The sequence below is a fragment of the Trichosurus vulpecula genome, chromosome 3, assembly GCF_011100635.1.
Source record: "Trichosurus vulpecula isolate mTriVul1 chromosome 3, mTriVul1.pri, whole genome shotgun sequence".
NCBI lineage: Eukaryota > Metazoa > Chordata > Mammalia > Diprotodontia > Phalangeridae > Trichosurus > Trichosurus vulpecula.
The window spans coordinates 377,577,270-377,701,292 of NC_050575.1; the positions used below are offsets into that span (position 1 = coordinate 377,577,270).

A 124,023-nucleotide genomic window follows, 5' to 3' on the forward strand; every position below is an offset into this window, starting at 1 on the left:
CTATGATGGGGCCATTCAGCCCATCCTCCCTCTAGAAAAGAATCATTTGTACCAAGAATTATAGGATTTAGTTTTTTTTGGAGGGGGGAAGGCAGGGCAATTGGGGTTAAGTGACGTGCCCAAGGTCACACACAGGTACTAAGTATGTCAAGTGTCTGAGGCCGGATTTGAACTCAGGTTCTCCTGACTCCAGGGCTGGTGCTCTGCTCACTTCGCCACCTAGCTGCCCCAGAATTATAGGATTTAGAGCCAGAAGGAAAACAAGTCATCCATTTACAAAAAAAGAAAAGTGAGGCCCAGAGAGGGGGGTGACTTGTCCAAGGCCATACAGCCTGCTCCTGTAGGCTTGGAAGCCAGGTTTGCTGATTTGAATGGCAGCATCTCTGTTCTGCCTTATAGTTTTGTAGTCACATTAGAGATGACATTTTTGGTAAAGAGGCAGTGTAAAAAGAGTATAAAGTCTGGAGTCTAAATACCAGCATTTGAATTCCAGCTTTCCCTCTAATTATGGAGCAGCTGAGTGGGGGTCATTAATAGATCAGTGGACTTGGAATCAGGAAGTCCTGAATTCAAATTCTGCCCTAGACTCTTACTCACCATGTGACTGATGCAGGACAAGTCATTTAAACTTTCTCAGACTCAGTTTCTTCCTCTGTAAAATGGGGATAATAATGGAACCTACCTCCCAGGGCAGTAAAGTGATAAATCCAGACTTTTGTTGCTTGTCTGACTTAGGGCAGAATGCTTGTATTTTGGGGTCTCTTGATTCATTTTTAGTAAAATGAATGCGATGGATCATCAGACTATCTCCCAGCTTCTCTCCAGCTTAAATAGTCAATGGCTTTCACAATCTCTCTGTGGGGCAGGTGAGGTAGATGTTATTATCCTTAAAGAAACAGATGAATATCACACAGAGGGCAATGGAGAGGCTCTTGGTGGATGGCAACCTGCTGTACATAGAGACAATAAGCACCTCTGGTGGACAGCAGTAAAAGGTTTTGTCAAGGAATTACATGATGGGAAGAGAAAACTGGCTGGTCACATGGCAAGACCAAGGGATGACATATGGAGGGTCAGAGTCCTCCATTATTGACCTTCTGACTCTGGGAGAAAGCAAGAATACTTCCAACATGTCGGGTGAGACTTGCAGCAAACTTTTAGCGGGACATGGATGAGTCAACATTTGGTACTTTTTATGTGTGCCTCGAACTGTGCTTGGTGCTGGGGGTACAAAGAAAGGCAAAAGACAAGTCTTTGCTCTCAGGGGACTCACAGTATAATTAATATGGGAGACAACATGCAAGCAGCTATGTATGAACATGATAAATACAAGATAAATTGGAGTCAACCTCAGAAGGAAAGTACTAGAATTAAGAGAGATTGGGAAAGGCCTGGTGTAGAAGGTGGGATTTTAGCTGGGACCTAAAGGAATCCAGGAGGCAGAGATGAGGAGGGAGAAAATTTCAGGCTTGGGGAACAGCAAGAGAAAATGCTCAGAGGCAAGAGATGGAATGTTTTATCCAAGGATCATCAAGGAGGCCAATGCCACTGAATTATGTGGAGGGAAGTAAGTTATAAGAAGACTAGAAAGGAAGGAAGGGACCAGGTTATGAAGGGCTTTAAAAGCCAAACAGAGGGTTTTATATTTGATCCTGGAGGTAATAACCACTGGAGTTTATGAAAGACTTCCACATCTAATTATTTAAAGAAAATATTAATCAAATTATGAGAGGGCAATAGTGAAACCATAATAGTAGGGGACCTCAATGTACTCTCTTTGGACTTAAATAAATTCAAGAAAAAGATAAACAAGAAAAAAAACTTAAGGCTTGAATAGAATTTTTAAAAAGTTAGATATGATAGATCTCTGATGATTACTGAATAGGAATAGAGTCTACATATTTCTTAGCTGTCTATGGAAGTTTTATAAAAATTGAGCAGGTATTAGGGCAAAAAAATCCCCTCATAAACAAATGCAGTAAAATAGTGATATTAAATAAACCCTATACTGAGTATAGCACAATAAAACATATTCAATAAAAGGACTTTAAGAAGAAGAATATCAACTACAGACAATTTAATCCTAAAGAATTAGTGAACCAAAGAACAAATCATAGGCATAATTGATGACTCAACTGAAAACAGTGATAATGAAGAGACAACATATCTAAACTTTGGAGGCAGAAAAAACAATTCTTAGGAGAAAATTTACATCTTTAAACACTTTGATCAACAAAAGAAATAACGGAGCATCAAATTGAATATGTAACTAAAACAAAACCAAGAAAAGCATCAAATCAAAATATTCCAACTAAACATCAGTATCATATGAGATGAACAAAATTCAAATAAAAATCCATTGAATTGGTAAATAAAACTAGGTGCTTTAAAAAAAACCCACAATACTAATAATATAGATACACTTAGCTAAAGTGATATTAAAATGAATGAGGAAAACCAAAAAGGCAGTATTGAAAACAAGAAAGGACAATTCACAACAGATGAAGATGAAGTAAAGGAAATTATTAGAAAGTATTCACCCCAATTATATAACAATATTGATAACATAGATGAAATCAACAAATACTTAAAAAATCTATATTATCCAGATTAACAGAATGGGAAATTAAAATAACCTTATTTCAGAAAAAGAAAACAAATAAGCCATAAATAAATTCCCCAAGGGGAAAGCCAAGACCAGATAAATTTACTAATGAATTCTATTAAATATTTAAGGAATAATTAATTCCAATATCATATAAAATATTTGCAAAAATAGGAAAAGATGGAACCCAACAAAATTCAGTCATTGATATGGACTTGGTAGCTGAATCAGGGACAGAAAAAGCAGAGAAGGAAACCTAAATAGACCAATATCCTTAAAGAATATCAATGCAAAAATATTAAATAAAAAATTAGTAAAAGGCCACAACAACATATTAAAAAGATTGTATACTATGACTAGGTTGCATTTATATTAGGAATGCAAAGTTGGCTAATAAAAAGTAAACCATAAGCACCATAGACCATATCTATATAATTTTTTTTGGCAGGGAAATTTTCTTTCTTTTTTTATTTAGCATTTTGTTTTCCCCCAGTTACATGTAAAAACAATTTTAACATTCATTTTTAAAACTTTGAGTTCCTCCCTCTCCACCCTCTTTCATTGAGAAGGCAAGCAATTTAATATAAGTTATGCATGTGTAGTCATGCAAAACACTTCCATAATAGTCATGTTGTGAAAGAGTAATTATTTCCCTCTATCCTATTCCCCACCTGTTTGTTCTATTGCCTCTCTCACCCTGTGTATCATTAAGGAGATATGTACTGTTGCTTTAACTATTTTCAGGATTGGATTGCACAGTATAATGAATGCGCTTACACCAGATTAGAATCAGTATAGCTGAATAATAGATATATTTACATACATCACCAAATCTGGGGAATACCTACATCTGGGTCATGTGGTTGGGGAGTCCCTGTTCAGCCTCCGGAATCCCTATTGGGAAAAGGTCCTAGGCAGAGTGTCCTCTCCACAGGTGAACTCCAAAGAGTACGGGGATCTTTCCAGGTTATATATAGTTTTAGACAAAAAAAGCATTGGGCAAATTAATCGGCTCGTTACCAGAGCCTTATGTGCCTTAGAGTAACTAACTGCACTGGATGTGTTACAGCTCTGGATCAGGCCAGAGTCCAAAGGAGCAAAATGTCTGCATTCAAAAGGACACAGGATGGATTCCGTTTGTTTCTAAAAGGGTGGTCAACACTTCTAGGAAGAGGAATCAGCCAAGGGCAGGTTGAACTTTTAGTCCTGGGAATCAGTGCAAGGTGACTTTTTAGTCCTGGGAACTTGGCCCCTGTTCCAATGAGAAAGAGCAACATATATATTCACCTAGGCCTATAATTGTACAGGGAAGATCTTTAATATTTCATTAACTCTTCACCCTGTCCCTCCTCAGAAATGTTTTGCTTCTGACTACTCCCTTCCCCAACCTGCCTTCCCTTCTATCACCACCCCCCTTTTTCTTATCCCCATTCCCCCTATATTCCTGTAAGGTAAAATAGATTTCTATACCCAACTGAGTGTGTATGTTATTCCCTTTTTGAGCCAATTCTGATGAGAGTAAGGTTTATTTACTCCCCCTCATCTCCCTTCTCTTCCTCTACATTGCAAAAACTTTTTCTTGCCTCCTTTATGTGAGATGACTTGTTTAGAATAATTTTTTAAAGGTATTTGAAGGGGTTTGGGGAAGAGCCCAGGCAAGTCCTTACCTTTACTTTGCCATCTTGGCTCCCATACATTTATATTGATAGATGCTAAAAATCTTTTCACAGACTTCAATAGCTATTTGTATTTTTAAAATATCATAAATGGACTTTTTCTTAATATGTTAAATAGCATCTGTCTAAAACCAAAGGTCAGTATTATGTGTAATGGAGAAATGCTAGAGGCCTTTCCAGTAACATTAAGGGTTTATCAATGATATCCACTACTATTATTTGGTGTAGTGGTAGAAATGCTACCTGTAGCAGTAAAAACAAGAAAAAGTAATTGAGGGAATAAGCATACGCAAAGATGAAACAAAACCATCACTTTCCACATATGATATTAACGGTCCATTTAGAAAACCCTAATGATTCACTTAAAATGAATTGAAATAATAACCAGGAAAGTAGCAGTATATAAAATAACTCCACATAAATCATTAACTTATCTGTATACTACCAACAGTAGAAGAGATCAAAAAATAAATTTTATTCAAAATAACTACAGAATGTATAAAATATTTGGTAATCTACTTAGAAAGACACACATGGCAAAATAAGAAGATAACCACAAAACACTTTTTTATACAAATAAAGCTGAAATGGTTTAAATTGCTTATGCTTAGGCCATGCCAATATAAAAATTATTAAATTAATTTATTTATTCAGTTCCATACCAATCAATCTACCAAACATCTATGCTTAGGAAAAATGATAACAATGTTCTTCTGGAAGAACAAAGAATCTCAGGGGAAACATTGAAAAAAATGGTAAGAAAAAGGTCCTAGCAGTGTTAGATCTTAAAACTATACTACAAAGCAGTAGTTATCTAAGTTTTTTAGGTACTGGTGACAATAATAGAAAAGTCAATTGGTGGAACAGATTGGCTACACAAGAACCAGAAGCAAATGGACAGAGTAACATGAGTAGCTAGGTGGCTTGTGGATAGAACACTAGCCCTGGAGTCAGGAGGACCTGAGTTCAAATGTGACCTCCAATATTTACTAGCTGTGTTAGTAACCAGAGTTACTTAACTCTGTTTGCCTCAACTTCCTCATCCATAAAATGAACTGATGAAGGGAACAGCAAACCACTCCAAGTATTCCAAAATACTCCAGTATCTTTGCCAAGAAAAACTGCAAATAGGGTCACAAAGACACGACTCAAAAATGACTGAACAACATAGAATTAAATAAGCCCAAAGACAAAAAACCAACACAACCTCCTTTTTTGATCCTCCAATTTGTTTATAATGTGTCTTTTTATATCTAAATCACACATTAATTTGGAGTTTATTGTGCTATATGGCATGGGATTTTGGTTTAACTCTAATTCCTGCTATGCTACTTTCCAGGTTTCCCCAAAAGTTTTTTTTTCTGTTTTGGAAAGTTCTGTTGGCTCCAAGAAACAGAATTGTAGGGTCCACTTTGGTTTGGGTTTCCTGCCTTCATCATTCCTCCAGACTGGGCTGGAGGCTGGGAGTGATACATAATGCTGCTTTGTTCCTGGGGTCTGAGACACCCCACAGCGGCTGACTTCAGAACTTGCATTTTTTCTTTTTTACAAAAATTGATATAGTTTACTTTGTCACAAGAGACATACACTAACAAACACCCAAAGAGAGGCTCCTCCTGAAAGTTTATTGTTTGTTCATATAAGAAGAGAAATTCCTTCACTCTCACCAGCTGGAATTCTGGAAAAAAAAAAAGGTGCAAGGGCAAGGTCCTGAGAACAGTCTGTGAGCATTCCCTTAGAGTCCGGCACCAAGGACAGCGCCTTGCCCCAAGAGTCTGTCTCCTCAAAGTCACTCTGCTGATGCCTGCCAGCATCTCTTCCGTAATCAATGGCTATAGAGAGTTGCCTGCTACACTGAGAGGTTGAGCGACATGTCCATATATATCAGGTTAGGACTTAAACCCAGGTCACCCTAAATCCAAGGCCCTCCACTTACACTGTGCTACTCTCTCTCTCTCTCTCTCTCTCTCTCTCTCTCTCTCTCTCTCTGTCTCTCTTTTTGTCCCTGTCACTGTCTCTGCCTCTATCTCTCTTGCACTGGCAGTCGGGGTTAAGTGACTCAGGGTCACATGGCTAGTAAGTATCCAAGGTCTGATCTCAGATCCTCCTGACTCCAGAACTGGTACTCCATCCACTGTGCTGTCTAGCTGCCCCTGTGCTACTTCTCTTACTAAAAATTTTGTCTTACTAAAAAAAGATCAGTCTCCTCTCCCTCCCCTCTCCCTTTTCCACACATACCAAAAAAGTAAGAAAACAAACCCCCCATTACAATCATATATACTCCAGCAAAATAAAATTTCTCACTGGCCATGTCTAAAAAATTATGTCTCAATCTGTGCTCTGAGTCTATCACTTCTGTGTCAGGAGGTGGGCAGCACATTTCCTTATGAATCTCTGGGAAACTGTTCTGTCATTGTGTTGATCACAGTTCCCATATGTCTGTGTGTGTATCCACATACATATAATTTATATATGTACAATACATATGTGTACCCATTTATACAGTTACATACATATTCATATATACATAGACATATATAATATATATTTTATTTTAATCATCCAAGATCTATCTTTTCATCCTCATAATGCAACCCCAACATTGAGAACACAAGACAAATAGAACTCGTTGCAAGCCTGCATAGTCGATCCAAACAAACCTCCACATTGGCCATATCCAAAAACCATTCTCATTCTGCATTCTGATTTGCTGCTTCTCTGGACAATATTATGGCTATAGCATTTTAAGATGATTAAGCATAATAAGAAAATGATATCGAAAAGACTAACAATTGTTTACATTTAAGTAACACTTTACAAATTGCCCTAGGATGTGGGCAGGACAAGTATTATTGTCCTGATTTTACAGGTGTGGAAACTGAGGACCTGAATGGGAAGTAACTTGCTTAAGGTAACATTGCTAATAAATGTTGGAATCCCCTAGTATTCTGACTGTATCTTGGAATTCCCCCCGGGCCACCCCCCCCACCCCATGCCGAGTTTCCAAGGGTAGCTAGGTGGCCCAGTGGAAAACAGAGCATGAGACTTGGAGTCAGGAAAACTTGGGTTTGAATCCTTACTCAGACACTTACTGACAGTTACAGGGTCAGCTGTGCGACCTTGGGTAAGTCATTTAACCTCGGTTTGCCTTAGTTTCCTCATCTGTAAAATGGAGATGATAACAACATCTATCTCACAAGGCTGTTCTGTGGACCAAATGACACAGCACTTATACAAGTCTTTTTAGACCTCTCTTGCATAAGAATGTGAAGCATGCAAGTTGGTGCTGAGGGCAGAGAAATGTCATACTAGTTCCCATTTCTATAGTACTTGACTCATTTTCCTCACCATAGCCCTATGAAGTGAATATCATAAGAATTACTCTTATTTTACAAGTGAGGAAACTGAGACTCAGATACCAAGTGGTTCAGCCAAGGTGTTATAGGACCAGTGTCTCCATGACTCAGCTTCTCTCCTCTCTCCTACTATGTGGGAAGGCTTTACCTAAAAGAAAACAAAGCTGTCCCTGGGACCTGATTGGCCCCACTTTCCCTGACAAAGCTTCCTGGTAACTAAGGCCATCTAAACTCCCAGCTACAAGGAGTCTGAGTCTCTCAGACTGGGTGGGTGGCTAGACCACCTGAGTCAACATAGTCTGAGAACTTACTGACTAGGTTGCTTTCCATATGGAGACAAGGAAGGCCACATACAGAGGATCTAAGTGGCCCTGAGTCATTGTTGCATGTCTTTGCTGTGCCAGGGCAAAGTAAACCTTCTGTAAATGTTTAATGACTTACAAGTGCTTCATTTCATTCCAAAATCAAACCTATACTAGGACAGCACTGGTGGTAGAGTGGCACCACTGACCCAAAGTCACTCCGGTAATATTGTAGTATATGATAGAGAAGGGTTATAAACCCTGGTCTCCCTTGACTTCAAGACCATCCCTCTTTCTACGGCACTGACTGTTCCTTCTCAGTGGCATGGCGCAATACTTCAAAGGTGTATCATATTAATTATGTGCAGAGGATCATAATGGATGGTGGAAGGTATAAAAAATTTGGGTGAGAAGCACTTTCTTTCAAGGAGCTTACAGTCTAATGGTGGGGGGAGGAGTAGGATGCTAAACAAATAACAAACATTTATTAAGCACCTACTATGTGCTAGATACTGATCCAGGAGCCAGGATACAAATATAAAGAATGAAAAAATCCTATATTTCCAGGATCTTACGTCCTAATGGAGAAATTAACAAGTATCTATATAAGTATATGAAGAGAATAAATACCACACCCGCAGAGCTCACTAAAACACATGCTATTAGATGGGGCTGGATAGTTTGGGCCAATTTTCCATGCTAGTTTTGGGCACCTGTAAAATGGAACTCAAACACCTTCAGGAAAGTTGCCTTTATCTTCTTTGACCTGCTCAATACTAAGTCCTCAAATCTCAGCCAAGAAGAAGCTTGTTGTTATCCACCCCCATACAATTTCATTCAATTCACTAAAACACATATTTATTAAGCAATCCACTGAGTGTGGGGCATTGAGCTAGGAGTTGGTGATATAAGTGAGAAAGAAAGAAAGAAATAAGGAAAGAAAGGAAGGAAGAGGGAAACAAGAAGAGAAAAAAGAGAGAAAGAGGAATAAAGAAAGAAAGAGAGGAAGAGACAGGAAGGAATAAAGAGAGAAAGAGAGGAAGGAAGAAAAAGGAGAGAAAAAAGAAGAGAAATAAAAAGAGAGGAGCGAAGGAAGAAAGAAGAAAGAGATGAAGGAAGAAAAAAGAAAGAGAAAAACAAGAAAAGAAAGCAGGAAAGGAAGAGAGGAAGGAAGGAAGAGAAAAACAAGAAGAGAAAGAGAAGGAAAGAAGCAAGTAAGCAAGGAAGGAACAGAAAAAGAAAGAAAAAAATGAAACTCTGTCCTCAAGGGATTTGGAGAACACAGTACATATGAAAGTAAATACAAAATATATGCAAAGTAAGAGAAAGACATAGAGTCAGAGACAGAGATATAGACAGAGAGACAGAGACAGGCAAAGAGATAGAGATGGAGACACATAAAGATAAAGGCAGAGAGACAGAGCATGAACAGTTAGGGGTAGGAGGGACAGTACAAGGTGGAACCTGAGCTATCCTTTCAAAAAAGTTAAAGTCTTTGCCAAGAAGGGCGAGAAGGGGACACTCTCCCAACATGAAGAAATACCTGTCAAGATCTCCCAGGCAGGAGACTGAGAGTCATATAACAGGAAATTCTAGCGGGCAGCTGGGCTAGAAAGTGTCATAGGGCAGCTGGATCCTGGAGAGCTTTCAGTGATCAGGCTGAATCATTCTCAGCTCTCCTTGCTGCTATAGACAACCAGAACCAGAACTGGGCGGTCCTTCCACATTCTCTCCTACCCACTCATTAAAAGGGAGCTGGTGGAGCAGTGGATAAAGTGCTGGGCGTAGAGTGAGGAAGACTTGAACTCATATCTGGTCCTCAGCCAGTAGCTGCGTGACCCTGGGAAGACATGTGATGTCTGTCTGCCCCAGTTTCGTCATCTGTAAAATGGGGTTAATAATAATAAATACTTTATACCTCCCAGCATTGTTGTGAAACTCAAAATGAGAACATATTTGTAAAGTGCCTTGCATACCTTAAAGCATTATATAAATGCTAGCTATCATCATTATTAAATTCTCTCATACTGAATGCACGATCTCCTCCCCATGCTGTTCTCGATCTCTTCACCCAAGGTCAGTGTAATGGGATTTGAAGATCTCCCCCAATTATTAATAGGCCTGTGGAGCCCATTGGGGGAGGGACTTGCCTTAGGGGAAAGCCTGCTTGTAAGAAGTTCACATGTTTTGCTAGTTTCTAATTAGGCACTGAGTCAGAAGAGTTGTGATGCCCTCTGGCTCTGAGAAGGGTATATATACTCAGAGGTGAGGTTTTGCTTTGGGGGCTTACTCATTGGAAGAATGTTTGTGTGATTTGGCCAGACCAGACTCTGGGTGGCCGTTAAGCAGCTGCTCCCCTTGCCCCTCCAGCCTTGAAAACCCAGATATTGGTGCTTCTCTTTCTGGTAACTATGTATGTATTGCTTTGGTCAAATAGTTGGATCTGTCTGTTGATCTGTGCTAATTTCTCAGACAGTTAGAAGCCCTGTGTGTTCATCTGTTCTATTTTCTCTGTGTTTTCTCTGCTTGTCTCTACATTCAGGGTGCTGATTTTTTCCCTGAACTAAGTGAATGATGTATGTGTTTGATTAAAGAAAGATTGTTGATCTCTTTCAAAGCTATTTTCCTTTAAAAGCAGATCAAAGAACCTGTACTAGCTGGCCATCCTGGGGTATGCTAAGGTGCTTGTTAACTATGGACGAACAGCTCTCTACCTAGATGGGTCTCTAACCACTCTACAATCCAACCACAGTCCTAGAGCTACTTCCTGATTCCCTGCTAACCTTCAGCCTCCTAGTACAGCTTTGACCTTTGGTTCAAAAGTCACCTTTTTGCATAATTAATCTGCTAGTCAGTGCAATGGCTAGAATGCTGGACCTGGAGTCAGGAAGTATTGAATTTAAATCTAGCCTCCAGACACTTATTAGCTGTGTGACCCTGAGCAAGTCGCTTAACTTCTCTTTGCCTCAGTTTACTAATTTGCAAAATGAGGATAATAACAGCGTCTACTTCCCAGAGTTCTTGCCAGGATCAAGCGAGATAATATTTGTAAAGCACTTTGTGAACTTTAAATTATTTAACAAATGCTAGCTATTATTAGATAATATTACTATTAATTCCAAATCATTTCCAAAAATGATTGGCCCAATTCACAACTCCATCAACAATGCATTAATGTGTCCATCTTTACACAACTACTTCCTTATTGACTTAATATAATAATTGATATATTATTATCAATATTGATATATATTTTGATATTGATATTGATATATATTATTATGACATTGATATATTATATTGATATAATAAATAATTATATTTTGTATATTATTATGATATTAATTGATACATATTATATTGATATAATAAATGATTGACTTAATTATTCAATTGAATAATTCATTGTTCTCATGCTTTGTCATTTCTTTCAGTTTTCTGGTTGTGAAATGAAAGTTCAGGGTTGCTTTGGTTTGCATTTCTCTTATTATTAGTGACTTGGAGCATTATGTAACCCATAAAGCATGGGAAATGGTGTGAGGTTGTCCTTATTCTTATTCCCTGGGGAAGGTTCTTGCAGCCATATTTTCTATTTACTTGGGGCTCCAGATACTCAATAAGAGAGAGGGTGGGGATTGGCTAAAAAACAAAGTCTCAGAATCAGAAAAGAGCTGAGAAGCCATTTAGACCCACTTCTACCTGGACAAGAACCATCCTCTACACCATACCTGAGAAGTGGTCATGGAGGTGCTAGTGTGGAATGATCATCTTGGAGGTCTTGCCTCATACCTATTACGAATTTGGATCACATTGTTTTGATGAGGGTAGAAACACCCTTGGTCTTAACACCTGAAAGATCATAATGGGAAGGAGGGATTAGACTTGTTCTGTTTGATTCCCAAAGGGCAGGACCAGCAAGATTGGGGGGACGTTGCAAAGAGGCAAAATTAGGCTTGATGCCAGGAAAGATGCACTGAGGATTAGAACTGTTCAAAAGTAGAATAGGCAGCCTGGTGAGGTGCTGGGTTCCACCTTATGTGAGCCCTTCAAACCTCCATTTTAAGGAGCAGGCCCTACATTCTGATGAGGTAGAGTGTTTGAGGCAGATAGGACAGGTAGAATGCAGGATGTGAGATATGAGATAGGATGAAGGATGTGACCAGCCATAAAGTGCTCATAGATCACAATCTCACCTCAAGAAGACTATTCAATGAAGCATTCACAAAGCACCTCCAACTCCCTGACATTCCAGACATTCCAGAGCAACTTCCACTCTCCTCTCTTCTTCCCCTTCCCATTTTCTCTTCTTCCCCCTCCCATTTTCTTAAACTGTAGTAGCTCACCCCTCACCCTATTGTGTTAAACTATATATAGACAAGGGAGAGGGAGAGGAAGACCTGAGTTATCCAACTAACTGGGTCCCCTTTCAGGTAGCTCAGTCTACTCACAGGTTGTTTGTCCTTCATTTTCAAAGAGGACCATGACATCAGGAAAATGATGGCATGACTTGCAGTTGACTTTGATTTGAGTGAGAGAGGGCTGTGCAAGGTTACCAGCCTTACTTTCTCCTCCAGAGCCATCTGGATCCAATGACCAGAGATTCACATTGACTGGAGATGACCCATTTTGATGGCCAGAAGCTGCCTACTTGGAGTTGAATGACTACCTTCCTTCCTTCCTTCCTTCCTTCCTTCCTTCCTTCCTTCCTTCCTTCCTTCCTTCCTTCCTTCCTTTCTTCCATTCTCTCTCTCTCTCTCTCTCTCTCTCTCTCTTTCTCTCTCTCCCTCTTTCTCTCTGTTCACTCTGGAGCTCATAGATTGGACCACAATAGGTCCCTGCCCAAGCTCCACTTAATGACTGTATTTTGGGCCTTCCTGCCTTAGAGTGAATATCAACGGTAACTGCTTCTCTTTGGAACAGCAACCCTGAGGGTCTTCCCCTTCCAGCTTGATATTTTCCTCTTTTTTTCTAATCAAAGGGGCCATCCCTTGACTCACTTCTTGTTGGGGGTCCCTGACCAGCAAGGACCCCAATCTCAGTACGCAATGATGAGGCGGGAGTCAGGGAAGATGCAACTCTGTTTTATTGGGAGACATTATCCAGTTTTATAGGGTTTTGCACTACATGAGCAGAAGCAGGTGTTCAAGGGGTAAGGGGATGACAGCATGGGAAGATCGATATTGGGTGGGAAGAATCTGGATTGTTGCAAACTATGGTTCCTACAGGCATATGGGAAAATTAGGGCTGTTGCAAGATAGTTTCTATGGGAGTATGGGAACAAAGGGGGGTGCTGTCCTACAGTATCTATGGAGGCATGGGAAGGCTCAGGCATGCAGCCAGCTGATATCAGAGCTGTATGAGCTATGTGAGGCATGGGGCAGGATGCCCTTGTAAAGCATCAAAGATGTTCCAGTAAGTAAAGTATCAAAGCATCATTGTGTTAGGCATAGGTTCAGGAGCATTAGGTAGTGGCCAGCTGGGTTCCTCCTTCTGGGTTTGAGAGTCCCTAGTGGATGGACTCTGCCTGCATGAGAAGGATAACTATGGAGGGGCTGTTAAGGACGGAGGCCCTCCCTCCGGGCGCCTGCCATTCCAACTCCTACTAAGCCTGTCTGGTTTTACCCAGGAAACAGGCCAAGTGCTAGGATCTTGACAGCCCCAGGGTCGGCACCAACCCCTTACAACTTCTTTGTTTTTTTTTTTTTTGCAGGGGGAGGGCAGGGCAATTGGGGTTAAGTGACTTGCCCAATGTCACACAGCTAGTAAGTGTGTCAAGTGTCTGAGATTTGATTTGAACTCAGGTCCTCCTGACTCCAGGGCTGGGGCTTTACTCACTGTGCTACCTAGCTGCCCCTCCTTGACTCACTTCTTTTAGAAGCATATTCATTGAATGGGCCTTACCTCGCTCTAAGTGAGTACATGAAAAGGCCTGAAAGGGCCAGGGTCTCCCATTATATCCTGGGTTGTCTCCAGCCACCCCGATGAATATCTCGTCACTGGATCCAGATGGCTCTGGAGGAGAAAGTGAGGCTGGTGACCTTGCACAGCCCTCTCTCACTCAAATCAAAGTCAACTACAAGTCATTTCATCATTTTCCTGATGTCATGGTCTTCTTTGAAAATGAAGGACAAAAAAAACACAATAGGCAAGACAAATAACCTGGCTCAGTGCTCTGTCTCCTACTGAGAGCAGGACCCTGATGCTCTGCCTCCCATGGGGAGCAGGCCTGCTGGGCACGTCACCCCAGTAAATGCCTTTTATATAACTTGCAGACAGGGTCCTAGTGAATTGGTTCAGGACAGATGCTGAGACTAATGGGCTAATTCTTCATCATTTCCTCTTTATAACACACCTTACTCTCCCAGTACTTTCTGAATGGTACCTTCCTCTCTTCCTCTCTCCTCCATGCCCCCATCCTTTATGTGTGGCTTCCCTCCATCAGAATATAAGCTCTCAAAGGGCATGGGCTTTCTTTCTGTTGGTATTGCCAGAGCTTAGCATTGCCTGTTCAACTCTTTCCTCAACACTCATTGGCTATGTGACCCTGGGCAAGTCACTTACGTCTGTTGGCTTCAGTTTCCTCGTTTGTAAAGTGAGCTGGAGAAGGAAATGGCAAAGCACCCCAGTATCCTGACTCCAAATGGGATCAGGAAGAAAAACAAAGAACTGAAGAACTTCAAGAGGTCAAAGGTCATGGAAATCTCCAGAAACTGGGAGGGAGGGTGGTTAGGTTGTATAATTCGAATTTTGACTCGACACTTCAGCTGAAGTGGTGGGGGCAGCTCAAACTGGCTCTCGTGAACCCACTGTCAAATTTGCACCTCTGGCATCAGAAAATCCTGTAATTCAGGGCTTGATCTATCATTTTTGTGGATTGTCTAGACTTAAGTGTTAGAAACAATATTAAAATTTAAGAGTGTGTCATGAATACACTTGTTTGTTTTTGTTTTCCAGAGATCTTGTTATTACACATTTATTTACTAGCGTATCCCTGCTAGATGGATGGATGTTAAAACATGTCTTTAGCCTTTAGAGATTCGATCTATATTTTTTTCAAGTATCTCTAAGACAAGTTTTGACAAGGCAGTTCATTAAGTAAACCTTAGTCCAGGTTTCCCAGAAGTGCCCTTTGATCCAGTTCTTCTAGTATTAAAGGCAAGGCCTGGGATCTAATTAGTCATAACCAGAAGGCTCTGCAGAGGGAAAGATGTGGAAGACTTCCCCGCTGCCCAAGGTCCTGACTTTGGGCCTCCTGGGCCTCCTGATTCAAGCCTCTGGTGAGTATCTCTGCCAGGCTGACCCAGAGTAGGGGATGATTTCTAGGGCGACATGGGAGGAGTCCTTTGATTTTCCCCTTGGAGATATGGGGCTCGTGAATTTTTTCTCTTATTGCCCTCACTGAATGATTGGGTGGGTAAGCTGGGGGTGAGGGATTATAGCTAGTTTGATTTCAGGGGGCGAAACTAGGTTTGCTGCTGAGAAATTGATACCTTACCCATGCGTGTTATGTATAAAAACTCTTTTATCAGCTGCTGATAGGGTGGGGAGAGGGGAAAGCTGAGGTTTCCATGAGAAAGTATGGCACAGATTATTTCTTTATTTTCTCTTTCCTTTTAGTAAATAGTATTTATTTTTTCCCAATTACATGTAGAGATAGTTTTCAACATTCATTTCTTTTATAAGATTTTGAGTCTCAAAATTTTACTCCCTTTGTCCCTCCCTTCACAACTCCCCCAGGAAGCAAGGAATCTGATACAGGTTATACATGTACAATCATTAGTTCTACATTAGTCATGTTGTGAAAGAAGAAACTGAACAAAAGGGAAAAGTCACCATAAAAGGTGAAAATAATATGCTCTGATCTACATTCAGACTCCATAGTACTTTCTTTGGGTGGGGATAGAATTTTCCATCATGAGTCTTTTGGAATTGTCTTGGCTCATTGTATTGCTGAAAAGAGCTTAGTCATTCATAGTTGATCATCAAACAGAGTTGCTGTTACTATGTACAATATTTTCCTGGTTCCATTCACTTCACTCAGCATCAGTTGGTCTAAATCTTTCCAGGTTTTTCTGAAATCCACTTGCTCCTCATTTCCCTTAGCACAATAGCATTCCATTACATTCATGTACCACAACTTGTTCAGCCATTCCTAAATTGATGGATATTCCCTCAATTTCCAATTCCTTGCCACAAAAAGAGCTGCTATAAACATTTTTGTATATGTGGATACTTTTCCCATTTTTGTGATCTCTTTGGGATACAGCCCTAGTAGTGGGATTGCTGGATCACAGGATATGAACAGTTTGATTACCCTTTAGGCATAATTCCAAATTGTTCTCAAGAATGGTTGGATCATTCACAGCTCCACCAACAGTGCAATATGGTCCCAATTTCCCACATCTTCTTCAACATTTTCCTTTTCTGTCATACTAGCCAATCTGATATGTATGAGCTTGTACCTCAGAGTTGTTTTAATTTGTATTTGTTTAATCAATAGTGATTTACAGCATTTTTTACACATGACTATAGATAGCTTTAATTTCTTCATCTGAAAAGTGCCTGTTATATCCTTTGACCATTTACCAATTGGGGAATGACTTGTATTCTGATAAATTTGACTCAGTTCTCTATGTATTTGAGAAATAAGGCCTTTATCAGAAACACTTGCTATAAAAATTGTTTCCCATTTTTCTGCTTTCTTTCTGATCTTGGTTGTGTTGGTTTTGTTTGTGTAAAACCTTTTAAATTTAATGTAATCCAAATGATCCATTTTGCATTTCATAATGCTCTCTAGCTCTTGTTTGGTTACAAATTCTTCCCTTCTCCATAGATCTGACAGGTGAGCTTTCCCTTGCACTCCTAATTTGCTTATGGTATCCCCCTTTATGGCTAAATAATGTGCCCATTTTGACCTTATTTTGGTATACGGTGTGAGATGTTCATCTGTGGCTAGTTTCTGCCATACTGTTTTCCAGTTTTCCTAGCAGTTTTTGTCAAAAAGTGAGTTCTTATCCCAGAAGCTAGAGGGTTTGGGTTATTTCTTTATTTCTATAATAATAGTGGTTATTATAGAAGAGAAACTGAAGCCCACGGATGTATGTTATGACAGTTGAGCAGTCTCTAGCTCTTGGACTCTAGGATGGGGAGCTGGGAGGAATCTTAAGGATCATTGAATTCAATGCCCTTTTCCCATTTAATCAAAATGGAGAAACAGGCTTAGGGAAGGGAAAGAAATTGTAGCAAGTTCACAGAGGCAGTAAATGTGGAGCTGTGATTAGAACCCCTGTCTTCTGAGCCCCAATCCAGTATTCTGTGCATCCAGCCTTATCACCTACTACTCTATTCACATTTGTTGTGTTCTTGTTCAGTTGTTTTATAATCATGTCTGCCTCTTGGTGACCTCATTTGGGGTTTTCCTGGCAAAGATATTGGAGTTGGTTTGCCAGGTCCTTCTCCAGCTCATTTCACAGATGAGGAAACTGAGGGCAAACGAGTGAGTGACTTGCCCAGGGTCACACGGCTAGTAAGTATCTGAGGCTGGATTGGAACTCAGGAAGATGAATCTCCCTGACACATAATGTAGCCCAATGTAACTACTTTCCATCTGACTTTCTTCTCCTGCTGTCTTCTGTCTCCCTTCTTTTTCTACTGTCTTTACCACACCCAGATAGCACTTTCCCCCGTCTAGTACTTTTGAAGACTTTTCATTAAAGACCCAGCTTGGGCACTGCCACTTGTTGCAAAGCTTTTTCCTGACCCTTCTCATATCTTTTCCTAGTGCTTTGCCAGGGACTCTCCTTTATACCTCTCCCTCCTATTCCTAGTTATTGGTGCACAGGTCACTGCTCTCTAGGAGAATGTAAATTCCTGCCATTTTATCTTCAATTCAGAACCGAGGGCATTGCCCATAGTAGGTGCTTGTTAAGTCTTTGTTTAATTGAATCATAGTGATAAACTATATGGCACTGATTTTTAGCTCTGTGGTTTACTAAGCTGGGCTGGGGGTAGGATTGTTTGGGAGCAGTTGCTTTGATCTTGTGACTCTGGATCCCCGAAGCTGGACAGCTCCTGAGACAGTGCCAGAGCTAAAATAAAAATAAAAATAAACTAAAAAAAAGTGCAAATGGCCTTTCTTTGGAGTAAGTTCCCTATCACTGGAGATTTTTAAGGGAAATGAAAAGAATCATGGCAGAAATAGGAGGAGGCTTGTATTCCCATCTAATGAAAAAATGGTGGTGGAGGGTGGGGTGCAGATGGGGCACTTGAACATTAGTTTGGCCCTCTGTTCCTGAGGATTTCTTTCCCCTTTGTTCACAGGGCATCATGCTGATGACCTCATCAGAACCACTGAGTCTGGACAGATCCAAGGGACTCAAGTCAGCGTCAAGGAGATTGACAAAGCTGTCAATGTTTTCCTGGGAATCCCCTTTGCCAAACCCCCTGTGGGGGCCCTGAGGTTTTCTCCTCCTCAACCACCTGATTCATGGGACAATGTGAGAGATGCGACTGCTCATCCACCCATGTAAGCACCTTCCTCTATCCTTTTCTTACCAGAGGAGCACAAGGCACCATCATGTCTTATCCAAATATTGTCTCTGTTTGCTCTGCATAGAGTAGACATTTGTTCAATATTTGTTGAAGAAATGAATGTTCCCTATCTCCCTCTGAACTGGGAGGTTTCAAATAATTGCTTAATGATAATAGTTCACATTTATTTGGACTTTACAGAATAGCAGACTTCAGAAAAATTACTGTGAGGTAGTTAGAACACATATTGCTACAGATAAAAAGCCAAATGCTAACAGAGATTAGAGGCAGCTAGGTGACTCAATGGATAGAATAATGATTCCGGAGTCAGAAAGTCCTAAGTTCAAATTTGGTCTCAGAGACTTACTAGCTGTGTGACCCCCTGCAAGTCAGTTAACCCTGTTTGCCCTTAGTTTCCTCATCTGTAAAATGAGCTAAAGAAGGAAATGACAAACTGCTCCAGTATCTCTGCCAATGAAACCCCAAACTGGGTCATGAAAGGTCAGAAAGAACTGAATAATAATGTAGATTAAGTGACTCACCCAAGGTCACAAAGCTTGTAAATAACAGTCAGAATTCATAGACTGATACTCTCAGAAAGCTGAAAGTCATTGAATCTGACCCCTCAATTTGTTTTTTAAGCAATTTGATGCCTTTTGCTTTGGTGACCACACTTATTCCTTATTCCATATCCCAGACTACCTCCTACCCTCCAACCTAATGCTCCTCTAACAAAGACAATACCCGGATACAGTGGCCAACAGTGCTGCTCTTGGTAAAATGCTCCCAGTCATGATCTGTCCTGGTCTGGCTCCACCTTCATCGATCTGCGGCAGGTTTTCTGACTTCCTCACATTCATCCGCTTACAATGCAACCAGATTCCATGGTATTCACACACTGTGATGTATTCAGCTATTCGCCTGTTGGTTAATATCTATTTGGTTTCCGTGTTTTTTAAATTAAAAGAACAACTTTGTTTCCAACTTAACAAATGTCAACAAACCCAAACATTTCAATAAATGATGAACAAGAAAAAAAGACTCTGTAGGAAGTTGTGAAATGCAAGTCACTGCAGCTCTGCCTGCCCCAGTTTATTCTTCTGTAAAATAGGGACAATAACAGCACTGACCTCTCAAGGTTATTGTTAGGGTCACGTTTGTAAAGTTCTTTGCAAACCTCAAAGCATTCCATTCTCCTTCTTATTATCTCTATGGGATTCTATTCTGATTTGTCATCTCTTGTATTTTCCAGGTGTTTGCAGGATATCGCTCTCCTAGAAAAATTTAATAGGCTTATGCAATTAAATACCCCTACTACTGCCAATTCTGAAGACTGTTTGTACCTGAATATCTATGTTCCTGTCCAGGCAAAGGAGGGGGCCAGATTGCCAGTAAGCCAGATTTCTGTAACTTCCACAACAGGGGATGAGAATACTAGGGCGTTAGAACTGGGTGGGACCTTGGGGGTCACCTCTTCCTACCAGCATGAGAATGGTCATCCTCTCTAAATATCTCTGAGAAGTCATCCAACCTTCCCTGAAGTTGACCTAGTCAGGGAGCTCACTACTTCTCCAGGAAATCCACTCTACTCTTGGGCAACAACTCACATTGTTAGCAAATGTTTGCTTCTATGAGGCTGAAATCTGCCTCCTTATGCCTTCTTAACTTCTCTGGGCCTCAGTTTCCTCATCTCTCAAATGGGAGTACTAGGCAGTCTCTAAAATCCCTTTCAGCTCTAAAACCTATGATCTGATCCTGCCTGACGCAGAATTCCTGGGTACATAGTCATACCCACCAAGATGATCACACAAGGGAACGAGATCCCAGGTAAGTCTGCTTGTGTGAAGGGTTCCCTATAGTCTCCATGCACCCAGATACTCACAGGTAGATGTATCCTTGTCATAGTCAGTCCAAGATCTGGATTTCTCAGTGCCCAAGATTTGGTCCATTTCGTTTGCTCATAGAGCATCAATCTGTTTACTTCCTGATGGCCAAACATGTCCCCAAGAGAATCCCACCAATCCCTTGCTACATTCCATGGAAGGGAAAGAATCTTCCCATGTGAGTAAAAGCCCCTTCAGGTCTCTTCATCTCCCAGGCATGCAGCATCTCGATGCATTGACAAAAGGAACCATACTTTCAAAACTCCATGGTGTTACCTGATCAGTGACAGGATGTCTTTCTCTAGTAATTTTTAATTTAAAGATTACAAGATCTGTTTCTAGATCAGCATTTACACTGAGAATTGGATAGAGCATTGGGCCTGGAGCCAGGAATATCTGAGTTCAGATACAACCCCAGGCACTTGTTATCCATGTCAGCCTGGGTAAATCACTTAAACTCTGTTTGCCCTAATCCACCGGAAAGGGAAATGTCAAACCAGTCCAGTATCTTTGCCAAGAAATCCCCATAAGTTGGATACGACTCAACAACAACAACATTATGCTTTTAAGGGGATAATTGATGTTTTTCTTCTTACTGTTTCTTGTTTCCTAATGGTATGTTCCCTCCACAGCTTAGCCTTGGCTGAAAATTACTGTGGTCTTCTTTGCTGTAGTTGGGATATCCTGTTTGGTGTCAGTGACATAAGATTGAAATGACATCCCTCCCTGCCTCACTCCATCTCCATAATAGGCTTATGGGCAGGAGATGGGGTAAAGAAGGAGTCAGAATTAGTGAAATGGGTTTTAATCAGTTGAAACCTCTCCCCGTAAAGTGAATAACCTATAAGAACCAAAACAAAAAAAGAAAGAACCTACTTTGATAACTTCATTGTGTATACAAAAGGAATAGTGAGTTGCACATAGTAGATTTGCAGTTTCATGGGCAACCATCTTTATCATACTATATTATAGAAATGCTTGTTTTATTCCATACATTAAAAATGAAAATTTAAAAAATAACCAATAGAAGGCATAGCCCAGTGCTGGTAATCTATTCTAGCTTTTTACCTTGGCTTTGAGAGAGCAGCTACTTTTACATGGAAAGGTTCTCTGGGCCACAGTTGAAACACCCACAAGATGATGTGACCTGGAGATCTTATTGTCCATAGTGCATTCTCTGTTGTCTGTTTGGCTCTGTGTCCCTTAGAAGGGAGTCCTTCCTCCTTTTCCTGTTCCCAAGGGAACATGAATCATTTAGGACAGGCTGTTTTGTTCCATACATATTGTTGGCAATAGGAGGACCTCAGGGAGCTGATTCTGCCAGGAAGATTCCAAGGGCGGATCTGATCTGCCTCTGAGCCGAGTCAGGGGGGTTCTTATCTGAGAGTAGCTCTGATTTATATCCTGTCACTCTTGACATATAGTATCTTGATAAGTGACTTCACTCACATTTAGAGCTACTTTATCAAGGGTCATGAGATAACAGGATATGGTATTTTCCTATTGAGCAAGGGAGCATCAGAGTCATGCTTGGTGGGGTTTGTTCTTATAAGGAAAACCATGTCTGATTTCTGCAGGTGATGGTGTGGATTCATGGTGGTGGTTTTGTTTTGGGGAGTGCTTCCATGTTTGATGGTTCAATATTGTCTGCCTCCAAGAATGTGGTAGTGGTTGCCATCCAGTACAGGCTGGGCATCCTTGGGTTTTTCAGGTGAGATTTGACTCCAGTAAAATGTGAGTAAAGTTTTTTTTTTACATGATGAATTACCTGTTGAATGACAATAATCATAAATTCCTGATTAGAAGACTTATCTCTTGCCTTCCTTTGCCTTTTCCACAAGTTAATCATGATACAGTAAAAAAAAAAAACAAACCCAACCAAACTAGATATGTGTCCAGGGGACCCAATTTCAAATTATGACTCAGCTTCTTATGACCAATAAATTCACTTCTCCCTTGGCCTCAGATTCTAGATAGAGAGATAGATGGATCTATGGGTAGATGGATGGATGGATAGATAGACTAGCAGATAGATAGGTGTGCCCACAGTGGCATGAACATATGATGAAGTAATTGACACAAAAAGACAAAGACATGGGGCTAGGCAAGTTGTATAGTCAGGCTATAGACTCATTTTAATGGAGTTACTGACAGTATTTTATACAGGTTAATTGCTGAGTCATCCAGACTTCAAAGAAGAGTACAATAAAGCATTGGTTAAGTTTTTTATCTCCTTGTTCCTGGGAGTGAGACACTATTTTTGCTCAAGGCTAACCAAATTGAAACATTTATGTTCTCTCGCATATAGATAACTAGGCTGAAACATTTCTGTCATCTCCCATGTAGATAATTAGCTACAAAGGCAGGTTTTCTTTGCCAAGCCTTCTTATCCTAAAACTGGCCTTGCTGTGAATAGACCCATTTTCAATTGACCATGCCTTGCAGAGGTCTAAATAGGACATAGTTGGCTCCCCACATTTCCCCCCTTTTTATTCTGTAATTTTAAGTGGCTTAAAGATAGTGTTCATTATCCTAAGGACACAAGGTAGACAAAAATTTACCATGACCAAACAAAGAATATAAGGTAGTGTATGGAAAATCAAAAATACATTATTAAATGGGTTAAATTTTTTGAAAATATCAATAATTGTTTTTACTATCCCCTCTGGATCAATACCAGGAAAAGAGGTGTTTCACTATTTCAGCATTCCAATCAGTCCCCTCCCTGTCTCTTTTGTAGACACTTCACCATTATAGATACATGTGAATTCTTCCCCTTAACCATCATCCATTTAAGTAAATATGGGAAGGATTTATCGACGTATTGACAAATCAAAGGGGGTAGTCCCCTTTATGAATATAGATACATAGACTCAAAAAGAAATAAAAAATGCAATTGTCTTTTTAAGATTCAAAAGGTCTTTTCTTATGTAGCTGTCTGGCAGGGATCATTGTCAATGCAATCTTCTGGTCCTTGGTATCTGTTCCACCATTTCCAGCACAATATCTTCTTCTTCTTGTCCTCTCATAGGAATCAGCTTTCTGTCCATTCTCCTACAACAGTGATCTTAGCACAATTTAAAATTACCATTTCTAATCTTTATAACCCTGATCATATTTACAAACTCAAAATTTGAACCATGGCCAATTGTCATTTTTAAGAAATTCACATCAGAAGGCAGCATCTTACACTTTACATTCATCCATTATTAATTTCCTCACTAGAAGGATGAGATGTCACTTAAGGAATTAATAACAGGCTTTACTACATACATAAATACATTAAATTGTCAATTTTTAACACAATGCATTATAGAATCTTAACCTTTTAGTCTTGCCATGTTTCTTTGATGACATTTACAAAGTAAACCATAACTCCCCCCCCCCCTTTTTTTAGCATCATTGGTGGTAACAAAACTTAGGTAAGTATGATATTAATCAAATAACAAAATAACATTCTCATATTGCTTAAGGAACATTTACAAAGCAAGCCCTAAGTGGCTCACATGCGTTTCTACCCTTGTTCATAAAATTTTGCCAAGTTGGTGAAAAAGTCCTTAAGTAACACTAATTCCTGAGTATTGTAACAAAGTTTCTAGTTATAGCAGAATTCTTAGATATCACAAAGTTTCTTACTCAAAAAGGTGTTGTAACAGAATGTCACATTGTCAGTAGTAAGAGACTGATCACTTAGAATCCTTTTTATCTATTGTACATAAACTTGCAATTTCTCAGCAAGCCAAGTTCATTGTTTAGAATTTACGTAAATCAAACAAGTTTTTTTTTCTGGGGCTGATGAACTAGCCCATACACATATTTTACAGGGGTCTTGGCAATTCTACAAAATAAGGAGAAGTAACATGGATCTCAGGAAGTGGTTAATAGAAAAACCTTGGGCCTATCTGCTATCTTTTGCCTTTTCTCTGAGCACACTTGTTCAAGGTCGAGGCTTTCTAAAAATCATGCAAAGGATTTTACAAAACTTTTGTTCATAAACTTATTTCCCTTTCTCAGAAACAGCTTACAATTTGTCCTGATACTATTATTAATTCCTAAGTATTAAACAATTCTTAAATTTGATCACCAAACCTTTTCCACATAATTGAAGAGAAAAAAAGAAAACTAAACATAGTTTTGTAAATACTAGACTTAAGCTTAATTAACAATCTCACAAATTTCCTAAATAATAGCAAAACAATTAAAGACAAAATTTGGTAATTTATGATTTCTTAAATTACAACACTACAAAATATTATAAGACATGGTCAATTAGAATGATTTAAAAGTTTTCTAACTCAGTACAATTCTTAGCCTAACAACATTTAGATTATAAAAGAAATTGCTTTTCTAACAACACAGATGATACAGTTGCTTACCAAGTTATACAGTAAGGAAAATTTTAGAAATGTAACAATATCGTAAACAATTATCATCTACTTAAACTTTAAAACCAAAACTAATTAATTACCATTCTGGTGGCTTTACCTCAGTCAGCTGTCAGTCAAATTGCCTGGTACAGAGAATCATTCACCTCACACTGAAGAAAATTCACATAAAATTAATGAATATGAAGCAATTATTTTCAACTTAAAACAATCTATATTCAAATCGTGTGTATTTTATGGCAAGCATTGTGCAAAGTACTTTTATAATCACGCAACCTTTGTAATAACTCTGGGAATGAATTCTACCACCATCCCCTCAGTAAACTTAAAGTAAATAGAATTTTCTTGTGGCTATATAGTTAATAAATTTCTCAGTGCCAAATAACAATATCAACCTTTTTATTATTCAAATATACATTTCTAAGTTCCATTCACATTTTTCTTAGGAAAGTTTTACAAACAGTTTGGAATCACCTATTATAAGCAGGTTGGTTTAAAATTTGCTGAGCCAGTATTCTAACTACTTCTTTTGGCCCAGGTAAAAAGGAAGCCTAAGGAATTTGAATCATTGCTAAAAAGGTATAGTCAATTTCCCCTTCAGGCAGAGGAGTTTGATAATTAATTGAACAGTAATAATAATAACTCACAATAACCAATATCTTTACCATAGCTAATATCCATATTAGTTTTAATAGAACCTACCCATGAATCTAGCCCGAAAGGTGGGAGGACATAATTCCTTCTATCTCTCTAGAACTTTATTGGTTTTTAACATTAAAACAGTAATCCACAAAAAACTAGTTAACAATCTTGCAAGTTTCATAAGTGCTGGCCGAATTGTTTTAGCTGTGATCTTCTATTAACTACAGGTAAAGGTAGGAATACTTGGATTTTAAAACCTAAGACAGGGTTAGCAAGGCTGAGAAAGTAACTCAACCAGTTTTACACAATTGTTTTCATTTTTTAGTTTCAACAAAATTCAGATTAAAAATTTCTTTGTCTAAAACTATTTTTAGCTCACAACATTCACTCAAGTATTACAATATAAGAGAATTTTACTACAATTTAGAAGTACAATAATAGTATAAACAGAAAAATTTCAGATGACATTAATTGCATTCCCAAATCATTACATACATTGGGCTTACCAAGCATAGAGGCTTTTCTTCTCTCCCCACAGTTGCAGAGTTTGGCTGTGTACTTGGGAAAGGGGAGGGGGACTAAGGACCGGGGAGTGCTGGGAAGCTGTAGAGTCCAGCATCTGAATTAAGGGTCTGAGGAGTCATTGAGGATGGTCCCTGAGGAACCTTTGCTTCCTAATAGGGGTTGCTGGGCTTTGGGAAACTTGGAGCAAAAATTCCAGGTTCCAGTGGTGTGGGAGCAAGGACTTGGGGGCTTGCGAGGAGAGGTTCCTCTGCTTGCCTAGAAGTATGGGCGTCAGGGCCTCTAGGAGTCCAGGGCTGTTGTCAGTGGGGTATGAGAGGGCAACAAAATAGCAAAGTAGAGAACAGTAGAGCTTTTGTGGCAACATGTATTTTAATTTTTGTAGTTTCAATGTTACTATAATTTAATTTACATTGAGACTTTAGGTGAAAAAACATCAAAATAAAGGGCCTAAAAATAAGAAAAAGCAGCTAGTAAGCGGGGCAATTATTTTGAAAAGGAGCCAACTCTCTATTGTATATTCACAGCTGAATCACTTTTTAAACTTTCCAAGTAGCAAACTTAGGAAGACCACAGCAAGCTAGAAATACGTATCTATTGAGATAATTCCTGTTCTAAGAAGTATTTTTGTTTCTCAGGAATACGGTAAGTAACAGTCTTTCTAGTCAAATATGTTCAGATTGGCTCTCATTCTCCACTTTTATTTCTCTATTTTGGAAGCTTTAAGCCACTTGTTTCAAACTCAAATAGGAATGAGGGTCATTAAATTGCACATAAGGATCTCTGTAGTTGTGTATAAAAAAAGTACTTATTAACTCTATAGATTTATTTAATACTTTTATGTTATTAAATATTTTCCAATTCTGTTTATAGGATCATTACTTAAAGTTCTTAATTCTAAAAGTTGAGAAAGCACATTCTAGATTTTTTTAAAGTCCTTTTTCCAGTTTTTTAAAAATTTATACTAGTCTCATGGTGATTCTTATTAACCACACATGAATTAAAAAACATCTTTATATATACTTCTGACATTGAGCTGGAATTCTTAACCCCCCCCCCCCCCAGGAGTCTACAGATAGATTGGAGGGGGATATAGAAAATATATATATATATCTTTGGTCATTTAAACTGATTTTTCTTCACATTCATAAGTGTATTGTTATTTTGAAAAAGTTTTCATATGCTTCACCGGATTATCTATGGTTAACGGAATCTGCTAAAGAATTTTTAGCTCCTCTAACTTATATTGCAGCCCTGAAAAGATCTTAATAGTTCTAATTTTTAACTCGAGTAAATTTTACTTCTGTGTTCACTCCTTAAAAACTTTTTTGAAAGTGAGAACCTTGAATCCTCCAGCCAAGGTGAGTGGGACTCTGGAAAAGATCCAGTGGTGCCTTGTCCCTTCTCACCCATACTGGGAAATTCAAAGTGTCTCTTTTTCAGATCTATGCATTTTCTCAATTTGCTTTAGTGCCATAATAAATTTTGATTTATCTTAAGCATCAAATGTAGGAGTAACACATTTCACTTAACTCTAAGGGGAAAAGATCCCCATTTTCTTTCTTATCTCTCTTCACATTCCAAATTTGGCCAGAATTGGAATGAAGAGAGAAAGAAAGAGCACTTTCTTATTTGAACAACTTTAACAACAGAGAGTCATACAACATACTCTCTTCACACAGAGACACACAACACAAAACAGATACAGACAGAAAACGACAGGATGCACAAAAAGGATTTCTAGAAATCAATCATTTTTCTTTTCCCTTTCTACTTTGGTAACTCCCAATTAGTTAGTCTATCCCCTAGTGGGTTATTGTCATCCATCCCTGGGCTGAGGCTCACAAGATCTCGCCCCAACCCCAATATCATGCTTAATTGTTCTTTGTACCATAGGTGCTTTTCCTTCTGGAGTAAGACATATTTTAAAAATGTTCCACATGGAAAAGGCTGACATTGAGAAGTGTTCTTAATCCTCCCTTAATCTTTTACTCATTTGTTTTTCAATAATCTCCCATCTTTCTAAATCAATTGTACCTTCTTGTTTTTGCTCTTCTGTTATACAAAAGCCTCTTTCTGTTACAATTTTTCTTAATACTTGCAGATACAGATCCTTATTCTTAAATTGTATGTGCCCCATAGTTAAATTTTCTAAATCTCTAAAATTTCTACAATCCCCCAGTAAGCCTAGTTATAATTAATTCTCTTACCCTTTATGTGAATTGGCTCCGGAGCCTATATCAGTAAGACGTTACTCCATCTGGACTTCAGGTCCCTGTTCCGAGCACCAACTATGCCCTCAGTGGCGTGAATATATGATGAAGTAATTGACACAAAAAGACAAAGACATGGGGCTAGGCGAGTAGTACAGTCAGGCTATAGACTCATTTTAATGGAGTTACTGACAGTATTTTATACAGGTTAATTGCTGAGTCATCCAGACTTCAAAGAAGAGTACAATAAAGCATTGGTTAAGTTTTTTATTTCCTTGTTCCTGGGAGCAAGACACCATTTTTACTCAAGGCTAACCAAATTGAAACATTTATGTTCTCTCGCATATAGATAACCAGGCTGAAACATTTCTGTCATCTCCCATGTAGATAATCAGCTACGAAGGCAGGTTTTCTTTGCCAAGTCTTCTTATCCTAAACTGGCCTTGCCGTGAATAGACCCATTTTCAATTGACCCTGCCTTGCAGAGGTCTAAGAGGCCTAAATAGGATATAGCTGGCTCCCTACAGATAGGCAGATAGAAAAACAATTTATTAAGTACCAGACACTGTACCAAGTGCTGGGGTTACAAAACAGGAAAACAAGAGGGTCCTACTGTGTTAACCTAACCCTGGCTTGCTGTACTGCATCATAATAAAACTCATGATTCCATTAGCTTTCCAAGTACCAATTTTCTGTAATGTCTTATCTAAAGCTATTTACTCCTTTTACTGTGCTCTCTGAAATGCCTGCTTCATAAGTAACGAACCTGTTTTCATCTTTAACCCTTTTCTTTCTTACCCCTTCCACCTACTTGTACTCACCAAACCCTGACTTTTTTCTGATGACAGCTTTCCTGGTCGCCATTTCTAGCACTACTTGCATTTTCACTCATGTCTCTATGACAGGGAAGCCAACGTACTCCTTGTTTCCTATTACCACTTCCAGACTCTCCTTCTGCCACCATCACTCAGCAGCTTCTCCTTTGAGGTTCATTCAATCCATCAAGATTCTAGTAGCTGTTACTTACCAACAGCTGGGACACTCTCCTTCCTTTCTCAAAGAGTTCAGTGTCTTATTTATAGTCTTTCTCACTCTTCCAACTCCCATCTTCATACTGGGGGACTTCAACATTCATCTTGATACTCCCTTCAACATTTTTAGTCCCCAGTTCCTCAGTGAATTCATTTCTCATAACCTACTCCTCCACCCCACCTTAGCTATATACAGAGATGGTAACACCCTTGTTTTACCCTGACTCATGAGTGTTCCACTTCTTTGTTCATTAACTCTAGAGAAATTCTTTTATCTAGTTATAATCTCTTATCATTCCACTAAACTCTTTGCCTTGTAACCTCTAACTCTGTTCTTCATACTCACCTTGACTTTCAATCCCCCCACCCCTCTGTTCTTTCCCAGGCCATCACCACTGCCTGATTATACTATCTTCCCTTCTCCATCTTAACCCCTTAGTGAACCACTTTATCTCTACGTTGACCTCTTATCCTATGACAAATCTTTCCCTGCCAAATCTCAGCCTTGGATGACACTCATCATCCACTTCCTTTGTTCTTCTTAGCAAGCTGCTGAATGAAGCTAGAGAAAATCATGAAACCCTGTTGCCTGGGTCCATCAAGATTAATGTTTCATAATCTTAACTGGGTCCTCACTGTGGCAAGGCAATCTTTTTGCACTTCTATAATCAATTCACTATCTCACTCACCAGAGTGGCTTTTCTAAACCTTTGCATCCTTCCTCAAACTTCTCATGGCTCCACCTCTCCTCACTATTTCCACTCAGAACTTTGCTTTATATTTTGCTGGAAAAAAATGAGGCCATCCACTAAGCTCCCTCATATGCCCTCCTCCTTATCTCATATTGATCAGATGCCTTATGTTATTATCTCCACCTTTATCTGTCTTACATAGAGAGATGACCTTTTCTTCACTAAGGCTAAGTTTTTGACATACCAAAATGATCCCATTCCATCCAGTCTTCTCTAGAAGATAGCCCTTTCTGTCATTCTCACTTTCACTCTTCTTTGATTTCTCTCTCTCTCTCTCTCTCTCTCTCTCTCTCTCTGTCTCTGTCTCCCACACCCTCATTTCCCCCTCACTCTACCCCTACACTCTCCCCCACCACCTGATTCCCTGCTACCTGCATACTTGCCCATGTATCACCTCTGTCCTCAAAAAACCTTACTGGATCCATCCATCCATTGATCCATCCATCCGTCTATCTATCCATCTATCCATCCATCCAACCATCCATCCATCTGTCCATCCATCCATCCATCCATCCATCCATCCATCCATCTGTGCATCTATCCATCCATCTCCACTAGCTATCATCTCATCTGTCTCCTCCCTTTTATGGCTATTGAGCTTAATTCTTTTCTCCTGCTCTCTTTACTCTCTCCTGTCTGGCTTCCAATTTCCAGACCAGACCTACAGTATTCTCTCTCAACTATCTCAAAATGTATGTCCTATATGTATGTCCTATATCTGTAATAAACTCAATGTCCCCCAAACTGAACTCTTTCTCTTTCCCACCAAGTACTCCCCTCTTCATAACATCCCTATTCTTTGTTAAAGGCACTGTCATGCTCCCAGTCACTCGGGCTTGTGATCTAGGGGTCACTGTCCACTGCTCACTCTCTTTTCCCCACATCTAATCTGTTGCCAAGTCATGCTAATTCTACCCTTGCTACATCTCTCATATACACCCACTTCTCTCTTCTAACACCACCGCCACTCTAGTGTAAACTCTCACCACCTTACACTTGGACACAATGGCTGCTTGGTTAGCCTCTTTGCTTCTTCTCTCCCTACTCCAGTTCGTCCTCCACTCAGCTGTCAGTGATTTTCCTATAGCACTGGTCAGACCATTACCCCCTTATTCAGTCAATCAGTCAGTTAACAAGCATTTTAAAAGAACCTATATGTCAATCACAAAAGGAAGTCCATTCCTACTCTCAGGGAGTTCAATTCTAATGGGAGACAGCTATAAATAGCCATATAGATACAAAATATATACAATGTAAAGGAGAAGTAATCTCAAAGGGAAGGTATGACAATTGTGATTTTTTTTGAGGGAGGGAAGGCAGGGCAATTGGGGTTAAGTGACTTGCCCAAGGTCACATAGCTAGTAAGTTTGTCAAGTGTCTGAGGCTGGATTTGAACTCAGGTCCTACTGATTCCAGGGCTGGTGGACAATTGTGATTTTTGACATATATTACGTCACATTGTTGTTATACGTGATAGGACTCCAACATGGAGTCACAGGCTAGGTGGTCCTAAGGACCATCAAGCATTTAAGCAATAACAGATGGCCAGTACTTTCACATGCCCTGACTTACTGTGATCCAGTGAATAACCTCAGCTCCTGAATGGACTCCAAACTGACTGCATGGCTGTGTGCTGGCACCCACTCTTGGAGTCCCTGAGTCCTGCACCAGTAAAGGATCCTGGGGAATTTCCCCCCCCCCCCCACCCCATACCAGGATCTGACTAAGAATGGCCAATCACATGTGGTGCTGATTGTCTGTCTCAACCAAACAAACCTCCCTTTAAGGGATAAGACTGACCTCCTCAGACCCCACTCTGAGTGTGTATTCCCACCAAGATCTTGCCACTATACAAATCTCCCTCCTGTTAGTGCCCTGAATCTCTGTCTGTCAATGCAGGTTGTCATATAATGTGGTGTGTGTGTGTGTGTGTGTGTGTGTGTGTGTTGCTTTCATTTTTGCCTGCTTGGTGCACCACATGCTAATAAAGCTTATGCTTCTCCTAGCTTCCCTAGGACCAATTTTCTGTAAAGCCTCTAACTGGGTTCCTTACTCTAGAAGGGCCTGGCAGTGAGGAGTGTTGGGGGGAGGGGGAAGAGGCAAAATGAGGACTCTTGAAGATGGAGAGATTAGAGTCACCTCAGATTCCTTCAAGCAATTCAGTCATGGGGATCTCCAGGGAAGTAGATAGTTGTGTGTGAGGACAGCAAGGATACAATGTTGCTGAATTGCAGACTTTATGGAGAGGAGCCTGGCCTCCTTCTGTCCCTAGTCTGCTCAGGCTCCTCTACATTCTCTGTCTTCTTCATGATGCTTGAATAAGATACTCCTTTGAATCTGTTCATTTTCACTCCTCCTTCAGGCTTCCTTCAGGACTCAGTGCTAATCCCACCTTCTGAAAGAAGCCTCTCCCTGTGTCCCTTACTGCCAGGGCCTTCCCTCCAAGATCATTCCCAATCTATCCTGTACAGATCTAGTTTGGGCCCAGCTGTTTGCATGCTGTCTCCTCCACTAAAGTGTAAACTCCTGGAGGGCAGGGACTATGTTTACCTTTCTCTGTATGCCCAGAGCTTGGTATAGTGCCTGACACATAGTGGGTGCTCAGCCAATGTTTCTTGCCTTGCCTTGACATTCTAATAGAGGAAAACAAAACAGGAGAGCTAAAAAAAGGAGGGGGAAGGGAGAGTGGGGGCAAGGCAGGTGGTGGGGAGGTGGAAGTGATCAGGGAGAAAGCTGGAAGGGAGGAAAGCAGCTTGGTGGAGGCTCCCCCTGGAAGGCCCAGGGAGCCACTAAAGAGGCCTGTACTGGGAGTCCTTCAGGTGGGGGAATTCAAGATCTATCTCACCAGTTTACATCTCTAAAATAAGAACAACAACTAGCATTTGTGTGATCCTTTATGGATTACAAAGCGCTTTATAAATAGTGTCTCATATTATCCCTGCAACAACTGAGAGATACAAGCCATTATTATCCCCATTTTTCAAATGAGCTAACTGAGGCAGAGGTCTAAGTGACTCATCCACAGTCACACAGCTAGTAGACGAACACTGGCCTTGCCAGGCCTAGGTCCAGCAGTCTATCTGTTACATTATTCAGCTGTATGAGATGGTCTTTAAATCTCATAATCCTATGAATCCTTCTTCAGAATTCTCCAACCTTGTCTAATATCTGGCTTTCAGCACTGGGGATGAGCATGCACCTGGCAACTGGGGTTTATTGGATCAGGTGGCTGCCCTGAGGTGGATCCAGAGGAACATTGCCCACTTTGGAGGAGATCCTGGCCTTGTGACCATCTTTGGGGAGTCTGCTGGGGGAATCAGTGTTTCTTCACATGTAAGTGGTTAAGAAATGACCCCAGACTGAAGGGAGCATCTTGCAGCCAAAACCAAGGCCTAGTCTCATGGACCTTAGTTTTTCTTCCTCTTCTCTTATCCCCCCCCCCTTCTCAAAACCATTAGGGCTGCTGACATTTCTCTAAGGCTGGCACTACCCTTGCCTTTCATTAGAGATGCTACTATACTCCCCTGCCCTAATCCCAATGAATCATCTAGGCCCTTCTTCCTCTTACTTTACTGGAGATAAAAGAGGAGTTATCCATTTTTTAAAGGCTTACTAGCAATTTTGAGTAAGAGTAAAAGAAATGTTCAGGGTGATGGTGAAATAATTGAAGGCCCAAAGGATCGCTGGTTTCACCACTGCCGTGCATCTCTTCCCAGTGCTTCTGCAGCCTGTGTGCGCCTTCCCACATGGCCTTTGTGAGCAGCTGTGGCTGCAGATCTGCTCTCTCCTTTCTTTACCTATGAGCCTCTGGGAGCTTAACATGGCTGGCCCTCATACGACAGACTCCATCAAAGGGCTTAGAGGCAAAGATCTTCTGGCTTGGTAGCTTTCCTCCCCCAGGAGTTTACACATCACTGACATAGCCTCCAGGCTGTGATAAGGCATGGGAGGAAGACTTCAGTGGAAGAATAATTTAAAAAAATAAATAATTGCTGATGGGAAAGTGGGCAATTCCCATGATATAGTGGGGAAAACTGTTGGATTTGAAGTCATTTGACCCTAACAACAACCCTGGGCTTTCTCATAATCAATAAAGAAACAATAATCAATAAACAATGTGACATTAAAAGGAGGCAGGGCATAGGAACAGCATTGCTGGGTTTCAGAGCACAGGCATGTTATCACAATCTATTACAGAACCACCCAGAGTGTCCAGGATCATGGCCAAACCTACAGAGTCCTCTTTTCTGTCTAACTATCTTTTAGGCCTGGTTGTACCAAAGGGTCCAAGGACCAGGGTCCCCTAGAAAGGCCCCTGTTTGGGACTGTCCTATATGGTTAACTTAAGGGTCTGGCATGTTAAGTAATAGTCCTGACAGTCTCCCCATCTCTGCTTAAGCCAGGAGTGTCTGGGCATTCCCATGACTGCTTCTTCTTCCCCTTTGCTGTTCTTTGCTCCCTCAGGTTTTGTCCCCCATGTCCAAAGGCTTATTCCACAGAACAATCATGGAGAGTGGTGTGGCCATTGCTCCTAACTTGGTTTCTTCCAGCTCAGAAATGGTCGTAAATGTAAGTTCTTGTTCTTTGGTCTTTGCATTCATCCTTATCCTTCCTAGGCTGATTGGCCTCCCAATCCCACAGCCCAGTGTCCCATTGACTTTCTAGCTCACCCGGGCTAGCTAGAAGAATAGAGGTCATCTAGTCTAAACCCCTCATTTTACAGTGGAGGAAACTGAGGCACAGAGAGGAAGGATTCAGTTCCTGGCTCTGCTTCTTTCTCTGCCTGTGATTGCAGGTCAGGCATTTCCTTCTTGGGAGCTCAATTTCTTCCTCTGTAAAAGTGGGTTCTATAAGATGTTTTGTAAAGTCCCTTCTACCTCCAAATTTTATTTCCTGACAACCCAAAACTAGCATGAATCGTTCCTTGAGGGGGCCCAGATACAGGTGAGATGGAATGATTTGTGAAGTCCCTTCTACCTCTCTGGGTCTGTCATTCTGTGACTTGTCCAGGGTCACACAATGAGCTAGTGTCTGAGGTGGTACCAGAACTCAGCTCTCTGAGGCAATGTCAGGGCTCTTTCAATCTTCTGTACCCCATCACTTGTCCTTTATGTATATTTAGTTCTTTTCTCCCGGAGGAAATGATAACCTCTTTGGAAGCAGGGACTGCATCTTTGTAACCTGCTCCTGCCCATCCCCATTCCCGCTGGCTGGCACTGAGCCCTATACAGAGCATGTTCATGATTGGGTGACTCACTCCCTTTAGACAGTCAGACAGATTCCAGCTTGGTCTCCTTTTCACCATTACTGCATCATCACCTATAGAAATGATCCTTTGTTAGCTTACTGGTGAGTATGAAAGGATCCCTCTATTGTGATACAGACCAGGGGTTCTTCTATGAGAATATTAACTCTTTGTGGGCGCCTCTTTGCAGGTCATTGCCAATCCATCTGCTTGTGATACACACAATTCTTCCTCCATGGTTCAGTGCCTTAGGAGAAAATCTGAGGATGAGATCCTGGCCATCACTAAGGTATGTAGGCTGAGAAGCAAAGGTTCTATTCCCAAGAAGAGCTGTCAGAACATCTTGGGGAGGGCTGGATACCCAGCCTTCATTAGGTGGGATTGGGGTGAAGACCTTGGGAATGTCCCTCTCTCAGCCTCAGTTTCCTCTTACTAACTAGGTGATCTTCAAGGATATTTCCACCTCTATCATTGTATATGTGACAGTCCCTTCTAGCTCTGATGTTCTGCTTTTCAGGATCTCTTCTACCACCAAACATTCTGTGCTCTCAACATTATTTTTTGTGCTAACGTTCCATCCCTTCCACTCTGCATATGCTTTGTCCTAAGAATGCTTTCCATCATTCTGTGTTCTAAACATTTCAGGTTCTAATGTTCTAAGGTTTTTCATGCTCTAGTCTCACTCTTCCCACTCAGACATTCTCTGTTTACAGAATCATTGCTTTAGAGCTGGAAGGATCCCTTCTAATCTGACTCTCACATTCTGGATTCCAACATTATTTGTTCCAAGTTTCCTTCCTCTGTTGATCTACTCTACAAGATTTTTTCCCCCTAGCTGTAACATTGTATGGTCTAATATTCTATAAGCTAAGGAATGGAGGATGCAGCAAGGTGGTGCAATGGTTGGAATGTTGAAAAAACTGACCCGAGTTCAACTGTAGCTTCAAACACTGTCATTTAACCTGTTTGCTTCAATTTCCTTACCTGTAAAGTGGGAATAATAATAATAACACTGATCTCTCAGGGTTGTTGTGAGGATCAACTGAGTTAATAATTGTAAAGTGCTTATTAGTACAGTGCTGAGAACATTGTAAGCACTAAATAAGCGTTAGCTATGACAGTGATGATGATGGAGGTGGTGGGGGTAGTCCCTTCTATCTCCAATGTTCTATTCTTTGTCAGCTTCCAGATCTAACACCCTATGGGTCTTTGGAAGAAAGAATCACAGTTGTGGAAAGGCTCTTTCTATCTTCTGGGATTGGTAGCTCACATCTAATTATTCCTTTCTCTCTTTTTTTGCTAGGCTTTTTTCCCCTTTAAATTGTTCTTTTTAAAGCTTTTATTTAGCATTTTCTTTTTCCCTAGTTATATGTAAAAACAAATTTTAACATTTGTTTTTAAAACTGAGTTCTAAATTCTCTCCCTTCCTCCCTCCCTACTCCCTACCCCCATTGAAAAGACAAGCAATTCAATATAGGTTATACATGTGTAGTCATGCAAAACATATTCAGAATAGCCATGTTGTGAAAGAAAAAAGAGACAAAAAAATCAGAAAAAGAAGGTAAAAAAAGTATGCTTCAATGTGTATTTATACACCAACAGTTCTTTCTCTGGGAATGGATAGCATTTTTCATCATAAGTCCTTCAGAGTGGTCTTGGATCACTGTTAAATATTTCTTTCCTGAAAAAAAAACACATTTGTGTTAACTCATTTAAACAATTTTGTAACAAGCACATACCATTGGTAGTACAAGTGTGATGTTATTGTCAAATTTCAGAATTAGAACCACTGAGTGGAAGCAGCAAGAGGGCTGGGAGCTCTTTACTTTTATATTTGTATCCCTGGCCTAGGACGGTTTGTGGATCTATGTATTGACTGGATATTTTACAAAGGAAGAAACTGAGTCCCAAAGGGTTTAAGTGACTTTGCCAAATGTCACATAGCTCATGACTCCAGATCTTTAGGACCAAGATCGTTATTCCCTGCATACTTTGCTTCTTCAAAAAACTCACTTAGTAGTACGTGTTAGGGCCCAATTAAATGTTAATACCAGATCTAAGTGAATCTCATTTTCAGTTGTTTTTCAGTCCTGTCTGACTCTTTATGACCTTGGCAAAGATACTGGAATGTTCTGTCATTTCCTTCTTTGGCTCATTAAGAAACTGAGGCAGACAAGGTTAAATGACTTGCCCAGTGTCTCACAACTAGTAAATATCTGAGGGCAGATGTGAACTCGGGAAGGTGAGTCTTTCTGATTCCAGGTCAGGTGCTCTGTCCACTGTGCCAGCCAGCTGCCTCTACATCTAATTCCTCTCTTCATTAGCTATGTTGACCTTTTTTTCTTTCATTCTGAAAACCATTATGTTTTTCATTCTGGTTTGACAAGAGTTTCCTCTTCTGGAAAATGAGGGGGTTGGACCAGATATTCTTCTAAAGTACCTTCCATCTCTAAATCTCCAGTCTTACAAATATCCTTTGCCAAAGCACCTGTGAGGAAGAGTTTCATTTTGGCTGTGCAGATGCCAAGGAAATGGGAGAAAAAAGGATTCCTGACTTTCACTCAAATCCAAGACCAGAGTTCAGAGAGTGAACACATTGGGGCCTCTCTGCCTTTCCTGCCCTATCTCCTATTACTTCCTGCATACACTCTGTGCTCCAGCCAAACTCATCTGTCCTCAGTCTTCTAAGTGTTCTTTATACTCTCTTACCTTCATGACTTTTTCCTGTAAAGTCCTCCCTTCTTATTGTCATACTGGTTTATAAAGTGCCTGTCTCATTACAATCTATGAGGTGGGGAGTGCAAGAATCATCATTCCCATTTTATGAATGAGTAAACTTCTGAGAAGGTCTCAGTCAATAGAGACTGGGCCTGGAGTCAGGAAGACCTGACTTCAAATCCAGCCTCAGACACCTATTAGCTGTGTGACCCTGGAGAAGTCACTTAACCTCTGTTTGCCTTAATCTACTAGAGAAGGAAAAGGTGAGCAACTCCATTATCTTGGTCACGAAAAGTTGAACACAACTGAACAACAACAAACCTCTGAGGGGCACAGAGGCAGTGACTTGTCCAGTTCTCCAGCATCACAGTCAATAAATATTAGACCTGGGTTTCAAGCCCAGGTGTCCCAATTTTTAACCCAGTCTTCCTTCCTCTCCCACCCTGCTGCCTTTGTTGAATTCATCCCCCTCTGTTAAAGTCCAATTGAATGTCCCCTTTTAGGAAACTTTATGGGAAAAGATCTTGATGATAATTTAGTCCAATGCACTTATTTTGTAGGGGAGGAGATTGAAACCAAGGGAGATGTAATTTGCTTCATGTTACAGAGTCCCTTAGCAGCTGAGCCAGGACTAGGATCTATTGTCTTTGAGGCCAGTGCTCTCCTGCTGTTTGTTCCAGAAGCACTTCTGGAGCAGCTTCTGTGTCCAGTCTGAGGGGACACAAAGTTTAGATAAGGTACAGGTCCATGATGGAACTGCCTTTCTTAGAGGAGAGGGCTTTATACCATACACAGGTAACAGAAACCGAGTATGTGGGGGCAGGGGTGTGTGTGTATGTGTGTGTGTGTGTGTGTGTGTGTGTGTGTGTGTGTGTGACAAGCACACGCAGCGGGAACTCTGAGGAAGGAAAAGGTCTTTCTGGCTGCTGTATCAGAGAAGGCTTTGTGGAAGACATGGCAGTTAAATTGCCTATTGAAGGAAGTAAAGAATTTCAGCAGGTAGCAATGAAGGATAGGTTATTCTAGCCATGGAGAGTGAAGTGAGACAAGGCAGAAAGGTGGGAAAAGGTGGTTGACTTTCTGTGGAGAGCTAAGAATCCACTGTTGGTGAAACATGATGTACATGGCACAGGTCAGACTCTGCATAGCATGAGATTAGGCTGGAAAGGTAAAGAGAGGGCTCTGAATGCCAAACTGAAGTGTTGGAGGTTTTTCTTTGGGTAATGGGTAGCCATGGGACTTTTTTTTCTTAATGCAGTGGAGTGCCATGAACACATTTGAGATAGGAAAGGTGTGTGTGTGTGTGTGTGTGTGTGTGTGTGTGTGTGTACTTGTGATAAATTAGAAGGGGAGACAGGGAGGCCAGTTTGGAGACTGTTGCAAAAGTCCAGATAAATGGGGACAGCTAGGTGGTGTAGTGGTTAGTGTACCAGCCCTAGAGGATCTGAGTTCAAATCCAGTCTAGCTGTGTGACTCTGGGCAACCTCATTGTCTCCAAAAAAGAAAAAAAAGAGTCTAGGGAAGTGATAAAACATATCTGAAATAGGATGGTAACAATGAGAATGATGGGAAAGTGAAATATGGAAGGGAAATTTTGCAGAAAGACCTAACTTTTCTTTCTTTTTTTCCTTTCTTTAGCATTTCAAGGTAATGCCTATTGCAGTTGATGGGCAATTTTTCCCCAAACATCCTGAAGAGTTGCTGGCTGCAGGAGAGTTCCACCATGTCCCTTCCATCACTGGTGTCAACAACCATGAGTTTGGCTGGGCAATTCCTATGGTAAGATTCTAGCATGCTCTATTCTGTGCCACCTTCTTTCTGATCTTGACAGTTTATGCTTCTCCAAAGAATCACAGACTTTCCAAGTTGGTCAGGACCGCGGTGGCCATGGAGTGAGTCTAAGTTAAAGTTGAAGGAGAGTCCCTTCCAGGGAGGGAAAACCTACTGTGTCCAGAGGCAGCTCCTTCCACTTTTAGGCAGTTCTCATGGTTGGACAGGGTATCATGACATCTAGTGGAAATTTACTTCTTTTTCAACTTCTTCCTGTTGTTCCTAGCTCTGCCCTAAGGGCAAATAGCTCAAGTTAAATGACTCTTCCAGGTGACCATCCACCAGACAGTTAAAGACAACTATCATGTCTGCCTCTCCCCTAAGTTTTTTGTTTGACCAGCAAAGGGAGTTCCTTCAACCCAACTGTATTTGGCAAGACCATGAGTCCCTTTTCAGTTTCTCTATTTTCTGCCTCAAATGTGATGTTCAGAAGTGAACAAAAGATTCCAGATACACAGTTATCCCTTCCACTTTGCCCAGGATAGGGGGTTCAGTGCCCTTGCCATCTGAAATATCTAGGAAAATTTTTGTCCCTCTTTTCATACCGGAGAAAAAGACTGAATTATTATGGTATTATAAGTTAAAATATGTTGATATTATACAATACTATACATATATTTTATCTATTTCTGAGTTTCTAAACTTTTTCCGTGTCATCTGCTGGCCTTTGCCTGTCATCTACAGCTTCTGCAAAACTCCTTGAAAATTCTCATTTAATTTCTTACACCTACCCACAACACATAGAAACCATGATGAGGAAAGTCAGGGTGTGGAAGGGATAACTGTAGCCTCCCCAGGGAAGAGCACAAAGGGACTCTCACCTCCTTATTCTGGGAAGCTGTGCTTCTCTTAACGCTGCTCAACATTGTGTTGCTTTGCACATTGCCATATTGCCCTGTTGCCTCCTTATGGGCTTGTGGTTCACCATAATCCTTAGATATTTTACAAATGAATTGCTACTTAACCATGCCTCCTCCCTCATCTTGAGATTGTAAGATTTTGTCTCCATTAAGTCTGTGACTAGTGGTTGCTCCAATATTCTAGCCTATCAGGTCCTTTTTTTTGGATCCTGACTCCAAGATCCAATGTGTTACAGCTGTCCCTCCTGACTTTGTGTCATCTGTGCATTTGCCTTTTCTAAAATCAGGAAAATTACTCTGAACAGGCTCTCCTGGAAGAATTGGAAGTGATTCAACCTTTGGTTATTTTCAATATGGATGACTCATTTCATGTGCAAATCTGCTCAGAAGTTTAGGAAGAGAAGCCCAAGCTAGGTCTAGTTCCCTTTCGGTTAAAATATCCTCTACAAGGCCCATTATTTTCTTTTTGGGTCTTTTATTTTAAATTAAAAAAATTTTTTTTGGAGGCAATTGGAGTTAAGTGACTTGCCTAGGGTCATACAGCTAGTAAGTATCTGAGGCTGTATTTGAACTGAGGTTCTCCTCAGTCCAGGTCCTGTGCTCAATACACTGTGCCATCTAGCTGCCCGAAGTCTCTTTATTTTATATGAACAGTGAATAATACCAGCTGACATTAACATACTATTTTATTGTTTACAAAAACTGCATTCATAGTACCTGCTGTGATGTTCATCACACTAACATGTTTCTTCCTATTTTGTAAAGTAGAGAACTGAGGCTCCAAGAGCAGAAATGATTTCACTCCAGTCACAGCTGGGACTGGAACCTGGGTCTCCTGATGGGAGACCAGGCCTCTGTCCTATGCACTTCAGGTCATTATATCTAACAGCCAATGAGACTATATAAATTTTACATATGACATGATTTTAACCATTTGTCAGTTGTCTCCTAAGCATATGCACATAAAGTCAGTTTATTTACACTGGTCAGAAAAATAGAATTCTATCTGCATCATTTCTAGCATAAGGTATTATAGTAAGCATCAGTCTAAGACCACTGGTCATTATGAAGAAACTATGACTGCTGTTTACATTATACTGGGCATTACCCACCCTTTTGCTGACCATTTTGCAAAATATCTTAAGAATTATTCAGTGTGTATTGGGCATTATTCAGTAAATCCTAAAAAAAAATCTATGGCACCAGTTCTTCCTTACAGGGTAATATGACTTTCTTGCATTAGATTTGTTTAAAAAATGCATAAATTTCATAAAGTTCTAAAGACCATTCACAATACACCATTTTTCTCCCAACAGGAAATGGACATTACTGGATTTAAGGAAGACATGGACAGAAAAAGTGTACAATCAGCACTGCAAAGTCCATTTTTGGTGAGATACCAGTTAATTAACATTTTTTTTCACTTAAAGCACCTACTATGTAGCAGGTACTAGGCTAGACACAGGGACAAAGTGAAATAGTCCCTGCCCTCGAGGAACTTACATTCTGTGAGGGAGATGACCTGTACATCCAGTGATAGATGGAAAACCTACACAAAGCAAATCTTGGAGGAGGGGTAAGGCCCTAGCAGCTGGAGGAGGGAGGAGGCAACAAAGGTGTTCTATAGAAGGGGCTGTTTGAGCTGAGTCTCACCAACGCAAAGGCATAGAGATGAGAGATGGAATGGGAAGTGTGAGGAATCAGAAAGTTGGCCTAACCGGACCACAGAGTGTGAGCAGGTAACAATGTATAGGAAGACTGGATGGGGCCATGTTGTTAAAAGCTCTAAATACCCAACAGAAGAGTTTATATTTAATCCTTAAGGTCGTGGGCATCCACTAGAATTTCCTTAGTTGAGGGAGGGGAGTAAAATGGTCAGATCTGTGCTTGGAAAATCACTTTGGAAGATAGTGGAGGATCGCTTGGAGTGGGGAGAGATCTGAGGCCTAGGGACCAATCAGGAGGCCATTGAAATAGTCTGGGGGAAGCCAATGAAGGTCTTTCCACCTTCTGACTTTCTTCTTTCATGGTCAGAGAGGGAGAAGGGACCCCAGACACCCCATGTAGCTCTGTCCTTTCCTTGAGTCCCACATCCCTTGTACCCCAGGTCCAACAACTAGTTGTCTAGTATCTTCTTGAGGAATTTAACCCTGAAGAGCAGGCCCTGATGGGGAGATGGTAAAGGGATCTAATGAGACCCAGGACCTATGAATAGTAGGCAAACTTGTGTGGGTTTATTCCTTATGGTTGTTCAGTTGATGAGTTATGTCTGACTCTTCATGACCCCTTTTGGAGTTTTCTTGGGAAAGGTACCAGAGCAATTTGCCATTTCTTTCTCCAGCTCACTTTTCAGATGAGAAACTGAGGCAAACAATGATCAGTGACTTGCCCAGGGTCACATAGCTAATACATGTCAGAGGTTAGATTTGAATACAGGTTCTCCTGACTCCAGGGTTAGTGCTCTATCTAGTGTACCACCTATCTCCCTTGCTTATTCATTATAATCAACCAACAAACATCCCCAAGCAATCCACCGCCAAGTAAGTTCATTTTTTCTGTTACTTTCTCTCTTCCTGGGTCTCCTATAGCGTATTCCTCCTAAACTTGGGCATTTGATGATGGAAGAGTATTTAAGAGATGCCAAGGACCCAGGAGAATATCGAGCTCAATTTCAGGAAATGCTGGGGGATTTGATCTTTGTTATTCCTTCCCTCAAACTGGCCAAATATCAACATGGTGAGTATGAAATTGACTCTTTTCAGAATCAGTGTAAAAATGTCTCATCTCTGGGGCAATGTGTGTAAGTTACCCCCATGCTCATGTAGAAGGAGGCTTCCGCTTCTGGCTTTGCTATCATAGCCTCCAGATTGGTTAAATCCCCTCATTAAATGTTCCTTCTCCCCTCATATCCCCACTTAACCCCAGCTGGGGGTCAAGGTGGGGGGAAATTCTGACTATTGTCTACAAATAATAATAATAATAATAACCCACATTTCTATAAGCAGATGTTCTTAGCTTTCTTGTGGGTATGCATTCTGGATCCCTTTGGAAGTCCAGGGAAAGGTAAAAAGTCCTTCCAGAGTAATGCTTTTAAATGTATAAAATAAAATACCTAGGAGAAAAAACCAATTACCTTAAAATTGAGTTATCTAAGTACTCAACTAAAATTAAATCCAAGAACCCCTGCTAGAGTGTTTTCTTGGTACAAAATACTTTACATCTATTTTCTCCTCACAACAATCTTATCTCAGTGGCTTGAGCATGGACTTGGAGTCAGGAAGACCTGAGTTCAAGTCCAGGCTCAGACACCTTCCAGCTGTGTGATCCTGAGCAAGCCATGTAATCTCTGTTTGCCTCAGTTTCCTCAACTATGAAATGGAAATGATAATAGCAACTCTCGGTTGTTGTGAGGCTCCAATGAGATAATATTTGTAAAGCACTTAGCACAGTGTCTGGCACAAAGTAGATACTGTAAATCTCATTCACAGGGTAGCACAGTGGAGAGAATGCTGGGCCTAGAGTCAGGAAGACTCTTTTTCCTGAGTTAGAATCTGGACTTAAACACTTACTAGCTGTGTGATCCTGGGCAAGTCACTTCACCCAGAGAAGGAGATGGCAAACCATCCCAATATCTTTGCCAAGAAAACCCCAAATGAGATCATTCAGAGTCGAATATAACTGACAAACAACTGAATGACAAATTCTTTCTCTCGTCCCCTCCCCTTCCCTTAGAGTAGACAGGACAGAGATTATCATCTCCACCTTCCAGTTGAAAAATCAGCCTCAGAGAAGTAAAAGGATTCCTCCAAGGTCATGTAGTCAGTCAGCAGCAGGCCCAGGATTCTAACCCAGGTCCTGTTACAACAGATCCAGCACTTGTTTTGCCTCTCAGCATCTATGTGGGGCAGTATTTGCTAAGGGGCTTCCCTGCAGGAGCTTGCCTGTTAATGACCAGCTACTATCACCCCCACACAAGAGGAGTGAGTCAGGCTAGGGGCCCCTGGCATGTGGCCCTACCCTGTGTACAATGTGTCAATAACCATGGCTGTTTCTTATGTTTGCCTAGGTCCCAGCTCTCCGGTCTACTTTTATGAATTTCAGCACAGACCAAGCATGTTTGATGGCCTCAGGCCAGATTTTGTGAAAGCAGACCATGGTGATGAGGTGCCTTTTGTCTTTGGACTGCCTCGTAAGCAATGGAGATGGGATGGAGTGGGAAGCTATGGCTTGGGGTAGGTGGCAGAGGGAGCAGAATCCGTGGGGCTCTAGCCTGCCATCTCCATCATCTACCTTACTCTCTCTGACATCAATAGAACAATAATACCTTACCTTCCAACAAAGCACTTTCCCATGCATCAGCTCATTTAATAATGATAATAACAATAGCTAAGAGTAGCTAGCATTTCTATACTGCTTGAAGGGTTACAAAGAGCTTCGTGTGTGCCATTCTCATTTGATAGCCTCAAAACAGCACTGTGAAATAGGTGCTGGTGATATCCCCATTGTATAGATGAAGAAACTGAGGCTGAGAAAGGTGACTCAGCTAGCCAAGTGTCATAGAGGTAGTTAAGGGTCTGAGTCAGGATCTGAACTCATGCTTTCTTCCTTCCATGTTCAGCAGTCAGTGCACCTATCATCTAGCTGCTGTGTGATCTTCCCAAATACCTTGTGAGGATAGCAGTGGGGGCGGGGGCAGGGATTGTGTCTGTTGCATAGAAGAGGAAACTGAAGTTCAGAGAGACCAGTGGCCTTATCTAATATCACAGTTAGCACGTCTAACCCCAAACCCAGTGTTCCTTCTGCCCTACCAGGTTCCCCCAGGGGGCCTTGAATAGGGGCCCTGAATAGGGGCCCAGCTGCCCGAGAAGAGTTTTTGTTTCTCATTTTTATTCTTTGTATTTGTATCTCCAACTGTTGGCATAGTTCTGGGTATAGAGGCAATGAATAGTTACCTGGTTTACTGAGTGATTGGAGATTACATTATCAGCCTTGGAAGTCCCCTTGATTGTTCAGGTGAACTGCATCAGGAAATTGAATCAGGATTCTGTTCAATTCAGTTTACATGATTAAACAAATCCAACATGCAGAGACCTCTGCTCTCCTTTGAGGGAGGCACAACACTTCCTGGAGTTGACTCCCCAACAGGGAAGATGAGGCAGGAAAGCAAAAACGCAGTTCCATATGTCAGTGGCAGGGTAACTTCACCAATATCCTCACCACTCCTCTGATGTAGACCCTAATTTATCATACTGTCTCCTCCTGGGTGATTCTTGTCCTTTTGCTTCCATAAATCCTGCACAGAGGATCTGTCCAATGTGCTGGAAGCCTTCCTGCCTTCCCTCCCTTCCTCCCTTCTTTGCTCCACCCCTCTCTCCCTTACTTTTCTTCCTTCTTTTCCTTCCTCCTTCCCTCTCTCCCTTTTCTCCAGTTAGTCTTGATTCATTTTTTTTTGTAGCAGTGCATCCATTTGTTGAATGTCAGACAAAAGTCTCGCATTTAGCATTCTTTGGAGTTAACTCCATTCTAATGGAGCTAATGGCCCCAAATATGCATTTTTGGAAGTCTTCTCTCCTTATTTTCACCTCCTTCCTCCTGTCCTGGAAGAACTACCTTTTTCTGTTTCATGACTTGTCATGGCCATTGAAATCATTACCTTGTGGGCCAGCTACTGCTGCTCAGCCTGTCTGCACTGCCCCAGGCAGGGGGCTTGAATGGCAAAGTTTACAGCTACCAGAGCTTGTGATATGCTGTTGTAGCTTAGAATAATAATAATTATTATTATAAATCTCATCCTTAATAGTCATGCAATTATTACAATTCATATAATAGAACATGCAATTTTAAAATTATAATATACTGTATTATAATATATTTTATACTATAATATATAATTATAGTACATAATAATACAAATATAATAATAGTGAGCATTCATGGGACACTTTTACAGATTTTGGAAAGCACTCTGTAAATATTATCTCCTTCTCTTTTTTTTACCCTCCCCCACACCCTGCAGTAGAGGTGTTATTATCTCCATTTTTCAAACAACGAAACAAAGGTAGACAGAGGTTAAGTGACTTGTCCAGAGGCATTCATCTAGTCAGTGTCTGAGGCTGGATTAGAACTTGGGTTTTCCTGATTTCCAGTCCAGCTGCACCACTTTGTTTTTTGGGGAGAGACTCAGTTATGGAGTCAGATAGAGTAGGCCAACAGAAGCCCCGGGAGGTCTTCTTGGAGGGGTGAAATTACTTGAGGAAGATAGATTCAGTGGCCACAGCAGGATTGAGTAGGTGGTTGGGGCTGGGGACTGGAGGAAGGGAGGCCTTTGGGTCTGCATTTTGACCTTAACCAAGATGTTTCTTTTTCTGTCCCAAGTTTTAGGAGAGGGAACAGAAGAGGAAAAACTCCTGAGCCACAAGATAATGAACTACTGGGTAAACTTTGCCCATCATGGGTAAGACAGCTGCCCCTTGGTTTCCCAGTGGTTTCCCTGTGGGGTAGTGCTTGTTCCTTGGCACATAAAGGTTTCCAACTTACACAGAAGTTCCCTGATGGAAATTTGTTCAGGAAAAAAAGTTAATTCAACCTAGAGGCAAGGTCTGGTGAACATTGTAGCCCTTCCCCAAGTTCATGGTCAGGGCTGGGGAGGCATTGGTCTGGCAGACTCACCCTACACATAAATTTGTCTTGAAAGGAAAACAAGAAACATCAGCAACCCTTTAGGCCTGCACCATCACCCTGGAGTGTCAGTGACTTCTCTTCCCCCTTGGGAAGCATTAGTTCAGTGGGACAGAGCCTTGGATGTGGAGTCCAGTGTTGTTGTGTTTGATTCTTTGTGATACCACCTGGAGTTTTCTTGGCAAAGATACTGGAGTAGTTTGCCATTTTCTTCTCCAGCTCATTCTACAGATGAAGAAACAGGGGCAAATAGGTTTAAGTGATTTGCCCCAGGTCACACAGCAAATAAGTGTTTGAGTCTGGATTTGAACGCAGGTCTTTCTGACTCCAGGTCTGGCTCTATCCACTGTACAACCTAGTTGCCCCATTGAAAAGGAGTCCAATGATATGAGTTCAATTCCTGATTTGGCTACTTATTTCCTATGTGAGTCCTTTTACTCTTTGGATCTTCTACCTCAGGTAGATTAGAAAGATTCAACATGAAAGATGAAGACCAAACTAATTAAAGATGGGTGAGCAAGCCTCTCTATGAGTACTACCACTGTCAGCTGACCCCTACCTTGAGGACCTTCCTTGGCTCTCAGGATGAGCTGATAATGGCTTTTTAAACTTGTCAATGCAGTGGCCCCTTTCTGGTCTAAATGTTTGGTTTTTCCTCCCAGGGACCCAAATGGTGGAGACCTTTTTCATTGGCCAGTCTATGACCAGAAGGAAGAGTACCTGCAGCTGAATTTGGAGTTGTCTGTGGGAAAGAGCCTGAGGAGAGATAAGTGGGAGTTCTGGACCAAGACTGTGCCTCAGAAGATGAAGGAACTGCAGACTGAAAAAGCCCGGGTGGAGTTGTGACCTCTGAGCATAAGCGTTTTTGCAATTGTTGCAAACCAATAATGCCACCTATCTTCTGTTACTGATGCAGAGATGTTACTGATCTAGATTAAATTTAAGAGTGTGTCACGGATACATTTGTAAACTACAGATAATAACAGCACCTACCTCTGGGTTCTTGTGAGGATGAAATGAGATATTTGTAAAAGGCTTTGTAAACTTTAAATCATTAAACAAATGCTAGCTATTATTAGCTAATATTATTAATTCCAAATCACTTTCCAGAAAGGTTGGGCCAGTTCACAGCTCCATCGGCAATGCATTCATGAAGAAAACCACTCTAGTATCTTTGCTAAGGAAACCCCAAATGGGGTCAGGAAGAAAAACCAAGGAACTGATTCAAGGGGGAAAGGTCATAGAAATCTCCAGAAACTGGGAGGGAGGGGTTTGCTTGTGTAATTCAAATTAGGACCCTGGACACTTCAGTTGAAGTGATGGGGGCAGCTCAAACTGGCTCCTGTGAACCCATTGTCAAATTCGCACCTTTGAAATCAGAAAATCCTCTAGTTCAGGGCTTGATTGGTTGTGTTGTTGATTACTTAGATTTAAGAACGTGTTGGAAACAATGTTACTCACACAGATTAAATTTAAGAGTGTGTCATGGATACGTTTGTTTGTTTTTGTTTTCCAGAGAGCTTGTTACTATACATTTACCAGCATATCCCTGCTGGATGGATGGATGTTCAAACCGTGTTTAGCCTTTAGGGATTCCATCTAATATTTTTTCCAAATTCTCTAAGACAAATTCTGAGGAGGATCTACCTTAAGTAGATCTTGGCCCCAGTTCCCCTGGAGCGCCCTTTGATCCCGTTCTTTTAGTATTAAAGTCCAGGCTTGGGATTTGATTAGGTATAACCGGAAGGCTGTGCAGAGGGAAAGATGTGGAAGACTTTCCTGCTGCCCAGGGTCCTGACTTTGTGGCTCCTGGGCCTTCTGATTCAAGCCCCGGGTGAGCAGTTCTGCCAGGCTGACCCAGAGTAGGGAATGATTTCTGGCGGGGGGACATGGGAGGAGTCCTTTGATTTTCCCATTGGAAATACGGTGCTTGTGCATTGTTTCTTTCTCTTATTGCCCTCACTGACTGATTGGGTGGGTAGGCTGGGGGTGAGGGATTATAGCTAGTTTGATTTCAAGTGGTGACACTAGGTTTGCTGTTGAGAAATCGATGCCCTCTCTGTGTAGGTTATGTATAAAACTTCTATCAGGTGCTGGTGGGGGTTGGGGAGAGAGGGAAAGCTGAGTCATTTTCAAGGAGGTAGATAAGAGTGAGGATTGGGTGGGGGAGGATCTTTGTATGGACTGGAAGTAGGAGCTCTATATTTGCCTGAGAAAATGTGGTACAGCTTGTTTCTTCATTTCTCTTTCTTTCTCTTTTTTGGTAAACAGTATTTCAATTTTCCCAATTACATGGAAAGATAGTTTTCAACATTCATTTTTTAAATAAGATTTTGAGTTTTGAAGATTTTCTCCTCCCTTTCCTACTACTGCTTCCCCTCCTCAAAACAGCAAGCAATCTGATATAGGCTATACATTTGCAATAATGTAAACATATTTCCACATTAATAGTGTTGTGAAAGAAGAAATAGAACAAAAGAGAAAAGCCACAAAAACCAAAAAAGGTGGAAAATGTATGTTCTGATCTGGATTCATACTCCATAGTTCTTTCTCTGGATGTGGATAGCATTTTCTATCCAGCTTTTGAAATTCTCTTGGATCCTTGTATTGCTGAGAAGACCCGAGTCATTCATAGTAGGTCATTGCACTATGTTGCTATTACTGTGTACAATGTTCTCTCGGTTGTGCTCATTTCACTGCATCAGTTCCTCTAAATCTTTCCAGGTTTGTTTTTCAAATCTGCCTGCTCATCATTTCTTATAGCACAATAGTATTCCATTACATTCATATACCACAACTTGCTCAGCCATTCCCCAATCGATGGGCATCCCCTCAATTTCCAATTCTTGGCCACCACAAAAAGAGCTGCTATGAACATTTTTGGACATGTGGCTCCATTTTTCCCTTTTTAATGATCTTTTTTGGGCTACAGACCTAGTAGTGGTATTGCTGGATCACAGATTATGTACAGTTTGATTGTCCTTTAGGCATAGTTCCAAATATTGGGATCAGTTCAGAACTCCACTAACAGTGCATTTGGGTTCTAATTTTTCCACATCTTCTCCAACATTTATCATTTTCCTTTTCCGTCATATTAGCCTATCTGATAGGTGTAAGGTGGTCTCTCAGAGTTGTTTTAATTGGCATTTGTCTAATCAGTAGTGATTTAGAGCATTTTTATATGGGTATAGATAGCTTTAGTTTTTTCATCTGGAAACTGCCTGTTCCAACCCTTTGACCATTTATCAGTTGGGGAATGACTTGTATTCTGATAAATTTGACTCAGTTCTCTATGTATTTGAGAAATGAGACCTTTATCAGAAGCACTTGCTATAAAAGTAGTTTTCCATCTTTCTGCTTTCCTTCTAATCTTGGTTGTGTTGTTGTGAAAAACCTTTTCTATTTTAATGTAATCCAAATGATCCATTTTGCATTTCATAATGTTCTCTAGCTCTTGTTTGGTCGTAAATTCTTCCCTTCTCCATAGGTTTGACATGTAAACTCTTCTTTGCTCTCCTAATTTGCTTAAGGTATCCCCCTTTATTTTTAAACCATGTAACCACTTTGACCTTATCTCTGTATAAAGTGTGAGATGTTGGTCTATGGCTAGTTTCTGCCATACTGTTTTCTAGTTTTCCCAGCAGTTTTTGTCAAAGGGTGAGTTTTTATCCCAGAAGCTAAGACTTTGGGTTATTTCTTCATTTTCATCCCCCCAAACCACTATTACTACAGAAGAGAAACTGAAGCCCACCTGAGGTATGTTAAAGTCACTCCCATGCCTTTTATATTAGACTATATTTTGATCCTCTTTGATAAAAGGGGAATGCTAATCTTTCAGAGGCATACCTGATTGTTGTCCTTCTCATCCAGGCAGAGGTTGACATGTGCCCTGAAAGGTGAGCAGTCTCTAGTTCTTGGAATGTGGGATGTGGAGCTGGGAGGAATCTTAAGGACCATTGAATTAGAAGGCCTTTCCCAATTTAATCAAAGAGGAGAAACAGGCTTAAGGAAGGGAAAGGAATTGTGCTACGTTCACAAGACAGTAAATGGGAGAGCTGGGATTTGAATCCATGTCCTCTGAGCCCAAGTCCAGCACTCTGTGCATCCAGCCCTATCACCTACTACTCTATTCACATTTGTTGTGTGCTTGTTCAGTTGTTTTCAATCTCTTCTGTCTCTTGTTGATCCCATTTGGATTTTTCTTGGCAAAGACAATGGAGTTGATTTGCCATTTCCTTCTCCAGCTCATTTGACAGAAGAGGCAGCTGAGGGCAAACAGGTGAAGTGACTTGCCCAGGGTCACATAGCTAGTAAGTGTCTGAGGCTGGATGAGTCTTCCTGACACATACTGTAGTCCAGTGTAAATACTTTCCATCTGTCTTTCTTTCCTGCCATCCGCTGTGTCTTTTCTTTTTCTACTATCTTTCCCATGCTCAGAAAGCACTTCCCCCCAGTTTAGTTCTGTTGAAGACTCTTCATTAAAGACCCAGCTTGGACACTGCTACTTGTTGTAGAGCTTTTCCTGACTCTCCTCATTTCTTTTCCTAGCTCTTTTCCAGGAACCCTCCTTTATGCCTCTCCCTTGTATTCCTAGTTATTGGTGCACAGGTCACTGCTCTCTAGGAGAATGTAAATTCCTGCCATCTTATCCTCAATTCAGAACCGAGGGCATTGCCCATAGTAGGTGCTTGTTAAGTCTTTGTTATTTGCATCATACTGATAAAATATATGGCACTGATTTTTAGCTCTGTGGTTTTCTAAGCTGGGCTGGGGGTGGGATTGTTGGAGAGCAGTTGCTTTGATCTTTTGACTCTGGATCCCCGAAGCTGGACAGCTCCTGAGTCAGTGCCAGAGCTGTCTAAAAGTGCAACTGGCCCCTCTTTGGAGTAAGTTCCCAGTCACTGGAGATTTTTAAAGGAAATGAAAAGAATCATGGCAGAAATAGGAGGAGGCTTGCATTCCCATCTAATGAAAAAATAATGTTGGTAGGGCATGCAGAGTAGCCATTTTGACATCAGTTCAACCCTCTGTCCCTGAGGATTTCTCTCCCCTTTATTCACAGGGTATCGTGCAGATGACCTCATCAGGACTACTGAGTCTGGACAGATCCAAGGGACTCAAGTCAGCATCAAGGGCATTGACAAAGCTGTCAATGTTTTCCTGGGAATCCCCTTTGCCAAAGCCCCTGTGGGGGCCCTGAGGTTTTCTCCTCCACAACCACCAGATTCATGGAGCAATGTGAGAGATGGGACTGCTCACCCACCCTCGTAAGCACCTTTCTCTCTCCTTTTCTTACCAGATGAGCACAGGGCACCATCATCTCTTATCCAAGTTTTGTCTCTGTGTGCTCTGACTTCAGAAAAATACTGTGACGTAGTTAGAACACATATTGCTACAGATAAGAAAACAGAGGCTAAGAGAAATGAGAGGCAGCTAGGTGACTCACTGGGTAGAATTCTGTGCCTGGAGTCAGAAAGTCCTAAGTTCAAATCTGGCCTCAGACACTTACTAGATGTGTTACCCTGGCTAAGTCAGTTAACCCTGTTTGCTTCAGTTTCCTCATCTATAAAATGAGACCCTACTGTCTCTGCCAAGGGTCACTGTGGGTAAGCCAGGACTGAACAACAACAGAGATGAAGTGACTCACCCAAGGTCACAAAGCTAGTAAATAACAAAGCCAGAACTCAGAGACTGATAGATTCAGAAAGAAGGGGGAGACCTGAGAGGTCATTGAATCTGACCCCTTGTTTTATTTTTTAAGCCATTTTATGCATTTTTCTTTGGAGACCACACTTAATCCCCATTCCATACCCCAGCCTGCCTCCTAACCTGCAACCTAATGCTCCTCTGTAACAGAAAATCCCCTGACACAGTGGCCCCTAGTGCTCCTTTTGGTAAAATGCTCACAGTCATGATCTGTCCTGGTCTGGTTCCACCTTCAGCAATCTGCAGCAGGTTTTCTGACTTCCTCACATTCATCCTCTTACAGAGCAACCACGTTCCATGACATTCATATGCTGTGATGTGTTCAGCTATTTCACTCTTGGTCATATCTATTTGGTTCCTTAAAATTAAAAAAAATACTTTGTTTCCAACTTAACAATCACAACAAACCCAAACATTTCAATAAACAATGAAGAAGAAAAAAGACTCTATAGGAGGTGGTGAAATGTTGGCAAGTCCCTGCACCTCTGCCTGCCTCAGTTTCTTCTTCTGTAAAATAGAGATAATAATAGCACCTGCCTCTCAAGGGTATTGTGAGTGTCAAATGAGGTCATGTTTGTAGAGTGCTGTGCAAACCTCAAAGCATCAGTTATTATTAGTTTTTTATCCCTGTATGATTCAATTCAGATTGGTCGTCTCTTGTATTTTCCAGGTGCTTGCAGGATGTCACTGTCCTAGCTAAAATAGCAAAGGTCATGAAAGTAAACATCCCTACAATTTCCAGTTCTGAAGACTGTTTGTACCTGAATATCTATGTTCCTGTCCACAAAAAGGAGGGGGCTGGATTGCCGGTAAGCAGTCTCTCTCTATCTTCTACAGCAGGGGATGAGAATCCTAGGGCACCAGAACTTCGTGGGACCTTAGAGATCACCACTTCCCACCAGATGGGAACAGTCATCCTCTGTAAACATCTCTGACAAGTCATCTGGCCTTCCTTGAAGCTGTCCAGGTCAGGGAGCTCACTACTTCTCAAGGCAATAAACTCTACCCTAGGGCAACAACTCACATTGTTAGGAAAGGTTTCCTTGTATGAGGCTGAAATCTGCCTCCTTATTACTTCAAGAGTCTAGGTGGCACAACTTATAGAGTACCAGGCCTTGAGTCAGGACGACTCATTTTTTTGAGTTCAAATCTGGCCTCTGACGCTTAGTAGCTATGTGACCCTGGGCAAGAAACTTCACCGTCTTTACCCCAGTTTTCTCATCTGTAAAATAAGCTGGAGAAGGAAGGTCATGGCAAACCACTCCAGTATTTCTGAAAGGAAATCCCAAATGGGGTCATGAAAGGTTGGACATGACTGAAAATGACTGAAAAAACTTCAGGGAGTTTGTTCCATGATCTAGAATGATATCAATTTCTGCTACATATTATTATTGCTAAAGGAACAGAGGAAAGCATTAATAAAATATGATCTTCCAAACACTTCTTGATCCTGTCCAGACCTATCATCTCATTTCTTTAGGGAACTTCGCTGTGTGGAAACTCTCTATTGATGAGGACAGGCAACTCTTTTGTAACTTAGCATCTTGCCTTTTCTGGTGTACTAAGATGCTAATTAACTTCTTTGTGGTCACATATCTCCAATGTGTCTAAGGCAGGACTTGATCCCAGTCCTTCTGACTCCAAGTGAATCAAACTACTCATATGTCGTCTGCCCATGTAGCCTTCTCTGAACCTCAAGAAACCAATATTCGGCTCAACAAACATTTCTACAAACCTGGAGCCCTTCTCTTTAGTGCTGGGTATACAAAGACAGATGTGTTTTCTCTCTCCTCTGAGTTAACTTAATGTTATTTTGCGTCTCCCTTATGGCACTAAATACTGACTATCTTGTTGTTCAGTGACTTTTTCAGTTGCATCTGACTCTTCATAACCCCATTTGGGTTTTCTTGGCAGAGATACTGGAGCGGTTTGCCATTCCCTTTTCCAGATCATTTTACAAATGAGGAAACCAGGTATCTGGTTACCAAGTATTTGATGGCAGATTTGAAATCAGAAAGATTAGTCTTCCTGACCCAGGCTCAGAGCTCTACCCACTGCACCACCTAGTTTCCCCAATACAGAATATATCAGTTTGTATTATAGTTTTTGCATCCACATCATACCCTTGCCTCTGGTTGATTGAAAGCACTTTGAGGGCAGGGACCTAGTCTTATTCAAAATACCCATCACAGAGCCTTGCACATAGTAGCTGCTTAGTAAATGTATTAAATTAATGAATATACACAAAGTCAGAGCGACTTCCTATATATAGGATTATCAGAATTGTTTTCATAAAAATAGTTTGGAGTTTGGAATACTCTAGGAGTATTGGAGGATGAGAAAACTAGAGGAAATGCCACCTATGCTGGCCCTGCAAATGGAGACAAGGAATGAATTTCCATTGCTTCCAGGAGACTAAGGGGTACCTGGAAGGAAGGAGTGAGTTGTGGTAGATGTGAGGTTGTCTGCTTCCATGGGGTAGAAAATTTTTGTCTAAGAGAAACTGAGCTTGCTCAGGCAAAGCTCAGCAGGCCTGAGTTCAGACCTGACGTACTAGAAAGAATTTAATCTCACAGTTTTCCTCATTGTACCCTAAAGGTATATGGTTTGAAAGGAGGTTGGGAGGGAAGATGCCTGTAGTAGCAAGCAAACCACAGAGTGTAGTGAAGAGAACATAGGATTAGAGTGTGATTTCCTGAGGGCAAAGCCCAGCTCTGCCACCTTCTGCAAGTCACTTAACTTCTCGGGGCCTCTGTTGCCTCATCTGAAAAATGGGAGTGTTGCACTAGGCAATCTTTAAAATCCCTTTCCACTTTAAAACTTGTGATCCAATGATCCTTGCTGAGACAGAATTCTGGGTACCCAGTCCTACCCACCAAGATGATCCCACAAGGGAAGGAGGTCCAAGGCAAGTTCCCTTGTATGAAGGGCTCTTTGTTGCCTGCATGCACCCAGTTATTCATAGCAAAATATGCCCTTGCCAAACTCTGGTTTTCTTAGTGCCCAGGATTTGGACCATTACACTTGCCCATAGAGCAACAATCTGCCTGTTTCCTGATGCCAAATATGTCCCCCACAGAATTCCCACCATTAATTTGCTACATTCCACAGAAAGGAAAGAATCTTCATGTGTGAACAAAGCTCCTTCTGTTCTCTGCACCTCTTAAGCATGAAGCATCTCAATGCATTGAGAAAAGGGACCATACTTTCAAAACACTATGGTATTATCTGAACAGTAACAGGAAGTCTTTCTTTTGTAATTTTAGACAGAGAGATTATAAAATCTGTTCCTCTCCCTGCATTTAAAATTTAGAATTGTGTTCTATCCAGTGATCTCATTGACTCAGTGGAAAGAGCAGTGGGCCTGGAGTCAGGAAGACTTGAGTTCAGATCTGGTTTCAGGCACTCACTATCCCAGTCAGCCTGGGGAAATCACTTAACCTTTGTTTGCCTTAATCCACTGGAGAGGGGAGTGGCAAACTCCTCCAGTAGTCTTGGTAAGAAACCTTCATCGAGCTCAAACGAGTTGGACACAACTTAATAACAACAACAGTATTATGTGATTGACACAACAGTATTAGGTGACTGATTTTTACCTCTGGTTTTCTGATGGTATGTTCCCCCCACAGTTTAGTCTTGGCTGAAAATCACTGTGTTCCTCTATGCTGGAGTTGGGGAATACTGTTTGGTGTCAGTGATATAAGATTGAAATGAAATGCCTTTCCCGACTCACCCCATCTCCACAATGCAAATATAATGGGAAGGATTAAACAGTCGTGTGGGGAAGAGATGGGGTAAAGTCTTTCAAAGATGGGTTTTAATAGGGAGAAGTTGAAACTTCTCCCTATTAAGTAAGTAATAAGAACCAAAAGAAAAAGAGAGAATTTACTTTGATTACTTGGTTGTATATTTAAAAGGAATAGCAAATTGTACATAGTAGATTTGCAGTTTCATGTGCAATCATCTTGTTTTTTTATTATATTGTCATAGAAATGCTTGTTTTATTCCATAAATTAAAAATAAAATGTTTTTTTGAAAAAAAAAAGAACCAATGGAAGGCATAGACTAGTGCTGGTAATCTATTCCAGCAGTTTACCTTGGCTTTGAGAGAGCAGCTACTGTTACATAGAAAGGCTCTCTGGACCACAGTTGAAACACTCACAAGATGATGAAGAAGAACCTATTGCCCTGGGGTGCATCTCTGTTGTTTGGTTCAGTGTGTTTCCCTTAGAAGGGAGGCCCGCCTCCTTTCCCTGTTTTGTGGGGAACAAGAATCCTTTAGGAGATGCTGTTTTGCTCCATGTGTGTCTTTGGCCGCAGGAGGTCCTCAGAGAGCTGATTTTGCCAGGAAGATTCCAAGGAGGATCTGACCTGCCTCTGAGTCAAGTCAAGTGGGCTCTTACCTGAGAAGAGCTCTGAGGCATCATCATTGATATACAGTATTTTGATAAGTGAATTCATTCACATTTAGAGCTACTTAATGGTTGGTCACAAGATTGCAAGGGAGGAACATAGCCATGCTTGTTGGGGTTTGGTCCTGTGAGGAAAACCATGTCTGATTTCTGCAGGTGATGGTGTGGATCCATGGTGGTGCTCTCGTTTTTGGCAGTGCTTCCATATATGATGGTTCTATACTGTCTGCCTCCCAGAATGTGGTAGTGGTGACCATCCAGTACAGGCTGGGCATCCTTGGGTTCTTCAGGTGAGATCTGACCCCAGTGAAATGTGAGTACAAGAATTTTTCACATGATAAATTTCCAGACCTCTGAGTGGCTGAATGATGATAAACATAAATTCCTGACCAGACAACATATTTCTTGTCTTCCCCCCAAGTTAATCATGATGTAGTAGAAAAAGCAAGGATTTGTGGCCAAAGGACTCAATTTCATATTATAGCCCTGCTTCTTATGACCAATAAATTCACTTCTTTGTCTTCAGATTGTAAATAGACAGATAGACAGACAGATGATGGATGGATGGATGGATGGATGATCGAGTAGCAAACAGATAGGCATATGCACAAACCATTTATTAAGTACTTGGTACTATACTAGGGGCTGGGGTTACAAAACAAGAAGAAAACAAGTTGGTCCTACTGTGTTAACCTAATTCCAGCTTGCTGTGCTGCACAGTAATAAAGCTCATGATTACATTAGCTTTCCAAGTACCAATCTTCTGTAATGTCTTACTTTAAAGTTGTCTACTACTTTCACTGTGCTCTCTGGCCACTCCATAAGTAAGAAAGCTGTTTTCATCTTTAACCCTTTCCTTTCTGACCCCTTCTTTCTACGTGTCATCACCAAACTCTGACTTTTTTCTGATGACAGTTTTCCTGGTAACCATTTCCAGCACTATTTGCATTTTCACTCATGCTTTCATCACAGGGAAGCCAAAATGCCCCTTGTTTCCCACTACCACTTCCAGACTCTCCCTCTACTACCATCACTCAGCAACTTTTCCTCCTTTGAGGTTCATTTAATCCATATTTATCACTCAATCAAGATTCTAGTAGCTGTTAGTTACCATCCTCAGGGACTTTCTTCTTCCTTTCTCAATGTGTTCAGTGCCTTCTTTACAGTCTTTATCTCCCAACTCCCACTTTCATACTGCAGGACTTCAACATTCACCTTGCTATTCCCTTAAACATTCTAACTCCCCAGTTCCTCAGTGTATCCATTTCTCATAAGTTACTCCTCCACCCCACCTCAGCTATATATCCTGACTCGTGGATGTTCCACTTCTATGTTCATTAACTCTAAAACTCCTCTATCTAGTTATAATCTCTTATCATTCCAGTAGATTCTCTGCTTGTAACCTGTAACCCTGTCCTTCACCCTCACTTTCACCTTCAATCCCCGTATGCTTCAGTTCTTTCCCAGGCTATCCTACCTGCCTGGTTCTATTCTCTTCCCTTCTCCATCTTAATCCCTTAGTGAACCACTTCATCTCTACACTGACCCATTATCCTGTGACAAATATTTGCCTGCCAAATCTCAGCCTTGGATAATTTCAATCATCCTCTCCTTTTGCTCGTCCTAGCAAACCGCTGAATGAAGCTAGAGAAAATCATGAAACCCTGTTTCCTGACTCCATCAAGATTAATATTTCATAATAACTGGGTTGTCCCTGTGGCAAGGCAATATTTTTGCACCTCCTTAATCAATTCACTGTTTAACTCACCAGAGTGGCTTTTCTAAACCTTTGCATCCTTCCTCCAACTTCTCATGGCTCCTCCTCCCCTCACCATCCCAACTCAGAACCTTGCTTTATATTTTGCTGAAAAAAATGAGGACATCCACTGAGCTCCCTCATATACCCTCCTCCTGATATCATGTTGATCAGTTGCCTTCCGTTACTATCTCCTTCATTACCTTTGTCTTTCATGAGGAATGGAGCTTTTCTTCACTAAGGCTAAGTTTTTGACACACACAAATGATCCCATTCCATCCAGCCTTTTCCAGAAGATTGCCCTTTCTATCATTCTCACTTTTACTATTCTTTAATATCTATCTTTCTATCTCTGTCTCTTAGTTTGTCTCTGTCTCTCTCTCTGTCTCTTCCCTCTTCTTTCTCCATTCCACTTTCCTCCCCTCCCCCAGCTGTTTCCCTACTATCTACAAAATTGCCCATGTCTCTCCTCTGCTCTCAAAAATCCTTACTGGTCCATACATCCATCCACCCATCCATCTACCCAACCATCCATCCATCCATCCATTCTTTCATCCATTCATCCATTCATCCATCATCCATCCATCATCCATCCATCCATCCATCCATCCATCTCCACTAGGTATCATTTCATATATCTCCTCCATTTATGGCTAGACAGCTTTATTCTTTTCTCTTACTCTCTTCACTCTCTCCAGTCTGGTTTCCAGTCTCCCAATCAGAGACTTACAGTATCTCATCTCTAACTATCTTAAAATATACGTCCCATTTTTAAACTCAGAATTTTCAAAACTGAAATCTTTCTCTGCTCAGGCTCCTCCAAATTCTCTGCCTCTTTCCTGATCCTTGAACAAGACACTCCATTGAATCTGTTCATTTTCTCTCCTCCTCCTTCTGGCTTCCTTTGGGATTCAGTGATAATCACACCTTCTGAAATAAGCCTCTCCCTGTCCCCCTTGCTGCCAGGACCTTTCCTCCAAGATCATCCCCAGTCTATCCTGTACAGATCTGGTTTGGGTACAGGTGTTTGCATACTGTCTCCTCCATTACACTGTAAACTCCTGGAGGACAGGCATTATGTTGCCTTTCCTTGTATGCCCAGAGCTTGGTATAGTGCCTGGAACATGGTAGGTGCCCAGTCAATGTTTCTTGACTTGATTTGACTTTCTAATAGAGGGAGAAAAAACAGAAAGGAAAGCTAAAAAAGGAGGGGGAAGGGAGAGTGGGGGCAAGGCAGGTGGTGGGGAGGTGGAAGTGATTGGGTAGTAAGCTGGAAGGGAAGAAAGCAGCATTGGGGAGTCTCCCCCAGAAGGCACAGTGAGCCACTAAAGAGGTATACACTGGGAGTACTTAGGGGGAGTGGATTCAAGATCTGTCTCACCAGTTTACATCTGTAAAATAAGAACACCAACAGCTAGCATTTGCATGGTCCTCTAAGGTTTATGAAGTGCTTTATAGGGTCTCATTTCATCCTTGCAATAACTCTGAGATACATGCCATTATTATCCCTATTTTCCAGATGAGGTAACTGAGGCAGGGTTCTAAGTGACTAAGTGATGAACACTGGTCCTGCCAGGTACAGGTCCAGCACTCTATCCACTGCATCGTCCAGCTGGATGAGATGGTCTTCAAATCTCATAATCCAATGAACCTGGTGCTCTATTTCAGAATCTCCAACCTTGTTTAATATCTGGCTTTCAGCACTGGGGATGAGCATGCACCTGGCAACTGGGGTTACCTGGATCAGGTGGCTGCCCTGAGGTGGGTCCAGAAGAACATTGCCCACTTTGGAGGAGATCCTGGCCGTGTGACCATCTTTGGGGAGTCTGCTGGGGGAACGAGTGTTTCCTCACATGTAGGTGGTAAAAACATGACCCCAGCCTGAAGGATAATGCTAAAAAAAAATAGCTATGGGAAAGTGACAAATTCCCATGATATAGTAGGAAAACTGTTGGAGTTGAAGTCATTTGATCCTAATAACAACCCTGGGGTTTCTCGTAATCAATAATCAATAAACAATATTACCCTATAAGTAGGAAGGGCATGGGAACAGCATTGCTGGGTTTCTGAGCATAAGCTTCTTAAACTACCCAGTTACTGAACCGCTCAGAGAGCTCAGGACCATGGCCAAGGCTACGTAGCCTTCTTTTCTGTCTAACTGTCTTATAGGCCTGCCTGTGCCAAAGGGCCCAAAGGACAGGATCCCATAGAGAGGCCCCTGTTTGAGATTGTCCTATATGGTTAGCTTAGGGGTGTGTCAGGGTAAGGAACAGCCCTGGCTTGCAGACTCACAATCTCCCTGTCTCTGCTAAGCCAGAATGTTTGGGCCTCCCCATGAATGCTGCTTCTTCCCCTCTGCTGTGCTTTGTTCCCCCAGGTTCTGTCCCCCTTGTCCAAAGGCTTGTTCCACAGAGCAATCATGGAGAGCGGTGCAGCCATTGCCCCTAGCCTGATTTCTTCCAGCTCAGAATTGGTTTCAAATGTAAGTTCCTCGTTCTTTTGCCATTGCAATCACCCTTATCCTTCCTAGGCTTGTTGGACTCTCAACCATGTGGCCAGGTATCCTATTGATCTTTTGGCTCACCTGGGCTATAAGAAGGTTCACTGGGATGCCTTTGAATGTTCAAGCTGACAGTTACAATAGAGAACATCTAGTCCAACCCTTTCATTTTACAGCGGAGGAAATTGAGGCACAAGGAGGGAGGATTCAGTTCCTGGCTCTGCTTCTTCCTCTGCCTGTGATTAGAGGTCAGCCATTTGCTTCTTGGGGCCTCAGTTTCATCCTTTTTGAAGTGGGTGTGATTAGATGGTTTGTAAAGTCCCTTCCAGTTCCAAATTCTAATTTCTGGCAGAAAAGCAGGAAGGGTTCCTTGAGGGGGCCCAGGTACAGGTGAGATGGAATGATCTGTGAGATCCCTTCTACCTCTGTGGTTCTGTCATTCTGTGACTTGTCCAAGGTCACCCAATGAATTGGTGACTGAGCTGGGACCTGAACTGAGCTCTCTGAGCCAATGGAAGGGCTCTTTCCACATACCAGACCCCATCATGTATCCTGTAAGGATATTTAGTTATTTTCCCGTGAGGAAATGGTAAACTCTTTAGGAGCAGGGACTGTGTATTTGTAACCTGCCCCTGCCCATCCCATCCCCATTGGCTGGCACTGAGCTCTGTATAGATCAGGCTCATGGTTGGGGGACTCAGCCCCTTAGAGGGTCAGATAGATTCCATCTTGGTCTCTTTTCCCCTGTCACTGCATCATCACCTATAGATATGATCCTTTGCTAGCTTACTGATAAGTATGAAAGGATTCCTCTACTGTGATACAGGGGCTTCTCTATGAGAATATTAACTCTTTGTGGGTGTGTCTTTTGCAGGCCATTGCCCTTCTATCTGATTGTGAGAGACACAATTCTGCCTTGATGGTTCAGTGCCTTAGAAGCAAGTCTGAGGATGAGATCCTGGCCATTACCAAGGTATATAGGCTGAGAAGCAAGGGTTCCAGTCCCAAGAAGTGTTGCCAAGACAGCTTGGGGAGGGCTGGACACTCAGCTTTCATTAGTTGGGGCTGAGGTGAAGATCTTGGGAATGTTACTCTCTTGGCCTCAGTTTCCCCCACTAACTACATGACCTTCAAGGATATTCCCACCTCCAATATTCTCTGAAGGTCTCTTCTCACTGGTGTTTTGCTTCCTAGGATCTCTTCTACCATGAAACATTCTGTGCTCTCAACTTTTTTGTGTGCTAAGCTTCCATCCCTTCTACTCTAGACATGCTATGTTCTAAGAATCTGTCTAACATCCTGTATTTTAAGCTTTTCAAGTTCCAAAGTTCTAAGCTTTTTCATTTTCCAGTCTTATACCCTTCCCACTCAGACATTCTCTGTTTATAGAATCATAGCTTTAGAGCTGGAGGGATCCATTGTAATCTGATTCTAACATTCTGGGTTCTAAGATTATTTGTTCCAAGTTTCCTTCCACCACAGATAGTCTGCTTCACAAGATTTTTTTCCAGCTGTAACTTCTATGGTCTAATATTCTATAAGCTAAGGTATGGAGGATGCAGCTAGGTGGCCCCTATTTAGAATGCTGGGAAAACTGACTTAAGGTCAAATCTAACCTCAAAAATTAGCTGTCATGTAACCTGTTTGCCTCAGTTTACTGTCCATGAAATGGGCATAACAATAATACCTACCTCCCAGGGCTGTTGTGAGGATCAACTGAGATAATAATTGTAAAGTGCTTATTAGTACAGTGCCTGGCACTTAGTAAGCCCTAGATAAATATGATGATGATGATGATGATGGTGGTGGTGGTGGTGGTGTCGGTAGTGTTGGTGGTCCCTTCTAACTCCAATATTCTGTTATTGGTCACCTTCCAGATCTAACACCCTATGGATCTTTGGCAGAAAGAATCACAGTTGTGGGAAGGCTCTCTCTATCCTCTGGTATTGATAGCACCCATCTAATATTTCTTTAACAAAAAATGTATTTTATATATATTATCCCATTTAAATAATTTTGCAGCAGTCATGTACCATTGGTAGTACAAGTATGATGTCATTGCCAAAATTAGAGACTTGAGAATTAGAACCATTGAATGATAGCAGCAAGAGGTCAGGGAGCTATTTGCTTTTATATTTGCATCCCCAGAGCGCAGGACAGTTTGTGGATTCATGTACTGACTGGATATTTTACAAAGGAGGAAACTGAGTCCCAGAAGGGTTACGTAACTTTGCCAAATGTCACATAGCTTGCAAGTATCAGGATGGATCCCTGACCCCAGGCCTTGACACCTAGATCTTTATTCAATGCATCATGTTGCTTCCTCACAGAATTGGAGTTCTTTGCCTGTACTCACTTAGAAGTAAGTGTTAGAGCCAGAATAAGTGTTAAAACCAGATCTAATGGCATCAAATTCTTCAGTCCTTTTTCTGTCCTGTCTGACTTTTTATGACCTCATTTGGAGATTTCTTGGCCAAGATACAGGAGTTCTTTGCCATTTCCTTCTTTGGCTCCTCAAGAAACTGAGGCTGACACAGTTAAATGACTAGCCCAGGGTCTCCCAGTCAGTAAGTGTCTGAGGCCAGATTTGAACTTAGGAAGGTGAGTCTTTCTGACTCCAGGCCTGGTGCTCTGCCCACTGTGACACCCTGCTGCCCCTACATGTAATTACTCTCCCCATTATGCCATATTGACTCTTCTTCTTTCATTCTGAAAACTATTCTGTTTTTATCCTGGTTTGACAACACTTTCCTCATGTGGAAAATGAGGGGTTTGTACTAGAGGTTCTTCTAAAGTATCTCCAATCTTATGAATATCCTTTGCCAAAGCACCTGTGAAGTTAAGTTTCATTTTGGCCATGCAGATGTCAAGGAGATGGGAGAAGAAAGGATTCCTGACTTTCAATCAAACCCAACCCTAGAATTCAGAGACTGAACACTTTGGGGCCTCCATGCCTTTCTTGCCTTATCTCCTATTGCTTCCCTGCATACCCTCTGTGCTCCAGCCAAACTCATCTGTCCTTAGTCTTCTAAATGTTCCCTATAGGGGGAAGATCCAAGATAGCGACTTGAAAACAGGGACTAGCTTTATCTCTCTCCCAAACCACTCCAAAATGTTCCCTATACTCTCTTACCTTTGTGCCTTTTTTTCAGGTGTGTCTTGTGACTCTAAAGTCCTCTGTCCTTATTATCATCCTGTTTTATAAAGACCTTTCTCATAACAATCCATGAGCAGGGAGTGCATGAATCATTTTTCCCATTTTATAAATGGGTAAACCTCTGAGGAGGTCTCAGTGAATAAAGAGCCAGGACTAGAATCCAGATCTCTTGCCTTTGAGGCCAGGGTTCTCCTGCTGTTTATTCCAGAAGCATTTGTGGAGCAGCTTCTGTGTCCAGCCAGAGAGTTTGGATAAGGGATGAGTCCTGGATGGAACTCACCTACTCAGGAGAGAGTGCTTTGTGCCATACACAGGTAACATAACCCAAATCCACAAGGGTGTCACAAGCATGTGCAGTGGGAACTCTGTGGAAGTGAAAGGTCCTTCTGGCCATATCAGAGAAGGCTTTGGGAAAGACATGGCAGTTAAATTGGCTCTTGAAGGAAGTGATGAATTTCTTTTTTTTTTTTAGCTTTTTTAAAAAAATTAATTTATTTTTCATTTTCAACATAGGAAGTGAAGAATTTCAACAGGTAGCAATGGGGGAAATGTCATTCTGTCCTTGTGGAGTAAAGTGAGCCAATGCAGAAAGGTAGGAAAAGGTGGTTGACTGTGGAGAGCCAGGAATCCATTGTTGGTGAAATATGAAGTACACAGCATAGGCCAGAGTCCACATAGTATGAGATAAGTATGGAATGGTTTAAGAGAAGGCTCTGAATGCCAGACTGAAGTATTGGAGGTTTTCTTTGGGTAATGGTGAGTCATACAACATTTTTTTTAATGTAGTGGAGTGTCATGAGGAAATGTGAGATAAGGAAGGCATGTTCGTGTGTGTGTGTGTGTGTGTATGTGTGTGTGTGTGTGTGTGTGTTTGGGGACTGTAGCAAGAGCCCAGATAAGTGGGAACTGATAGGTTGTGTAGTGGAGAGAAACCTGGCCCTATAGTCAGTTCAAATCTGACCTCAGACACTCAGTAGCTGTGCGACCCTGGGCAAGTCACTTAACCCTGATTGCCCCCAAAATGAAAAAAAAAACAGTCCAGGTAAGTGATAAAAAGTGTTAAAAATAAGATGGTAACAATGAAAATGATGAGACGATAATGCCTGGAAGGGAGATTGTAGGGATAGACTTATCTTTTCTTTCTTTTTTTGCTTCTTTCTTTAGGATTTCAAGGTAATCCCTGCAGTAGTTGATGGTCATTTCTTTCCCAAACATCCTGAAGAGTTGCTGGCTGCAGGAGAATTCCACCATGTCCCTTCCATCATCGGTGTCAATAATCATGAATTTGGCTGGGTTCTTCCTATGGTAAGATTCTAGGATGTCCTCTTCTGTACCAGCTTCTTTCTGATCTTGACAGTTTATGTTTCTGTAAAAATCACAGACTTCCCGAGTTGGTCAGGACTGTGATGGCCATGGAATCTGACCCAAAGTTGAAGGAGAATCCCTTATATAATTTACTGGATAAATGGACATGCAACCATTCCTTGAAGACCTTCAAGGAGGGAAAACCTACTGCCTCCTGAGGCAGCTCCTTCTACTTTTAGGCAGCTTTCATGGCTGAACAGGGCATCATGACATCAAGTGGAATTTGTTTTCTTTTTCAACTTCTACCTGTTGTTCCCAACTCTGCCCTTAGAGCAAATGGCACCAGTTAAATGCCTCTTCCAAATGACCTTCCACCAGACAGTTAAAGACAGTGATCATGTCTGCTCCTGCCCTAAATTTTTTCTTTGGCCAACAAAACACATTCCTTCAACCCAACCCTATTTAGCAAGACCCTTTTCAGCTTCTCTATTTTCTACCTTAAATGTGATGCTCAGAAGTGGACAAAAGATTCCAGATATACAGTTATCCCTTCCACGTTGCCAGGATTGGGGTTGCTGTGCCCCACTCTGTTCTCTGGAAAATCAATACAATTTTTTTGCCCTCTTCCCCTGGTACCAGAGAAAAAGGCCAAATTATTATGATATTAAAGGATAACATATGTTGGTATTATATAATACTATACATATATTTTATATATTCCTGATTTTCTAAACTTTTTCTGTGTCATCAGCTGGCCTTTGCCTGTTGTTTGTGCCTTCCACAAAACTCCCCCAAAATTCCCCTTTAATTTCTTATGTCTACTCTCAATACATTGAAACCATGTTGAGAAAAGTCATGATGTGGAAGGGATAATTATATTCTCCCCAGCGGCAGAGCACAAAGGACTCTCACCTCCTTATTATTGGAAGCTGTACCTCTGAACATACTCAACATCATGTTGCTTTTTTGGTCGTCATATTACCCTCTTGTCTCCTTATGGGCTTATGGTTCATCAAAATCCCTAGATCTTTTACAAATAAATTGCCATCCAACCATGCCTCCCTCATCTTGAGATTGTAAAACTTTGTCCCCATTAAGTCTGATTCTAGTGGCTCTGCTTGGTCCAATATTCTAGCCTGTCATGTACTTTTTTGGATCCTGACTCCATGCTCTATATGTCAGATGGCCCTCCTGACTTTATGTCATCCATACATTTGCCTTTTCTAAAATCAGAAAGGTTACCCTGAACAGATTTCCAACAGAAGAATCAGAAGTAATTCAGCCTTTGGTTATTTTCTCTATGGATGATTCATTTCATGTGCAAATTTGCTCAGAAGTACAGCAAAAGAAGCCCAACCTTGGTCCAGTTCCCTTTTGGTTAAAATATCCTCTACAGTTCCCATTATTTTGTTTTTCAATTTTTTTGATTTTTTGAAGCAATAGGGGTAACCAGGCCCTTGAGCCCCACATCCCTTTTACCCCATGCCCAACAAATAGTTGTCTAGTAACTTCTTGAGGAATTTAACCCAGAAAGAGGAGGCCCTGGTGGGGAGGTGGTAAAGGGATCTAAGGAGACCCAGGACCTATGAAGAGCAGGCAAACTTGGGTGGGCTTATTCCTTGTGGTTGTTTAGTTGATGAGTCATGTCTGACTCTTCATGAGCCCTTTTGGGGTTTTCTTGGCAAAGGTACTAGAGTGGTTTGCCATTTCTTTCTCAGTCATGTGCCCAGGGTCACATAGCTAGTAATTGTCTGAGGTTGGATTTGATCTTAGGTCCTCCTGACTCCAGGTCCTGTGCTCTATCCACTGTGTCACCTATCTACCTCAAGTCTCTTTATTTTAAATGAACTATGAATAATACTAGCTGACATTAACCTAGCACTTAATAGTTTACAAAAAATTTCTTTCAACGTACTCACTGTGAGGTAGGACCATTAAGATATTTATTACCATTTTGTAGAGAACTGAAGCTCCCATTAAGGAAGTGATTAACCCCACTCACAGCTGGGACTGGGCCCTGGGCCTCCTGATGTGAGACCAGGCCTCTGTCCTATGGATTTCAGGTCATCATATCTCAAGGCCATTGAGTTGATATTAATTTTAAATATGACATGATATTAACAACCATTTGTCAGCTGCCTCCTTAAGCATATGCATGTAAAGTGGGTCTATTTACATGAGTCAGAAAAATAGAATTCTATCTGCATCATTTCTAGCATGATGTATTATAGGAAGCATCAGTCACTGTCTAGGGCCACTATTTATTATGTACTGGGCATTACCCACCGTTTTGCTGGCCATTTTGCAAAATATCTTCAATATTCTTCAGTGTATATTGGGCATTATTCAGTAATTCCTAAACAAATCTGTGGCACTAGCTCCTCCTTAAAGAGTAAAATTACTTCCTTGGATTAGATTTGTTTAAAAAATGTATACATTTCACAGAGGTCTAAAGAATATTCACAGTACCCTCTTTTTCTTTACATAGGGACTGAATATTCCTGGATTTAAGGAAAACATGGATAAAAACAGTATCCAATCAGCAATGCAAAATCCGTTTTTGGTGAGATACCAGTTTGCCAAGTTTCTTTTTTTTTTTACAACACATATCATGTATCAGGCTCTGGTTCAGGCACAGGGACAAAGTGAAATATTCCCTACCCTTGAAGAACTCACATTCTATGAGGGAGATAACCTGCACATCCAGAGATACATGGGAAACTTACACAAAGCAAATCTGGGAGGAGGGGTAAGGCCCTGGCTGCTGGAGGAGGGAGGAGGCAAGAAAGGTGTTCTATGGAAGGGAATGTCTGAGCTGAGTCTGGCCAATGCAAAGGCGTGGAGATGAGAGATGGAATGGGAAGTGGGAGGAGCCAGAAGGTTGGCACCTGGACCACAGAGTGTGAGGAGGTAACAATGTATATAAGTCGTCTAGATGGGGTCATGTTGTTAAAAGCTCTCAATACCCAACAGAAGAGTTTCTCTTTAATCCTAGAGGCCATGGGCATCCACTAGAATTTACTTAGTTGGGTGAGGGGAGTAAAATGGTCAGATGTGTGCTTGGAAAATCACTTTGGCAGATGAGTGGAGGATTGCTTGGAGTAGGGAGAGATCTCAAGCCCAGGGACCAGTCAGGAGGCCATTATAACAGTCAAGGAGAGAGCCAATGAAGGTCCTTCCACCTTCTGACTTTCTTCTTTCATAGTCAAGGGGGCAGGGATTCTGGAGACCCCATGTAGCTCTCTCCTTTCCTTGAGTCCTACATCCCTTCTATCCCAGGCCCAACAAGTAGTTGTCTAGGATCTTCTTGAGGAATTTATCCGAGAAATAGCAGGCCCTGGTGGGGAGGTGGTAAAGGGATCTAAGGAGACCCAGGACCTATGAATAGCAGGCAAACTTAGATTGGCTTATTCCTTGTGGTTGTTTAGTTGATGAGTCATGTCTGACACTTCATGACCCCTTTTAGGGTTGTCTTAGCGCAGGTCCTGGCATGGTTTGCCCTTTCCTTCTCAAGCTCATTTTACTGAAGAGGAACTGAGGCAAACAAGGTTCAGCGACTTGCCCAGGGTCACATAGATAATACATGTCAGAGGTCAGGTTTGAATGCAGGTTCTCCTGACTCTAGGGCTAGCACTTTATCTACTGTGTCACCAAGCTCCCTTGCATATTCATTAAAATCAACCAGCAAATATCCCCAAACAATCCACTGCCAGATAAGTTCATTTTTTGGTTACTCTCTTCCTTCCTGGGTATTCCTAGGGTCTTTCTCCTGGGCTTGGGCCTTTGATGATGGAAGAGTATTTAAGAGATACTGAGGACCCTGGAGAATGTCGAGCTCAATTCCAGGACATGATAGGGGATTTGATCTTTGTTATTCCTTCCCTCAAAGTGGCCAAATATCAACACGGTGAGTATTGCATGGATCCTTCTCAGAATCAGCATGATTGTTTTGTCTCTGGGAAAATATGTGCATGTTACTCCTACTCTCATGCAGAAGGAGGCTCCTGCTTCTGGCTTTGCTACTGTAGCCTCCAGACTGGTTAATCCCCCTCCTTAAATCATCCTTCTTCTTTCCTCCTACACCGACATAACACCAGCAGGGGATTGCGGGGGACTCTGTGACCATTGTCTACAAAAGATAGAAATAATAGTAAATAACCCACTTTTCTATTAGCAGATGCTCTAAAGTTTTTTTGTTTATTCATCATGGACACCTTTGGTAGTCCATGGAAAGATTCCTTCCAGAGTAATGTTTTTAAGTGTATAAAATACACAAGTGAGAAAACCAATTATATTGAAATCAAGTTATCAAAGTGCTCAAGTAAAAATAAATTTAAGAACCCCTGCTAGAGTGTTTTATTGGTATAAACCACTTTACATCCATCATCCCCCCGGATCGTCACAACAACCTCATCCCAGTGGATAGAACTGGGGACCTGGAGTCAGGAAGAACTGAGTTCACATCCAGCTTAGATGTCTTCTAGCTGTCTGATCCTGAGGAAGTTATTTAACCTCTGTTTTTCTCAGTTTCCTCAACTATCTCCATCACAGGGTTAGTTCAAGGTTCCAGTGAGATAATATTTGTAAAGCCCTTAGCACAGCACCTGGCACAAAGTAGGTGCTCTATTAATGCTTATTCACAAGGCAGCTAGGTGACACCATAGTGCACAGAGTTCTGGGCCTGGAATCAGGAAGACAACTATTCCTGAGTTCAAATCTGGCCTCAGACACTTACTAGCTGTGTGATCCTGGGCAAGTCACTTTACCCTGTTTGTCTCAGTTTCCTCATCTGTACAATGAGCTGGAGAAAGAGATGGTGAACGATTCCAGTATCTTTGCCAAGAAAACCGCAAATGAGATCACGCAGATTCAAATATGACTGAAGAACAACTGAACAACAAATGCTTATTCTCTTCTACTTCCCTTCCCTTAGGGGAGCCAGAGATTATTATCTTCACCTTGCAGTCGAAAAATCAGCCTCAGAGAATTAAAAGGATTCCCCCAAGGTTTTGTAGTCCATCAGCAACAGGGCCAGGATTCCAACCCAGGTCGTGTTACACCAGACCCAGCACTTGTCCTGCCTCACAGTATTGCTCTGGGACAGTATTTGTTAAGGGGCTGCCTTTCAGAACTTGCCTGTCAATGACCTACTACCATCACATCCTCCCCAAAAGAAGGGGCCCCTGACACGTGGCCCTACCCTGTGTTCAGTGTGTCAATAACCATGGCTGTTTCTTATGTTTGCTTAGGTCCCAGCTCTCCAGTCTACTTTTATGAATTTCAGCACCGGCCAAGCATGTTTAATGGTGTGAAGCCGGATTTTGTGAAAGCAGACCATAGTGATGAGGTTCCTTTTGTCTTTGGAGTGCCTTGTAAGCAATGGAGATGGGAAGCTGTGGCTTGGGGTGGGGGCAGAGGGGATAGAATCCCTGGGGTCTGGCCTGCCATCTCCATCATCTACCATACTCTCTCTGACATCAAAATGAATAAAATGCCTTACCTTTCCACAAAGCACCTTCCCATGCATCAGCTCATTTAAGAATGATAATTACTATAGTGAAATGTAGCTAGCATTTATATATGGCTGAAGGCTTACAAAGAGCTTTGTATGTGACATTCTCATTTGATAGCCTCAAAACAATCCTGTGAAGCAGGTGCTGGTGCTATCCCCATTGTATAGAGGAAGAAACTGAGTCTGAGAAAGGTGACTCAGGTAGCCAAGTGTCATAGAGGTAGTTAGAGGTCTAAGTCAGGATCTGAACTCATGCTTTCTTCCTTCCATGTTCAGCACTCAGTCCACCTATCATCTAGCTGCTATTTGATCTTCCCAAATACCTTGTGAGAGTAGCAGTGGGGGCGGGGGGAGGGATTGTGTCTGTTGCATAGAAGAGGAAACTCAAGTTCAGAGAGAGGAATGGCTTTATCTAATATCACAGAGTTAGCAGGTTTAAGCCTAAATCCCATGTTCCTTCTGCCCTACCATGTTTCCTCAGGAGGCCCTGAACGGAGGCCCAGTTTTCTGAGAAGAGCTTTGGTTTTTCTTTTTTATTCTTTGTATTTGTATCTCCAACCCTTGCCACAGTGCTGGGGATAGAGGAGACAATTAATAATGGCCCAGTTGACTGAATGATTGGGGATCATGGCAGCCCTTTGATTGTTCAGGTGAACTGAATCAGGAGAATGAATCAGCTATTCTGTTCAATTCAGTTTACATGATGAAGCACATCTAACACAAAGAGCGCTCTGTTCTACTTTGGGCAAGATACAAACATAAATAAGATACAGTCTCTTATTTCCTGGCATTTACTCCCCAGAAGAGATGAGGCACAAATGCAAAAAACACTTCTCCATATGTCAATGGCCCGGTGACCTCAGCAATGCCCTCATCCTCCCCTCCGATGTAGACCCTAATCTGTCACACCATCCCATCCTGAGTGATTCTTGTCCTTGTGCTTCCATAAATCTTGCAGAGAGGATCTGTCCAATGTGATGGAAGCTTTCCCTCCCACCTTCCCTTCTTTACTCTCTTCCTCTCTTCCTTCCTTCCTTCTCGTCCTTCCTCCCTCCCTCCCTCCCTCTTTGTTCTCCAGTTATTCTTGATTCATTTTCTCCAGTAGTGCATCCATTTTTGATTGTTGGATAAAAGTGTCACATTTAACAATCTTTGGAGTTATTGTTTGCAGATGGCCCCAAATCTGTGTTTTTGGAATCTTCTCTACCTATTTTCACCACCTTGCTCCCGTCCTGGCAGAACGGGAAGGCCAGTTTATCCATTTATCTGTGTCATGACATTCCAAGGCCAATGAAATCATGGCCTTGTGCCCCAGCTGTTGCTGGTGAGCCTGTCTGCATTGTCCCAGTCAGGGGCTGATTGGCCGGCATTGTCTGGGGCAGGGGCCTTATGCAAAGGCTTTACAGCTACCAGAGCTTGTGCTCTGCTGTTGTAGCTTAGAAGAATAATAATTATTATAAATGACATTTATAACAAGCGTGTCATTATTACAATTCTTATAATAAAACATGCAATTATAAAATTATCACATGATATACTTTAATGCAGTATCATATATGGTAATAAGTGTATAATAACAGAAATATAATAATGATAACTAGCATTTATGTAACACTTTTAAAAATTTTGTAAAGCACTCTGTAAATATTATTTCTTTTTTTTATCCTCCAAGGAACTCTGGGGCACAGGTGTTATTATTATTCCCATTTTTCAAACAAGGAAACAAATTCAGGCAGAGGTTAAGTGACTTGCCCTGGGTCACTCATCTATTCAGTGTCTGAGGCTGGATTAGAACTCAGGCCTTCTTGATTTCTAGGACAGCTGTACTACTTTGCTTTTTGGGGAGAGACTCAGTTATGGAGTCAGACAGAGTAGACCAACAGAAGCCTTGGGAGGTCCTCTGGGAGGGGAGTGACAGGAAGGAAACTATGGAAGGAAGATAAAGTTAGTGGCTAAAGCAGGATGACTGGGTTGTTGGGGCTCAGGACTAGAGGAGAGGAGGCCTTTGGTTTTGCATTTCGACCTCAACCAAGATGATTCTTTTTCTGTTCCTAGTTTTAGGAGATGGAAGAGAAGAGGAAAAACTCCTGAGCCACAGGATAATGAGCTACTGGGCAAACTTTGCTCGTCACGGGTGAGAAAGCTGGCCCTTGGTTTCCCAATGATTTCCTTGTGGGGTAGTGCCTGTTCCTGGGCACATGAAGGTTTCCCATTTACATAGAAGTTCCCTGACTGAAATTTCAGAAAAAATGTTAATTCAAGCAGGCAAGGTCTGGTGAACATTGTAGCCCTTCTCTAAGTTCATGGCTGGGGTTGGGGAGTTGTTCCTCTGGCAGACTCACCCTACACATGGACATCTTCAAAGGAAAACAAGAAAAATCAGAAACTTTCTTGACCCACACCACCACCTTCAAGGCTTTTCCCCCTTGGGAAACATTAGGACATTAGGCCACATTGGGTAGTGGCAAGAGCCTTGGATGTGAAGTCCAGTGTTGTGTTTGATTCCCTGTAACCCCATGTGGAGTATTCTTGGCAGAGGTACTGGAATAGTTTGCCATTTTCTTCTCCAGTCCACGCTACAGATGAGGAAAGGGAGGCCAATATGATTAAGTGATTCGCTAGTCACACAGCTAGTGAGTGTCTGAGGTGGATTTGAACTCAAGTCTTCCTGACTCCAGACCCAGCTGTATCCACTGCACCATCCAGCTGCCCCAATGAAATGCAATCTAATGACATGTCTTCAAATCCTGACTTGGCCAATTATTCCCTATGTGAGTCCTTTCACTCTTTGGACCTTCCATCTCAGGTGCACAGAGAGCCATAACAGGAATGGTGAAGACCAAGCTTCTTAAGGATGTGTGAACAAGTCTCTCTATGGGTACTACCGCTGTCAGCTGACCCCTGCCTTGAGGACCTTCCTTGGCTCTCAGGCTGAGCTGATAATGGCGTTTTAAACTTGACAATGCAGTGGCCCCTTTCTGGTCTAAATGTTTGGTTTTTCCTCCCAGGGACCCAAATGGTGGAGACCTTTTTCATTGGCCAGTCTATGACCAGAAGGAAGAGTACCTGCAGCTAAATTTGGAGTTGTCTGTGGGAAAGAGCCTGAGGAAGGATAAGTGGGAGTTCTGGACCAAGACTGTGCCTCAGAAGATGAAGGAATCGCAGATTGAAAAAGCCCGTGTGGAGTTGTGATCTCTGAGCATAACCATTTTTGCAATTGTTGCAAACCAATAATGCCCAGTCATTTGCTTTGAGTAGTTCCTTGGTCTCAACTAAAGTTCTGAATGAAATACTTTGACTCTCACTCATTGCTGCTATGGTAGAAGAATTTAAATGATATTCAGAAGGAAAAAAGTATTAGTATAGGCCCTACTATGTGCTGGCCACTGTGCTAAGGAAACACTTTTACAAATATCTCATTTGAAAGGGACCTTCCAATTCTGAGACAGTGGGAGTCTGATGAGAGGAGCCAGTTCACTGTCTCTTTAGAGGAAAAAACCCCTGGTTCATTTCATAAAATAATAGTGGGGATGGTTCATTTTCTGTCATTGTATCTCTAGGTTACTTTGCAGGGAAAGAATTAATGCTTGATGATTGAAGGATTGATTTAGAGCTGGAAGGGGTATTAGAAATCATTGAACAAGATGAGCATCGAAGCCCAGAGTAGGGAAATGCCTTGTCTAAGGAAACATAGACACTAAGCCTCCAGGTCCTTTGACTGCAAATCTAAAGCTCTTCCTAGAACCCTGAGCTGTTTCCAGGGACTGGGGAAAATACCAGCTGTTTCCCTGCTGCTTTACCAATTAGCAAGCATTTTTCCAGACATTGTTTCTGTGAGAACATGTGGTACACTGAGGGTCCCAAAATAAAACTTCAAGATAATCCAGCAAGGCAAGTGATTCTTTACTTGCAAAGAGCAGCACAGAGACTATTGGCATCTCTGAGCCAACACGCAATGTGCCTCTTCTGCAGGGTTTCTTTTATACAGTGAGAAAAATAGCAAAATCAAAGGAACTGCTTCTTCTACTCTGATTGGTTACACTAACATGATATTTTGCAAGGGGGTGTCCTAGTCCATGTTTCACAATCAGCTCTTCAATAATCCCACAGGATGTACTTTTAAGCTATATTATTCACTTTATTTCTGTCATACTCTAGAAACCATCCAAACAATGACTCAAATGCTAATTTGAGTAGATGCCAATTCTGAGGTGTAAATGGTCATGCTGAAAGTACAACAACCAGCTCTGGTACAAGTTAGCTCTAGTATATCCCTGGGATACAGGGATATATGTGGCTAAAACTTTCTCTTCATTAAGATAAATCAAATATTAAGCTGCTAAAATATTTTTGTCATTAAAAACCTTCTGAGTAAGCAAACAAGACAGAGCTGATTTAGGGTTCAGAAAATTACAGCAGGATATAGGTGATGTAGAGTGTAAGGATAGCTAGTTGGCTGGGTCACCTCACATCAGGTCCTTTAAAATAGGTTGTGGTCTAGTTTCTCTTACCTCAGTTTTCTTCCCACTCCAACCCATCCTCCACTCAACTCTGATGATGTCAGATGTGGTGACCTCTAGTGGTTTCCTTTACTTCCCTTTTACTATTTAGGATCAAATATAGAACTCTTGGTCTGGCTTTTAAAGACCTTCAGAATTTGGACCCTCCCCAGCTTTTCCTCCACATTACTGCCTCTCTTGTGCTCTTTGATCTGTTGACACTGGCCTCCTTTGAGTTCCTGGAACAAGACCCTCCGTCTCTAGGCTCTGGGCAGTTTCTCTGGCTGCCCCCATGCCTGGAATGCTCTCCCTCCTCATGTATACCTCTTGGCTTCCTTCAAGTCTCAGCTAAAATCTCACCTTTTGCAAGAAGCCTTGGCTAAGGGCTCCTTAAAGCTGCTGCCCTCTGGTGTTAATCATCCCCAATTTGCCTTGTATGTATACTCCTTCTATAGAGTTATTTTCAGGTTGTCTCCCTTTATTATATTGTAAGCTTCATGAGGGTAATTTTTTTTACCTCTCTACAGTAAAGGAGGGAAGAGAAGGGAAGGGAAGAGAGTGAGGGGAGGGAAGGGGAAGGAAGGGAAGAGAAGGAAGGAAGAAGCTGCATTGCCCAACTGGAACTGACCAGCTTGGTCCCCAGTGGAGCAGCTCAGACTCCTCACAGATTGTTGCTTGTTCTTCATTCACAAAGAGGACCATGACATCAGGAAGATGATGTCATGACTTGTAACTGAATTGGATTTAAGTGAGGGAGGTCTGTGCAAAGTCACCAGCCTCAGTTTCTCCTCCAGAGCCATCTGGGTCCAGAGGCCAGATAGAGATCAGGATGACTGGAGAATGGTCTTCCTAATATATGACAGAGCAGGGTTATAAACCCTGGTCTCCACTGACTCCAAGACAACACTGATTCCTGCATCTCAATGGTATGATACAATATTCCAAAGATGTATCCTGTTAACTATATGCAGAGGATCATGATGGATGGTGGAAGGGATACAAAATTTAGTTGAGAAGCACTTTCCCTCAAGGAGCTCACAATCTAATGGGGGAGGGGAGGTTTAGGATACTGAACAAACAATAGTCATTTGTTAAACACCTACCCTGTGCTAGATACTGTGCCAGGAGCCAGTATACAAATACAAAGAATGAAACAATCCTGACTTTCCAGGAGTTTATGTCCTAATGGAGAAATTAATAAGTATCTGTGTAAGTACATGAATAGAATAAATACAACACCAGCAGAGCTCACTAAAATACATGGTATTAGTTGGGGCTAGATGGTTTGGGCTGTCGACCTGAGAGTTTGGTTAAAGGAGGCAAACAAGCCAGGTGATATGAAAATCCATGTTGTTTATTCCCTTAAAGATAGTGGAGCTAGCTTACCTGTACATACAAGGAGCCAGGCAAAATCTGACTGACTGAACAAAAGAATGAGAAAGCTTAAATATATTTTAGAACAGTTGCAACTCAGCATACCTGGGTTGCTCAATTTTATGATGCCCATGTATGTTTAACCATGACATAAGAAAAGGATTTTCCTTAATGGAATAGTTTGTAAACACAATGATGTAAGAGAGTTGACAAAGTGTCAACTGGAATTACAACCCAGCATTTTTGTGTTTAATTTACTGTTAACATTCCATAACATAGTATATGCCCATAAAATATTGAGCAGGATAGTTTTCTCGGGTCAAGTGTCTCATCCCCAATGGCTAACAGAGGAAAGAATGTTCCCAAGTCAGCCTGATCTGGCCCTGCTGACACAGGAAGGGGCACTCTCTGGGTAAACTCAGAGAACAAAGAGATTGTTAGGATCAGGCTCTTCTTCTGGTTAATCAGTCTGACACTTACTGAAGTTACTAGGTTGAAATAAAAAATGATTATCAGGGCCAACTTTTCAATGCTAGTTTTGGGCACCTGTAAGATGGAACTCAAACACCTTCAGGAAAGTTGCCTTCCTCTTCTTCGACCTGCCCAATACCAAGTCCTCAAATCATAGCCAGGAAGAAGCTTTTCAATATCTGCCCCACACAATTCAATTCAATTCCTTGCAACAAATATTTATTAAACAATCCACTGCACCTATGGCATTGAGTTAGGAGATGGGGATACAATGAGAAAGCAAGCAAGCAAGAAAGAGGGAGGTAGGAAGAAAGGAAGGAAGAGGGAAACAAGAAGAGAAAAAAGAGAAAAAAGGAATAAAGAATTTAAAAAGGAAAAGAGGAAGGAAGCAATAAAGAAAGAGTGAAAAATAGAGGAAGCTAGAGGATAGTATGTACGAAAGTAAAACAAAAATATATGTTATGTAAGAGATAGACAGAGATAGAGACACAGAGAGACAGACAGAGATAGAGACAGAGACAGACAAGGAGATAGAGACAGAGACAAAGCATCAACAGGTAAGGGGAACAGGGACATTTCTAGGTAAAAGGTAGAACCCAAGATACACTTTAAAAAAAGTTAAAATCTCTGTCAACAAGAGTGTGAAGGGGACGCCCTCCAGGAATGGAGAAATCCCTTTTAAAATCTCCCAGGCAGGAGTCTGAGAGTCATATAATAGAAATTTTAGCACATATTGGGGCTGGAAGGTACCATAGACCAATTGGATCCTGGAGGACTTTGGTGATCAGGTGAATCAATCTCAGCTCTCCATGCTGCTGCAGACAACCAGAACCAGAACTGTTCCTTCCACACTCTCTCCCACACACTCACTAAAAGGGAGCTGGGGAGCAGTGGACAAAGTGCTGGGCTTGGAGTCAGGAAGACCTGAATTCATATCTGGCCCTCAGCCAGGGGCCGTGCATCCCTGGGAAGGCATGTGAACTTTGTCTTCACTCACCTGTAAAATGGGGTAAAAAATAATACTTATACCTCCCAGCATTGTTGTGAGGCTCCAACGAGGTCATATCTGTAGAGTGCCTTACTCACCTTAAAGCACCATGTAAATGCTAGCTATCATCATCATTTATTACATCCTCTCATGCTGAATGCACGATCTCCTCCCAGTGCTGTTCTTTATCTCTTCACCCGTGGTCGGTCACAAACAGCTCAGTCTATATCCAGAGGGGTCTCTAAGTACTCTGCAATTCTAGTCCTAGAGCTACTTCCTGACTCCCTGCTAATCCTCAGCTTCCTAGTAGAGCTTTGACCTTTGGTTTGAGTCACTTTCTTTGCACAATTAAGCTGCTAGGTAATGCAATGGATGGAATGCTGGACCTGGAGTCAGGAAGTACTGAAGTTAAATCCAGCCTCCAGACACTTTTAATAGCTGTGTGACTCTGGGCAAGTCACTTAACTTCTATTTGCTTCAGATACTTCATTTGTAAACTACAGATAATAATAAGAGTACCTATCTCTCAGGGTTCTTGTGAGGATCAAATGAGATATTTATAAAACACTGCAACCTTTAAATCATTAAGCAAATGCTAGCTATTATTAGCTAATATTACTATTAATTCCAAATCACTTTCCAGGATGGTTGGCCCAATTTTCACAGCTCCATTAGCAATGCATTACTATGTCTGTCTTTACGCAACTACTTCGACATTAACCATTCTCATGTTTTGTCATATCTGTCACTTTTCTGGTTGTGAAGTGAAACCTCAGGGTTGCTTTGGTTTGCCTCAGTCTTATTATTAGTGATGGAGCATTCTTTCGTTAATGTAACCCATTAAGCACACATGGGAGGGGCAGGGGGCAGAGGTTGTCCTTATTCAGATTCACAGTGGCAAGTAATTTTTCCATTTGGTTTCAGCCAGTTCTCAGCTTTGCAGCTCTAGGGGATATGCACAAGGGATTGTGGGTACTCTCCCAGTACTTTGTGAATGGTACCTTCCTCTCCCCCCCTCCACCTCCTATCCTTTATGTGTAGTTTCCCTCCATCAGAGTGTAAGCTCCCAGGGGACATGGGCTGTCCTTCTGCTGATATTTATATTCCCAGAGCTTAGTGCTCTGTGTTCAAGTCCTGCCTCAAACATTTCTTATTCCTGTGACCCTGGGGAAGTCACTTAACCTTGTTGGCTTCAGTTTCCTCATTTGTAAAGTGAACCTGAAAAGGAAATGGCAAACCACTCCAGTTTCTTTGCTAAGGAAATTGCAAATGGGGTCAAGAAGAAAAACCAAGAAACTGAAGAGCTTCAAGGGGGGAAAGGTCATAGGAATCTCCAGAAACTGGGAGGGAGGGGTTAGGCTGTGTATTTCGAATTTTCACTCCACACTTCAGCTGAAGAGGTGGGGGCAGCTCAAACTGCTCTTGTGAACCCATTGGCAAATTTACACCTCTGAAATCATAAAATTATGCAATTCAGGGCTTGATTTATTGTTTTGTGGATTATTTAGACTTAAGAAAGTATTAGAAACAATGTTACTGATACGGATTATATTTAAGAGTGTGTCATGGATACATTTGTTTGTATTTGTTTTTGTTTTCCAGAGAGCTTGTTACTGTACCTTTACCAGCATATGCCTGCTGGATAGACAGATTTTAAGATCTGTCTTTAGCCTTTAGATATTTAATCTATTTTTTTCCCCAAATAGCTCTTAGACAAGTTTTGAGGAGGAAGTACCTTAAGTAGACCTTAGCTCCAGTTTCCCAGGAATGCCCTTTGATCCAGGTCTTTTTGTGTTAAAGGTGTGTCCTGGGATATGATTAGGCATAACCTGATGGCTGTGCAGAGGGAAAGATGTGCATAAAGTTCATATAGTTCTAAAGAATATTCAGAGTGAGCCATTTTTTTCTTTTCTTTTCTTTTTTTTTTTGTTTTTGTTTTTTTTTGGCAGGGCAATTGGGGTTAAGTGACTTGCCCAAGGTCACACAGCTAGTACATGTGTCAAGTGTCTGAGGCTGGATTTGAACTCAGGTCCTCCTGACTCCAGGGCCAGTGCTCTACTCTCTGCGCCACCTAGCTGCCCCTTCATTTTTTTCTACATAGGAAATGGACATTCCTGGATTTACGGAAAATATGGATAAAAACAGTATCCAATCAGCAATGCAAAGTCCATTTGTGGTGAGATACAGTTAATCAAACTTTTTTTTTAGAACACATACTATGTAGCAGGCACTGGTTTATACACAGGGACAAAGTGAAATAGTTCCTGCCCTTGAGAAACTTATATTCTATGAGGGAGATAAGCTGCACGTCCAGAGATAGATGGGAAATATACAGAAAGCAAATCTTGGGGGAGGGGTTAGGCCCTAGAAGCTGTAGGAGGGAGGATCCAAGAAAGATGTTCTATAGATGGGACTGTCTGAGTTGAGTCTTGTCAATGCAAAGGCATGGAGATGAGAGCTGGAATGGGAAGTGTGAGGAGCCAGAAAGTCAGCATCTGGACCACAGAGTGTGAGGAGGTCATAAGGCAGAAGAAGGCTGGATGGGGCCATGTTGTTAAAAGCTCTAAACAGCAAACAGAAGAATTTTTATTTAATCCTGAACACCATAGGCATCCACTAGTATTTAGTTAGTTGGGGGAGGGGAGTAAAATGGTCAGATTTGTGGTAGGAAAATCACTTTGCAGAGGAGTGGAGGATAGGTTGGAGTGGGGAGACATCTCAGGCCCAGGGACTAACCTGGGGACCATTGAAACAGTCTAGGAGAGAGCCAATGAAGGTCCTCCACCTTCTGACTTTCTTCTTGCATCATCCCAGAGCGGGAAGGGACCCTGGAGACCCCATGTAGCTCTTTCCTTCCCTTGAGCCCCACATCTCTTTTACCTCAAGACCAATGACTAGTTGTCTAGTATCCTCTTGAGGAATTTAACCTTGAAAGAGCAGGCCCTGGTGGAGAGGTTGTAAAGGGATCTAATGAGACCTAGACAAGTAAATAGCAGGCAAACTTGGGTGGGCTTATTCCTTGTGATTGTTTGGTTGATGAGTCATGTCTGAATCTTTGTGACCTTTTTGGGGGCTTTTCTTGGCAAAGATACTGGAGTAGTTTGTCATTTCCTTCTCCAGCTCATTTTTCAGATGAGGAACTGAGGCAAACAAGATTCAGTGACTTGCCCAGGGATACATAGCTAATACATGTCAGAGGTTAGATCTGAACTGAGATCCTTCTGACTCTAGGGCCAGTGCTTTATCTACTGTGCGCCTAGCTCCCTTCCTTATTCCTTACAATCAACCAGCAAAGATCCCCAAATAATCCACTGCCAGGGAAGGTGATTTTTCTGTTACTCTGTTTCCTCCTGGATCTCCTATAGGGTTTTCCTCCTGAGCTTGGGTATTTGGTGATGGAAGACTGTTTCAGAGATACTGAGGACCCTGGAGAATGTCAAGCTCAATTTCAGGAAATGATGGGGGATATGATGTTTGTTATTCCTTCCCTCAAAGTGGCCCAGTTATCAACACAGTAAGTATGGCATGGACCCTTTTCAGAATCAATGTAAGAATGTCTTCTCTCTTGGCCACTGTGTGTACATCACCCATATCCTCATGCAGAAGGAGGCTCCTGCTTCTGGCTTTGCTATTAAACCTTCCTGATTGGTTAAACGCCTCTTCATCTTCCTTCTTGCTCCCTCCTCCCCCTACCTAAACTGAGTATGGGATTGTGGAGGACTCTGTGACCATTGTATACAAATGATAATAATAACGATAATAAATAATAACCCACATTTCTACAAGTAGATGTTCTTAACTTCTTTGTGCTTATGCATCATGGACACCTTTGATCCAAGGAAAGTTACAGATTTCTTCCAGAGTAATGTTTTTAAATGTATAAAATAAAATACATAGGATAGAAAACCAATTACATTGAAATCGAGTTATCAAAGTGCTCAACTAAAAATAAATCCAAGAACCCCTGCTAGAGGGTTTTATTGGTACAAACCACTTTACATCCATTACCCCTCTGGATCCTCACAACAACCTCATCCCAGTGGATAGAACTCGGGACCTGGAGTCAGGAAGACATGAGTTTAAATCTGGGCTCGGATTCTTCCACCCGTGTGACCCTGAGGAAGTCTTTCAACCTCTGTTTGCCTCAGTTTCCTCAACTATAAAATGGAAATGACAATGGCAGCTCTCGGTTGTTGTGAGGCTGAAATGAGACAATATTGGTAAAGCACTTAGCACGGTGTCTGGCACAAAGTAGGCGCTTTATAAATGATTATTGAGGGGCACCTAGACGGCACAGTGGATAGAGTGCTGGGTCTGGAGACAGGAAGACGTCCTCCTGAGTTAAAATCTGGCCTCAGACACTTACTAGCTGTGTGACCTTGGGCAAGTCACTTCACCATCTTTGCCTCAGCTTCCTCATCTGTAAAATGATTCAGAGAAAGGGATGACAAACCACTTCAGTATCTTTGCCAAGTAAACTGAATAATCAATTCTTATTCTCTTACCTTCCCCTTCCCTTGGGGTAGATGGGAAAGAGATTATTATTTCCACCTCCCAGTTGAAAAATCAGCTTCAGAGAAGTAAAGGGATTCCCCCAAGGTCTTGTAGTCCATCAGGAGCAGGGCCAGGATTCCAACCCAGGTCCTGTTACACCAGACCCAGCACTTGTCACCTCACAGCATGGCTCTGGGAGAGTATTTGTTTAGGCGCTGCTCTTCAGGAGCTTGCCTATTGACACCCAGCTACCATTACCCCCACCCCAAAGGATGGAATCAGGCCGTGGACCTGCCCTGTGTTCAGTGTGTCAATAACCACGGACATTTCTCATGTCTGCCTAAGACCCAGCTCTCCGGTCTACTTTTATGAATTTCAGCACCGCCCAAGCATGTTTAATGGCGTGAAGCCGGATTTTGTGAAAGCTGACCATGGTGATGAGGTCCCTTTTGTCTTTGGAGTGCCTTGTAAGCAATGGAGCTTGGGGTGGGGGGCTGCATTAGGAGGGCAGAGTTTATAATCTCAAAGAGGATCATAAACATGTCTGAAACGTTCGGAACCGCCGGATATAAGAAACTCTCAAAGTAGAAGGCAGAAGAATCAAAACATTTATTTAGGCTCCACAGTAACCAACCCATGAACCAGCAACCCCATTTTGATATATTGATCAAAAGCTTCCAGGCCCAATAAGTACGCCTTGAAAGAGTAACCAGGAGGCTACAGAGAAGCATGATTGCGTAAAGCAAAATCATGTTTCCCCCTCTATGGTAATAAGATTACCCAGTGGACTGAAGTCTTTGTTCAGCTTTCTCCCGTAGGTCAGCTCTGCTACTGGCAGCTCCTGCTTCAGCTGTGTCTGTGGCTGTGGCTGTAACTGACGTAACTGCCGTAACTGCCTCTGTAATTGCCTCTGGCTCCAACTGTCACTGTAACTGTCGCTGTAATGGCCTGAAGTCTTTGTTCAGCTTTCTCCCGTAGGTTAGCTCTGCTACTGGCAGCTCCTGCTTCAGCTGTGGCTGTAACTGATGTAACTGTCGTAACTGCCTCTGTAACTGTCGTTGTAACTGTCTCTGGCTCCAACCAGAAAAGGAAAAGAGAATCTTCAAGCTGTCCTCTCCCCTCTTATAGAGTTTTTGACATCATCAAGCACCACCTGAACGACCAGGGCCGATTGGTTCTTGACTTGGCCCCTCCCCCTAGCATAGCCGTTAACACCTCCCCTCAGCCAGCCCCATGACTCATCACACAGGAAGTTGTCTGCTTCCTGGAATGCTCTTTTGGCCTCCTGCCCCGGAAGAGCAAGCCACAGTGTCCAGAGGCTCAATGAGGTAAGCTGAGTCATTCAAAGAAAACAAAGGCCATTCTGGCTACAGGGGCAGAGGGGGCAGAATCCGTGGGGCTCTGGCCTGCCGTCTCCATCATCTACCTTACTCTCTGACATCCCCTTCCCATGCATCAGCCCATTTAATAATGAAAATAATGATAACTAAAAGTAGCTAGCATTTCTATACTGCTTGCAAGGTTACAAAGAGCTTTGTGTGTGCCATTCTCATTTGATAGTCTCAAAATAGTCCTGTGAAGTAGGTGCTGGGGCTATCCCCATTTTATGGTTGAAAAAACTGAGGCTGAGAAACTTGACTCGGCTAGTCAAGAGTAACAGAGCTAGTTAAGGGTCTGAGTCAGAATCTGAACTCATGCTTTCTTCCTTCCATGTTCAGCATTACATCCCCCTATCATCCAGCTGCTATTTGATTTTCCCTAATATCTTATGGGGTAGCAGTGTGGGAAGGGAGTGATTGTGTCTATTGTATAGAAGAGGAAACTGAAGTTCAGAGACTAGACTTATCTAATATCACGTAGTTAGCAGGTCCAACCCCACACCCAGTGTTACTTGTGCCCTACCAGGTTCCCCCAGGAGGTCCTGAATAGTGGCCCAGCTGCCTGAGAAGAACTTTGGTTTTTCTTTTTTATTCTTTGTACTTGTATCTCCACCCCTTGGCACAGTGGCGGGGATAGAGTAGGCAATTAGTAGTTACCTGGTTGACTGAGTGATTGGAGACTAATTTATCAGTTTTGGAAGTCCCCTTGATTGCTCTGTGAACTGCATCAGGAAACAGAATCAGCTGTTCTGTTCAATTCCGTTTAAATGATGAAGCCCATCTAACATGCAGAGTCCTCTGTTCAACTCTGGGGAAGACACAAAGATAATTAAGACACAGTCTCTGACTTCTTGGAGTTTACTCTCCAGAAGGGAAGATGAGGCAGGAAAGCAAAAAACACATTTCCATATGTCAGTGGATTGGTGACCTCGGCAAGGCCCTCATCCTCTTCTGTAGACCCTAACGTGTCACACTATCTCATCTTGGGTGATTCTTGTCCTTGTGCTTCCATAAATCCTGCAGAGAGTATCTGTCCAATGTGCTGGAAGCCTTCCTTCCCTTTCTTCCTCCCTTCTTTCCTCCCTCCCCCTCTCTCTTCCTTTCCTTCTGCTCTTCTTTCTCTTCCTCCCTCCCTCCCTCTTTTTCTCCAGTTATTCTTGATTCATCTTCTCCACCAGTGCATCTGTTTATCAGACAAAAGTCTCACATTTAGCAATCTTTGGAGTTAATGTTTGCGGATGGCCCCAAATCTGTATTTTTGGATGTTTTCTCTCCCTATTTTCACCTCCTTGCTCCTGTTCTGGCATAACTGGAAGACAAGTTTATTCCTTTATCTGTGTCATGATGTGCCATGGCCAATGAAATATTGACCTTATGTGCCAGCAGCTGCTGCTGAGTCTGTCTGCACTGCTCCAGGCAGGGGTCTTGAATGGCAGGCACTGTCTAGGGCAGGGGCCATATGAAAGGCTTATATCTACCAGAGCTTGTGCCATGCTATTTTAGATTAGAATAATAATAAGAATTTGTATGAATAATATTTATAACAATCACACCATTATTATAATTACATATAATAACATGCAATTATAAAATTACAATATATTTTATTATTATAGCAATATATATTGTAATATGTATATAATAATTCAAATATAATAATGATAGCTAGCATTTATGTAACACTTTTAAAAGTTTTATACAGTGCTCTGTAAATATTATCTCTCCTTTTTTTACCCTCCCAACAACCCTGAGGCATAGATGCTATTATTTTTTCCCTTTTTTTTCAAGTTCTTAATTGTATTATTATTTAATATTTTTAGTTTTCAGCATTGATTTCCACAAGAATTTGAGTTACAAATTTTCCCCCATTTCTACCCTCCTCCCCTCCAAGATGGCATATATTCTGATTGCCCCTTTCCCCAGTCTGCCCTCCCTTCTATTACCCCACTCCCCGCCACCGCCCCCATCCCCTTTCCTTTACTTTCTTGTAGGGCAAGATAGATTTCTTTACCCCATTGCTTGTATATCTTATTTCCCAGTTGCATATAAAAGCAAATCTTTTTTTGAGCATTTGTTTTTAGAACCTTGAGTTCCAAATTCTCTCCATTCTTCTTTCCCCACCCACCCTCCTTGAGAAGGCAAGCAATTCAACTTAGGCCACACATGTATCATTATGCAAAACACTTCTGTAACAGTCATGTTGTAAAAGACTAACTATACTTCCCTCCATCCTATCTTGTCCCTGTTTATTCAATTTTCTCTCTTGACTTTGTCCCTTTTCAAAACTGTTTGCTTTTGATTACCTCCTTCCTTGGTATGCCCTCCCTTCTATCATCCCCCCTCTCTTATCCCCTTCCCCCCTACTTTTCTGTAGGGTAAGATATCCAATTGAGTATGTTATTCCCTCCTTAAGTCAAATCTGATGAGAGCAGGATTCACTCATTCCCCCTCACCTGCCCCCTCTTCCCATCCAATAGAACTGCTTTTTCTTGCCACTTTTATGTGAGATAATCTACCCTATTCTATCTCTCCCTTTCTCCTTTTCCCAATATATTCCTCTCTTCCCCTTTAATTGTATTTATTTATTTTTAGATATCATCCCTTCATATTGAAGCCACCCTGTGCCCTTTGTCTATATATATATATATATATATATATACATATATATATACATATACATATATATATACATATATATGTATATTTCCTTAAACTACCCTAATACTGAGAAAGGTTTCATGAGTTACAAATATCATCTTTCCATTTAGGAATGTAAACAAAACAGTTCAACTTTAGTAAGTCCCTTATGGTTTCTCTTTCCTGTTTACCTTTTCATGCTTCTCTTGATTCTTGTATTTGAAAGTCAATTTTTCTATTCAGCTCTGGTTTTTTCATGGAGAAAGCCTGAAAGTCCTGATTTTATTGAAAATCCATATTTTGCCCTGGAGTAGTATACTCAGTTTCTGTGGGTAGGTGATTCTTGGTTTTAATCCTAGCTCCTTTGATCTCCAGAATATCATATTCCAATCCTTTCGAACCCATAATGTAGAAGCTGCTAGATTTTGGGTTATCCTGATTTTGTTTCCACAATACTCAAATTGTTTCTTTCTAGCTGATTGCAATATTCTCTCCTTGACCTGGGAACTATGGAATTTGGCTACAATATTCCTAGGAGTTTTCTTTTTGGGATCTTTTTTCAAGAGGCAATCAGTGGATTCTTTAAATTTCTATTTTACCCTCTGGTTCTAGAATATCAGGGCAGTTTTCCTTGATAATTTCTTGAAAGATGATGTCTAGGGTCTTTTCTTGATCATAGCTTTCAGGTAGTCCAATAATTTTTAAATGATCTCTCCTGGATCTATTCCCCAGGTCAGTGGTTTTTCCAATGAAATATTGCACATCGTCTTCTATTTTTAATTCTTTTGGTTCTGTTTTATAATATCTTGATTTCTCATAAAGTCACTACCTTCCACTTGCTCCATTCTAATTTTTAAGGTAGTATTTTCTTCAGTGGTCTTTTGGACCTCCTTTTCCATTTGGCTAATTCTGCCTTTCTAGACATTCTTCTCCTGATTGGCTTTTTGGAGCTCTTTTGCCATTTGGGTTAGTCTATTTTTAAGGTGTTATTTTCTTCAGTATTTTTTGGGTCTCCTTTAGCAAGTTGTTGACTTGTTTTTCATGATTTTCTTTCACCACTCTCATTTCTCTTCCCAATTTTTCCTCTACTTCTCTTACTTGCTTTTCCAAATCCTTTTTGAGCTCTTCCATGGCCTGACACCAATTCATGTTTTTCTTGAAGCCTTCTGATGTGGGCTCTGTGACTGTTGACTTCTTCTGACTGTATGTTTTGATCTTCTTTGTCACTAAAAAAAGATTCTATAGTCTGAGTCCTTTTCTGACACTTGTTCATGTTCCCAGCCATGAGCTTCTTGTCAGGGTATGACTGCCTTCAGAGTGGAGAGTGCTTTGTCACAGGCTTCAGGGGTCTTGCACTCCTATTTTCAGAACTACTTCTACAAAGCAAGCTATGCCACACCAGTGCTCCTCCTCCCCCAACTGCCAACCAGGACCTCGAACCAGATCCTGTGCCAGCAAAGCTCTCCCTGTGTTCATGCTCTGATCTGTCTCTTGATTCCTCCCACTGGGTTGGCCTGGGATGGGAAGTAGCCACTGGAGCTTCCTGCTGCTGCTACTGAGCCACCTGCACTACCCTGGGGCTGGGGTCAGACTGCACACTTCTCTCACCCAGATTCAGCAGTTTTCCCACTGACCTGCTAAATTGTCTTTGGCATTTGTGGGTTGAGAAGTCTGGTAACTGCTACAGCTCAGTGATTCATGGCCCTAAGGCCTGCTCCACCTGATCTACTCCTGACCTGGTTTTCCTGGTGGGGTGGTCCATGCTGGGCTGAGCTCTGCTCCCAGTATGGTATGATAGACCCTTCCCAGTGACCAGCCAGGCAGTCCTGGGCTGGAGACCTGTTTTCCTCTGTTATTTCATAGGTTCTGTAGCTCTAGAATTTGTTCAGAGCCATTTTTTACAGGTGTTTGGAGGGATTTGGGGGAGAGCTTAAGCGAGTCCCTGTTTTCCAGTCACCATCTTGGCTGCACCCTCCAGATGCTATTATTATCCCCATTTTTCAAACAAAGAAACAAAGGCAAATAGAGGTTAAGTGACTTGCCCTGGGTCACTCCTCTAGTCAGCATCTGAGGCTGGATTATAACTGAGGTCTTTCTCATTTCCAGTCCAGCTGGACCACTTTGTTTTTTTGGGTGATTCTCAGTTATGGAGTCAGACAGAGTAGGCCAACAGAAGCCCTAGGAGGTCCTCTGGGAGGGGAGTGAGAAGAAGGAAACTATTGGAGGAAGATAAATTCAGTGGCTAAAGCAGGATTGGCTGGGTGGTTGGGCTTGGGAACTAGAGGAAAGGCAGGAGGCCTTTTTGCCTGCATTTTGACCTTAACCAAGATGTTTCTTTTTCTGTTCCTAGTTTTAGGAGATGCAATGGAAGAGGAAAATCTCGTGAGCCACAGGACAATGAGCTACTGGGCAAACTTTGCCCATCATGGGCGAGAAAGCTGCCCCTTGGTCTCCCAATGGTTTTCCTATTTGGTAGTATCTGTTCCTGGGCACATAAAGGTTTCCCACTTACACAGATCTCTCTGATTGAAATTTGTTCAGGAAAAAAGTTATGTCAATCTAGAGTTAATTTCTGGTGAGTATTGTAGCCCTTCCTCAAGTTCATGGCCAGTGTTGGGGGGGTTGTTGCTCTGGCAGACTCACCCTTCAAATGGGCATCTCGAAAGGAAAACAAGAAAGATCAGCAACTCTCTTGGCCCGAACCACCACCCTCAAGGCTCAATGATTTCTCTTCCCCCTTGGGAAACATTAGGACAGGTGGTAGTGCAAAAAGTCTTGGATTTGGAGTCCAATGTTGTGTTTGATTCTTTGTGTCCTCATCTAGAGTTTTCTTGGCAAAGATATTGCAATGTTTTGCTATTTTCTTTTCTAGTCCATTCTATAAAGGAGGAAACAGAGGCAAAGAGGACTTAGTGATTTGCCCAGTCACACAGCAAATAAATACCTGAGGGTGGATTTGAACTTAGGATGAAAATTTATTTTTGTTTACAAGAACACAAATACAGAACACAGAAAAGAAACAAAAACATTATCATAAACATAAATATTGAAACTTAAATACAAAGTAAGAAAGAAAAAAAAGCATGTCATGTGCATAACAGAGCTTGAGAGGATTCAAAATATGTAACAATAAATTTTTATTTTAAGAAAGCCTGTATGATAAATAATACACCTTGTCTTGAGAATTGTCCGTCTTTTCTTTGCTTCCTTGTGTTTTCTTTTGTTCTCTGCTATGCACTTTTTAACTTTGTTCTTTTCCCCCTCCCCCCACCCACAGAAGGCTACAATATAGTTTAGACATGTTTCTCAATATATACATACACATCCAGATACATACATACACTTACACATATATACATGCGTATATAGACATATTCTTTCCCAAATATACTCTGCTCCTGATCTTTGTACGTATCTCTTGTTTCCTATCTCTTCTGCCTCCTCTACTTTACGTCTAGCCACTACATCACTCCCTATTACTTGCCTACCCCTTTCCTCCACTAACTACCCTGCCATCTTATTACTTGCCTTTCCCCCTCCAAGGATCCCTCCCCTATCCTTCCATTCCCATTAATGTAAGCATCCTTTCCCTATTCCCTCATTCTCCCCTCTAAAAATCTCTCCCTTGTCTTTCCCCCCTCACTATGCCTCTACCATTGTATTTCTTCTAAAATTAGAAAACTTTTATATTCTTCTATATATGTATGTATTGTTCCCTCTTAAATCCATTCCCAATACCAGAACTACCAGCCCTCCTCCCCCATTTAAATCCTTTGTATCCTTTGTTCCTCTTGCACCTCTTTTGTATAAAATGGTTACTCTTTTTAGCTGTTTCTAAATGGTTTTACTTTTTAAATTCGTATCATAGGTTTATCCCCCTCTTTCTTATGAGATCAGCAATTATAAATAAGAATCTTAGACATACATTTTATACTTTATGTTATATAAAAGGTAAACAGTCTGTCCTTATGAATCCCTCATAATCAGTCTTATGTTTCTCTTGGTTCTTGCATGTTGAATCTTCTATTACGTTGAGGATTTTTTTAACAAAGTCTTGAAAGTCTGAGGGTTTGTCAAATGTCCATTTTCTTCATTCAAGATAATACTTAAATTTGAAGGGTATAATATTTTTAGCCATAGCCCCAGGTCTTTTGCGCTTTGATATGTTGTGTTCCAAGACCTGCAGTCCTTTAATGTCTCTTCTGTTAGGTCTTGCGTAATTCTAATTGTGGCACCATAATATTTAAATTGCTTAAATCTTGATACTTTTAATATTTTATCCTTTAGCTGGGGGTTTTGGAATTTGACTATGATATTCCTATGAATTTTCCTCCTAGGACCTCTTTTAAGTGGTGTTTGATGGATTTTTTTCTCTTTCTACTTAGTTGCCTAGTTCTGATGCTTCAGGACAATTTTCTTTAATTATATCTTGTATTATTGTATCAAGATTCCTTTTTTGATCATAACTTTCAGTTACTCTGATTATTTTTACATTTTCTCTTCTTGATCTATTCTCCAAATCTGTTGTTATTCTTATGTTTCACTTTCTCTTCTATTTTTTCATTATTCATGTTTTGTTTAATTATTTCTTGATCTCTTATAATTTCACTCACTTCACTTTGCCCAATTCTAATTCCCAAGGTGTCATTTTCCTCCTTGAGATTCTGGATCTCCTTTTCTAATTGGTTGACTATCCTTTCATAACCTTCTTGTTTTTCTTGGACTATTTTTATTTTTTTTTAAATTTTTCCTCCATCTCTGTCATTTGATTTTTAATGTCTTTTAAAAGATCTTTTAAAAATTCTTTTTGGACAAGTGACCATTTGACTTTGCTCTTTGGGGGCTTCTTTACTTCAATAACCTCCTCTGAAGATGAACCCAGGTCATCTCTATTTCCGTAATAGGTTTCTATGGTTGGATTCTTTCTCCTTTGCTTGTGCATTTTTTTTGTGGTAATAACTTGATTTTTGTGATTACCTCTAGCCCTGGGGTATGGGAAATGGTGCCTTTTGCCCCAGATCTTCAGTTGTCCCCTCTAGCCTGGAACCAAAGCCAAACCTCCAACTTCCTGTAAGTGCCCACAGCTAGGGGCTTTCTGCCCCACTGCTTTTGCACTCACTGGGTGTATGCTGGTTCCTTCTCACCCCCAAAACTCTTTGCAGCACAGCTGGGTCTAGCATCCCTCAATCTTCCTGGGCTCAAATGCCTGACTCTCCTCACTATTCTGGGGTTAAAGATTCCAGTGGCTGGGGCTGAGGCAGTCTCCCAAACCAACTAACCCTGGCACTTGCTGTTAGTTGTTTAAGTAGCTTGCCCGCTTGTTGTTAAAACAGAACCTAGCCTGGAGGTGTTTATTCCTCACAGGGACTAAACCTGGTCCTGGGATTTTTCTTCATATCTTCTCAAACTGTCCCAGGAATATCCTGGTTGTGCCCCTATTCTTCATCTCCACCCACACTTTGTTCTCCCTAAGGTGCTATTTTAACTCTTTTGTGGGGGAAAATCTTGAGAGCTTGGAATTTTCTGACCTACTCCACCATCTTCCCAGAATCCTCTCCCTTGGTTTTTTTTAAGCATTTTGATGCCTTTTGCTTTGGAGACCACATTTATTCCCCATTCCATACCCCAGTCTGCCTCCTACCCTGCACCATAATGCTCCTCTGTAACTAAGAGAATCCACCTGACACAGTGGCCCACAATGCTGCTCTTGGTAAAATGCTTCTAGTCATGGTCTGTACTGGTCCAGCTTGACTTTCATCGATTTGCAGCAGGTTTCCTGACTTCCTCACGTTCATCTCCTTACAGAGCAACCACATTCCATGACATTCACACCCTGTGATGTGTTCAACTGTTCACCTATTAGTAATATCTATTTGGTTTCCAAGTTTTTTCTAAATTTAAAAAATGCTTTGTTAACAACTTAACAATCGCCAACAAACCCAAACCTTTCAATAAACAATGAACAAGAAAAAAGACTCTATAGGAAGTTGTGAAATGTTGGCAAGTCACAGCAACTCTGCCTGCCTCAGTTTCCTCCTCTGTAAAATAGGGATAATAACAGCACCAACCTCTCAAGGGTACTGTGAGGGTCAAACCAGATCATGTTTGCAAAGTGCTTTGTGAACATCAAAGCACTCAGTTGTTATTATTTTTATCGATTCTTTTCAGATTGTTCATCTTTTCATTTTTCCAGGTGTTTGCAGGATGCCACTACCCTAGAAAACATGGCAAGGGTCATGAAAAGGAACAACACTATTACTGCCAATTCCGAAGACTGTTTGTACCTCAATATCTCTGTTCCTGCCCATGCAAAGGACGGGGCTGGAATCCCGGTAAGCCAGATCTCTGTAATTTCCACAGCACAGGATGAGAATCCCAGGGCATCAAAACTGGGTGGGACCTTGGAGGTCACCTCTTCCCACCAGCATGGGAGAAGTCATTCTCTCTAAATATCTCTGACAAGTCATCTTCCCTTCCCTGAAGTTGTCCAGATCAGAAAGCTCACTTCTTCTCTAGGCATTTCAATCTGCTCTTGGGCAACAACTCACATCGTTAGCAAATGTTTCCTCCTTTGAGGCTGAAATGTGCCTTCTCATTACTTCAAGGCATCTAGGTGGCACAGTAGATACCAGGCCTGGAGTCAGGAAGACTCAATTTCCTGAGTTCAAATCTGGCCTCAGACACTTATTAGCTGTATGACCCTTAGCAAGTCACTTCACTAGGTTTGCCTCAGTTTTCTCATCTGTAAAATGAGCTGGAGAAGGAAATGGCAAACTACTCCATTATCTCTGCCAGGAAAATCTGAAACAGGGTCATGGAGAATTAGACACGAATGAAAATGACTGAAATTACTTCACTGACTGACTTACATGATCTGGAATGATATCAGTTTCTGCTACAGGTTATTATTGCTAAAGGAATACAACAAAGCATTGATAAAGTGCCTTTCCAAATACTTCTTCATCTTGTCCAGAGCTGTCATCCTGTCGCTGTAGGGAACTTCACTGTGTGGAAAATCTGTTGATGAGGACGAGTACCTCTTTTGTAACTTGGCTTGTGTGGTGAACTGAGACTCTAAGTAGCTTCTTTGTGGTCACATATCTCCTATGTGTCCAAGGCAGGACTTGAACCCAGTCCTTCTCACTCCAATGCTAGCCCTCTATCATCTATACCAGGCTTCTTTTCTTAAAATAAATGATAGTGAACCAAACTGCTCAAATGTCATCTGCCCATGAAGCCTTCTCTGAAACTCAAGAAACCAACATTCAACTCAACAACCATTTCTACAAGCCTGGTACCCTACTCTTTAGTGCTGCAGATATAAAGATAGGTGTGTTTTCTCTTTCCTCTGAGCTACCTTAATGTTATTTGGGATCTCCATTATGGCACTTATCATATACCTTGTGGCACTTCCTTCTGAAGCTCATTTTACAGATGAGGAAACTGAGGGCAAAAAGGCAAAGTGACTTGCCCATGGTTACACAGCTCATAAGTGTCTGAAGCTGGATTTGAACTCAGAAAGATGACTCTTCTTGACTCCAGGCCCAGCACTCGTTATAACCTCTATGCCATCTAGCTGCCCCAATACAGACCACATCAGCCTGTTTTTTAGTTTTTGGATCCATATTCTATCCTTGTCCTCTGGTTGATTGATAGTGCTTTGAGGACAAGGACCTAGCATTATTTTAAATACCTATCACAGAGCCTTGCACATAGTAAGTGCTCAGTAAATGTATTGAATGAATGAATACACCACAGTATTAGAGCAAGTTGTTTTCATGAAAGGAGTTTGGAGTTTGGGATACTCTAGGGCTGGGCTGTCCAAAGTGTGGCCCGCAGTGTGATTTTATGCAGCCTGCCTGTGTTTACTACGGCATAGAAATTGACACAAATGCTTTAACTAAAGTATTTATGTCAATTTCTGTGCTTGTGGTGGACACAGGCTGGCCACATGGGGGCGCACGGCCCCGTGTTTTGGACAGCCCTTCTCTAGGGCTGGGAGGATGAGAAAACTAGAGGAAGTGCCACCTACGCTGGCCCTGCAAAGGGAAAAAAAGAATGAATTTCCATTGCTTCCAGGAGACTAATGGGCACCTGGAAGGAGGAAGTGAGCTGGGGGAGATGTGAGGTTGCCTGGTTCTGTGGGAGTAGAGAATTTCTGTCTAAGAGAAACTGAGCTTGCTCAGGCAAAACTCAGCAGGCTTGGGTATAGACCAGCCATACCAGAAAGAATCTGATCTTACAATTTTCTTCATTGTTTGTACCCTAAGGGGTTATGTTTTGAATGGAGGGTAGGAGGAAAGGTGCCTGTAGGAGCAACCAAAGCACAGAGTGTAGAAAAGAGAACATAAGATTAGAGTGAGAATTTTGGAGGGCAGAGCCCAGCTCTGTCTCTTACTGACCATATGACCTTATGCAGGTCACTTAACTTCTCTGGGCCTCAGTTTCCTCATTTGTCATATGGCAGTGTTGCACCAAGCAGTCTCTAAAACCCCTTTCAGCTCTAAAACCTATGATCCAACGATCTTGCCAGAGATAGAATTCTGGGTACACAGTCTTACCCACCGAGATAACCCCACAAGGGAAGGAGGTTCAAGCAAATCCCCTTGTATGAAGGGCTCCCTGTTGTCTCCATGTACCCAGGTAATCATAGCAAAACATGCCTAGTTTTCTCAGTGCTGATGATTTGGTCCATTTCATTTGCTTGAATAGCAGCAATCTGTCTACTTTCTGATGCCCAAACATGTCCCCCAGAGAGTTCCAACCAATCACTTGCTACATTCCATAGAAGGGATAGAATTTTCCCATGTGAGCAAAAGCCCATCATCCCTCTGCACCTCCTAGGTATGCAGCATCCCAATGCATTGACAAAGGGAACTGATAATCATTTCTTATCAATTTAATAACTTCAATAAGGGCCAAAGCCTGAACTAATCAATCACAAGAAGAGCCTGGACCTAACAGCTTCTTTGTTCTCTGAGCTTACTCAGAGAATACCTCTTCCTAGGTCAACGAGGCCAGATGGGGCTGACTTAAGAGCATTCTTTCCTCTGTCTATGGCCATTAAGGATGAGACCCTTAACCTCAAGCACTATCTTGAATAATGGGACTTTTCATTGTCTTAGCATTTCATTGACATATACTATGTTATGGTATATTAATGGTAAAGAAAATACAGATGTCCTGGATCTTAATTTCAATTGACATTTTGTCAACTCTCTTACCTTATTGTATTTTACACCTATTCAATTAAGAAAATTCCTTCCTCATACTGTGATTGAACTTACATGGAGATCATAGATTTGAGTAACACCGACATGCTGAGTTGGGACTGTTCTAAAATGTATTTAAGCCTTCTCATTCCTTTGTTCAGACAGTCAGATTTTATCTGGCCCCATACATGTATGCATGCTGCTAGCTTTAAGGAAGTAAACAATATGAATTTATATGTTACCTAGCTTGTTTGCCTACTTTAACCAAACTTTCAGGTTGACAGTTACGGTGCTGTGACTCAGATTAGAACTGATGGAATGGGACAAAGACAGAATAGCATACCACCTTGTCAATGCTAATGACTCAGGTACCTCAGGATCTATTTTTTTCCTGGAGTTTTAACCTTGATAGGGTATCGTAAGTTCCTCCTATTCCCAGATTCCACCGGACCCCCATTAGTTTGGTTGAAGTCTGAAATTCCCTTTCAGCTAGCTCAGGGGGCAAGAATCAAGGTTGCATCCAAACACTCTGTATAGATACCCTGGAGATAAGGATCAATCTAAGAAAATTAGCTATGGGTCAACCAAAAACTAAAATTAGAAATCCAGTTAACAAGACCCCTGTTTCTTATATGTCAAGCCATCACCAACTAGCTGATCACAAGTATTGCCAGCACTGGTGTCAGTTAACTAAAGATAGCCCCAGATTATGTTGGTCATGATGGGGCTCTTTTGATCAGTCAAGGTTACTTTATCTTAATACCCAATTAAGTTTAAAGGGCAACAAAACATCTAACCAGGAGTGGGAATGTTTTCATCTTTGGTTCACTGAGATGGCTGAGTGAGAAAGAAAGGTGGAAGCCTCCTCCCTTAGGGCTCCAAAAGCTATTTCAACACCACCCCCTCTTTTCCCAGTACCTGCTAATTCCCTCTACCCCACCCTCCCCTCCTCCCCAATTTCCCCCACCTGTCCTTCCCCTCCAGCCCTTACTCCTCCTTCACTCCCTCCACCCTATTGCTTGCCTCCTTACTCCCTCTCTTCCCTTAAAGGCTCTGATCCAGGGGAAGATAACTGCACTTTGCCATTACCCCCTCCCTCCTTACCTTCCCTTACCTGCTCTAGTCCTGAGGAGAATAACAGCTGCAGTTGCTTCCTCCCCCTCCTACTTCTCTTAAGGGCTCTGGTCTTGAGGAGGACAGTTACACTCCACCTACAGACCAGAGGCCTGAACCTAATCCCACCTATCTCTTTAAGTAGTCAGTAAACAAAGCCCCCAGACTGTAACTATTGAGGATGAAAAGGGCTTGTTAAACCAACCACCACACTTGTTTCCACCACTCAGTATAAATTTCAAACTATGGGAACAGGGTGAATTGCAGGCTGTAAAAAAGGACTTCCCTGACACTTGCCAGGACCCCATAGGTTTCACTGATTAGTTCAGGGTCACTCTCCAGTCTTACAGCCCAGGGATCCCTGACATTTGTCCCTTAGTGGTGATCCTTGGTGGGAAAGATGAAGCCAGGAATTGGTGGAAAAAGGTGGATATAAAAACCAGTATTGAGGAAATGCAAAAAACAGACTAGGTTGCTTGTAAGAATCAGGAGGGGTACAATTGAGAGGCTAAAGGCCTGAGTGAAGCCCTAACTGAAGCTATCCTAGCAGCCTTTTCCTAACATGTAGACTTTTCTAAAATTAAGTGTGTCACCAAAAAGTCTGAAGGGACTGTCTTCCAATTTTGTAATCGCTTAACTGAGGTCTTTGATGCTAACTCTGACTTAGTCCATGATCAGGAAGGAGGGGCCCAGACCCAGTTTCTATCTTACTGTCTTAATGACCTCCAACCTTCCCTATCACAAAATATCAAAATCACCCAGCCAGAGTGGCAGTCTAAACACCTGAAGTTTATAGCTGAGCTTGCCTCCCAGCTCACCCAGACCCTAGCAACACAGGCTGAGGAGGACCTAGAAGCAAAGAGGGAGCTTTGAACTAAAAAGAATCAGGTCTATACTATGCAACTTCAGCAACTAACAGGTCCCATCCCAAACCCACGTCCAACCCCTAACATAGCAAGGTACCACAAACATGGTATTTGTCACTATTGCAAGAGACCAGGGCATTGGACCCCCTCTCAAGGTTATGGAAAGTCAGAGACATCAGGGGCGTCAAGGCTCCCCCCTACCAAAGACCAAAGAGGTGCTCTGAACAAAGGTTGCAGGATCCATCCCTGTCAGAATTTGAATCCTTGAAAATTCCCCAATCCCCTTTCCTCAGAATAATAATAGCCAATTTATGATGGGGATTTATATCAAGCCTTTGATTCCCCTTCTCTCTGTTGTTAATTGTGAGCTCTGTTTGTATTTGTCTGGTCAAATGTTGTCTGTCAATGTATGTCTCTCTCTATCTTGTGTGCTGTAAATGAGGCTATTACCTTGTAAGATTTAAAAAGTAGGCAACCAGAGATTTCTAAGGGCTGCAGGTAGGGAAACAAACAAAACTGTAAGACTCTTTTCTTTGTGATTCTTGGTCTGGCCAACTTAGAGTGAAAACAGATACAGCTAAAAACAGCTTAGCAGATTCTAGGATTAATCATTAAAAGGCTTGGAAACTGATTAGTTGACATTATGAGAGAAAACTCCTGAGAGTATAGGTAACTCCAGGAACTCACCTGCTAAAATACCTCCTCTGACAACCCTGATTGCTCAGCATTCCTCACTCCCTCTCCAGATCAGATTAAGAGAAGAGAATGTAGGAGAATTGTAGGGAAAACTTAAAAAACTCATCCCCACCTGGCAAAAGGAGGAGAGGGGCAACACTCACAGACTAGAAGTAACCCTAAAGGTCCTGTGCCGCTGGGTACCTTGTAGCCCACCCTTCTTGGCAAAGCTTGGAAATGTTGCCCAGGTCCAATACATTCTACCTACTCTGCCCCAGCAGCTGTAAACCACCCCAGGCTCAGTAAATTCTGCAGTTGTGGGTGAGGGGAAAGGTGGATGGATTGGACCTGTGGAGAGCATTCCCTAAGCCTTTCCTCCAAAAATTGTCATCACCTGGAAATCAGCCTCTGCTCTTGGTAAACTTTACACTTCTCTGTTCTAGTTGCAAAAATGTATCTTATCTCTGTTTGCCCCATTTCCTGATTTGTAAAGGGAAAATAATAATGGTTGTTGTTATGGGATCAAAATGATATAACAATTATAAAATACTTAACACAGTGACTGGTATATGTTAAACACAACATTATTACTATCTCTCTCTAATTTAATGTAATTGTTAACTTTGAAGTGGTTTTTAAATACCAAAAGTAGTAAGTTGAATACTTTCTATATGTGATAATCTGGATATGCACTTGATGTCATCTGAAGTTTATTTTTTGTATTTCTAAAGTTCTCTTAGATTGTGAAATTTGAGAGACCGTTGTGTGGGAGGTGTTAAAGCAATTTTAATCTGGATTTTGTTGTATATGAATTGGTCTTCTAAAAGGGTGTGATAAAAATTTGATAATTTGAGACTGTTGTATTTGGTTATAAACAAGTAGTAATAATACTGCTGATGTTTACTGATAGCAGATTTTCCATTTCAAATCTTGTCTATTATGAGACTATATGGTGGTTTAAATTTATGATTTCAATATTAATGATGAGATGAATGATTGTCTGTGCAAGTGCTTTAGAAATGCATTCACCTAAATTGGTAATGGATTGTTTCAAGTTTTAAATACATAATAATATTTAGGGCGTTGTTATATTTCTAAATCATGTAATTTGGCAAACAGATGTATCAGCAATATTGTTGAAAAAGCAATTCCTCTTGTGTTAGATTAAGATGTTAAATGCTAGATTAAGAATTGTACAAAAAATAGGGGTGTGATTTTTCAAGCCTGTTTCATCTAAGGAAAGGCCTGGTAAACTTTGTTATTGTGATAAGGCTAATTTAATTGGGTATGTTCTTCTTGGCTTATAAAAAGAATCTCCTCTCCATTACAAACACCTTTGTGACTAAGGAATTTTGTAATACCTAGGAATTCTGTATAGCACGTTGGAAATAAGGACAGTTTACACCAACTTAGTTCTAGTGAATTTCAGCGTTTAAAGGTTTATTTTTACTTTAAGGAGGAAGAAAGAGATATCTATCATCTTAAAACTTCCCAACTAATTTTCTTCATAAAAGTTTAGTGACTATTCCTCTTAACATCAGGATAAATTTTGACTGTTTTTAAAGAAAGGGAAATATTTTTAGAAGAAATGGTTTGAGAAAAAAAATCTTGTGTGATTTTAGAAGGTCTCCAAAATTTTCATTTTCAAGATAATTCATTGCTAAATTAATGTAAGGAGTTGTAAAGCAGAAGACATCTTGCTGTTTTGATCTGAATTTGTAGTAATTCCATGGCCTGAGCAAGAGTTAAAATTAGTGTTTGAACTTATCATATGTGTAAGATTCAAATCCTGAAGTGTCTCATTCTTCCAGACTGAGTATAATTAGAGAAGAATAAACAAGCTTGTGAAACAAGGATGAAATCCATCAACCTGTGAGGTTAAAGTTGTGAACCTCTTATTTTGTTTGAGGAATGGAATTCCAGTAGTTATGTTAGTAAAGAGTAATAACTTATGAACTCTCTTGTCTTATGGTTGAAATGTAAAGGAAAGCTGAATAATCTGAATAATGATAATGGGCTTGAGAGATTTGGGAAGACAGATAAAGGTTTGATTGGAAATATGAAAGGCAGGGAAGAAGGTTTGGAGACAAATGGGGTTTATCCAAGTCCCTCCTGTCCCTAGATAGTTGTTCTGGATCCAGCTGAAGATGATTTAAGTATTTTGAAAGAGTGTAAGAAAACATTTTAAGAAGACAGAAAAATTATGTAACTTGATTTTTAATAGCTCAGTCAGATTTGGGATGGCCTATCTGAAGGATACCAGGCCATATTTATTTGCTAATTAAGACTTTATAGGATTGCAATTTTCTACTGTTTTAAGCTCTGATTACAGGGATAGATGTCATAAAGCCAATAGTAGAACGGAATGTGCTGAAGGCTGAGAACTGCTAAAGGTGGATGTCTGTGCCTGGGAAAAGTTTTGAAAACATCCTTGGACACTGCCTAGGTAGGATCTTCCTAATTCTATTTTCCAATTGTGCTATCTCCTTCCTGAAAAGGAAAATTCCCCGCCTGATTACTCCTAAACCCTGCTTTCAGCGCCTAGTGGCCACATGATTGACTATCAATCAAACAGAGCTAAGGAAGTCCTTTTCTTCGGTTAAGATATACAACATTGTCCCTCTTTTTCTTTCATAAGAAATTTCTATAATCAAGGAGTTCTGCAAATATAAATATACTATAGAGATAACATTCTCCAAAAGGAGGAAATGATTAGACAAAGTAATAAGACAAAAATGTAATGTGATAGGTATGTAATATAAAAAGGGAATAGCAAATTTTGAGAAAAGTGACAGGATGAGATTGATTCCTCTAAGAATTATATACAGATGTCTATGATTGGCTTCCAAAATTTATCATGTTTTGATAAATAGATCTGAAATTTGGATTTTTCACAAAATTGTATAAGATAGTGGTAAAAGTAGAATTATTTCTCCTTTATTAAAGTATCTGGTGATTTTAAAAGGCAGATGAGCTTGTTTTGTGGTTGGACCTTCACAATTTAAAGGATTCTTATACCAGGTACAGGATTTAGGTAAAGATAGAAACAGCAGATGATATATAAACTGAAATTCTCTGAAGTTTCAAAATTGGAGAACCAAATTCAAGTGATTGTACTAATTTATACTAAGTCAGAATTATCTGGGAGCTTCTAGATCTGAACCAGAGGAGCAGAACTCCCTTCTAGAACTGTCCTAAGAATAAAACCTATTGTCAAAGAAAGGATATTTAGGGACCAGATAACTACATGAGGCATCTGGGATTCAAAAAGTGCTGCTTGAATGGACATTGGGAATAGGTAACTGGGATACAAGGAACTAAATGTTAGTTAACATTGGTAATAATGATTGCATTGGTTTGTATGGTTCATGTTTCAGTTTTCTTGGTTATCTAATATGTAAATGTAAACATATAACATATAAATCTCCTTTCTCAAAACTACTCTATTGTGAGCCATCTAAGTAGCTTAATCTGTACCTGACTTAATGTAATTATGCAATTTTGTGAATTGTGAGAAAATTTTTTGTTGTACTGTTTGAACCTAGTCCTGCATGGCTGGGAAACAGAAGCATTTCTACATGCCTTTAGCCAAGGGCTATGTTGTGCTGTCTCCTTTCAATCATCAAATCATATATGTTCTTGGAGCCCTTATCAGGTCTGTCTGACTACTTTCATAGCTGCCAGCTTGTGGATATGGAATCTTGGATCCATGTGTCATATCAGAAGATTGCCCCTGCTCCCGAGTGGACATCTGAGCCCATAGGAAGTCTTGTCCTCTGGTTTCAAAGGGGCCTGAAAAAGATGACATCAGATGTAGACAGCTTTCCCAAGAAGTCTGGACTAGACCTGCATGAAGAACAGCTCCTCCTCCACCTGAGTCCCTTACATACCTAGGGCTGGTTACTTTTACTTAAGTACTCTATACTCCCACTATGCCCCTCACCCTCTCCACCTTGATGCCCCTTGAGAATCTCTCCTTCTGCTTCTTTACAAATTAGTTTTCAGTGGCTGCCCATCTCTGGGGATGTCCAACCACAGTAAAAAAGCAGCTGCTTCTCCCATCTCCCCACTCACCCCATGAGGTAGACTCCATCTGACAAAGAATTTGACCTTATCTTTAGTGGCCCCTATTTCAGGAAACAGTTGGAAAAAAAGAAAAAGACAACCCCCCCCCCAAATCTACCTAGATAAGGATTTTTAGAACTTACCCCCTGAGGAAGAGAGAAGTTTTTCCACACCTTCCTTGGTCTAAAAGTGAAGCTTTTTGGCTTGCTTTTGACCAAAAGGAGGAACTGATAATCATTTAGTATCAATTTAATAACTTCAATAAGGGCCAAAACCTGAACTCATCAGTCAGAAGAAGAGCCTGGACCTAACAGCTTCTTTGTTCTCTGAGCTTACTCAGAGAATACCTCTTCCTAGGTCAACGAGGCCAGATGGGGCTGACTTAAGAGCATTCTTTCCTCTGTCTATGGCCATTAAGGATGAGACCCTTAACCTCAGGCACTATCTTGAATAATGGGACTTTTTATTATCTTAGCATTTTGTGGACATATACTATGTTATGGTAATTTAATGGTAAAGAAAATACCGATGTCCTGGATCATAATTTCAATTGATGCTCTGTCAGCTCTCTTATCTTACTGTATTTTCTAGCTATTCAATTAAGAAAATTCCTCTCTCATACTGTGATTAATCAATCATACATGGAGATGATAAATTTGAGTAACACTGACATGCTGAGTTGGGACTGTCCTAAAATGTATTTAAGCCTTGTCATTCCTTTCTTCAAACAGTCAGATTTTATCTGGCTCCATACATACAAGTATGTATATATGCTGCTAGCTTTAAGGGAATAAACAATATGAATTTATATATTACCTAGCTTGTTTGCCTCCTTTAACCAAACTTTCAGGTCCACAGAACCATACTTTCAAAACACTGTGATGTTATCTGAATGGGAACAGGAGGTCTTACTCTTGTAATTTTAAACATAGGGATTATAAGATCTTTTCTTAGCCAGTATTTAACACTTAGAATTGGATAGAGCACTGGGCCTGGAGTCAGGAAGATCTGAGATTACATCTGTCCTCTGGCACTCACTAGCTATGCCAACCTGAGTAAATCACTTAACTTCAATTTGCCTTAATCCACAGCAGAAGGGAATGGCAAATAAACCCAGTATCTTTGCCAAGACACACAAATACTGAGTCACAAAGGGTTGAAAACTACTCAACAACAACATTATGATTTTAAGAATACAATTTACTAGTTCTGGTTTCCTGATGGTATGGTCCCCCCACAGTTTAGTCTTGGCTGAAAGTTACTGTGGTCTCCAGTGTTGTAGTTGGGGTATCCTGCTTGGTGTCAGTGATATAAGACTGAAAGGATATCCCTCCCTGCCCCACCACATCTCCCAATGCAAATACAATGGGAAGGATTAAACACTGGCTTGTGGGCAGGAGATGGGGTAAAGTCCTTTAAAGATGGGTTTTAATCAGTTGAAACGTCTCCCTACAAGAACAACAACAACAAAAAGATAGAATGTACTTTGATAACTTTGTTATATATTTAAAAGGAATAGCAAGTTGTACATAGTAGTTTTGTAGTTGCATGTACAATCATCTTTTTTTATTATATGATGTGATAGAAATACTTGTTTTATTCCATAATTAAAAATACAATAAATTTAAGAAAAAGAACCCATAGGAGGCATAGCCTAGTGCATCTATTCTAGCAGCTTATCTTTGCTTGGAGAGAGCAGCTACTGTTATATAGAAAGGTTATCTGGGCCACAGTTGAAACACTCACAAGATGATGTGACTCGAATTGCTTATTGCCAACTGTGGCTCTCTGTTGTCTATTTGGGCCCTTAGAAGGGAGTCCTGCCTCCTTTCCCTGTTCCCATGGGAACAAAGATCCTGTACAAGAGGCTGTTTTGCTCAGTCTCTGTCTTTGGCAGCAGGAGGACCTCAGGGAGCTGATTCTGCCAGGAAGATTCCAAGAAACCTCTGAATCAAGTCAAGTGAGCTGTTACCTGTGAGGAGCTCTGATGCAAATCCTGTCACCTCTTGATATACAGTATCTTGATAAATGAATTCACTCACATTTAGAGCTACTTTATGATTGGTCACAAGATAACAGCATATAGTATTCCGCAGTTGCTCAACTGTAGTGGCAGAGTCATGCTTGGTGGTATTTGTTCCTGTAAGGAAAGTCATGTCTGATTTCTGCAGATGATGGCGTGGATCCATGGGGGTGGTCTCATTGTTGTCTCTGCTTCCATGTATGATGGTTCCATATTTTCTGCCTCCCAGAATGTGGTAGTGGTGACCATCCAGTATAGGCTTGGTGTCCTTGGGTTCTTCAGGTGAGATTTGACCTCAGTGAAATGTGAGTATAAGTATTTTTTCCCTGATGAATTCCCAGATCTCTGAGTGGTTGAATCATGATAAGTATAAATTCCTGACTAGACAACATATCTCTTGCCTGCCCTACAAATTAATGGTATAGTAGAAAAAGCAATAGATTTGTGGCCAGAGGATCCACTTTCAAATTATGGCCCTATTTCTTATGACCAATAAGTTCACTTCTTCCTTGGCCTCAGATTCTAGATAGAGAGATAGATGGATTGATCAATAAATCAATAGATCAATAGATAGATGGAAGGGTGGATGGATGGATGGATGGATGGATGAATGCATAGACTAGTACACAGATAGGCAGATAGATAGAACATTCATTAAGTACCAGGCACTGTACTAAATGCTGCGGTTACAAAACAAGAAAACAAGATGGTGCTATTGTGTTAACCTAATCCTGGCTTGCTGTACTGCATGGTAATAAAGGTCATGATTCCATTAGCTTTCCAAGTCTCAATTTCTGCAATGTGTTATCTAAAGTTGTCTAACCCTTTCACTGTGCTATTTGGAGTGTCTGATTCATAAGTAACAAAGCTTTTTTATCTTTAACCCTTTCCTTTCTTAACTCTTCTCTCTACTTGTACTTATGAAACTCTGACTTTTTTTTTGTGATGGCAGCTTTCCTGGTGACAATTTCTAGGCACTATTTTCTTTCTCACTCATGCCTCCATCACAGGCAAGCCAAAATGCCCTATCGTTTCCCACTACCACTTCCAGACTCTCCCTCTACCATCATCACTCAGAAACTTTTCCTCTTTTGAGGTTCATTCAATCCATATTCATCACCCAATCAAGATTCTAATAGCTGTTACCCTCTTTTCTTCTAGGACACTTTCCTTTCTTTCTCAGTGAGTTCAGTGACTTCTTTACAGTCTTTCTCTCTCCCAACTTCCGCCTTCATACTGAGGGACTTCAACATGCAACCTGCTATTCCCTTAAACATTCTAACTCCCCAGTTCCTCAGTGTATTAATTTCTCATAAAGTACTCCTCCACCCCACCTCAGCTATATACAGAGATGGTAACACCCTTGATTTTATCCTGATTCATAAGTGTTCTACTTTTATGTTCATTTACACTAGAGAAATTCCTCTATCTATTTGTGATCTCTTACCATTTGTTAATCTGAAAGCTTGGTTAAAGGAGGCAAACACAGCTAGGTGATAGAAAAATTCATATTACTTATTTATTTATTTCCTTAAGCATAGCAGACAGACATGATCATAGAGTGAGCCAGACAGAGTCTGACTGACTCGTACAGAAGAATGAACAGGTTTTTATATTTTTAGAACACCCCCAATTCAACATGTTTTGTGTTACTCAATTTTCTGATCCCCATGTATGTTTAACCGTGATACAAGAAGAGGATTTCCCTTAATGGAATAGCTTGTAAATACAATAAGACTGTTGACAAGGGTCAGCTGAAACTACAACCCAGAATTTCTGTGTTTAATTTACCATCAACATTCCATAACAGAAGAACAAAGAAGTCCAGGTCCAGGCTCTTCTTCCAGCTGATCATTAATTCAGGCTCCGGGTCTTATTGAAATTACAAAAATGATATAAAATGGTATAAAATGTTCCTTAAATTCTACTAGACTCTCTGCCTTGTAACCCCTAACACTGTTCTTCATCCTCACCTTGACCTTCAGTTTCCCTACCCTCAGTTCTTTCCCAGGCTGTCACCCCTGCCTGGTTATACTCTTCCCTTCCCCATCTTAACCTCTCAGTGAACTACTCCATGTCTACACTGACCCCTTATTCTATGATAAATCTTTCCCTGCCAAACCTCAGCCTTGGATGACTCCCATCATCCACTCCTTTTGCTCTTCTTTGCCAACTATTAAATGAAGCTAGAGAAAATCATGAAACCATATTTCCTGGGTCCATTCAGAGTAATGTTCCATATAATCTTAACTGGGAGCTCACTGTGGCAAAACAATCTTTTTGCACGTCTGTAATCGATTCTCAGATTGGCTTTTCTAAACTTTTTCATCCCTCTTCAAACTTCTCATTGGCTCCTCCTCTCCTCCCATCTCAACCCAGAACCTCGCTTTATATTTTGCTGAAAAAAAGAGGCCTTCCACTGATCTCCCTCCTATGGCTTCCTCCTTATCTCATATTGATCAGATGCCTTCTGTTACTATATCCTCCTTTACCTCAGTCCTACAGGAGGAGCTGGACACTATCACCACTCCAGTGCAAACTCTCACTACCTTACTCTTGTATTAACAATGCCTGCTTGGTTGGCCTCTTTGCCCCTTCTCTCCCTACTCCAGTTCATCCTCCACTCAGCTGTCAGTGGTCTTCCTAGAGCACCGGTCAGACCATCACCCCATTGTCTCCCAGAAAGGAAATGATTTCACTCCAGTCACAGCTGGGACTAGAACCTGGGTCTCCTGATGTGAGACCAAGCCTCTGTCCTATGGACTTCAGGTCATCAAATCTCAAGGTCACTGGGTCATTATCAATTTTAAATATGATACTATATTAACAACCATTTGTCAGCCGCTTCCTTAAGCATATGCACATAGAGTTGGTCTATTTACACTAGTCAGAAAAATACAATCCTCCCTGCATCATTTCTAGCATAATGTATTATAGGAAGCATTAGTCATTGTCTTGGGTCACTGGTCATTATGAAGCAACCATGACCACTGTTTATTACCTACTGGGCATTACTTGCCATTTTGCAAAATATCTTGAATATTGTTCGGTGTGTATTGGTCATTATTCAGTAATTCCTAAACAAATCCATGGCACTAGCTCCTCCTTAAAGGGTAAACTTACTTCCTTGGATTAGATTTGTTTAAAAATGCTTAAATTTCGCAGAGTTCTAAAGAATATTCACACTGCACCATTTTTATTTACATAGGAACTCGATATTCCTGGATTTAAGCAAAACATTGAGTGAGAGGGATATAACTTGTGAAGGCTACACAAGGTAAGAATATAGGGGCTACTCTCCTCTCATATTTCTGGAATAAGGAATGTCTGAAGGAGTAGGAGAGGCTTGGAATTTAACGTTGTAGTGACTTTCCTAACTTGTAGAAAGTCAGGGCATGAAGCTGTAGGTGCCCCTCCCTTCCCCCTCTCTTGGTGCTAGCACAAGAATTTTACCAAATAAGTAGATTATGGACTACCTGTGAGCTGTTTGTTCTCTGCTCCAGGAAGGTCCCCCCCTCCTTCCTCATTCCTTCTCTTTTACCTTAGCCACATCAGTAGCTAAATAAGGAGATATGTCTGGATTGGCTGTGCTTTATTTCCTGGTCCTTTGTCTAGTTTTTCCGGCCAAGATTGTAAGCCTGCCTCCCAGCCAATGGAGAGGAGGGATAGTGGTGGGTGGGAACCTTTCACGTTAGGGTATATCTGTTGGTGCCTTGCCTTCTGTAGCCTGTCTCCTTCCGTTAGTCACGTCCTGGTGGAGGGGGCGCCCTTTTCTCTAGAGAACTGAATAATATTCTTTCTGTTCTCCCTAGAGACACCTCTTTATTATTATAATTTTTATATAATATTATGAAGGGTCTTGTACCCCACGCAACATGGATAAAAACGGTATCCAATCAGCACTGCAAAGTCCATTTTTGGTGAGATACCAGTTAATCAAGGTTTTTTTTTTAACAACACAATGTAGAAGAAGGCTGGATGGGGCCATGTACCTCACCAAGCTTTAGGAAGGGAAAAGCCAGTTCTTGCTGTCAAGGATTTCCCAATCTGGCGTACAAACATGGAGATAGTTGAGAAGAAGCAACAGATCAGGAACCTGGGTACCAAACACAAGAGTTTATGTTTAATCCTAGAAGTAATGGGCATCCACTAGAATTTACTTAGTTGGAGGAGGGGAGTAAAATGGTCAGATCTGTGCTTGGAAAATCACTTTGGAAAATGAGCGGAGGATAGATTGGAGTGGGGAGAATTCTCGGGCCCAGGGACCAATCAGGAGGCTATTGAAATAGGCCGGGGAGGGGGGGAAGCCAGTGAAGGTCCTTCCACCTTCTGACTTGCTTCTTTCATAGTCAAGGAGTGGAGGGACCCTGGAGACTCCATGTAGCTCTATCCTTTCCTTGAGCCCCACATCCCTTCTACCCTAGGCCCAACAACTAGTTGGCTGGTATCTTCTTGAGGAATTTAACCCAGAAAGACCAGGCCCTGGTGGGGAGGTGGGAAAGTGATCTAATGAAACCCAGGACCTATGAATAGCAGACAAACTTGTGTGGGCTTATTTCTTGAGGTTGTTCAATTAATGAGTCATTCTGACTCTTTGCGACTATTTTCAGAGACTTTCTTGGCAAAGATACTGTAGTGGTTTGCCATATCCTTCTCCAGTTCATTTTTCAGATAAGGAACTGAAGTAAACAAGGTTCAGTGGCTTGCCCGGGGTCACAGAGCCAATACATGTCAGAGGTTAGATTTGAACTCAGATCTTCCCTACTCTAGGGTCAGTGCTTTGTCTAGTGCACCACCTTGCTTCCTTGCTTATTCGTTACAATCAAAGACCAAACATCCCCAAACAATCCACTGTAGGGGAAGTTCGTTTTCCTGTTATTCTCGCTCTTTCTGTGTCTCCTATAGGGTTTTCCTCCTGAACTTGTGCATTTGATGATGGAAGAGCATTTAAGAGACACTGAGGACCCTGGAGAATATCTAGCTCTATTCCAGGAAATGATGGGGGATTCGATGTTTGTTATTCCTTCCCTCTAACTGGCCAACTATCAACACTTTGAGCACGGCACGGACCCTTTTCAGAATCAGTGTAAGAATGTCTCGTCTCTGGGGCAATGTGCGTATGTTACCCACACACTCATGCAGAAGGAGGCTCCTGCTTCTGGCTTTGCTATCATAGCCTCTAGACTGGTTAAACCACCCACTAAATCTTCCTTCTTCCCTCCCCCACAACCTAACCCTAGCTGGTGTGAACTAAGTGACCATTCTGTACAAATAATAACAATTATAAATAATAACCCACATTTCTCTAAGCAGGTGTCCTCAACTTTTTTGTGGGCATCATTATGGACCCCTTTGGTAGTCCAGGGGAAGTTACAGATTCCTTCCAGAGTAATGTTTTTTAAATGTATGAAATAAAATACATAGGATAGAAAACCAATTACATTGAAATAGAGTTTTCAAAGTGCTCAACTAAAAACAAATTCAAGAACCTCTGCTAGAGGGTTTTATGGTCACAAAACCCTCTACATCCATTAACCGCCTGGATCCTCACAACAACCTCATTGCAGTGGACAGAACATCAGACCTGGAGTCAGGAAGACTTGAGTTCAAATCCAGACTCAGACACCTTCTAGCTGCGTGATCCTGAGGAAGTCATTTAACCTCTGTCTGTCTCAGTTTCCTTAAGTATAAAATGAGAATAATAACAGCCCCTCTGTCACAGGGTTTTGCATGGCTCTAGTGAGATAGTATTTGTAAAGCATTTAGCATGGTGTCTGGCACAAAGTAGGTGCTCTATAAATGTTCATTCACAGGGCCTCTAGGTGGCGCCATAGTGCACAGAGTACTGGGTCTGAAGACAGGAAGACTCTTCTTCCTGAGTTCAAATCTGGCCTCAGACACTTGCTAGTTGTGTGACCTTGGGAAAGTACCTTCACCCTCTTTGCCTCAGTTTCCTGATCTGCAAAATGAACTGGAGAAGGAAATGGCAAACCATTCCAGTGTCTTTGCCAAGTAAACCCCAAATGACCTCATATAGATTCAGATAAAACTGAAAAACAACTGAACAACAAATCTTTATTCCCTCCCCCTCCCCTTCCTTCTGGGGTAGACCAAGGCCAGAGATTACTGCCTCCACCTAACGGTCGAAAAATCAGCCTCAGAGAAGTAAAAGGATTCTCCCAAAATCTTGTAGTGGGTCAGCAGCAGGGCCAGAATTCCAACCCAGGTCCTGTTAGCCAGACCCAACACTTGTCCTGCCTCACAGCACGGCTCTGGGGCAGTATTTGTTAAGGGGCTGCCCTCTAGGAGCTTGCCTGTTAATGGCCAGCTACCATCACCCCCCACCCCACAGGAGGGAATCAGGCCAGCAGCCCCTGGCATATGGCCCTGCTCTGTGTTCAGCGTGTCAATAACAATGGCTGTTTCTCATGTTTGCCTAGGTCCCAGCTCTCCACTCTACTTTTATGAATTTCAGCACCGACCAAGCATGTCTAATGGCGTGAAGCCGGATTTTGTGAAGGCAGACCATAGTGATGAGGTGCCTTTTGTCTTTGGAGTGCCTCGAAAGCAATGGAGATGGGATGGAGTGGGAAGCTGTGGCTTGGGGTGGGGGCAGAGGGGGCAGAATCCCAGGGGCTCTGGCCTGCCATCTCCATCGTCTACCTTACTCTCTCTGACATGAAAACATACAATCATGCCTTACCTTTCCACAAAGCACCTTCCCATGCATCAGCCCATTGAATAGTGATAATAACAATAGCTAAATGTAGTTAGCATTTCTGTACTGCTAGAAGGCTTGCAAAGAGCTTTGTGTGTGCCATTCTCATTTGATAGCCTCAAAACACTCCTGTGAAGTCCGTGCTGGTGCTATCCCCATTTTATAGATGAAGAAACTGAGTCTGAGAAGGTTGACTCTTGGCTAGCCAAGTGTCATAGAGGTAGTTGAGGGTCTGAGTCAGGATGTGAACTAATAGTTTCTTGGTTCCATGTTCATCACTCAGTCCACCTGTCATCTAGCTGCTGTGTGATCTTCCCAAATACCTTGTGAGAGTAGCAGTGGGGGAAGGGAGGGATTGTGTCTGTTCTATAGAAGAGGAAATTGAAGTTCAGAGAGAGGAATGGCCTTACCTAATATCACAGAGTTAGCAGGTCCAACCCCGCATCCAGTGTTCCTTCTGCCCTACCAGGTTCCCCCAGGAGGTCCTGAATAGGGGCCTAGCTGCCTGAGAAGAGCTTTGGTTTTTTTTTTGTATTTGTATTTCCAGCTCTTGGCACAGTGCCAGGAATGGAGGAAGCAATGAATAGTTACCTGGTTGACTGAGTGATTGGAGATTAAGGTATCAGCCTTGGAAGTCCCCTTGATTGTTCTGGTGAACTGAATCAGGAGATTGAATCAGTTATTCTGTTCAATTCAATTTATATGTTTAAGCACATCCAACATGCAGAGCCCATGCAGTACATCCATTTGTCGATTGTTGGACAAAAGTCTCACATTTAGCAATCTTTGGACTCAATGTTTGTAGATGGTCCCAAATCTGTGTTTTGGGAAGTCTTCTCACCCTATCTTTAACACTTTACTCCTGTCCTGGCAGAACTGGAAGACCAATTTATCCATTTATCATGATGTTCCAAGGCCAATGAAATCATGATCTTATGGTCCAGGTGCTGCTGCTGAGCCTGTCTGCACTGCCCCAGGCAAGGTTTGAATGGCAGCCATTGTCTTGGGCAGGGGCCATATGGAAAGACTTTAAAGCTACCAGAGCTTGTGCTCTGCTGTTGTAGCTTTGAATAATGATAATAATTATTATTATAAATGATATTTATAACAAGCATTCCATTATCACAATTCATATAATAAAACATGCAATTATAAAATCACAATATAATATACTTTATTATATTATATATTGTAATAAGTATATAATAATAAAATATAATAATGATAGGTAGCATTTACATAACACTTTCACAGATTTGTAAAGCACTCTGTAAATATTATCTCTCTCTCTTTTTTTACCCTCCCAACAACCCTGGGGCACAGACGTTATTATTATTCCCAGTTTTCAAACAAAGAAATAAAGGCAGACAGAGGTTAAGTGACTTGCCCCGGGTCACTTATCTAGTCAGTGTCTGAGGCTGGATTAGAACTCAGGTCTTCCTGATTTCCAGTCCAGCTGCACAACTTTGTTTTTTGTGGAGAGACTCAGTTATGGAGTCAGACAGGGCCAACAGAAGCCCAAGGAGATCCTCTGGGAGGGGAGCAACAGGAAGGAAACTATTGAAGGGAGATAAATTCGGTGGCTAAAGCAGGATTGAGTGGGTGGTTGGGACTGGGGACTAGAGGAAAGGAGGCCTTTGGGTCTGCATTTTGACCTTAACAAAGATGTTTATTTTTCTGTTCCTAGTTTTAGGAGAGGGAAGAGAAGAGAAAAAACTCCTGAGCCACAGGATAGTGAGCTACTGGGCAAACTTTGCTTGTCATGGGTGAGAAAGCTGGCCCTTGGGTTCTCAATGTTTTCCCTGTTGGGTAGTGCCTGTTCCTAGGCACATAAAGGTTTCCCACTTACAGAGAAGTTCCCTAATTGAAATTTGTTCAGGAAAAAATGTTAATTCAACCTAGAGGCAAGGTCTGGTGAACATTGTAGCCCTTCCCTAAGTTCATGACCAGGGTTGGGGGGTGGTCTTTGCTTTGGCAGACTCACCCTACACATAGGCATCTTGAAAGGAAACCAAGAAAGATCAGCAACTCTCTTGAGGCTCAATGACTTCTCTTCCCCCTTGGGAAATATTAGGACAGGTGGTAGTGGCAAGATCCTTGGATGTGGCATCCCGTGTTGTTGTGTTTGATTCTTTATGACCCAATCTGGAGTTTTCTTGGCTAAGATACTGGAATAGTTTGCCATTTTCTTCTCCAGCTCATTCTATAGATGAGGAAAGAGAGGCCAATATGATTAACTGATTTGCTAGTCACAGAGCTAGTAAGCATCTGAGGCTGGTTTGAATTTATGTCTTCCTGACTCTAGACCCAGATTTATCCACTGTAGCAGCTAGCTGCCCTAATGCAAGGCAGTCTAATGATATGAGTTCAAATCCTGATTTGGCTACTCATTCCCTATGTGAGTCCTTTCACTCTCTGTACCTTCTGTTTTGGGTACCTAGAAATGGGAAACATGAAAAATGAAGACCATACTGCTTAAGGATGGGTGAACGAGTCTCTCTATCATTACTACCACTACTCTACCTTGGGGCCACTTCTTTGACTCTCAGGTTGAGCTGAGGGTGGATTGCTTTCCTAGTTTAAATGTTTGGTTTTTGCTTCCAGGGATCCAAATGGTGGCGACCTCATTCACTGGCCAGTCTATGAGCAGAAGGAAGTGTTCCTGCAGCTGAATTTGCAGTTTTCTGTGGGAAAGAGCCTGAAGAGGGATAAGTGGGAGTTCTGGACCAAGACTGTGCCTCAGAACATGAAAGAATCACGGCCTGAAAAAGCTCATGTGGAGTTTTGATCTCCATAACTGTTTTTGCATAACAATTTTTGCAGTTGTTAAAGACCAGCAACACCCAAATATTTGCTTTGAGTAGTTCCTTGGTTTCAACTAAAGAAGAGTTCAGTTCTGAGTGAAATACTTTGGCCCTCACTCATTACTGCTTTGGGAGAAGAATTTAAATGATATCCAGAAGGAAAAAAAAAAGCATTAATATAGTGCCTACTATGTGCTGGCCACTGTGCTAAGGAAACCCTTTTACAAATATCATCTCATTTGAAAAGGACATTGGAATTCTGAGACAGTGGGGATCTGAGGAGAGCAGCCAGTCCACCCTGTCTCTGGAGGAAAAAAATCCCTGGTTCATTTCATAGAATTACAGTGGAGATGGCTTCATTTTCTGTCACTGTATCTCTAAGACACTTGGTAAGAAAAGAATTAATGCTTGATGATTGAATGATTGATTTAGAGCTGGAAGGGACATTGGAAATCATTGAACTGGAATGAACACTGAGGCCCAGAGTAGGGAAATGACTTGTCCAAGGTGACACAGATACTAGGTAGCCAAATCCTCTGACTCCAAATCTTAACCTCTTCTTAGTACTGTGAGCTGCTGTCAGGAACTGGGGAAAATACAAGATGTCTCTTTGCTGCTTTATCAATTAGCAAGCATTTTCCAGACAACATTTCTGTGAGGAGACCACGTGGTACCCTGAGGGTCCCAAAAATAAAACTTCAAGATAATCCTGCAAGTCAAGTGATTCTTTACTTGCAGTGGAGCAGCACAGAGAGAATTAGTATCTCTGAGCCCAAACTCAATGTGGTTCTTCTACAGGGTTTCTTTTATACAGAAAGAAAAAAGCAAAGTCAAAGGAAATCCTTCCTCTACTCTGACTGGTTATACTACCAAGTTATTTCACAATAACAATTCATGTAGCAACAGGGTATAGATGGGATCTATCAACAATCAGCTCTCTGAAAAACCCACAAGACATACTTTTAAGTTATATTATTCAAATTATCTCCATCACTTTCTTAAATCTACAAATCAACAAAACAATGACCTAAACCCTAATTTGTAGTAGATGCCAATTCTGAGGTGTAAATGCTCATGCTGAAAATTTAACAATCAGATCTAGTATTAGTTGGCTCTAGCACATCCCTGGGATACAGGAATATATGCTACTAAAACTTTCTCTTCATTAAGAAAAATCAAATATTGAGCTGCTAAAGCAGTTTGGTCACTAAGAAGATTCCAATTAAGAAAATGAGACATAATTGACATAGGGTTCAGAAAATTAAGGCAGGATACAGGTAACATAGAATGTAAGTGTAGCTAGGTGTCTGTGTCATCTCACATCAGGACCTTCAAAATACCCTGTGGTCTAGTTTCCCTTGCTTAATGTTTTCTTCCTACTCCAGCCCATCCTCCCCACTCAACTCTGATGATGTTAGATGTGATGACCTCTAGTGGTTCCCTTTATTTCCCTTTTACTATCTAGGATCAAATATTAAACACTTCGTCTGGCTTTTAAAGACCTTGAGAATTCAGACCCTCCTCACTTTTCCTGTACTTTACTCCCTCTCCTGTGTTCTTTGATCAGGTGACCCTGGCCTCCTTGGAGTTCCTGGAAGAAGACACTCCATCTCTGGGCCCTGGGCATTTTCTCTGTCTGCCCCATGCCTAGATAGCCCTCCCTCCTCATCTGCACCTCCTGGCTTCCTTCAAGTCTGTGCTAAAATCTCCCTTTTTATGCTACTGCCTTCTTTCTGTTGATCATCCCCTTGTATATATTTTGTTTATACATAGGTGTTTGCAGGTTGTCTCCCTTCATTATATTGTGAGCTCTATGAGGATAGTTTTTTTAAAAATTTTTTTGTCAGGGCAATTAGGGTTAAGTGACTTGCCCAAGGTCACACAGCTAGTACATGTGTCAAGTGTCTGAGGCCAGATTTGAACTCAAGTCCTCCTGACTCCAGGGCAAGTGCTCTACTCACTGCGCCACCTAGCTGCTCCTGAGGATAGTTTTTTTTTAACCTCTCTACAATAAAGAAGGGAAGAGAAGGGAAGGAAAGGGAGGGCAGGGATGGGAAGGGTGGGGAGGGATGAGGAAGGGAGAGGAAGGGAAGAGAAGGAAGGAAGAAGCTGTATTGCTCAACTGGAACTGACTGGCTGGGTCCCAGTGGGGCAGCTGGGACTATTCACAGATTGTTGTTTGTCCTTCATTCACAATGAGGACCATGACCTCAGGAAGGTGATGCCATGACTTGCAAACGAATTGGATTTAAGTGAGGGAGAACAGTGAAAAGTCACCAGCCTCACTTTCTCCTCCAGAGCCATCTGGGTTTAGTGGCCAGATAGAGAGCAGGATGACTGGAGAATGGTTTCCTAGTATATGACAGAGCAGGTTTATAAATGCTGGTCTCCCCTGATTCCACAACAACACTGGTTGTTGCATCTCAGTAGTACAGTATAATGTTCCAAAGATATATCCTGTCAACTATATGTAGAGGGTCATGATGGATGGTGGAAGGGTTACAAAATTTAGTTGAGAAGCACTTTCCCTCAAAGAGCTTACAATCTAAAGGTGGTGGGGTAGTGGGGTGGTGAGGGAGGTTTAGGATACTGAACAAACAACAGACATTGCTTAAGCACCTACTATGTGCTAGATACTGAGCCAGGAGCCTGGATATGAATACAAAGAATGAAGCAATTTTGACTTTCCAGGAGTTTATGACCCAATGGAGAAACTACTAAGTATTTATATAAGTACATAAAGAGAATAAATACCACAGCATCAGGGTTCACTATAATATGTGATATTAGATGGGGCTGGATGGTTTTGGCCAACTTTTCCACACTGGTTTTGGGCACTTGTAAAATGGAACTCAAACACCTTCAGGGAAGTTGCCTCCCTCTTCTTTGATCTGCTCAATACCAAGTCCTCAAATCCCAGCCAGGAAGAAGCTTGTTGCCATTTGCCCCCAAAGAATTTAATGCAATTCACTGCAACAAATATTTGTTAAATAATCCACTGCATGTAGGGCATTGAGCTAGGAAGTGAGGATATACTAAGAAAGAGAGAGAGGGAGGGAGAGAGACAGACAGAGAGAGAGAGAGAGAGAGAGAGAGAGAGAGAAGGAAGGAATAAAGACAGAGGGAAAATAGAAGAAGTCAGAGAAAAGAGAAAGAGAAGCAAGAGGAGAAAGAGGAAAGGTGGAGGAAAGAGGAAAAAATGAAAGAAGAAAGAACAAAGAAAGAGAAAAAGGAAGAGAAAGAAAGAAAGGAAGAGAGAGAAACAAAAAGAGAAAGAAGGAAGGAAGCCAGTAAGGAAGCAAGCAAGGAGGAAGGAAGAGAGCAAAAGAACAAAAGCAAGCAAGAAAGAAAGGAAGGAAGGAAGGACAGAAGGAACAAAGAAAGAAAGAAAGGGTTGAAAGAAGGAAGGAAAAAAATGAAAGACCCACTGTCTTCAAAGAATTAGGAGGACACAGTACATATAAAAGTAAATACAAAATATATGTAACACAAGAGAAAGATAGAGGCAGAGAGAGACACAGAGATACAGACAGAGAAACAGACAGAGACAAAGAGGGAGAGGCAGACAGAAAGAGCATCAACAGGTAAGGGGAACAGGGATGGTACAAGGTAGGACTCAAGCTGTACTTTCAAAACAAATTAAAGTTTCTGCCAAGAAGGGGAAAAGGAGCGACCTTCCAGCATGGAAAAATACCTGTCAAAATCTCCCAGGCAGGAGGCAGAGAGTCACATAACAGGAAATTCTAGCAGGCAGCTGGGCTGGAACATACTGTAGGGCAGCTGGATCCTGGACGACTTCAGGGATCAGGCTGAATCAATCTCAGCTCTCCAAGCTGCTGTAGACAACCAGAACCACAACCGTTCCTTCCACATTCTCTCCCACACAATTATTAAAATGGAGCTGGAGGAGCAGTGGATAAAATGCTGGGCTTGGGAAGACCTGAACTCATATCTGGTCCTCAGCCAGTAGCTGTGTTACTCTGGGATGGCATATGACCTCTGTCTGCCCCAGTTTCCTCGTCTGTAAAATGCGGTAAATAATAATACTTTATACCTCCCAGTATTGTTGTGAGGCTCAAATGAGATCATATTTGTAAAGTGCCAAGCATGCCTTAAAGCACCATATAAATCATCATCATTTACTACATCCTCTCATACTGAATGCATCCTCTCCTACTGAGCTCCTCCCAGTACTGTTCTGTCTCTCTTCACCCATGGTTAATCACCCTAACTATGGACAAACAGCTCAGTCTATATCCAGACAGGTCTCTAACCATTCCACAATCCAATCGCAGTCCTAGAGCTACTTCCTGACTCCCTGCTTCCTAGTACAGCTTTGGTTTAAGCCACTTTGTTTGCATAATTAAGCTGCTAGAAAGTGCAATGGATAGAATGCTGGACCTGGAGTCAGGAAGTACTGAATTCAAATGCAGCCTCCAGATACTTTTAATAGCTGTGTGACCCTGGGCAAGTCACTTAATTTCTGTTACTGATCCAGATTAAATTTAAGAGTGTGCCATGGATACATCTGTAAACTATAGATAATAACAGCACCTACCTCCCAGGGTTCTTGTGAGGATCAAATGAGATATTTGTAAAACACTTTGTAAACTTTAAATCATTAAACAAATGCTAGCTATTATTAGCTAATATTTTTATTAATTCCAAATCCAAATTTCCAGAATGGTTGGCCCAGTTCACAGCTCCACCAGCGATGCATTCATGTGTCTATCTTCTCACGTTCTGTCATCTCTCACTTCTCTGGTTATGAAGTCAAACCTCAGGGCTGTTTTGGTTTGCCTTTTTCTTATTATTAGTGACTTGGAGCATTCTTCCATTTATGGACCCCATAAAGCACATATGGGGGTTGGAGTGGGGTGGGTGGGGGTAAGGTGGTCCTTATTCAAATGCACAGTGGCAAGTAGGTTTTCCATTAGGTTTCAGCTAGGTCTCACTTAAGAAGCTCTATGGGATATGCACAAGGGATTGTGGGTACTCTCCCAGTTTTTTTTTGTGAATAGTACCCTCCTCTATTCCCCCTCTCCTGTGCCCTCCATCCTTCATGTGTTGTTTCCCTCCATCAGACTGTAAGAAGGCATGGACTATCTTTCTGCTGGTATTTATATTCCCAGAGCTTAGCACTGTTCAAATCCTGCCTCAAATACTTCCTATCTGTGTGACCCTGGGGAAGTCACTTAACCTTGTTGGCTTCAATTCCCTCATTTGTAGAGTGAACTGGAGAAGGAAATGGCAAACCACTCCAGTATATTTGCTAAGGAAACTGCAAATGGGGTCAGGAAGAAAAACCAAGGAACTGAAGAGCTTCAAGGGGGGAAAGGTCATAGGAATCTCCAGAAACTGGGAGGGAGGGTTGTCAGGTTCAGTAATTTGAATTATGACCTTGACACTTCAGCTGAAATGGGGCAGGGGGGGCACGTCAAACTGGCTCTTGTAAACCCATTGGCCAATTTACACCTCTGAGGTCAGAAAATCCTGTAATTCTTGGCTTGTTATCACTTTGTTGATTATTTAGAATTAATAAAGTGCTAGAAACGATGTTACCGGGACAGATTAAATTTAAGAGTGTGTCATAGATATGTTTGTTTGCTTTTGTTTTCCAGAGAGCTTGTACATTTACCAGCATATCCCTGATGAATGGATGGACGTTCCAACCTGTCTTTAGCTTTTAGGGATTCAATCTATTTTTTTTTCCAAATAGCTCTGAGACAAGTTCCAACAAGGAAGTTCATTAAGTAATCCTTAGCCCAGGTTCCCCTGGCGTGCCCTTTGATTCAGTTTTTTTTTTATGTTAAAGGTGTGGCCTGGGAAATGATTAGGCATAACCTAATGGCTGTGCAGAGGGAAAGATGTGGAAAACTTCCCTGCTGCCCAAGGTCCTGACTTTGGGCCTCCTGGGCCTACTGATTCAAGCCCCAGGTGAGCAGCTCTGCTGGGGGGACATGGGAGGAGGCCTTTGATTTTCCCATTGGAGATATGGGGTTTGGGCATTGTTTCTTCTCTTGTTGCCTTCACTGACTGATTGGGTGGGTGGGCTGGGGGTGAAGGATTATTGCTAGTTTGATTTCAGGAGGCCAAAGCTAGATTTGCTCGTGAGAAATTGATGCCCTCTCCATGTGTTATGGACAGAAACTCTTCTATTAGCTGCTGGTGTGGGGTGGGGAGAGAGGAAAAGCTGAGTCATTTTCAGGGTGGTACATAAGAGTGAGGATTGTGGGGAGGATCTTTTGTATGGACTGGAAGTAGGAGCCCTGTGTTTGCTTGACAAAATGTGGCACAGTTTATTTCTTATTTTCTCTTTTTTGGTAAATAGTATTTTATTTTTTCCAATTAAATATAAAGATAGTTTTCAACATTCATTTTTTATAAGATTTTGAGTTTCAAATTTTTCTCCCCTTCCACCCCCTTTCCCCAAGTTAGCAAATAATGTGATGTAGGTTATGCATTTTCAATTAAGTAAAAATATTTCCACATTAATCATGCTGTGAAAGAAAAAACAGAGAAAAAAGGAAAAGTCACAGAAAACAAAAAAAAGTGAAAATAGTATGCTCTTCTCTGCATTCATACTCCATAGTTCTTTCTCTGGATGTGGATGGCATTTTCCATCCAGCTTTTGGAATTGTCTTGGATCATCGTATGGCTGAGAAGAGCTGAATCATTCATAGGAGATCATTGCACTGTGTTGCTATTATGGCGTACAATGTTCTCTTGGTTCTGCTCACTTCACTCCGCATCAGTTCCTCTAAATCTTTCCAAGTTTATCTGAAATCCACCTGCTCATTATTTCTTATGGCACAATAGTATTTCATTATATTCATATACCACAACTTGCTCCCCCATTCCCCAATTTGTGGGCATGCCCTCAATTTCCAATTCTTTGCCACCACACACAGAACTGCTGTAAACATTTTTGGATATGTGGGACCATTCCCCCTTTTAATGATCTCTTTGGGATATAGACTGACAATACTTTCAGATTATTTGAACCCTAATAATATCCACAGCCTGAATTAATCATCCAAACTGATTTGCTCTACTCTAAAAATGCCCTTTCCTGTGTCAGCAACTTCGAAGTTTGACAAATGGTACCTTTTCTGTGGTGACAGGATGTCTGCAACCAGAACAGTGGGACTTCTCTTATCTTGATATTCTAGGGACATTTGCATCTTGGGATCACAATCTCTAAGTGACACTACCTTGTCAATTGACTCATTTGACTGAGAAACTTCCTTTCTTATGATATGGAGACCATAAACTGGAGTTGGGAGTGTTACTTTGACCTTGTCTTTCTTCTTTCAGTCAATCAGAATTTGCTTCTGATTCCATGATCATGTATCTGCTAGCTTTAAGGGAATTAACTAGATGATTATATATCACCTGGCCTGTTTGCCTCCTTTAACCAAACTTTCAGGTCAACAAGACCTAGTAGTAGTATTGCTGGATCACAGATTATGCACAGTTTGATTGTCCTTTAGGCATAGTTCCAAATATTTCTCCAAAAGCTTTGGATCAGTTCAGACCTCCACTAACAGTGCATTTGGGTTCTAATTTTTCCACATCTTCTCCAACATTTATCATTTTCCTTTTCTGTTACATTAGACAATCTGATAGATGTAAGGTGGTACCTCAGAGTTGTTTTAATTGGCATTTGTCTAATCAGTAGTGATTTAGAGCATTTTTATATGGATATAGATAGCTTTAATTTTTTCATCTGGAAACTGCCTGTTCCAACCCTTTGACCATTTATCAGTTGGGGAATGACTCGTATTCTGATAAATTTGACTCAGTTCTCTATGTATTTGAGAAATGAGACCTTTATCAGAAACACTTGCTATAAAAATTATTTCCCATCTTTCTGCTTTCCTTCTAATCTTGGTTGTGTTGTTGTGAAAACCCTTTTTATTTTAGTGTGATTCAAATGATCCATTTAGCATTTCATAATTTTCTCTAGCTTGTTTGGTCATAAATTCTTCCTTTCTCTATAGATCTCACAGGTAAACTATTCCTTGCTCTCCTAATTTGCTTACGATATCACCCTTTATGTCTAAATCATGTACCCATTTTGACTTTATCTTGGTATAAAGTATGAGATGTTGGTCTATGGCTAATTTCTGCCATACTATTTTCTAGTTTTCCCAGAAGTTTTTGTCAGTGAGTTCTTATCTCGGAAGCTGGAGGCTTTGGGTTATTTCTTTATTTTCATCCTTCCAAGCCATTATTATTATAGAAGAGACACTGAAGCCCACGTGATGTGTGTTAAAGTCACTCCCATGCATTTTATATTGGGCTATACTTTGATCTCCTTTGATTAGAGGGGAGTGCTAAACTTTCAGAGGCACACCTGATCCTTGTCCTTGTGATTCAGGCAGAGTTTGGCCATGTGCCCTGACAGGTGAGCAGTCTCTAGTTCTTGGAATGTGGGATGTGGAGCTAGAAGGAATCTTAAGGACCATTGAATTCAAAGGCCTTTCCCCATTTAATCAAAAGAGGAGAAACAGGCTTAGGGAAGGGAAAGGAATTGTGCTATGTTCACAAGACAGTAAATGGGAGAGCTGGGATTTGAACCCTTGTCCTCTGAGCCCAAGTCCAGCACTCTGTGCATCCAGCCTTATCACCTACTACTCTATTCACATTTGTTGTGTGCTTGTTCACTTGTTTTCAATCTTGTCTGTCTCTTGCTGATCCCATTTGGCATCCCATTTCTTGGCAAAGATAATGGGGTCGATTTGCCATTTCCTTCTCCAGCTCATTCAACATATGAGGCAAGTGAAGGCAAACAGTTGAAGTGACTTGCCCAGGGTCACACAGCTAGTAAGCGTCTGAGGCTGGATTGGAACTCAGGCAGATGAGTCTTCCTGACACATACTGTAGTCCAGTGTAAACACTTTCCATCTGTCTTTCTTTCCTGCCATCCTCTGTGTCTTTTCTTTTTCTACTATCTTTCCCATGCCCAGAAAGCACTTCCCCCCAGTTTAGTTCTGTTGAAGACTCTTCATTAAAGATCCAGCTTGGGCCCTACCACTTGTTGCAGAGCTTTTCCTGACTCTCCTCATTTCTTTTCCTAGCTCTTTGCCAGGAACCGTCCTTTATGCCTCTCCCTTGTATTCCTTG

General features: G+C 41.5%; 3 protein-coding genes across 3 annotated transcripts in view; all 3 read left to right on the plus strand.

Annotated features, from left to right (window-relative positions):
* Window positions 1-15,146: 15,146 nt before the first annotated feature.
* Window positions 15,147-48,081, plus strand: LOC118840813 (pyrethroid hydrolase Ces2e-like). Its single transcript, XM_036748165.1, has 13 exons — window positions 15,147-15,216; window positions 18,260-18,464; window positions 19,722-19,860; window positions 21,930-22,063; window positions 33,077-33,230; window positions 34,362-34,466; window positions 35,333-35,431; window positions 39,499-39,639; window positions 41,867-41,941; window positions 43,139-43,286; window positions 44,617-44,739; window positions 46,926-47,004; window positions 47,891-48,081. The coding sequence occupies exons 1-13, from the start codon at window positions 15,147-15,149 to the stop codon at window positions 48,072-48,074; spliced, it is 1,656 nt and encodes a 551-aa protein (XP_036604060.1). The 3' UTR covers window positions 48,075-48,081.
* Window positions 48,082-48,992: 911 nt separating this feature from the next.
* LOC118842639 (cocaine esterase-like) lies at window positions 48,993-74,866 on the plus strand. The gene is made up of 13 exons (XM_036750052.1): window positions 48,993-49,062; window positions 52,291-52,495; window positions 53,605-53,743; window positions 57,503-57,636; window positions 60,804-60,957; window positions 61,480-61,584; window positions 62,477-62,575; window positions 65,924-66,064; window positions 68,553-68,627; window positions 69,824-69,971; window positions 71,314-71,436; window positions 73,632-73,710; window positions 74,585-74,866. The coding sequence occupies exons 1-13, from the start codon at window positions 48,993-48,995 to the stop codon at window positions 74,766-74,768; spliced, it is 1,656 nt and encodes a 551-aa protein (XP_036605947.1). The 3' UTR covers window positions 74,769-74,866.
* A 45,895-nt stretch (window positions 74,867-120,761) lies between these two features.
* The window catches only part of LOC118840812 (cocaine esterase-like), a 24,762-nt gene continuing 21,500 nt past the window's right edge, over window positions 120,762-124,023 (plus strand). Inside the window, exon 1 of the mRNA XM_036748164.1 lies at window positions 120,762-120,831. Within this exon, the coding sequence (XP_036604059.1) occupies window positions 120,762-120,831 (70 nt within the window). The remainder of the gene's footprint in view (window positions 120,832-124,023) is intronic.

What these genes read in the sequence shown, in the direction of transcription:
- LOC118842639 (XM_036750052.1), top strand. Translation starts at nt 48,993, where the DNA reads ATGTGGAAGACTTTCCTGCTGCCCAGGGTCCTGACTTTGTGGCTCCTG. An exon ending in CAATGCAAAATCCGTTTTTG is followed by an intron (nt 68,628 to 69,823) that starts GTGAGATACCAG and finishes GGGTATTCCTAG; the next exon opens with GGTCTTTCTCCTGGGCTTGG. An exon ending in TTTTGTCTTTGGAGTGCCTT is followed by an intron (nt 71,437 to 73,631) that starts GTAAGCAATGGA and finishes TTCTGTTCCTAG; the next exon opens with TTTTAGGAGATGGAAGAGAA.
- LOC118840813 (XM_036748165.1), top strand. Translation starts at nt 15,147, where the DNA reads ATGTGGAAGACTTCCCCGCTGCCCAAGGTCCTGACTTTGGGCCTCCTG. An exon ending in GCGACTGCTCATCCACCCAT is followed by an intron (nt 18,465 to 19,721) that starts GTAAGCACCTTC and finishes TGTATTTTCCAG; the next exon opens with GTGTTTGCAGGATATCGCTC. An exon ending in GGCATCCTTGGGTTTTTCAG is followed by an intron (nt 22,064 to 33,076) that starts GTGAGATTTGAC and finishes TCTGGCTTTCAG; the next exon opens with CACTGGGGATGAGCATGCAC.